This window comes from Elephas maximus, chromosome 1, assembly GCF_024166365.1.
Source record: "Elephas maximus indicus isolate mEleMax1 chromosome 1, mEleMax1 primary haplotype, whole genome shotgun sequence".
Taxonomy (NCBI): Eukaryota; Metazoa; Chordata; class Mammalia; order Proboscidea; family Elephantidae; genus Elephas; species Elephas maximus.
The window spans coordinates 207,562,432-207,706,610 of record NC_064819.1 but is presented as its reverse complement, the minus strand read 5'-3'; the positions used below and the strand labels follow the sequence as shown (position 1 = coordinate 207,706,610).

Sequence of the window (144,179 nt, the reverse complement as noted above, 5' to 3'; positions counted from 1 at the left end):
AAATTCAGCAACAATTTTGACTTTACTTACATTCCTGGGGCAGTGCTCTAGTCTGCTTTATAATTGTGATACCACCAATTGCTGTCCACTCTGACTCATGGTGAGCCCACGTGTGTCAGGGTAGGACTATGTTCCATAGGGTTTCTAATGGCTGGTTTTTCAGAAGTAGGTCACCAAGCCTTTCCTCCCAGGTGCATTTGTGTGGACTAGAACCTCCAACCTTTCAGTTAGCATCTAAGCAATAGCCATTTGCACCACCCAAACAGCATTTATTGAGCACCTACTGTATATCTGGTATTCAGGGCACCAGAGTGATTTCAGTGAACAAAACAGAAAAATAGGGTTTATATTCTAATGCTGCGTGTTGCATATGATTTTCAAACGATGTATGTTTCCCCAGAGCAATGGTTTTCAACTCTGCTCATTAGAATCCCTGGGGGACCTTTTAAAAAATTCCAAAGCCTGGCCCTACCCAGACCAAATTTAGAATCTACCTCTGGGTGTTTTATAATTTTTTTTTTAAGTTCCCCAGGTGATTTTCATCTGCAAGGAAGGCTGAAAGCCACTGCCCGAGAAATTCTAATGGACTTCCCTTGGAAGGCGTGCCATCCCTCCTCCACCTCCCACTGGCCTTCTGAGTCACTGCTATCATTCACAGATGAGGAAGCCCCAACTCAAAGGCTCACAGCAATATGTCCAAGGCAAGTGGGCACACCTAGAGAGTCACAGGGCCAGGTCTTGAACCTGGTTCTTCTGATTTGTTTTTTTATGGAATGGTTTTTTGTTTGTTTGTTTTTTAAATCGTGGTAATACATATGTAATAAAACATTTACCATTTCAACCATTTTCATGGGTACAACTCAGTGACATTAAGTTCATCATGTTGTGTAACCATCACTATTAGTTTCCAGGAACTAACTGATTAACAGGAACTCTGTGTCCTTTAAGTGGTAACTCCCCTTTCCCCCTCTCAACTGCCCCTGTTGTTGCGGTGTGCTGCCAAGTCGATTCCAACTCATAGCAACCCTATGTAAAACAGAATGAAACATCACATAGTCCTGCACTGTCTTCACAATTGTTCCTATGTTGGAGCCCATTGTTGCATTCACTGTGACAACCCATCTCTTTGAGGGTCTTCCTCTTTTCTGGCTCATGGTGACCCTACAGGGCAAAGTAGAACTGCCCCGTAGGATTTCCTAGGCTGTTTTTTTTAATCTTTATAGGGGAAACCATGGTGGTGTAGTGGTTAAGAGCTATACCTGCTAACCAAAAGGTTGGCAGTTCGAAAACACCAGGCGCTCCTTGGAAATTATGGGGAAGTTCTACTCTGTCCCATAGGGTTGCTATGAGTTGGAATAGACTCAGCGGCAGTGGGTTAATCTTTGTGGGAGCAGATCACCAGGTCTTTTCTCCTGCAGAGCTACTGGTGGGTTCAAACTGCCACCTTCTTGGTTAGCAGCTGAGCGCTTGCCCCTGTCAACCACTAATAAACTTTGATCTCTATGTATTCCCCATTCTAGATATTTCACGTAAGTGGGATCATACAATCTTTGTCGTTTTATGTATGGGTCTTCTGATTTTAAGTCTAGTGCGTTTTGCTGTATATGGAGCTGCCTCTAATGCCCATGTGTTAAAAGAGTTGAGAAAGCAGTTAATGTTGTCACTGCTTACAGCAGAGAAGGTGCAGCTCCCCAGGGAAGTAAGGAGACTGTCTGCAAGCCACCTGGTCACTCCCAGTCACACCCTTAAGACTTCAGCACCTGATCTGGTCTTCATCATTCTAAGAAATGTAAACATCCAGAACCCAGTCAACTTATGGACTCCATCCTATGATCTCTTCATCGGCAACACCTTTCTCCTGCAGCCCATCCATCCACTCCCATTACCACCCCAAGGACGCCACCTCTATTGTCCAAAACCCCTGAGACTTATTTTAAGGATTTGACTCATGCGATTGTGGGAGCTGGTAAACCTGGCAAATCTAAAGTCTGTAGATTCAGGCTACAGGCTGGCAACTCTTGCAGTTTTGGGTCTTAAAATCTATAAGTGAGGCTACTGGCTACAGTTCCTGTGGGCTTGTGTCCCAGAATCTATGGTCAGGTGTCAGGAAGAATGAAGAGTGAGGGAGCTCTGGCAAAATGAATGTCTGTTTATAGTCTGGAGGCAGAATACACCCTAGGGAAAACTCCCTTTATTCTCTTAAGGCTTTCAACTGATTGGAGGCACACCCATATTATGGAGGGTAATCTGGGGTCATCATGAGTAGAAATCAACTGGATAGCACCTAACAACAATTTAATTATATGCAACTACTTCATAACAGAGTCTAGACTAATGTTTAACTAAACAGTGGGACACCATAGCCTACCAAGTTGACACAAGAAATTAACCTTCACAACTCCCTTCTCCAAGCAGAAAATCTTATCCCTTCAACCCATGGACTTCAGATCCATCACTGAAACATACTCCAGAGTCATCAGCCTCAAGCCAACCACCCATTCACTGACTCCATTCTTTTCTCTCTCAGCACCTTCCTCTTTCTTTTCCCTTCATGTCTAGCTTAGATCCATCGTTATCATTGTGAAGCAAATATTCGTAACTGCCACACCTACTTCTCCAAACACTTTTTCTTTTGAACACCAGCTCTCGCCCTGTTGTTATCAATGCCATCCTTTAGGTTTTCGTTTAATTACTTACTTTAAGAGGTCCTCCCCAGTCCTCAGTCTAAAGGAGGCACCCTCTCATTACACCATTCCTTCCCAATCTTTATCATAAGTTGTATATTTCTACATATACTGGTGCGATCCATTACTTTAATGTCTGTTTCCCAGGCATAAGCATGGGGTTCTCAGTTTTGATTATTGTTGTATCCTCAGCTATTGGCACACCTTCTGGCACATAACAGGTACTTTGTAAGTACGTGAATGAATGATTGATTGACTAATTTCACAAAGTCATCACAGGATTATTAGGTGATAAAACCACAACTCTCCCATTCTGGTTATGGTTTGACCTCTGAGATGATTGTGCACCACAATTAAAATTTACACTTGAACACTGTAAGGTGCTCATCTGCATGTGCCCTGTTGCACAGACCCCCATTGGAGGCAGAAGTTCCCCAGCAGTGAATCCTAAAGTCCTGCCATTAAGGATCAATCTTCTGTAAGACAGTACCAAGAAGTTGTCCATGCGGATAGGTTATAGGCCTCAGAAGCCATAATGCATCACAAGGCAGGGATGAAAGGAACATTTTAAGCTATTCCTTGGCTCCACTGTCAGCCTCAGAGATGACAGTCCTCAGCACCTTCAATTTTTCTTTGTTGTCGTTAGGTGCTGCCAAGTTGGTTCCAATTCATAGGTACCCTATGTACAACAGAACGAAACACTGCCTGGTTGTTTGCCATCCTCACAATTGTTGCTACGTTTCAGCCCATTGTTGCAGCCACTATGTCAATCCATGTTGTCGAGAGTCTTTCTCTGTTTCTCTGACTTCCTACCTTACGAAGCATGATATCCTTTTCCAGGGACTGGTCCCTCCTTATAACATGTCCAAAATACACGAGACAAAGTCTCGCCATCCTTGCTTCCAAGGAGCACTCTGGCTATACCTCCAAGACAGACTTGTTTGTTCTGGCAGTTCACAGTATATTCAATGTTCTTTGCCATCACCATAATTCAAAAGCATCAATTCTTCCCTACCTTCTTTACTCATTGTCCAGCTTTCATATGCATATGAGGAGATGTAAATATTATGGTTTGGGTCAAAGGCATCTTTGCTTTTCAACACTTTAAAGAGGTCTTTTGCAGCAGATTTGCCCAAATGCAATATGTCATTTGATTTCTTGACTGCTGCTTCCATGGTCCCTGATTGTGGATCCAAGTAAAATGAAATCCTTGACAACTTCAATATTTTCTCTATTTATCATGATGCTGCTTATTGGTCCAGTTGTGAAGATTTTTATTTTCTTCATGTTAAGGTGTAATCCATCCTGAAGGCTGTAGTCTTTGATCTTCCGCAGTGCTTCAAAGTCTATTCAATGGATTAAATGGATCTTCTTAAACTAAATTTGAAATTTTCTTCACATACAATGATTGTTACTTAAAACTTTTTTACTTCTGAAAATATTCAACTTCTCTCTAAAAAGGCACTCTTCTGGCAGAGCTTGCCAGTGTTCATGTTGTTGTTGTTGTCGTTGTTGGGGGCCTTCATGTGAGTTATTATGAAAACCATTTTTCCCATAGGAGATTGTTTCGGATCCCTCAGAAATCTCAAACTTCTGTTGCTTCTTTGAGTATTACTTAATCTCTGACTGAGAAGAATGAGCTAGAGACCTAAGGAATGGGATAAGACGTCCATTGCCTTAATTGGTTCATTTATTAAGACAAAGGGGAGGGTGACTATAATAGTTTTATAGAGAGTAAGGTACATGATTTGGAAAGTTTGAGGCAATGGTCATCCAAAGTGACTTGGGAAGAAAGGCTTCCTTTATTCTCTGCTTGGTATTCTCATCGGGAACAGGGCATGACATCTTCTTCTGTTATTCACCAGGCATCCAGATGGAGCACACTATTGGGTGACCTTCCATAACCACTGTTTTCACACAGCCTATGTAATTTTGGCTTCCAAACTCAAACTAATATTGATGCTGGAGCCTTATTGCGAGAGATTTGATTAAGAAAAACTGGAGTGGAAGTTGAACATCTGTAGTATTAAAAAGCCCCACAGGTGATCCTGATGCTGGGCAGAGTTGGCCACTTTCTGCCGTCATGGAAATCTCTGAGGAGAAATTCTGCAGTGATTTAGATGACCAATGATATGTATTTATTCAGTGTAAGAATTATCTAGGCCCTGAACTTTAGAAAGCCCAACACAAACAAAACCAAATACATACAAAAAATAAATTTATAGAGGAACACATGGATGCCTCTGTTGCTTGGGATTTACTGCTCTGTGCTGGCCTAGTACTTAACCTTCCAGTTGCCGTTGAGTTGATTCCAACTCATGGCAACCCCACGTATGTCAGAGTAGAACTGTGTTCTACAGGGTTTTTGTTGTTCTTAGGTGCTGTCGTGTTAGTTCTGACTCAAAGCAACCCTATGTACAACAGAATGAATCACTGCCCATTCCTGCACCATCCTCATGATCGTTATTTTGCCTAAGCCCGTTGTTGCAGCTACTGTGTCAATCCATCTCATTGACAGCTTTCTTCTTTTTCACTGACTCTATTCCTTACCAAGCATGATGTCCTTCTCCAGGGACTGGTTCCTCCTTGTAACATGTCCAAAGTATGTGAGACAAAGTCTCGCCATCCTTGCTTCTAAGGAGAATTCTGGCTGTCCTTCTTCCAAGACAGATTTGTTTGTTCTTTTGGCAGTCCATGTATAGCCAATGTTCTTTGCCAACACCATAATTCAAAGACATCAATTCTTCTATGGACAGGGTTTTTAGTAGTTGATTATGTGGAAATAGATAACCAGATTTTTCTTCCCAGATGCTTCTGGATAGACTCAAACCTCCAAGGCCTTAACCTCTTAACCATTTTCATTCCCAGGAGACAAATCAATTAACATGTCAAATCCTTCCTCTCAGGTAACGTAAGTTCAATTGATTCTTCCATAATGAATCATTTTATTATGTAATTTTGAAAATTTTAGAAGAAAAAATAACTTGTTTTGAAACAATATGTAAAGAACAACGCTAATTGTGATGGTTAATGTTATGTGTCAACTTGGCTATGCTCTGATTCTCAGAGGTTTGGCAGACATTTGACGAATTGCTCTTTCATAATGTAATATAACGTAATCACTTCCATGATGAGATCCAATATAATATAATCCCCTCCATGATGTGATCTGCTATGAGCAGCCAATCAGTTGAAAAGCGAGTTTTCTTGGGACTGTGGCCTGCCTCCAGTATATAAATGGATGTTCCAGCAAGGCTGACTCTTGCTCATTCTGGATCCTGCATCTGACTTGTCATCATCTGACCTCTGATTCTTGAGCGGTGAGCAGCAGTTTGCTGCCTGACCTGCAGATTATGGGATTCTTCAGCCCCTGCAACCACTTGAGTCAGGAGAAGCCTCCAGCCTGTTGCCTGACCTACGAATTTTGCAACTTGCCAGACTCTACAACTGCATGAGCCATTTCCTTGAATTAAATCTCTCTATGTTTACATATGTATATGTTTCCTGGTTTTATTCCTCTAGAGAACCTGACCTAAGACACTAATTTAAAATTTATTTACATTTACTTTAACTTACAGTCCTAGTGACTAAGTGTTCAAATTTTCTACAATTTGAATACAATTACATTTGCTTTAGTTCTTTAGATAATTACAACAATAGGCATAAATTCTCAATTGTTAGCAACATAGTTATTGATTTTGCTGAAATGAAAGCCAAAAAGTAAATTTTATGGTATAAATATATAATTACTTATGATTTATGTGTGTTTTTATCTTAGTACTCATCCAAAATTTGAACTGAGCACTGAGAACACTCAGACATACAAAATTAAAGTTAAATTTGTTGTCTTTGTCATTTTGCTGTCTTTATACCATAACTTTGTACACATTTTTCAGTTTTGTCATTTTGAAAGTATATTTGTCAATGGAGGTGGACAGAATCTCCTTAGCTATTTCTTTGTTAGCTTGACTTATGGTTTTGAAAGTTAGACAGACAGTATGTGGGATTTCATTGATACTCTGGCCCAGGCCCTGCAGTGTTAGGGGTCAGTTTGCAGGGCAGCAGAGCAGCCCAGAGTCTTGGATTGACCCCACTGAGCCCCATCTCACACATGCTTCTCTTCACCCTCCACCCATCATCTCCCTCTCCCTCCCCAAAGAAGCTAGAGTATCTTTTGGCTATGCTAAGTAATTTTGGTGAAAAACGAATGATTCATTTGAAGTTCATTATTAGAAGACCAGTTTTTCCTTTGATAAGAAACAGTGAGAAATGGACTGGGGAAGCACTAACCTGTTCAGGCTGTTAGTCTTTATCGAAACATGAATTCCCCTGGATTGAGGCCTACTGCCGAAATCCCTCATTTTTTACATAAACAAACAAATAAATAAAAAATTTTGGCTGCTACCTAATAAAAACATGCAGGCAAATCAAGTTTACCATGTACCCTGGAAACTCCCAGATTTCAAACTTCAATAAGACAGTCATATGGTATCCGACCCAATTAAGGTGCACAGGCAAATTCCCCTTTTAGCCTAACAAATAACAAATAACAGGGTCTTCTGTTGTTTTTTTTTTTTCCAGACCCTTTGATTGTGGTTTAGTGGCTAAGACTGAGATTAGTGAAGAAAAACATCACTAATCTAAAGATGTTTTTCCCTTGGAGGAAAATGCCATGATGTATCAAAATGTGCTAAGCAATTATTTAAACAAAATACAGCAAAAACTAGACTGAAAATGATCTTTTGGCAATAGGCTTTGCCACTCTTGGCTTCTGTGCTTATTTCCAAAGAAATGAAGGGAAAAGGGGTAGACGTCATACCCCTGCTCTGGCCACCTGATTTGAGTCTTATTTGGATAATGACAGAAACTTCCAAAAGCAGAGATTGATCAGCTTCCCAGCTTTCAAATAATGCCAAACCAGGATACATCTCCAGCCTGTTTTGGCCCCAAGGCCAAAATCACAAAAACAATCATGAAAAATCCCCAGCAGATATAACTTATTTCTCGTGGCATAAATTTTACATTTGGAGTTTGGAAACTGGTTTAATGTGACAAAGGTAGAGATTAAGATCTCTGAGACCCTTTCACTTTTCTTCAACAGCACTTAATCGCTGATTCTCAAGCAGGGGAGATTTTGTCCCAGGAGGCATTTGGCAATGTCTGGGGATGTTTTTGGTTGTTACAGACCTGGAGGGTGGAGGGAAAAAATGCTCCTAGCTTCTAGTAAGAGAGGCCAGAGGTGCTGCTAAACACCCCACAATGCTTAGGACAGACCCCACAACCAAGTATTATCTGGCCCAAAATGCCAATAGTGCCAAACTTAACAAAGGCTGATATAATAGGTACCTTTAGTGAAGTACAAAAGTTATTGTGTCATGTACATACTCACCCCAGAGACCTTGAATGATAACAGCTGTTATTTATTGGGGGTTCCTTGTGCACCAGATACTTCATACACATTATTTTTAATTCTCCTAATTGCTTTGCAAGATCGGCACTTTCTCCATTCCAAACTTGAGGAAACGGAGGCCCAGGAGGGTTAAATATCATGCCCAATTTAATTACTTACTAAGTGATAGAGCTGAGATTTGAATTGGGGTGTGTCTTGAGTCTGACTTCAAAAACCATAATCTTTCCATAGTGCTGCTTTTTTTTTTTCAAATTAAAAAGCATTTGCTTTCTGGGAAGGTTTTGCAAAGTCTACCTCCTGTTCTAAAAATCCAAGTCCATTTTAGGGTAGAGTTTATTTTTAAATGAAATATTTTGCTATCTTAAGGGAGAATGGAATATTGAGACCCACAACTGTGTAACAGAAATATAAGGCTTGACCTTTGGCCTTTTCAGTTGCCTCATAAGCATGCAAAAGTTGGATAGTAAAAAAGGAAGACAGAAGAATTACCCTTGAACTTGTGGTTTTGGCAAAGAATATTGGCTATACTGTGGACTGCCAAAAGAATGAAGAAATCAGTATTAGAAGAAATACAACCAGAATATTCCTTAGATCCCCGGTGGCACAGTGGTTACAAGCTTGGCTGCCAGCCAAAAGATTGGCAGTTCGAATCCACCCGCAGCTCCTTGGAAACCCTATGGGGAGGTTCTACTCTGTTCTATAGGGTGGCTATGAGTCAGAATCAGCTTGACAACAATGAGAATGGGTTCCTTAGACACGAGGAAGGCAAGACTTTGACTTGCCTACTTTGAACATGTCATTATGAAAGTCCAATCGCTAGAAAAGAACTTCATGTTTGGTAAAGCAGAGGGCCAGTGAAAACAAGGGCAACCCTCAATGATATGGATTGACACAATGGCTGCAATAATGAAGTAAAACATACCAATAATCGTGAAGAATTCCCTTTCTGCCCTCTCATCTCACCTCCAGACAGGAGTCGCCCATCTAGTCTCATGTATCCACTTGAGCCAAGAAGCACACTCCTCACAAGTATCATTTTATGTCTTATAGTCCAGTCTAATATTTGTCTGAAGAGTTGATTTCAGCAACGGTCCCAGCTTCAGGCTAACAGAGAGTCCGGGAACCATGTCTTCTGGGTCCCTTCAGTCTCAGTCAGACCATCAAGTCTGGTCTTTTTACTAGAATCTGAGTTCTATACCCCACTCCTCTCCCACTCCATCAGGGACACTCCTTTGAGTTCCCTTTCAGGGCCTCATTGGTGGTACCTGGGCACCATCCAGCTCTCCTCGTCCCAGGCTGATGGCGTCTTTGGTTTATGTGGCTGTTCCTGTCTCTTCAGCTCATATTTTCCTTGTGTCTTTGGTGTTCTTCATTCTCCCCTCCTCCAGGTGGGTTAAGACTAATTGATGCATCTTATATGGCTGCTTGCTAGCGTTTAAGACCCCAGACACCACTCACCAAAGCAGATGCAGAACATTTTCTTAATAACCTTTGTTATGCCAATTGACACAGATGTCCCCCAAAACCATGGTCCCTAGACCAATGCCCCTGTTACTCGGTCCCTCAAAGTGTTTGCTTATATTTAGGAAACTTCTCAGCTTTTGGTTTAGTCCAGAGGTGCTGACTTCCCCTGTATTGGTGTTGACTTTCCCTTCACCTAAGATAATTCTTGTCTGCCATCTACCTAGTGAATACGTATCCCTCTCCCTCCCTCCCCACCCTCGAAACCATCAAAAAATGTTTTCTTCTGTGTTTAAACCTTTTCTTGAGTTCTTATAATAGTGGTCTCATACAATATTTGCCCTTTTATGACTGACTAATTTCACTCAGCATAATGCCTTCCAGATTCATCCGTGTTCTCAGATGTTTTGCAGATTCATCGTTGTTCTTTATCGTTGCGTTGTATTCTGTTGTGTGAATATACCGTAATTTTTTTATCCATTCATCCATTGATGGGCACCTAGGTTGTTTCTATCTTTTTGCTATTGTGAACAGTGTTTCAATGAACATGGGTATGCATATGTCTATTTGTGTGAGGGCTCTTATTTCTCCAGGATATATTCCAAGGAGTGGAATTGCTGGATCGCAAGGCACTTCTATTTCTAGCTTTTTAAGGAAGTGCCAAATGGATTTCCAAAGTGGTTGTACCATTTTACATTCCACCAGCAGTGTATAAATGTTCCAGTCTCTCCACAACCTCTCCAACATTTATTATTTTGTGTTTTTTGGATTAATGCCAGCTTTTTGTTGTTGTTGTTGGGGTGAGATGGTATGTCATTGTAGTTTTGATTTGCATTTCTCTAATGTCTAATGATCATGAGCATTTCCTCATGTATCTGTAAGCCACCTGAATGTCTTCTTTGGTGGAGTGCCTGTTCATAGCCTTTGCCCATTTTTTTTAATTGAGGTATTTGTCTTTTTTTGTTGTTGTTATTGTTGAGGTTTTGCCGTATCTTGTAGATTTAGAGATTAGATGCCGATTGGATTTGTACTATTGAAAATTTTTTGCCCAGTCTATAGGTTGTCTTTTTACTCTTTCGCTGAAGTCTTTTGATGAGCATAAGTGTTTGATTTTTAGGAGCTCCCAGTTATCTAGTTTCTCTTCTGGTGTTTATCCATTGTTAGTAATGTTTTATATTCTGTTTATGCCATGTATTAGGGCTCCTAGCATTGTCCTTATTTTTTCTTCCATGATCATTATCATTTTAGATTTTATATTTAGGTCTTTGATCCATTTTGAGTTAGTTTTTGTGCACGATGTGAGGTATGGGTCTTGTTTCATTTTTTTGTAAATGGATATTCAGTTGTGCCAACACCATTTATTAAAGAGACTGTCTTTTCCCCAGTTTACAGACTTTGGGCCTTTGTCAAATATCTGCTGCTCATAGGTGGATGAATTTACTTCTGGATTCTCAATTCTGTTCCATTGGTCTATGTATCTGTTGCTGTACCAGTACCAAGCTGTTTTGACTACAGTGGTGGTATAATAGGCTCTAAAATCAAGCAGTGTAAGGCCTCCCACTTTGTTTTTCTTCTTCAGTAATGCTTTACTTATCTGGGGCCTCTTCCCTTTCCATATGAATTTGGTGATTTGTTTCTCCATCTCATTAAAAAATGCCATTGGAATTTCGATCGGGATTGCATTGTATCTGTAGATCGCTTTGTGCAGAATAGACATTTTCACAATGTTGAGTCTTCCTATCCATGAGCAAGTTATGTTTTTTCACTTACATAGGTCTCTTTTGGTTTCTTGCTTAGTGTCTTGTAGTTGTCTTTGTATAGGTCTTTTACGCCTCTGGTTAGGTTTATTCCTAAGTATTTCATCTTCTTGGGGACAATTGTAAATGGTGATTTGGTGATTTCCTCTTCAACATTCTCTTTGTTGGTGTAGAGGAATCCAACTGATATTTGCATGTTTATCTTTTACCCTGATACTTTGATGAAATCTTCTATTAGTTTCAGTAGTTTTCTTGTGGATTCTTTGGTGTTTTCTGTGTATAAGATCATATCATCTGCAAATAGAGATACTTTTACTTCTTCCTTATCAATTTGGGTGACCTTTATTTCTTTTTTCTGGCCTTATTGCTCTGGCTAGGACCTCCAGCACAATGTTGAATGAGAGTGGTGATAAAAGGCATCCTTGTCTGGTTCCCATTCTCAAGGGAGATGCTTTCAGACTCTCTCCATTCAGAATGATGTTGGCTGTTGGGTTTGTATAAATGCCCTTTATTATGTTGAGGAATTTCCCTTCTATTCCTATTTTGCTGAGAGTTTTTATCATGAATCAGTGTTGGAGTTTGTCCAATGCCTTTTCTGCATCAATTGATAAGATCATGTGGTTCCTGTCTTTTGTTTTATATATGTGATGGATTACATTGATTGTTTTTCTAATGTTGAACTATTGCTGCATACCTGGTGTGAATCTCACTTGGTTGCGGTGAATTATCTTTTTGATATGTTGTTGAATTCTATTGGCTAGAATTTTGTTGAGGATTTTTACGTTTAAGTTCATGAGGGATGATAAACCAAAAAAGAAAAAAAAAAAAACCCGTTTCCGTCAAGTCTATTCCAACTCACAGTGACCCTATAGGACAGAGTAGAACTGCCCCATAGAGTTTCCAAGGAGCGCCTGGTGGATTTGAACTGCCAACCTTTTGGTTAGCAGCTGTAGTTCTTAACCACTATGCAACCAGGGTTCCCTCATGAGGGATATAGGTTGGCATGAGGGATATAGGTCTGCAATTTTCTATTTTTGCGGTGTTTTTACTTGGTTTTGGTATCGGGGATATGCTGGCTTCATAGAATGAGTTTGGGAGTATTCCATCCTTTTCTTTGCTCTGAAATACCTTTAGTAGTAGTGGTAACTCCTCTCTGAAAGTTTGGTAGAGTTCTCTAGTGACACTGTTGAGGTCAGGGTTTTTTTGGGGGGGGGGTAGTTTTTAATTACCCTTTCAATCTCTTCTTTTGTTATGGGTTTATTTAGTTATTCTACTTCTGTTTGTGTTAGTTTAGGTAGGTAGTGTGTTTCTAGAAATTTGTCCATTTCCTCTAGGTTTTCAAATTTGTTAGAGTACAATTTTTCATAGTGTTCTGTTATGATTCTTTTAATTTCAGTTGGATCTGTTGTGATATTGCCCGTCTCGTTTCTTATTTGGGTTATTTTCTTCGTCTCCTGTTTTTCTTTTGTCAGTTTGGCCAGTGGTTTATCAATTTTGTTGATCTTTTCAAAGAACAAGATTTGGTCTTGTTAACTCTTTCAATTGTTTTTCTATTCTCTATTTCATTTCATTCTGCTCTAATTTTTATTATTTGCTTTCTTCTGGTGCCCAAGGGCTTCTTTTGCTGCTCTGTTTCTTTTTGTTCAAGTTGTAGCGTTAATGTTTTGATTTTGGCCCTTTCTTCTTTTTGGATGTGTGCATTTATTGCTATAAACTGACATCTGAGCACTGCTTTTGCTCTGTCCCAAAGTTTCTTGTAGGATGTGTTTTCATTCTCATTTGATTCTGTGAATTTCTTTATCCTGTCTTTAATTTCTTCTATAGTCCAGTAGTTTTTGAGCAACGTGGTGTTCAGTTTCCATGTGTTTGATTTTTTTTTTTTCTTCCTTTTTCTGTTATTGGTTTCTACTGTTATAGCTTTATGGTCAGAAAAGATGCTTTGTAATATTTTGATGCTTTGGATTCTGTTAAGGCTTGCTTATGGCCTAATATGTGCCTCTTCTGGAGAATGTTCCATGTGCGATAGAAAAGAAAGTATGCTTGGCTGCTGTTGGGTGGAGTGTTCTGTATGTATCTATGAGGTCAAGTTGGTTGATTGTGACTTTTAGATCTTCCATGTCTTTACTGAGTTTCTTTTTGGATGTTCTGTCCTTCACTGAAAACAGTGTGTTAAAGCCTCCTACTATTATTGTGGAGCTGTCTATCTCTCTTTTCAATGCTGTTAGAGTTTGTTTTATGTATTATGGAGCCCTGTCATTGAGTGCGTAAGTATTTATTATGGTTATGTCCTCCTGGTATATTGACCTTTTAATCATTATATAGTGTCCTTCCTTATCCTTTGTGGTGGATTTTACATTAAATTCTTTTTTTATCAGAAATTAGTATTGCCGCTCCTGCTCTTTTTTGATTGTTGTTTGCTTGATATATTTTTTTCCATCCGTTGAGTTTTAGTTTGTTTGTGTCATTAAGTCTAAGGTGTGTCTCTTGTAGGCAGCATATAGGCAAATCATGTTTTTTTTTTAATCCATTCTACCACTTTGTTTATTGGTGTATTTAGTCCATTAACATTCAGCGTAATTATTGATAGGTATGAGTTTACTGCTGTCATTTTGATGTCATTTGTGTGTGTGTGTGTGTTGCTGACAGTTTCTTTGTTCTACTTAATTTTCTGTGCAGAGTTGTTTTTATGTATTTTATTTTCATCTTTTTCATTGTTGTTGATTTTGTATTTGCTGAGTCTTTATGTTTTTCTTGTTTTTTATTTTGATGTGTAGGATTGTTAGTTTCCTTTGTGGTTACCTTAGTATGTACTGTATGTACTGCTATTTTTCTAAGTTTAAACCAATTTTTGTGTCTTTTTATCACCTTGGCTTCCTCTCCATATGAAAATCTATGACTACATTTTTTAGCTCCTCTTTTTTGTTTTAGTGTTGTCATCTTTTACAGATTGACTTCTCTGTTTCCCTATTTTCAGTGTTTAGCTTTGATTTATGTTTGTGACTTCCTTGTCTGTGTTGATATCTGGTTGCTCTGCCCTGTGTTCTAGTCTTGGGTTGTTATATGTTGTTACTAATTTTCTAACTGGAGCCCTCCCTTTACTGTTTCTTGTCATTTTGGTTTGGTTTTTGCAAGTTCCCTAAACTTCTGTTTATCTGGAAATCCCCTAATTTTACCATCGTATTTGAGAGACAGCTTTGCTGGATATGTAATTCTTGGCTGGCAATTTTTTTCATTCAAGGCTTTGTATATGTCATCCCATTGCCTTCTTGCAAGCATGGTTTATGTGGAGCAGTCCAAGCTTAGTCTTATTGACTCTCCCTTGTAGGTGACTTTTCATTTAACCCTAGCTGCTCTTAAAATTCTCTCTTCATCTTTGATTTTGGCAAGTCTTGGTGACTTTCTTTTGGAATCTATCTTGTGTGGGGTTTGATGAACATCTTAGATAGATATCTTCTCATCTTTCATGATGTCAGGAAAGTTTTCTGCCAACAAATCTTCAGCAATTCTCCCTGTATTTTCTATTATCACCCCCGTTCTGGTACTACAGTCACTCATAGATTATTCCTCTTGATAGAGTCTCACATAATTCTTAGGATTTCTTCATTTTTTTCTTAATTCTTTTATCTCGTTTTTCCTGAAATATGTTGGTGTCAAGTGCTTTATCTTCAGTCACACTAATTCTGACTTCCATTGCCTCAATTTTGGTCTTATGACTTTCTATTGAGTTATCTAATTCTGAAATTTTATTGTTAGTCTTCTGGATTTCTGTTTGCTGTTTATCTATAAATTCTTGCAGCCTGTTAAATTTGTCATTATGATCTTCTCTAATCTTCTTAATTTCCTCTTTTTCTTTGTTTGTGTGCTGTTTGGTTTGTTCTGCATTTTGCCTGATCTCTTGAAGACTTCTGTATATTAATGTTTTGTATTCTACCTCTGATAATGCTAGGAAGTTCTCTTCATCTGAAAGTTTTCTTGATTCTTTGTTTTGGGAGCTTACTGAAGCAATGAAGTTCTGCTTCTTTATGTGATTTGATATCGACTGTTGTCTCTGAGCCAACAATAAGTTATTATATTTATTTATGTTTGCTTACTGTTTTTTTTTTTTTTACTGTGTCCTGGCTTCTTGTTTTGTTTTTATACACCCAAATAGGCTGCTCATGTGAGCTAGTTTGATTTTGGTGCCTTTGCATCTCTAAAGTCCTGTCGCCAAGTGGCTAGATCTGTTACTAGGTATGTGAACCCTGGAGTCCATTTACTTTTCTTGTATAGATTCAGCTCAGGTGTCCAGGTAGTCAGTCACCAAGTGTGTGGTGCATGCTGGCCCCTACAGTCTTAGATGGGCAGGGGTGATTGGTGTAGGCACAGATGTCTGACTGTAGTAGGAGGTCACATGCTGAACACAGCAGGGTGCTGATAGCTGCCCCAGAGTGTCTGGGAGGAAAGCATGTCCCTGTTCCCTAGAGCGCATAGGTGAGTGGGTTTTGCAGCTGGACTATGGGCACCAAATGCTGTTGGCTGTAAGGATTGGGAGGCACCACTTATTCTTGGACCTGTGTCTTCAGTGGCTAGCTGCTGTGGGTGGAGCCACCAGTCCTCAGGCCCCTGATGTGCTTAATAGGCAGAGCAGTGTCAAATGTCATGAACCTGCCACTCCACCACATAGATGATACAGTTGGAGTTAGGCTTCAGGTATATACCTGTCATACTGTGCTAATAAGGGTCTGCGCTGTTGAAATGGGCCCACACAGGTCTATGTAGGGGTGAAAGGCATTCAAAGTCTGTCGACCCATTATGCCTGTGCCTAGGCAATGGAGCTGTGCTTGCCCTGAGTTCCCGACTTAGGGGAGCCAGCAGATTATTTTTTCCCTGTTTGTTAATTTGTTCTCTCTCCAAGACCAGAAGAGCAGCTCAGAGTGTGTGACAGGTCCTACTTCTGGCCCAGAGGATGCAGCAATCTCTGAAGTTGGCCCAGGACTCAGAGCAGAGCAGAGAAGGTGCCAGTAAATGGGAGGGAGGTTTTTCCCAAAGGGGTGTTTTTGATCCATATGGTAGTTTAGATGCCTGTACTTATCTTTTGCCAGTTGAGCACTGCTTTTCACTGGTTCTGGAGGCTTGAGTAGACTCTCTGCCATTTGGTCTCTTCAGATGTGGAAAACGCATCCCAAGTGCCACTGCTTGCCTCCTTGCTTGCACCAGCCAATCTGGCCTACAGGGTGCTGGTTCCCTCCAGGTCAGGTCTGGCAACTCCTAGCTGTTTCTGAACCATCTCTCCCTGCCCCTGCCACTCAGTCCCATTCCTCAACTTTGCCTTTGATGTTCAGGGCTCTTAGATTGTCATATATAATTGATTCACTTGTTTTTTTTGGGTCTTTGTTGTAAGAGGAATCACAGGAAAGGTCTGACTACTCCACCATCTTGGCCTCCCCCCCCAGCCATTTGTCTTTTGAGTATGTTCTGACCTGAGGGGCTCATCTTCTGGCACTATATCAGAAAATGTTCCCTTGCTATTCATAAGGTTTTCACTGGCTAATTCTTTTCAGAAGTAGACCATTGGGTCCTTCTTCCTAGTTTGTCTTGGTCTGGAAGCTCAGCTGAAACCTGTCTGCCATGGGTGACCCTGTTGGTATTTGAATACCAGTGGTGCAGCTTCCAGCATCACAGTGACACACAAGCCCCCACAATACAACAGACAGACACGTGGGGCAACAGATGAGGTCACCATGAGTTGGAATCAATTCAACGGCAACTGGTTACAATATCATTAATAACACATGCAAGTAAAATTTTGCTGAAGATCATCCGAAAGCAACTGAAGCAGTATATTGACAGGGAACTATGGGAAATTCGAGCCAGATTTAGAGGAGGATGTGGAACCAGGGATATTATGCTGATGTTAGATGGATCATGGCTGAAAACAGAGTATACCAGAAAGATGTTTACCTGTGTTTTATTGAATATGCAAAAGCATTTGATTGTGTGGATCATAACAAATTATGGATAACATTGCAATGAATGGGAATTCTACAACACTTAATTGTGCTTGTAAGGAACCTGTACGTAGATCAAGAGGCAATCATTCAAAGTGAACAAGGGGATACTTTGTGGTTTAAAGTCAGGAAAGGTGTATGTCAGAGTTGTATCCTTTTACCATACTTATTCAATCTATATATTGAGCAAATAATCCAAGTATCTAGACTATATGAAGAAGAATGGGCATGAGGATTGAAGGAACACTCACGAACAACCTGCGTTATGCAGAAGACACAACCTTGCTTGCTGAAAGTGAAGAGGGCTTGAAGCACTTACTGATGAAGATCAAAGACTACAGCTTTCAGTGTGGATTATACCTCAACATAAAGAAAAGAAAAAGCCTCACAACTGGACTGATGAACAACATCATGCTAAACAGAGAAAAGATTGAAGTTGTCAAGGATTTCATTTTACTTGGATCCACAATCAACATCCCTGGAAGCAGGAATCAAGAAATCAAAAGATGCATTGCATTGGGCAAATCTGCTGCAAAAGACCTCTTTAAAGTGTTAAAAAGCAAAAATGGCACCTTAAAGACTAAGTTGCGCCTGACTCAAGCCATGTTGTTTTCAGTTGCCTCATATTCATGCAAAAACTGAACGATGAATAAGGAAGACAGAAGAAGAATTGACACCTTTAAATTGTGGTTTTGGTGAAGAATATTGACTGTACCTCGGACTGCCAAAAGAATGAACAAATCTGTCTTGGAAGAAGTACAACCAGAATGTTCCTTAGAAGCAAGGATAGTGAGATTATGTTTCACATACTTTGAACATGTTATCAGGAGGGATATGTCCCTGGAGAAGGACATCATACTTGGTAAAGTAGAGGGTCAGTGAAAAAGAGGGAGACCATCAATGAGATGGATTGACACAGTGGCTGTAAAAATGGGCTCAAAGATAACAAAAATTGTGAAGATGGCACAGGACCAGGCAATGTTTCATCCTGTTGTACATAGAGTCGCTATAGGTGGGAACCAACTCGACAGCATCTAACAACAATACATGTTTTATTTAGGGGACCACTGAAATTGTCCACAGGATCCAAGTAAAGAAGCTAGAATGGCGGAATGGCTTGTTGGTGGGTGCCATTGAGTCAGTTCCAACTCATAGTGACCCTATAGGATAGAGTAGAACTTCCTTATAGGTTTTCCTAGGCTGTAACCTTTAGGGGAGCAGATTGCCAGGTCTTCTATCCTGTAGAGCTGCTGATGGGTTAGAACCACCAACCTTTCAGTTAGCAGCTGAGAGTTTAACCACCAGAGCTCCATATGGAATGGCTTGTAGCAGGTACTAATACTTTGGAGAAAGAAGCTCTGCCCATTGGCTTTCTCGAATCCTGGTGTATTAGTATTCACTTAGTCCAAGGAATTCATAAGCACTAAAAGAGAAAAATATACTAAGGGAAAAGGGACTTAGTAGTTCCATTAAATCTCCAATAGATAGCTTTCAATTCTTCTGTTGCTATTCTCAACACTCCATAGAGAATGCCTTAGAAAAGTGTATTTCGCAATGTCCAGCCAGATGTATACTAACAGGCAGTTAGTAGTACTCAGTATTTACTACACGTGGATCACTATACAAATTAGTTCAACACTAAGAACAACAAGTAACCTGTTGCTGTGGAGTTGATTCCAACTCATGGACACCTCATCTCTGTCAGAGTAGAACGGCACTCTATATGGTTTTCATTGGCCAATTTTTTGGAAGTAGATCACCAGACCTTTCTTCTGTTGTGCCTCTGGATGGGCTTGTACCATCAACGTTTCAGTTAGCTTTCAAGTGCATTAACCATTTGACTACCCAGGGACTTCACATTAAGAATAAAAAGAAAAAAAAAAAAACAGTTACCATAGAGTTGATTCCCACTCCTGGTGGTCCCATGTGTTTCAGAGTAGAACCATTTCATAGGACTTTCAAGGCTGTGACCTTTCAGAAGTAGATCATCAGGTCTTTCTTCCAAGGTACCTCTGGGTGAAACTGCCAACTTTTTGGTTAGTAGTAGACTGCTTAACCATTTGCCCCACCCAGGAACTCCACACTAAGAATACAAGTGACTTTATACGGAGCCACAAGTGTCTTTACAGGTCAGGGTTGATTTACAATAGTCCAAGGTTAAATCCATTGCAAGACCATCATGTGCATACACCAATAGAATGATGATTGCATTAGTGAGGGAATAATACTATCAATTAGAAGGGTTACAAATTACAGAACACAACACAGTCCTTGTCTCAAGAAGCCTACTTTCTAACTGGAGACGTCGCTCACACACGCTAGATAGCAAGTCAGAGAACACTGGGATGTAAAATGCTAAGGAGGCACCATTGAGAGGCGATCATAAAGTTGAGTGGAATTAACCAAATAGGTCTTACTGCAAGAGGTAAAATTTTTAATTATACTGATAAACACATGACTGCTTTTTTGGATATAGTTCAGTTTGGTTTCAAAGAATTTGATTAAGAGACAGTTAAAAATGATGAAGGATATCGTAGGCTGACAAAAAAGGAAGCAATTGTGCTTGCTGGACAAATTCGTTAGTACACCCTCAGGGCCTACCCAGGAAGAATCTCTAAATAGGAAATGAATTAATACGAAAAGAAATGGCCACCAGAGAAGAAGAGCTTAAGGGGCAGGATAGAGACAATCTGGCTCCAGAATTCTGTTCTTTCCCTGACATACCCACTGCCCGTCCTCCTGCCAATGGACTTGTTTTGTAGCAGAAAGGTGTTTCCCCAGCAGAAATGAGCAGCAAAGATGCCAAAAAAGGAGTGCAGCTTTAACCATCAATCCTCACTTGCATTCATCTCATAAACCTGCTTATTTTTCTGGTTGACTTGATGGGAAAAGCATTGTTTCTGAAGAACAGCCTGCTGAGAGACCGTGGCCGACTGAACCCACAGAGGGGCTTGCTCTAGGGATCAGCACCTGGCCTGTGTGTTTCAGCTCCAACCAGCTGCAAGTCATACAGCTAGACTGAGCATTTCCGGTCCTTGCACTTCATTTCCATTCAATCAGCATTTGTCCAGTGCCCACGTGGAGGTCCCACTTTGATCTGGTGGCTGTGCTGGGCACAAGGGATGATGAGGTGAATACAATATGTTTGCTCTGTGCGGTTCACAGCAGAGTCTATGAGTGCTGGAATGATGGCATTATGGGAGTACAGTGCAGGGCACGCAGCTCAGCTTGGGGGGTTAGGGAAGGTTTTTAGTGGGCTATGAGCTCCGGGTACCCATAAAGGGTACTTTTTAAAAATAAAAACAACTGAGCTTTTGTTTATTTAAAGGAAAATGGGAATAGGAAATGCCTTGTAACCATAAAGAATGAAATTATTGGGGTGGGAAGATTTTGGAAGAAGTAACAAAATCTGTGAATACATAGTGTTATGGATTGGATTGTATGCACCCCAAAAGATATGTTGAAGTCTTCACCTCTGGTACTTGTGAATGTAACCTTGTTTTGGAAATGGGGTCTTTGAAGATGCTATTAGTTAACACGGGGTCATATTAGAGTAGGGTCACTTTAATCCAATATAACTAGTATCCTTATAAAAAGGGGAGAAGAGACAAGAGACAAAGGCATACAGAGGGAAGGTCATGTGAAGAGAGAGACAAAGATTGGAGTTATGCGTCTATAAGACAAGGAACACCAAGGATTGCCAGGAACACCAAAGCTAGGGAAGAGGCAAGGAAGAGTCTTTCCTTAGAGCCTTGAGAGAAATCATGGCCCTACTGACATCTTGATTTTGAACGACTAGCTTCCAGAACTGTAAGGCAATGAATTTCTGTTGTTTTAAGCGACCAAGTTTGTGGTGTTTTCTTATGGTAGCCCTAGGAAATTAGTACACATAGTTCAGCTGTGAAAGGAATAAAACCAAAAAAAAAAAAGAAACCAAACCCAGTGCCGTTGAGTTGATTCCGACTCATAGCGACCCTATAGGACAGAGTAGAACTGCCCCATAGAGTTTCCAAGGAGAGCCTGGAGGATTCAAACTGCCGACCCTTTGGTTAGCAGCCATAGCACTTAGTCACTATGCCATCAGGGTTTCCGTGAAAAAAATAAATAATCCACAAATGATTTATTCATACCTGCAGTAAAAATAGCTATAGCTACATTATACTTGGAGTTAGAAGTTTTGAGGGTAACAGATGCCAAGTTACTTCAAGGATGAGGCAAAGGACCTAGAAAACCTACTAGCTAAGTAATACCTCCAGGAAAACATAGTATGGGTATTACGAAAAAAAAAAAAAAAAAAAAAAAACATGTATATGGAAGTACTAGGCTTCATTTTAATTGATGGACATTTCATAGGCTAGAGTGTATTTTTATAAAAAGAATATGCTTTGGAAATCAGGCTTGAAGGCATAAAGGGGAAGAGGAGCACAGAAGGGGACCTCAGCCACTAGAGGGGTTCAGAAGTAAAAGCCGGTGTGGTTTAGCTTCTCAAAGCTGTCCTCAATCCCCTTCTTCCTTTACTTTTTCCTATTCTGGAAGCTGAACAGGCACAGGACCTGCTTCCCATACTCCTTTGCAGCTGTGAGTGGCTGTTTAATCCATTTTTAGTGAATAAGGTATTAAGTAGATTTGCACGGAGACTTTTGGGAAAGATATTTTGCATTCTGACTAAAAGGACAGGAACTTTCCTTTTCCTTTGATTCCTGCTTGGGGTGCTGAATTGAGGACAAAATCTTGCAACCATGAAGCAATAACCACAAGGACAAAAACCACACCTTGAAGTTGGCTGAGCAGAAAAATGATATGCCTTGGCAGCCTACTAGTTATTGAGCCATCTAATAAATCCTGAAAATGCTTACCTCCAGACTTCAAATTGTAAACAATACAACTGAAAACATGTTTTTCTGTTTATGCCGTCGAAATCAATCTTAATTCACATAGAGGGATTAAGGAAGATGCCAGCTGGTAGAAACAAGATTTTCTTATCTCTACTCATGGGTGAAAGAGTGGCAGTCTGTAAAAATCACAGCTTTGGAAACCCTATGGGGCAGTTCTCCTTTGCCCTACATGGTTACTATGAGTTGGAGTTGATTTGATGGCAATGGTTTTTAATGGGTACCCCCTCTTCACACACACATCCCACCTTTTACCACTTGAATTAAGGTAGATGGAAGTTATATGAAAAATTATCACATGAAGGATACATAAATATAAGATAATACTGTACAAAAGGAGATAAACAACTAATATTTATTTCCAATTTATGAATTCATAGACATTATTGAAGAAAAGAAGAACTGAGGGGAGAACCAAATGGTAAGATAATTAAACAGATCACCAGAGAAAGTTATAGGATTCGTCTACATTTTCTTATGATACACACACACATACTACTATGTATTCTCCATCTATGATATTTTAAGTAATTCAGCCTTGTTTAAGTGCTAGGAGTTGGATTGCCTCATCTTTTGAGATCTACTTGCAGTGACAGAGTAGGGGCATATGAGCAAGTGGGAATTTGGTTTCCTCTGCCCTATTTTGCCTTATCTTTTTGTCTGAGGTGAGCCCCAGGCATTGGTGGTCTAATGTGTCTCTTCTTCCTTCCTTGTCTGTTCTCCTATGCTATGGCTTTTCTTTCCCATCTACCTTTTACTCAAGAAGTATCTAATGAGCATCCCTGCCTGCATGCCCCTCAGAGGTTTTCTCCTCTCTGCCATCTATCTGCTTTTCCTCTGTGTGTCCTTTCCTACACCCTGCCTGGCGTTCTACGCTTTCTCTCCTTTTCCCTTCTTATTTTGTTATGTCCTTCCTCTCACTTTTTCACCCTTCTACTCTTCCCTCCTTCTCACCTTTCCTTGTAGGAAAATGATAGTTAACTATAAAACTATACCTTTTGAAGATACTCATTTATTAAGCAGATTACTGAGCAGAAATTAATCTACCATACGAGGTGACAAAATGATGAAATTTTACATCATCTAATTTCCATAAACCAACACTATTTAACCTTCTACTTTGAAATCTTCTTTTACCACAAAAAGGGAGAGACTTTCACTCCTGCTTCATGAGCACCTTCTCTCCCTCTCAGTTTCTTTCCCTTTTCTAGTCTCATTCTCTGGAGAAGCCATTTTGACTTAGAATAGTGATGATAGAATCCACATTAGAATACCAATGACTGGAGCAGCACCTCAGATAAATTAAGTCTGAATCTCAGGGGTAAGCTCAGGCATTGGTATGTTTAAACACACCCTAAGAGATTTTAATGTGTAGCCAAAAAAGATAAGAACCAATATTCCAGAGCATGCATTCTCAACATAGTACTGTCTATTAAAATAGTATACATAAATTTGGGGTGGGGATATAAGGAAACCCCCATTGAGCTGAGAATGGTAAAATTAAGGAGAAAAAAAAAATCTCCTCATGAGGGTATCATCAGGACTTCCCAAAAGGGTAAGAGGGGGCTGAGATGACAATGTGTGGGCGCTGCCCACGTTCAGGGGTGTGCCCAAAGTTAAAATTGTTTCCAAAAACCCCTGCGTTACCACAGATGCACTGAGCTTGGTCACAGTTATATTTAGAAACAAAGCAACATACACATGGAGGTATTCCATAAGACATAATAATGTTAAAAAAGAAAAACTTCCTACCACCCTAGAAAGAAAATAAAGTTTTACACACTAGTCATCTTGTTGAAAAGTATCCAAAAAAAAATATGCTTTTTAACTTAGTGGGATCAAGCATGACAATTTCTAGGGTGGGTAATTTCACAAAAAATTTTCCCAGGTAGTTTTAGTGAACGTTTTAGGAAGCTGTTTGGTTCCATTAATGATTCAGGTTTAGAGTCTTGTGTGTGTGTGTGTGTGTGTGTGTGAGAGAGAGAAAGGCTGAGAGAGAAAGAGAAAGAGATTGATACAAGAAGGGATCAGCACAGTTGGTGGAAGTCATATTAGAACAAAATCTGTGAAAGATGATTTGGCAATACTATTTTTTTAAAAAACTTATAATTTTACATTTCTCTTCCAGGGATTTATGCTAAGGAAAAAATTATAAAATGATGGCAAATATAAACTATTTATAATAACAAAATATTAGATATAGTCAGTATGCAATAAAATAAAATAATTAATTACGATATACACCTACAATGGAATATATTATATATTTATCAACAATAATGTTGCAGAAAAAATTTTAGTGATGTAAAAAAGTTAACTATGCATTGCTCGTGAAACAAAAAGTCAGGTTGCATAACGCATGTACCATATGGCCTCATTTGTGTTAAAAATATGTATTTATTATTAGAAAATGAGACTGAATGACTATGACATCAAAATTTTTACAGTAGTTATTTATTAGAATGCAAAATCCTTGAAAAGAGGGAACAAATAGCTGTACTTGGATCATATATTGATTCAAATATATTTTGTTGAGTTTTATTAAGTTATATCATAGTATTCTGAGTGATTTTGATTTTCTTGTCATCTTTATTGTCTAAATTTCTTGCAACTAATAGACATTACTTGAAAATGGGAAAATATCAAATTTTATACTGTAAAAATATATGCATATGGACAAAAACTGAAATAAATATTTCTCTGAAAGAAATATAGAAATGTGAAATTAATTTTTATTTAAGTGGTAGGATAATATTATAATGGATACTTTTTAACTTCAGACTTTGTGACTCCCCTGAATTCATTAAAAAAATAAAATAAAATGAAATTCCTCACTATTCTCTACCATATCCCAAAATCAATTTCAAAGATATTAGAGACTTAAATATAAAAAAAACTTAAAATATTTTTAGATGAAAACATAGGATAATATCTTTATGACATCTGGGAAAGAAAATATTTCTCAGATAAGATTTTTGCTCTGAAGGGACCCATTTATTGAAATTCGACAACGTTAAAATTTAGACTTTCTGAAAATCCAGTCTAGAATTTGGAGATGATATTTGTGACATACATGTCTAACAAAAAACTAGTAATAAGAATCTATATAGACAGCCTACCAATTAACAAGAAAACAACAAACAGAATAATAGAAAAACAATGGGAAAAATGAGCAAAAAACATGCAGGCATGAATCAGCCTAAATAATTAATAAGCATATGAATACATTTCAAACTCCTTAGGAATCAGGGAAATTTATACCAAATTCAGGATGAGATACTATTTGATATCTAACAGATTGGCAAAAGTAAAAAAAGTCTTACATCAAGTGTTGGTGAGAACATGGAACAATGGGACATCTTAGATACTACAGACAGACGTGTAAAACGTTTCAATCATTTTGAAAAATGTGACATCTTCATTTTTATAACCTTCAACCTGCCAATTTTACTCTTGGATATATACCCAAGGGAAATTTTGACACCTGCGTGCCAGGAGATTTGGACAAGATTGCTCAATTACATCAAGAACTGGATTCAACACAGATGCCGATAAACAGGAGTACAGATAAATAAACGAGACCTATTCACGCCGTTAAATAGTATGCACCAGTGAAAATGAAGAATATTACACTCATCAACAGAGATTATGTTGGGTAAAAAGGGCAACTCACAAAAGAATAATTACATGAAGTTCAAAACCAAGTAACACATTGTTTAGTGATAAACGCATATGTGGTAACACAAGGAAGAAAACCAAGGGAATGATAAATTAAGAGGGAAGGGTATATGAGACTTCAAAGGTGTTACTAATGTCTGATTTCTTAAGCTCAGTGGTAGGTATACAGACATCTGTTTTATTATTATTCTTTGGTCTTTATATGTGTGTTATAGATATGCTTTTGCTTCTATTAAATATTTAGTTACAGTTTTTTAAAGAATAAAAACATTGAAAATGACAGAGAACTTTATTAGAGTCAGCATGAATAGTCTATACATTCCTCTTAGAGATAATCTACCATGAGTTTTTAAGACAGATTGCAGTTTTAAACTTGACTGTGTGTGACATTTCTGAGCCTCAGTTTCCTCATTTATCAAATAGAGATAATACCTAATTCATAAAGTATTAAGATTAAATTGGACATGCCTGGCTACCATTACTGAACATTTTGATTAAAGATTCTTTAGAAGAATTCCAATCAAAAGGGGACCTGGGGGGAAAGTAGAACAGAATTTCAAACCCTCATGGAATCCAGATTTTATGGACCAGTGGAAGGCTGGACGAACCCCAGAAACTATAGTCTTTAAACCTTAAACCAAAAATATTCCCTGAAATCTTCTTAAAACCAAACAAGAGTTTAGCTGAACTAGTAAAAAATGCCTGCCTTGAGCATTGTGCTCTTTTAAGGACAATCTATATGGGATCAATGAGTGGAAATCGACCTGAAGGCAAAGGGTTATATGGAATCAAGTTGACAACAACCGTAGGGAACAGTGAGTTTATATTAATGGGTGAGGTACGACTCAGAAAAGGAGGGTAAAAATGGTTACACGACTTGAAGAATGTAATCAATGTTGCTAAATTGTACATACAGAAACTGTTGAATTGGTGAGTGTTTTGCTGTGTATATTCTCAACAACAAGTAAAATTATTAAAAAAAGAGATTAAATTAGATAATTTTTTTTTTAAATCTAGTTTATATAGGCAAATATATAGAAATCAGTGTTTATTAGTAGTTATCGGGGCAGGAGAGAGGGAAGAAGAAAAGGGGAACCGTTGTTCAGGAGGAATTGAGTATATGTTGGGGTGATGGAAAATTTGGCAACAGAGATGGGTGACGGTTGCACAACATGACGAATGTAATCAGTGTCACTGAGACGTACATGTTAAAAAAATTGTTTTGAATTGGCAAATGCTGTGTTATATACATTTTTACAGTAATTAAAAATAAAGTGAAAAAAATCTAGTTTATGGACTGCCATAAAATAAGCATTCAACATATGTGGCTATTATTATTAAAACATCGTATGAGGGAACAGTTCTTTAAAAACAGAAATAAGAATTATATTCGGTCTTCTGAAATGAACTACATGATTACAAAGATACTGAAATAAAAAATAAAAAAATATTTTATTTATTTTTTTTATTAAATTAGTGCTGCATTCTTTATCATGTTGCTCCCAGTTTAAAAAGTAAGTTTTATCCAAATAACCCGAAATAATTGCTACACATCATCTAAACTTTCTTACATTCCTGTGTCAGCCTATTTTGAATGTGACAGTTACATATGACTTGTACTTTGTCCTTAATGTTAGGCTTGACTATTAGAATTATTACGAGTCCTCGGAAACAGATAATGGTGATGACTGAACAACATAATAAACATATCATGAATGTCACTGAATTAGACATTTAAAAAGTGTTAAAATTACAGAGGTTTTGTTACATATATATTTACCACAATTGAAAGAATAGATAGTGACTATGGGTTTTCAGACAACAGGCATTGAAAATCATTCACGCTGATGTTCACTTCTCAACCAAAGGTTAAAGGAGAAGAAATGTGAAGTAACATTTAAAAAGGAGATTCAAGGCGACAGGGTGAACACGTGTGGGAGAGATGCCTTAAGTGACACAAGGACTCAGAGAGACAGAGACCCGGCTCCTCCAGAGGTCAGGGTTTTTACATGGGCACTCCATCTGGATGACATCATCTGATAAAGTTATATCAAAGCTAATTGGTTTTACAACCCTGGAGAGGTGGGTTTAAGGTGGCTTTCACCGACAAAAGTCAAACTACTTAAAAGAAAAAAAAAAAAAAGTTACTTGGCTCAGACTTCTGAACCAGAAAGAGAAGACAGAATTTCCTCCAATCGAAAGGAACCAAGAGAAATATCACATTTCCTGGCTGCCCACTCCATTTACCACACCCCTCCCCCAGCTCCCCTTGAGCAACAGAAAAAGCAATCACTAGTGAATTCATGGTCCTGTGAGCCAGACTTTCCTTGCCCCAGTGTGATTCAGCCGTGCAACCCAGGGAGGAGGAGGAGGAGGCAGTCAACGAGCTCGGCAACTTCTGAATGCTCTGGCCTGGCTTTCAGTATTAGACATTCGGAGTTTTTGAAAATTAACACTGGAACAAAAGTGACTAGCATACTCCGTGTCCCCTTCACCCGCCCTCAGTCAAAATTTTATGTTAGGTTTCTTTGGGGCCACTTAAAAAAAAAAAAAGAACTCGAAACACTATCTAGACATTGAGAAATCAAATCAATACTAAAGCATGTTGTACCAATTACCACCACCTATGAGGGATTTTACTACACGCTGGAGGAAAAACGTGTTTTACCATAAATGACACTACCGAAGCTGTCATCAGCGCTCTTTCCTCTCTCTTTCCAGCCTATCTAGTTAATCACGCATGACTGCAGCAAAGTGATGTCATAATTTCAGTCTCACAGCCTTATCTACGCCTGGAATGAGAAAACCTGTGTGACTGAGGGGCTGTAGATGTTGATGGCACGGCCCCTTGGGCATACGAATCGCAGCAGGAGTTTTTCCACTGTGGTCTTGCAAGAATATCTGTGACACCCGAACCCGCTGAGAAGTGCCCTCCAATAATCCACAGACCAGATGGGAACTCCAGTGCACCTTGCTGACTTTCCTGCCCTACACAGTTCTGAGATAAACTTCTAATAATAAACGCAATTTCCTGTCCCCTGGTCTGCCTTCAGGGTTTTCAAAACCCAAAAGACAACCTAAAACAACATCCACGTCCAGAAGAAACACTGTTCACCTCTTGTGGGGTTGATCACTCTGAGATGCCCCCATTAGCTCTTGTTTTGCAATTCTTCTCTGACAGGCTCTGGGTGATGGCCATAGCAGATATGCTTCCAGTGTGTGAGCTTCACAAAAACGGGGAGTGTGCACTCTCCCAGACCACCTGAGTGAAATCAACACTTCACGCCTAAACCTCACAGGGCTCCCTAACCTGAGGAGGGTGAATTGTTGTCCCCAGCTGTAGCCACAACAGTGTGGGGTGGTTTTCTAACCTAGCAGAGGAAGCAGGACTCTCTGTGGCCACTCAAAATCCACTCTAACTCTCTAACACATGATAGAACATTGTGGAAAATGTCCAAAGGATGAAAGAATAAGGATCCCCACATATGGATTGGGGCTGACAGGTATTTGGACAATTGCCCTTCTGATGAGGAGAGTCTGAACCTTGATGACCAAAGCTTTTGGAAAACCTCTGAATTGGATTTAAAAAAAAAATTTTTTTCTTAATATTTCTGAATTGGATTTTAACAATACCTATCCTATTCGTTGAATGTGTTTCATAGAAGCTCAGGGTAAAATACTTGAATATAGACTCTTTTCCAATTACAAAGTCCCTGGATGATTTAAACAGCTAACATATGCACTGCAAACCGAAAGGTTAGTGGTTTGTGTCCACCCCGAGGTCCCTTGAAAGAAAGGCCTAACGATCTCCTTCTAAAAATCAGCCACTGAAAACCCTATGGAGATCAGTTTAGTTCTGACACACATGGGGTCGGCATGTGTCAGAATCAACTTGATAGCCACTTTTTTTTTCCTAGTTACAAGTGTGGCTTTAAAGAAATGTTCCCAATGTTAAGAAATAAAATTAGCCCCAACTTTTTCTTAACAAAGTTAACATTTGCTTAAAAAAAAAAAAAGCGGGATTTAACAACCTTTGTACATCTGATTCTCCCACACAGGCTTCCCAGGAACTGGGACAAACGAACAAGTAATGTGTACGATTTAATACTTTATCTAAAAAATATAGACGGCAACCAAGCTTTTTTTTATTGTTATTTATAACTTCAACTGCCTTTTACGGAGGACGTATGCTGGTACTATGAGTCGGAATCGACTCGACGGCAGTGGGTTTGTTTTGGTTTTTTTGGTATGCTGGTAACAGAGTGTACTTTTATTTTGTTGAACAACTTGGTGGAGTCTGGGTTTGGGAATGTGGAGGTAGGAGCTGGAGTGGAGCGGAATTACTCTTCCTCAGAGAGGAAAGAAAACTTAAAGGTTCTGGGGATAGTCAGAGGGGTGAGGAGAGTGAATAACCGGGAGGAAGAAGAGCCAGGAAAGTTTGTAATGTCTTAATTGTTTCGCCTTTCCCGTCAACTTTCAATACAGGACCAAAAGTGTAGAGCTAGAAGGGGTAATTTAATCTCGTTTACTTAACAGATAATGAAACAGAGGTCCAGAGAGGCTGGTGGTGGATTAAGGTTATACAGATAATTACTCAGAGGTAAAATGGGAACTAGAAACGAGGGATGCTAATTTGTAGTCCATTGCTTTTCCCAGTATAAAGGAATTGTGTCTCCCATGGAGGGTCTTACAAACCATTCAAAGAGCCCTCGATAGATGGCTTAACATTAAACGACACGGCTTCCAGGTGTTTCTCATTCAGTCCTGAATTAGAACATTTTCATCCCTGAAAGAATGTAAAGCATGTACGATAACTCTTAGTTTGGTTTCCTCTGTGAAATTAATCTGAATTCTGCTTCCTTGGAGATGGTATGGATGTGCTTCGGGAATGTCAGCGGAAGCCACAGTAATGCTCAGGCTCCAAAGCCATCTTGAGTTAAATTTTGCTTATATCACCATGTTGAGCATCAGATGGATCCAGGTCTGCTGATAAAAATTTTTATAGACAAATAATGAAGAAACAATGTAGGACTTAGTATACAGGCTATTTTTTCCTCTAATTTATTTGCTAATTAATTAAATAATGTAATATCCCATGAACCCAGCACCCAAAGCAAGAGTTAAAATATTACCGTCCATATATACATCCATATTTACATGTATATATATATATAACCCATTGTTGAGTTGGTTCTGACTCATAGTGACCCTGTAGGACAGAGTGGAACTGCCCCATAGGGTTTCCAAGGAGTGGCTGGTGGATTTGAACTCCCGACCTTTTGGATAGCAGCCAATCTTTTAACCACTGCACCTACCAGGGCTCCAGATATATACACGTATAGATATATACACACACTCATATATGTAATATTCTTCACATATACTTATCAAGAATATCTAATCCCATATGAATATGTGTATGCTAGCTGTTATTATTTCCTTGCTTGTGTGTGTGTGTGTATAAATATGTGTGTATGTGTGTGTGTGGGTACGTTCTCAATATATATTGAGACATATAAACACACATATGTATTTATACACACACACAAGGAAGGGAATAATAATAGCTAACACACACGCACATATATAGTTGTATACTCACATATCTATACATATTTTACTTTCGTATCCACTGTCTTATCTAGTGCTGCTATAAAAGAAATACCACAAATGGATGGCTATAACAAACCAAAATTTATTTTCTCACAATTTAGGAGACTAGAAGTCTGAATTCAGGATGCTTGCTCTAGGCAAAGGCTTTCTGTCTCTGTCGGCTTTGGAGGAAGGTCCCTGTCTCTTTGAACTTCTGCTCCCGGGCAATCTTCATGTGGTGTGTCATGTCTGCCTCTCTAGCTTGCTTGTTTGATCTCTTTTACATCTCAAATGTGATTGATTTAAGACATACCCTACACTAATCCTGTCTCACTAACATAACAATGATAACCCATTTCCAAGTAGGATTATAACCACAGGTATAGAGATTAGGATTTAAAGCACATATTTTGGGGGGACACAATTCAATCCACAACATTCTACCCTTTGGCCCACCAAATTTCATGTCCTTGCCACATGCAAAACACATTCACCGAATCACATTATCCCAAAAGTCTTAAATTAACTCCAAGTCCAAAATCTCATCTTTTGAATCATCTAAATCAAATATGGATGAGACTTCCTGGGGAAAAATTCCTCTTGATCTGTGAACCTGTGAAATCTAGACTACAAGTTATCTGTTCCCAAAGAACAATGGTGGACAGGCACAAGATAGCATTTCTATTAAAAATTGGAGAAATTGGAGGGAAAGAGGGATAATGGGCACCACATAAATCCAAAACCTAGCAGAAAAATTTACGAATTAGCTCTTAAGGCTTGAAAATAATCTTCTGTCCATTGGGACCATATGGGCAAGGGCCCTGACCTCCTGACTGGATGTTGGCCATACCTTCTGGATTCTGAGTAGAGGCCCTTTCACTCTGGGCTTCAGTTCCACCCCCCAGAACCACTGGGATGGCAACTCTACTCCCTGGGATTTGGGCGGCCCCATTCTCCCAGTCCATCTGAGTGGTGACCCCAACACAGCCCCAGCAAGCCCTGTTCTTGTGCCCTTTGAGCATGGCAGCCCTGTCTCCTCAAGTTTGGGCAGTGGCCCCATGCCCATGGCATACCTTAATGGCAGCTCCATACTCTGGAACAGAGTTGGCGAAGATCTGACTCTTTTGAAACCTAAGAGGCTATGGGCCACCCTTTAAGATCCAGGAGACTGTGGCCCCACCCTTCGAAACAGAGAAGGCCCTGCTTTCCTTGCTCCTTTCAACAGCTCTGCTGATTTTTGAGCTGCTCCAGGCATGTCCTTTTCTTTTCTTGAAGGACAACAGATGAAGCTCCTTTGGTCTTTTTCCTGCCTGTAGAATTCCAAGAGGCAGGCAGTGTTCTTTCCTTTTGTTCTTTCTCTGTCACCTTCAGTCTAAGCTGATGGGTTTTCTGCTGTGGTAGTTGATTAGACCCAGCAGTCACAGGCCTAATCTCTTCACCAAAAGATTGTGTAGCCATGTCCATGATGAACATTCTAGTACATGTGTCAGTTTGTACAACAGAATTTTCCAAATCTTTAAGTTCTGTTTTCATTTTGCACAGCTCATTTTTAGGTCCATCTCTTTCCTCTCGAAATTTACTGTACGCAGCAAGAAGAAACCTCTTGGCCCTTTTATGATCTTGCTTAGAAATCTCCTCAGCCAGATATCCAAGTTTATCACTTAGAAGTTCTACCTTCCACCAAACATTTGAACATAATTCAGACGAGTTCTTTGCCACTGCATAAAAACATCATCCTTTCTCCATTGTCCAATCATGTGTTCATCAGTTTATTTTAAAGCCTGACCAGAAGTACATTTAACATCCACATTTCTAGCAACATCCTGTAGCTGGCGACTTATGTATTCTCTGAGACAACAGAGACTTTCTCTATGGCTCTCCTCATTTCCATCTGAACCCTCACCAGAATTGCCTTTGACGTCCATAACTCTACCATGGGTCTTTTCAAGGCAATTTCGGCTTTCCCTATTAAAAAAAAAAGATAGGCACTTTAAAACTCTTCCAGCCTCTACCCATTACCCAATTCCAAAACCACTTCCACTTTGTAGGTATTTGTTAAAACAACACCCCACTCTTCTGGTATCAAATTCTTAGTTATCTAGTGCTGCTATAACAGAAATACCACAAATCTGTGACTTCGACAAACAGAAACTTATTTCCTCCCAGTTCAGGAGGTTAGATGTCTGAATTCAGGATGCCAGCTCTAGGTGAAGGCTTTCTCTCTCTTTCAGCTCTGGAGGAAGGTCCTTGTTCCTTTGAGATTTTACCCTGGGTGATCTTCATGTGGTGTGTCATCAATCTTTCCCCATCTCTACCTCTCTAGCTTGCTTGTTTAATCTCTTTTATATCTCAAAAGAGATAACTGAAGACACACCCTACACTAATCCTGTCTTATTAACATAACAAAAAACTCATTCCCAAATGTGATTATAACTAAAAACATAAACCAAACCAAACCCACTGCTATCGAGTCCATTCTGACTAATACCAACCCTATAGGACAGAGTAGAACTGCCCCATAGAGTTTCCAAGGAACGACTGGTGGATTTGAACTGCCAACCTTTTAGGTAGCAGCCATAGCTCTTAACCACTACGTTATCAGGGTTTCCATCCACTAGCATAGAGGTTAGGATTTTCAACACAAATTTTGAGGGACACAATTCAATCCATAACATTCACCTATCTATATCTACTTATCTATTTATATACAGATAAATGACTGAAGATCTCTTTAAAATATTAAAAAGCAAAGATGTCACTTTGAGGACTAAGGTGTGTCTGATTCAAGCCACGGTATTTTCAATTGCCTCATGTGCATGCAAAAGCTGGACAATAAATAAAGAAGACCAAAGAAAAATTGATGTCTTTGAATTACAGTGTTGGCAAAGAATATTGGATATAGCATGGACCGTCAGAAGAACAAACAAATCTGTCTTGGAAGAAGTACAGCCAGAATTCTCCTTAGAAGTGAGGATGGCAAGACTTCGTCTTACGTACTTTGAACATGTTATCAGAAGGGAACAGTCCCTGGAGAAGAACAAAGTGGAGGGTAAAGAAAAGCAGAGGGTCAGCGAAAAAGAGTAAGACCCTCAACCACATGGATTGACACAGTGGCTGCAACAATGGGCTCAAACATAGCAATGATTGTGAGGATGGTGTGGGATTGGGCAGTGTTTCATTGTGTTGTTCATAGGGTTGCTATGAGTCTGAACCTACTCAACGGCACCTAACAACGTTATGCTTTTAAATATTTGTTCTGTTCCTTTGTTTGATTTTCTTATTCAGAGATATAATTAATTTTATTACTAAATTTTTTACATTTTTTGTTCACTCTTCTCCCTGTCCCTTATTGAGTTTTTTATTTTTATTTTTTTGCAGCACCTAACAACAACAACATAGGACTAAGCAATATGTACTCAGTTTCCTTGCTTTTTAAATTAAAAAATGAGAATCGAACTGTAAAATGTCAGGCAAATGCTTTATTCACCTGATATTTTTAAAAAAATTTTTATTGTGCTTTATGTGAAAGTTTACAAACCAAGTCAGTCTCTCATACATGAATTCATATACACCTTGCTATATACTCCTGGTTGCTCTCCCTATAATGAGACAGCACACTCCTTCCCTTCACTCTCTATTTTTGTGTCCACTCGGCCAGCTTCTGACCCCCTCTGCCCTCTCATCTCTTCCCCAGACAGAAGCTGCCCACATAGTCTCATGTGTCTACTTGATCCAAGATGCCCACTCTTCACCAGTATCATTTTCTAGCCCATAGTCCAGTCCAATCCCTGTCTGAAGAGTTGGCTTTGGGAATGGTTCCTGTCTTGGGTTAAAGGAAGGCCTGGAAACCATGACTCCTGGGGTCCTTCTAGCCTCAGTCAGACCGTCAATTCTGGTCTTTTTAGAAGAATTTGAGGTCTGCATCCCACTGCTCTCCTCCCTTAGGGGTTTTCTGCTGTGTTCCCTGTCAGGGCAATCATTGGTTGTAGCTGGGCACCATCCAGTGCTTCTGGTCTCAGGCTGATGTAGTCTTTGGTTTATGTGGCCCTTTCTGTCTCTTGGGCTCATAGTTACCTTGTGTCTTTGGTGTTCTTCATTCGCCTTTGCTCCAGGTGGGTTGAAACCCATTGATGTATCTTAGATGGCTGCTTGCTAGCATTTAAGAGCCCAGATGCTGCTCTCCAAAGTGGGATGCAGAATGTTTTCTTAATAAATTTTATTATGCCAGTTGACTTAGATGTCCTCTGAAACCATGGTCCTGTTAAACGTCAGGCATCTGTCACCTTCATCCTTAGCTCCATCCTGGTCCTGACCCACATGGCCTGACCAAGCCTGGAAGTGCATCAAGAGTCCCAATCCTGCCCGCAGATGCAATCTTAAATTTGCATTCAAGCTAACACCGTTGTACCTGGAGTGGATTCCAACATCTTCAAGCTCACTTAGCCTCATTCTTTCTCTTCTCCACACTGAGGTTTCTCAGTTCATGTCACTTGTCCTGATTAACCCTGTAATTACCCACAAAGGCCTGGAGCATGTCTTGAACTGCATTCAGCTTTTCTGGGGACTCTATAATATGCTTTGCTCTTGCCAGATATTTATTTAATTAATTGGTTAAGTTAATAAAAATATATTGATTGCCTACTCTGAGCCAAGCTACTATGTGAAGGGTGTACTGCCTGTACTTTGATCTGCAGCTGAGATACCATTCAAGGACATGTAGACCCCAGTCACAACCCAGCCAAGTGCCTTGTTCTGAAAATGACCAATATCTGGAAGAGTCCTGCTGTGTAAGATGTCATGTCCTTCCCCAGATGGGACCCCTTGGATATTGATACCGTATGTAGTTTACTACATCCCTTTGGATAATATACTTGAAAATCTGGCCACCCATCTTGGGACCCAGCTCCAGAGCCAGATTTGTCCCCACATCACCTCCGGCATCCTCTCTCATCCTCAATCTCCCTCTTGTCAATATCCTGGCAGAGTTTTCATGTATTCCTTCTTGGCTTCTGATCTTTACAACATTCATAGTTTACAAAATATTTTTATATGTGTTTTCCCACACTGGTTTTGAACCTTAAAATAACTCTGCGAGGTAAAACCCCAAATGAAACCCATTGCCGTCGAGTCAATTCCGACATATAACAACCCTGTAGGGAAGAGTAGAACTGCCCCATAAGGTTTCCAAGGCTGTAAATCTTTACTGAAGCAGCCTGCCACATCATTCTCCTGTATAATAGCTGGTGACTTCGAACGGCCGACCTTTCAGTTACCAGCCAAGTGCTTAACCACTGTGCCGTCAGGGCTCCTTTCGGTGAGGTAAGAGGGCAGAATTTTAAGATTTCTGCTTTACTGAAGAGGAAACTGGCTTTCAGAGGTGAAATGACTGATTCATATTTACATAGTTAATAAATGGCGGTTTCAGGACTTGGAACCAGGCTTTTTTGTTTCATGTTTCACTGTTTTGTCCAGTTGATGAGGATTGGGGGGTGGAGGGTGACTAACCTCCACTTTGAATGTGACTTACGGTTCATTTGAGGAGGCAGCCAATTTTCCAGTAAGGGATTAATGTATTAGGCCCCCCAGTACAACACTTTGATCCCAAATAATTACACAAAAGGTATAAATCTCAGATACTGTACAGTAGTTGTTATTAGGGACCATCAAGTCAGTTCCAGCTCATAATGACTCCACGGACAACAGAATAAAACACTGCCCCATCCTTTGCCATCCTCACAATCGCTGTTATGCTTGAGCCTATTACCGTGGATTGAATTATGTCCCCCCAAAAATGTGTATATCAACTTGGTTAGGCCATGATTCCCAGTATTCTGTGTTTTTCCTCCATTTTGTGATTGTAATTTTATGTTAAAAGAATTAGGGTGGGATTGTAACACCACCCTTACCCAGGTTATAACCCTGATCCAATGTAAAGGGAGTTTCCCTGGGGTGTGGCCTGCACCACCTTTTACCTCTCAAGAGATAAAAAGGAAAGGGAAGCAAGCAGAGAGTTGGGGACCTCATACCACCAAGAAAGCAGCACCAGGAGCAGAGTGCATCCTTTGGACCTGGGGTCCCTGCGCCTGAGAAGCTCCTTGACCACAAGAAGATAGGGGACAAGGATGTTCTTCCAGAGCCGGCAGAGAGAGAAAGCCTTCCCCTGGCATTTGAATTTGGACTTTTAGCCTACTTTACCGAGGGAAAATAAACATGCCTTTGTTAAAGCCATCCACTTGTGGTATTTCTGTTATGGCAGCACTAGGTGACTAAGATACGCATTTTGCAGCCACTGTGTCATGCCACACCATTAAGCGTCTTCCTCTTTTTTCCTGCCCTGTAACCAAGCATGACGTCCTTCTCCAGGGACTGGTCCCTCCTGAAAATATGTCCAAAGTATGTGAGATGAAGTCTCACCATCCTTGCTTCTAAGGGGCATTCTAGCTCTACTTCTTCCAAGACAGATTTTTTGTTCTTCTGGCAGCCCATGGCATATTCAATATTCTTCACTAGCCGCATAATTCAAATGCATTGATTCTTCTTTGTTCTTCCTTATTCATTGACCAAATTTGGCATGCATATGAGGTGACTGAAAATACCATGGCTTGGGTCAGGTGCAGCAGATTTGCCCAATTCAGTATGTCCTTTGATTTCTTGACTGCTGCTTCTGTGGGCATTGATTGTGGATCCAAATAAAATGAAATCCTTGACAATTTATCTTTTTTTTTCATTTATCATGATGTTGCTTTTGGTCCAGTTGTGAGGACTTTTATTTTCTTTATGTTGAGGTGTAATCCATAACGAAGGCTGAAGTCTTCGATCTTCATCAGTACATGCTTCAGGTTCTCTTCAGTTTCAGTAAGCAAAGTTGTGTCATCTGCATATTGCAGGTTGTTAATGAATCTTCCTCCAATCCTGATGCCCCATTCTTCTTCATATAGTCCAGCTTCTTGGATTATTTGTTCAACATACAGATTAAGTATAGTGAAAGGATCCAACCCTGACCTACACATCTCCTGACTTTAAACCGCGCAGTATCTCCTTGTTCAGTTCAATTGACTGCCTCCTGATCTATGTACAGGTTCCTCATGAGCACAATTAAGTATTCTGAAATTCCCATTCTTTGCAATGTTATTCATAATTTGTTATGGTCCACACAGTTGAATGCCTTCGCATAGCCAATAAAACACAGGTAAACATCTTTCTGGTATTATCTGCTTTCAGCCAGGATCCATCTGACATCAGCAATTATATCCCTGGTTCCATGTTCTCTTCTGAATCCAGCTTGAACTCCTGGCAGTTAGTTCCCTGTCGATGTACTGCTGCAACACCTTTTGAATGATCTTCAGCAAAATTTTACTTGCATGTGATATTAATGATATAGTTCAATAATTTCTGCATTCTGTTGGTTCACCTTTTGTTGGAACGGGTATAAATATGGATCTCTTCCAGCTGGCTGGCCAGGAAGCTGACTTCCAAATTTCTTGACATAGGTGAGTGAGTACCTCCAGCACTGCATCCGTTTGTTGAAACATCTCAATTGGTTTTCCGTCAACTTCTGGGGCCTTTTTTTTTTTTTTTTTTTGCCAATGACTTCAGTGCAGCTTGGACTTCTTCCTTCAGTACCATTGATTCTTGATCATATGCTACCTCCTGAAATGATTGAATGTCAACCAATTCTTTTTGGTACAGTGACACTATGTATTCTTTCCATCTTCTTTTGATGCTTCCTGCATTGTTCAATATTGCAACACGAGGCTTGAACCTTTCTTCAGTTCTTTCAGTTTCAGAAATGCTGAGCGTGTTCTTCCCTTTTGGTTTTCTAACTCCAGGTCTTTAAAAAAAAAAAAAAAAAAAGGTCTTTACACATGTCATTATAATACTTTACTTTGTCGTCTCAAGCCACCCTTTGAAATCTTCTGTTCAGCTCTTTTACTTCATTATTTCTTCTGTTCACTTTAGCTACTGGATGTTCAAGAGCAAGTTCACTAACTGTGCAGTTAATAAGGCAAAAGCCAGTGTATATGAAGAATCTTTGAGCAACATTCATTACGTTTCTCCTGGTCTCTTGTATATATACCTAATCCCCTTGTGAGAAATTTCTTCTTAGCTAAGCACAGATCTATCTGGGGGAATGCTCTTTGTAGCATTTCTACAGACCCAAGTTGACATGATTCTTTTGAAGTAGAGAAGTTACTTCAGTATATATGTAGAATATGGGTTGTGAGTGGAGCCCTGGTGGTGAAAATGTTAAGTACTCAGCTGCTCACTGAAAAGTTGGTGGTTAGAACCCACAAACAGCTCCGAGGGGGAAAGAGATAGCAGTCTGCTTCCTTAAAAGATTACAGCCTTGGAAGCCCTGTAAGGCAGGTCTACTCCGTCCTATAGTGTCTCTATGGGTCAGAATCGACTCCACGGCAATGGCTGTATGGACTGTGTTCACTGCTACCACCTTTTCAGACCTTCCAAGCTCTCCTGTCTATGTAGGGACTGGATGCCTGGAAACTACATTTCCCAGGCTATCTTGCTAGCAGGGTTCTTGTTCAGAATTCCCCTATGAAAGGAACTTACCAGAGATTTGAAAGGCAAAAGAGGAAAAGCAATTATCCTCTGGCAGCAGCCGTTGTTGTTGTTGTTAGATGCTGTCGAGTCAGTTCTGACTCATAGTGCCTTCGTGGACAACAGAATGAAACACTGCCCAGTAATGCACCATCCTCACAGTTGTTGTTATGCTTGAACCCATTGTTGCAGCCACTGTGTCAATCCATCTTGTTGAGGATCTTCCTCTTTTTTGCTGACCCTCCATTCTACCAAGCATGATGTGATTTTCCAGGGACTGGTCCCTCTTGATAACGTTTCTAAAGTATGTGAGATGAAGTCTCTACATCTTTGCTTCTAAAGAGCATTCTGGCTGTACTTCTTCCCAAACAGATTTGCTCATTCTTCTGGCAGTCCATAGTATATTCAATATTCTTCTCTGACACCGTAATTCAAAGGCATCAATTCTTCTTCAGTCTTCCTTATTTATTGTCCAGGTCTTAAATGCGTATGAAGCAATTGAAAACACCATGGCTTGGGCCAGGTGAACATTAGTCCTTAAAGCAGCAGCTGTAGGCTGTGGGTATAGGCAGGAAGAAAATATCATTCCTGTATCTCAAACTGTTTGAAAATCAATAGCAGTTTTTCCTGAACTTCTCTTCTCCAGAAGCTCCAACAGTTTTGTTAGCATCACATTTCCTATATTAAATTTCTTCTTGCTTAAAATATCTATGGTGGTGCTTTTTTTTTTTTTTTTTTTTTCTTTCCTGACCTAACTTGGTTACAGCACTTTCCCTATGATGTTGTAATTTTGGTATTCACATTTATTTCTTTTTCTGAATGAGAGCATTTGAAGACATGGATTGGGTCTTATTCATCTTGGTTGCCCCAATGCTTGCAACCTAAAAGATACTGAATAAATATTAAAAGAGTACATAAAGATTAAATTTGGTGGAGGTGGGGAAAGTGTGATATTTTGGAGCAAGCCAAGAAGCAGATATCCTGCATGAGGGAGGAAAAAAGGAAATCTTCCAAGTGTCACTCTTGACTCTGTTCTTGATCTGTGTGGATCAACTGGTTTACCTTACCTTGAGAAGTTCTATGCAAAAAAAGCTTTTTCTTATACCAAAGTTAGGACTCTTAACAAATCACAAAACTATTTGTACGTAATGCATATTAGCACTGGTATGCTTCATTAGGGTTCAATTCAATAGTGGCATACTTTCTAATTGAGGTGCATTAATAGTAATCATCACAGGAAAAACTACACATACATGTTTCGTTCTTCAGCTTACAGTTGTAGGCAGAAAAGGCTGACCCTGGGCAAAATATGAACTTCTGAGTTCATTTCCCCAGCCTCTTCTTTCTGAGCTCCTATTCTGTAGTTTCTTTAAAATGTACCTCTCTCTGGAGTAGTCAGAAAGGATTTTACACTAGACTCTAGGCTTCATTAGACCATAAACTCTAAAAGAGTTGAGTTCATTTTGCTTTTATTTAATCTTATGTTCCAAAAAATTAGCAACGAACCTAGCATATATTGGCCTTTAACAAATATTTGTGGGAAGAATAAAATAATAAACGACCTGATATGAATCACTTACAGGGGCAGCTTAACCAGTAAGCAAGCATACACGGGCTTATATTAATTTAAGCAAGGTACACACTGGCTTACTTGTGCTTACTAATCTGCACTGTACAATTTTACCTGTTTTTCGCCACATCAAAGATGTAGTAAAACCCATGTGAAATTGTAAGCTACAGATTAGTAAAAAAAAAAAAAAAAAAACCGTAAGTGAACACAAATAAACCTGTGGATAAACTGCTTTTTGGGTAATCCATCCCCGGTCACTTATATTGATTGATTGGTTGGCTACATTTGAGTGAAATGTTCATTTCTTCAGTAGAAATTTAAACACACAGATTTGGGCATGAGGTAGTGGACTCCAGTGGCTTGTTCCAAACCAGAGCTTTATTACAGCTATGAACTCAGCTAATAAGAACTCCAGTGCACAAGTGCATGTATAAATGGCAAAAGTCAGAAGGCACCACCAGTCTTTGAGTAGGAGCAGAATGAACAGCAGGCCTAAAAGGGAGGAGAGCCAGGATTTAGGCCCATGGTAACAACATATTGTTTGTGTGATCTTGGGTGTTAAGGATTGAATTGTGTTCCCCAAAAAGACATGTTGAAGTCTTAACCCTTAGTACTTGTGAATGTGACCTTGTTTGAGATAAGATCTTTGAAGATATTATCAGTTAACATGAGGTCATACTGAAGTAGTGTGGGTCCTAATCCCATACGAGTGATGTCCTCATAAAACATGACAAGAGACACAGAAAGACAGACAGAAGAAGGACAGGCATGTGAAGATGCATCTTCAAGCCAAGGAATGCCTGGGGATGCCAGAAGCTAGGAGAGAGAAGAAAAGATCTCCCCGTATGTTTCAGGGGGAATATGGCCTAGTCAACACATTGATTGGAATCCTAGTCTCCAGGACTGTGAGACACTAAATTTCTGTTCTTATAAGCCACCCAGTTTATGCATTTTGTTGCAACAGTCCTAGGAAATGAATGCACTAGGATTTTATTTGACTTCTCTGAACCTCAAGTTTTTCTTGTGTAAAATAAGGATATTGAATGAGTTGATTCTTTCAATTATTAAATTCTATAAATCTAGGATTCCACCCCAGGAGCATTAAGCATATACTTCAGAAATTACTTGAAATCACCCTAGAATCCTTATAAGTCGAATTCTGACATCAAATCAGATTTAGGTCATTTGGGGTGTTTTGTAAGGGAGAAGAGAAGGAATAGATCTATTTTTCCTCTTAAGCTGAGCCCACTCTTCAGAAATGGGCTCTTCCAAATGCTGGCAGCACAGTTGCCCCTGCCCCTCATCATTACCTTTTCCAGATCCAGGAGCCTGTCCTATCAGGCATAATCTCTAGCCAGGCCTATTGGACCAGCCTCCTTCCTCCTGCCCACGTCTTTCCCAATTAAGATAATCTAGTCAATGATGCATCTGATATTTGTTAAACATCTACTGTGGTAGATACCAAGATGCGCTACCAAGAACCCCCTCCCAGGAAGGACTTGCTGGAGTGCAGGAGACAGCCTCCACCTGTCATCTCCCTCAGGGTTCGCCTTAGCTTTAGGGACCCATTCACCTGAGGGCATGCCCTTCCTGGGGCAGCCTACATCTGGCAACTCAGTGAGGTAGGGTTGAAATGTCCAGCTATTTCAGCCCAAAGTTAGACCAAGCTCCTTGCTGGATTTGGCCAATGCTTTGTTGGGTCTGCATTGCAGTTCTACTTTTCCTACTGTCCAATCCTGTTGCTACCACCTTCCTTTCACAGGTGTGATCCACAATAAACATCTGCCACCCCATACTTGTCTCAATCTCTGCTTACAGAATAACTAATCTGTCATAGTTGATACTGTAAGTAATGCTGTCCAAGAATGCACATGATAAGACAGGGTTAAGACCTGAATTACTCACTGCTCAGCAGGCAATGAGAACACTACCAGTGGTGGTAGGTGAAGCACAGACAGCCCCTGGTAGAAGCTGGCAATTCTAGTCTTAAATCCTTCACTAGTGGTGAATCGGGGGAGTGAGCTGGTGGAAAAGAAGGCACTAGCAAGTGAAATGTACGACTGATGGAAGAAATAGTAGCTATAAGAATAACAGGATTGGATGGCTATTGCTAAGTGTCATTGACAAACAGAAAGATAATGAACAACTGAGGGTGAGTCACAACCTTTTGAAGGCCAATATGAAAGCCAGAGGGCCTTTTTGGTTGTACATAAAGAAGCAGAGGAGAAAAAAAAAAAAAAAAATCATATACAAGGCCGGGATCTAATAGTCCTATTGCAGAGTTTCAAAGACAGTTAAATATCTAACCAAGGTGTTATGGATCAAATTGAGTCCCCCAACCCTCCCCCCAAAAAAAAATGTGTATTGAAATCCTGGCCATAGGCCATTATGATTTAATCACGCAGTAGGCTTTGAGTAGAGATTATCACCGTCCATAATATAACTCAATGCGATGCAATTTGATGCAATGTAATCAGGTTCTGTCATGTGATCTTATGGATCACAACAGAATACTGACTGATGTAGTGCTGGAAAATGAGCCCAAACATACCAACAACTGTGAAGATGGTGGCACAGGACTAGGCAATGTTTTGTTGCACTATACTTAAGGTTGCCATGAGCCTGAGCTGACTTGATGGCAATTAAAGACAACAACATGTTATTGTTATGACTACATCTGTTAGCAAATTTTCTGATAATCAGGTCTGATCTTCTATACATTTTTGGATTGGAATAGACATTAGTATTTACTCAGGCATGGAGCAAGAAGTTTTCCTTTCCTTAAAAATACAAAATCCTACATATGAAAGAAAGGAAACGTGACGTCAGTCTAAGTTATATGTTTCTAAACTCTGTGGTTAAATGATTGTGGTACATTTTCCACAGACCCACCAAGTACTGCCTCTAACAGCCATGTGCAGTTTGTCCTGGCCAATGGGACAGCCAGAAACTTCTGTGTCAACAATTTCCTTTCCACTCTTTGAAACTACTCCTACTTTTATTTTTTTTTTTCACTGTGAAAAAGACAGCTCCCTTTTAATATGTCTTTACTAAATTTTTTTTTTTTTTTTTAATCAGCGGTCATTCTGCATGTTTTACCTTCCAGCCTGTTTATGTCTTTTGGAAAACTGGAGGTCTCTGACTCAGATAAAAAATATCAATCGCCTGTTTTGAAAACATTCTTCGTTTTAAATGTGGTGTTTTAAGTAAAATGCAGCTACAGAAGTGTCAGAAAATGAATAATACTTTGAAAACTGAGGAACAGGTGGCTAGTAAAGTGACAATTTTTTAAAATTTTGAAATGCTTACTTTAAAAACCACTAACCCAATGAACCCCCACACGTCTGTCAGTTTGTTAAACTGTGGGGGCTTGCATGTTGCTGTGATGCTGGAAGCTATGCCACCAGTATTCAGATACCAGCAGGGTTTCCCATGGAGGACAGGTTTCAGCTGAGCTTCCAGACTAAGACAGACTAGGAAGAAGGACCCGGCAGTCTACTTCTGAAAAGCATTAGCCAGTGAAAACCTTATGGATAGCAGCAGAACATTGTCTGATATAGTGCTGGAAGATGAGCCCCCAGGTTGGAAGGCACTCAAAAAATGATTGGGGAAGAGCTGCCTCCTCAAAGTAGAGTTGACCTTAATGACGTGGATGGAGTAAAGCTTTTGGGACCTTCATTTGCTGATGTGGCACAACTCAAAATGAGAAGAAACAGCTGCAAACATCCATTAATGATCAGAACCTGGAATGTACGAAGTATGAACCTAGGAAAATTGGAAATCGTCGAAAATGAAATGGTACGCATAAACATAGATAACGTAGGCATTAGTGAGCTGAAATGGACTGGTATTGGCCATTCTGATTCAGACAATCATATAGTCTACTACTCTGGGAATGAGAACTTGAAGAGGAATGATGTCGCATTCATTGTCAAAAAGAACATTTCAAGATCTATCCTGAAGTACAACGCTATCAATGATAGGATAATATCCATACGCCTACGAGGAAGACCAGCTAATACAACTATTATTCAAATTTACACACCAACCACTAGGGCCAAAGATGAAGAAATAGAAGATTTTTATCAGTTGCTGCACTCTGAAATTGATCAAACATGCAGTCAAGATGCATTGATGATTACTGGCAATTGGAATGCAAAAGTTGGAAACAAAGAAGGATCAATCGTTGGAAAATATGGCCTTGGTGATAGAAACAATGCCGGAGATCAAATGACAGAATTTTGCAAGACCAATGACTTCTTCATTGCAAATGCCTTCTTTCACCAACATAAACGGCGACTACACACATGGGCCTCGCCAGATGGAACACACAGAAATCAAATTGACTACATCTGTGGAAAAAGACAATGGAAAAGCTTGATATCATCAGTCAGAACAAGGCCAGGGGCCAACTGTGGAACAGATCATCAATTACTCATACGCAAGTTCAAGTTGAAACTGAAGAAAATCAGAGCAAGTCCACGAGAGCCAAAATATGACCTTGAGTATATCCCACCTGAATTTAGAGACCATCTGAAGGATAGATTTGACACATTGAACACTAGTGACTGAAGACCAGACGAGTTGTGGAATGACATCAAGGGCATCATACATGAAGAAAGCAAGAGGTCACTGAAAAGACAGGAAAGAAAGAAAAGACCAAGATGGATGTCAGAGGAGACTCTAAAACTTGCTAAAGCAAAAGGAAGAAGTGATGAAGTAAAAGAACTGAACAGAAGATTTCAAAGGGCAGCTCGAGAAGACAAAGTAAAGTATTATGATGACATGTGCAAAGAGCTGGAGATGGAAAACCAAAAGGGAAGAACAGGCTTGGAGTTTCTCAAGCTGAAAGAACTGAAGAAAAAATTCAAGCCTCGAGTTACGATACTGAAGTATTCTATAGGGAAAATATTAAACGACTCTGGAAGCATCAAAAGCAGATGGAAGAAATACACAGAGTCATTATACCAAAAAGAATTAGTCGATGTTCAACCATTTCAAGAGGTAGCATATGATCAGGAACTGATGGTACTGAAGGAAGAAGTCCAAGCTACTCTGAAGGCATTGGTGAAAAACAAGGCTCCAGGAATTGATGGAATATCAATGGAGATGTTTCAACAAACAGATGCAGTGCTGGAGGTGCTCACTCGTCTGTGCCAAGAAATATGGAAGACAGCTTCCTGGCCAACTGACTGGAAGAGATCCATATTTGTGCCTATTCCCAAGAAAGGTGATCCAACTGAATGTGGAAATTATAGAACAATATCAGTAATATCACATGCAAGCAAAATTCTGCTGAAGATCATTCAAAAACGGCTACAGCAGTATATTGACAGGGAACTGCCAGAAATTCAGGCCAGATTATGAAGACGATGTGGAACCAGGGATATCGTTGCTGATGTCAGATGGATCCTGGGTGAAAGCAGAGAATACCAGAAGGATGTTTACCTGTGTTTCATTGACTATGCAAAGGCATTCGACTGTGTGGATCATAACAAATTATGGATAACATTGAGAAGAATGGGAATTCCAGAACACTTAATGGTGCTCTTGAAGAACCTTTACATAGATCAAGAGGCAGTTGTTCGGACAGAACAAGGGGATACTGACTGGTTTAAAGTCAGGAAACGTGTGCGTCAAGGTTGTATTCTTTCACCATACCTATTCAATCTGTATGCTGAGCAAATAATATGAGAAGCTGGACTATATGAAGAAGAACGGGGTATCAGGATTGGAGGAAGACTCATTAACAACCTGCGTTATGCAGATGACACAACCTTGCTTGCTGAAAGTGAAGAGGACTTGAAACACTTACTAATGAAGATCAAAGACCACAGTCTTCAGTGTGGATTGCACCTCAAGATAAAGAAAAAAACAAAAATCCTCACAACTGGACCAATAAGCAACATCATGATAAACGGAGAAAAGATTGAAGTTGTCAAGGATTTCATTTTACTTGGATCCACAATCAACAGCCATGGAAGCAGCAGTCAAGAAATCAAAAGACGCATTGCATTGGGTAAATCTGCTGCAAAGGACCTCTTTAAAGTGTTGAGCAAAGATGTCACCTTGAAGACTAAGGTGTACCTGACCTAAGCCATGGTATTTTCAATCACATCATATGCATGTGAAAGCTGGACAATGAATAAGGAAGACCGAAGAAGAATTGACGCCTTTGAATTGTGGTGTTTCCAAAGAATATTGAATATACCATGGACTGCCAAAAGAACGAACAAATCTGTCTTAGAAGAAGTACAACCAGAATGCTCCTTAGAAGCAAGGATGGTGAGACTGTGTCTTACATACTTTGGACATGTTGTCAGGAGGGATCAGTCCCTGGAGAAGGACATCATGCTTGGCAGAGTACAGGGTCAACGAGGTGGATTGACACAGTGGCTGCAACAATGAGCTCAAGCATAACAGTGATTGTATGGATGGCTCAGGACCAGGCAGTGTTTCATTCTGTTGTGCATAGGGCCACTGTGAGTTGAAACTGACCCGATGGCACCTAACAACAACAACAACCCGATGAAGGCTTTAAATTCTCAAGAAGGGATAAAAATAACCACTGAGCTTCTATCTAGTCATTTCAAGTTAAAATTTTCTAATGATGACCATGAAAATCATTAAGTCAGCTATTTCTATTTTCTGACTCATTATTCTACTGGAAAATCTAAAGCTGGAATTCACAGAGAAATATTAAATACTTGTGAGACCAGGTCAGCATTCAACCAACGTGTTTACTGATTTCATCTTCATTAAACTGTTGGTGAGGAACCCTGGTGGTACAGTGGTTAAGCACTTGGCTGCTAACTGAAAGGCTGATGGTTCAAACCCACCACTGAACCCACCAGCCACTCCACAGGAGAAAGTTGTGGCAATCTGGTTCTGTGAAGATTACAGTCTTGGAAATCCTATGGGGGCAGTTCTACTCTGTCCTCTAGGGTTGCTATAAGTCAGAATTGACTCGATGGCAATGGGTTTGGTTTGGTTTAAACCATTGGTGAGAGGGAATGTGAAATGTTCTGGACCTGGAGGGTTTCAGGGACAAGGGCTGAAACCCTGAGCAGAATTTCACCGGATTATAGAGCTGGAAGATGTTAGAATATTCAAATACTTAGATGAGTACTATTTTGAAGGCAATGAGGGGAAGGGAGTACAAAGAGATTTATTTCCCTCCTTCCCTTAGCAGTCGTTTCTGGATTAAAATTAGGAAATCTATGCTTGTGTTTGTAGTGAGTGCTTCTTCATGCTGTAAATAATGTCTCTTCTTGCTTTGATTTCCATGTGGATCAACAGTAGCTGGATGTCACTTTTAATATAATAAAGTACACATAGTCCACGACTTAGGATGGGGTTCTATTCCAATGACTCCCTCGTAAATACATTCTGATGTAAGTCAAATACAGCATGATTTTGTCTTTAAATGTCTTGAAACCAGGCATCGACTTCATCTCTTTGTGAATATCTGTCTTGTCATGGATTGAATTATGTTACCCCCAAAATGTGTGTATCAATGTGGCCAGATCATCATTCCCAGTATTGTGTGGTTGTCCTCCATTTTGTGATCACAATTTTATGGTTAAAGAGAATTAGGATGGGATTTTAGCACCCTTACTAAGGTCACATCCCTGATCCAATGTAAAGAGAGTTTCCCGGGGGTGTGGCCTATACCACCTTTTGTCTTACAAGAAATAAAAGAAAAGGGAAACAGAGAGTTGGGGATCTCATACCACCAAGAAAGCAGTGCAGGGATCAGAGAGCATCCTTTGGACCCTGGGGTCCCTGCACAGAGAAACTCCTAGTCAGGGCGATGAGAAGGTTGACAGTGAGAGAAAGCCTTTCCCTGGAGCTAATGTCCTGAATTTGGACTTTTATCCTACTTTACTGTGAGGAAATAAACTTCTCTTTGTTAGCGTCATCCACTTGTGGTATTTCTGTTATAGCAGCACTAAATGACTAAGACAGGTCTGTTCTGGTATTCTTTTCCAAAACAAGCCTATTCATTCATGTTGAAAATCCTGCTATTAATATGTACTACATACAACGTTGCAGCATGTAATTTGCTGATGTTAAAATATAAATAAATAAAACAACAGATGGTTGTAAGTGTAGTTCGTCATAACTGATACATGGTAAGTCGGAGACTAATTGTACTATAACAATATTTGAAAATGTTCAAGTCTCATTCCAACACACTTTAAGGACTTATCAATTATTACCTCCTAACTCAAGATTTTTAGGCAATAACTGGAGAGGGTCCACCAGTAACAGGTTGAGTTGATTCCTATTCATGGTGACCCCATGTGTTTCAGAGTAGAACTTTTCTCCTAATCTTTTGGTTGGTTGATTACCAGGTGTGATGGTTAAGGTTGTGTGTCAGCTCGGCTGGGCCACGATTCTCAGTGGTTTGACAGCTGTATGATGTTGTTATCACCTCCATGATAGGATCTGCTGTGAGTAGCCTTTCGTTTGAAAGGGAGTTTCCTTGGGCTTGTGGCCTGCATCAAATGTAAGAAGACATTCTGGCAAGTCTCGTGGGCTTTTTGCTTGCAATGGATTCTGCAGCTGGCTCCTGTTCGTCTGACTTCCAGTTCTTGGGACTTGAGCTAGCAGCTTACCTGAGGTCTTGCCTGTTGATCTTGGGATTCAGTGATCTTCGCAGCCTGTGAGCAAGAGCCTTGATCTATGACCTGCTGATTTTGGGTTTGCCAGACCCTGCAGATAGGTGAATCAGAAGCCTATACCCTGACCCACAGATTTGGGACATTCCAGCCTCTACAATCATGTGAGTCATTTCCTTGATATAAATCTCTCTCTCTCTCTCTGTATATATTTATATGCTTTACTGGTCTCGTTTCTCTAGAGAACCCAGCCTAAGACACCAGGCATTTCTTTCAAGGCACCTCTGGGTAGATCAGAACCTTCAGCCTTTCAGTTAGTAGCTCAGTGCTTAACCATTTGTGCCAGACGGTAACTTGGAAATAAGATGTTCCTATGAGAGTTAGAAAGCAAACCAGGTCAGAAAGGTGCAGAGTCACCAGAAGAGAGTGACTGTGGCCTAATTGAAGGTGTTGACACAATTAAAGGAAAGCGGGCCAATCAGGAGCTGAAAGCAGAGCAGCAAAGAACAGAGTCAAAAAGGCAGATGCTGGCAGTGCCCTCCAAGCACTGTATGTGGAGGCAGTACCCAGAGAGACTCTTGCTGGGTAAGGAAAGAAGACAAACATACCCCAGTAAGCAGAGGGCTGCACGGATCACACGTATTCTGTCACTACCTTTCCTTGGTCTAATAATCTCAGGCTCACAGCCTCCTGATTACAAGGATTCCCAAGGAGTGTGCCTAAGAGGAGGGGGTGCACCGAGCAGAGTGTGCAAGAGTGTACACTTCTTTGGTAATTATTGGCTCTCACATAAAAGATCAATGCAGTAACATCTCTCCCATCTTAGTTAATATGACTTTTTTATTGTACTTTAGATGAAGGTTTATAGGACAAACTAGCTTCTCACTAAACAGTACACATACTGTTTTTTGACATTGGTTAACAATCCCAGGACATATCAACACTCTCCCTTCTTGACCTTGGGTTCCCTATCACCAGCTTTCCTGTCCCCTCCTGCCTTCAGTCCTTGCCGCTGGGCTGGTGTGCCCCTTGAGTCTCTTTTTGTTTTATGGGCCTGTCTGATCTTTGGCTAAAGGGTGAATCTTGGGAGTGACTTCATTACTGAGCTAAAAGGGTTTACAGGGGCATACTCTCGGGGTTTCTCAGTCTCTGTCAGGACAGTTAGCTGATATGATTTTGTTTCTGGGAGGTGGAGTTGCTTTTATCCTAAGCTGGATTCATGATGGTAATAAATGCTGACAAGTGGGGGGGGGTGGGGTGCACCAGATGATGACAATCTAGTCTTCTCAGGGCTGTCTTCAAAGGCCAGTGTAATTGTCTTCCCTTTCCCTTAATTGCCCCTGTGAAAATAGCACTTATACTTATCAACCAAAACCAAACCCACTGCCGTCAAGTCAATTCCTACTCATAGCGACCCCGTAGGGTTTCCAAGGCTGTAAATCTCTACAGAAGCAGACTGCCACATCTTTCTCTTGCAGAGCAGCTGGTGGTTTTGAACTGCCAACCTTTCAGTTAGCAATCACTTTAAGCACTGCACCATCAGTGCTCCTTCTTATGCCTACCAGTGATTACAAACCCTGGCTGCACATTAGATTCACCTGAGCTTTAAAAAAAATCCAATACCTGGGCCTGATCCCAGGCTGACTAAAGATGTGAATCCCTGGGGACCAGCCTTTTAAAATCCCTCCAGATGATTCTAATATGTAGCCAGGGTTGAGAACCATTAGATTAATTATTGATAGAAAAAAGCTTTTTCTGGTAGGGTGAGGGGAAGAAGTTCCCTAATTTAAAAAAAAAAAAAAAATTAATGAGCATTACATATGTGCAATCTGAGGTTCACAGATGAGCCTAGATAACTAGCAGATAATGAGTCCAGCCTTGGGTCAGGCGTACCTCTGTCCTCAGAGTGACATCTTTGCTTTTAAACACTTTAAAGAGGCCTTTTACAGAAGATTTGCCCAATGCAACATATCTTTTGATTTCTTGACTGCTGCTTCCATGGGCGTCGATTGTCTATCTACATAAAATGAAATTCTTTACAACTTCAATTTTTTCTTTGTTTATCATGATGTTGCTTATTGGTCCAGTTGAGAGGATTTTTGTTGTCTTTGTGTTGAGGCGTAATCCACACTGAAGGCTGCTTAGCCTTTGATCTTCATTAGTAAGTGCTCCAAGTCCTCCTTACTTTCAGCAAGCAAGGTTGTGTCATCTGCATATTGCAGGCTGTTAATAAGTCTTCCTCCAATTATACCATGTTCTCCATGTAGTCTAGTTTCTCAAATTATTTGCTCAGCGTGCAGATGGAATAGGTATGGTGAAAGGATACAACTCTGATACACACCTTTCCTGTTTCTAAACCACGTGACATCCCCCTGCTCTGTTCGAACTACTGCCTCTTTGTCCATGTACATTTTCTGCATAAGTACAATTAAATGTTCTGGAATTCCCATTCTCTGAAGTGTTATCCATAATTTGTTATGGCACACACAGTTGAATGCCTTTACATAGTCAATAAAACAAAGGTAAACATCTTTCTGGTATTCTCTGCTTCCAACACTTTAAGGTGTTGAAAAGCAAAGATGTCAGTTTGAGGACTAAGGTGTGTCTGACCCAAACCATGATATTTTCAATTGCCTCATGTGCATGCAAAAGCTGGACAATGAATAAGGAAGACCAAAGAAGAATGACATCTTTGAATTATGGTGTTGGTGAAGAATATTGAATATACTATGGACTGCCAGAAGAATGAACAAGTCTATCTCGGAAGAAGTATAGCCAGAGTGCTCCTTGGAAGCAAGGATGGTGAGACTTCCTCTCACATCTTTGAACCTGTTATCAGGAGGGACCAGTCCCTTGGAAGTACATCATGCTTGGTAAGGTTGAAGATCAGTGAGAAAGAGGAAGACCTTCAATGAAAGGTATTGACACAGTAACTGCAACAGTGGGCTCAGACATAGCACCTATAGTGAGGATGATGCAGAACTGGGCAGTGTTTCGTTCTGTTGTACATAGGGTCACTATGAGTCAGAACCAACTCAAAGTCACCTAAAAACAGCAACAATGGGTCCAGGATGTGAACCTAAGTATCTCTAAGAAAATTTCAAGTTCTTTCCATGACATCTAAGAAAATATGGAATAGAAGGCAGGAAGTCTGGCAGATTCTAGCAAAAGGGGAGAGAGGGGAAGTAGAAGATGGAAAGGACATCCAGAAAGCCTTCCTAAGAAGAGGCAAAGAGGCAGGAAAATGTGCAGATGTTCTCCAGCCGTTGATTCAAAAGTGGGGTATGTGCAGAGGAATCATTGGGGCATGGCAGAAAAATTGTAGAACTTTTTAATTTTAGTTCTTATCTCTCTGTCTCTCTCTTTTTTTCTTTTGTATGGTTTATAAGCATAGGATGCATTAATATGGTAATGACCCCCCTCCAAAAAGAAAAACAAACAAACAAACCCATTGCCATTGAGTAGACTCCTACTTGTAATCTCTCTATAGGACAGAGTAGAACTGCCCCGTAGTGTTTCCAAGGAGTGGCCGGTGGATTTGAACAGCCAACATTTTGGTTAGCAGCCGTAGCTTGCCATAGCTTTTAACTACTACACCACCAGGGCTCTGATATAGTAATATCTGTATAAAATTTGAGGACATTGGTGGTTCAGTGGTAGAATTCTCTCCTTCCATGGGGGAGACCTGGGTTTGATTTCCAGCCAGTATACCTTATAAGCAGCCACAACCCTTATGTCAGTGGAGGCTTGTGTGTTGCTAGGCTGCTAAACAGGTTTCATGGGAGCTTCCAGACTAAGGCAGACTATGAAGAAAGGCTTGGTCATTTATTTCTAAAGATCAGCCAATGAAAACCCTATGGATCACTGTGATTCTATCTGCAGCCAATCACGGGGATGTCGCATGACCGGACAGCATTTTGTTCTGTTGTGTAAGGTGTTGCCATGAGTTGAGGACCTACTCAATGGCAACTAAGAACAAGCATATAGTCTATAAAGAAATAAATATACATGTAATTAGAGTACATGCTCAAAAAATTCTTACTGATGGGGATGCACAGTTGAACAAGTATAAACCAAAAAAAAAACCAAACCCAGTGCCGTCAAGTCAATTCTGACTCAGCGACCCTGTAGGACAGAGTAGAACTGCCCCACAGCGTTTCCAAGGAGTGCCTGGTGGATTTGAACTGCCGACCCTTTGGTGAGCAGCCGTAGCACTTAACCACTATGCCACCAGGGTTTCCTGAACAAGCATAGAGACCATTATTTAGAGAAGCTTTTCTCAATCAGGAAAGGAAGGGCTTAGTGCGGGCAAAGTTGCCCAGGCCCTTTCCCTGACCATGTACACCAAATCCCTGGCCTGAGGTGGGGCACAGACATGGGTATTTTCAAAACATTCTGCAGGTATTTCTGATGTGAAGGTGGGAAACCTTGGTTAAGAATCATTGTTCTAGAGCAGAAGTTCTCAAAGTGTCAGTGGAGGCCCATGCAGCTCCCTAAGACACCTTCAGGGCCTCCTTGAGGTAAAAAAATATTTTCATGACAATACTAAAGTGTTATTTGCTTTTTCACTCTCAGTCTCTCACAAGCGTAGGGTAGAGTTTTCCAGAGGCTCCATGACATGTGATGACATTATCGTTCTGGTAGCTAATGGAATGTTTACTTGTATATTCTGTGCTTTAAAGACTTCTTAGTTTTAATTTCTAGGATTTTGTTTTACTTGGATCCACAATCAATGTCCATGGAAACAGCAGTCAAGAAATCAAACCACACGTTGCACTGGGCAATCTGCTGCAAAAGACCTCTTTAAAGTGTTCAAAAGCAATGATGTCACTTTGAGGACTAAGGTGCACTTCACACAAGCCATGGGTGTTTTCAGTGGCTTCATATGCATGCAAAAGTAGGACAATGAATAAGGAAGACTGAAGAAGTCATGCCTTTGAATTATGGTGTTGGCAAAGAACATTGAAGACACCGTGGACTGCCGGAAGAACAAACAAATCCATCCTGGACTTCACATAGTTTGGACATGTTATCAGGAGGGGCCAATGCCTTGAAAAGGACATCATACTTGTTAAGTATAGGGTTAGTGAAAAAGAGGAAACCCTCAACAAGATGTATTGACACAGTGGCTACAACAATGGGCTCAAGCATAACAACAATTGTGAGGATGGTGCAGGACTGGGCAGTGTTTCATTCTTTTGTACATAGGGTCATAATGAGTAGGAAATGACTCAACAGCACCTAACAACAGCAACAACGAATGTAAATATAGACTACATAAACAAAAGCTCTCTGGGGTCTTCAATATTTTTAAGAGTGTAAAGGGTTCTGGAGACCAAAAAGGCTTCCTGTTTTCATAGTTTAAGAGGCCATAATACAAGTAGTGGCAGAAGACAAAAATGAATCTGTAAGTTCAATTTGTAAAGAGCATAATACGTGAAAAATGAGACTCCAAATGCTTTTATTCTCATAAAAAAAAAATTCTCATACCATCTGTAAAAACATTTTTGAGCATGCATTCACAGTATGTGTATATTTTTTAATTAATTATAATGTATTATATTACTATATTATATAAAACATTAAAATTACAAAAATTTTAAAACAACAAGATAAAGATGAAATAAGCAGTATTTTTAAATAATTATTTTTTATTAACAATAAAACCCCTTTCTGCTTGCAAAAAGGAATAATAATAAAATTAATAAATGTGCGTATTTTTTAAAAAAAACTTTGCCTATCATTTTGTGATAAAGCCATTCCAAAATGTGATCCTAAGCTCACTATACTGCAATAGTTGATTTTAATGAATGTCAGAGTGAAAAAAGACACCTCAAAAAGATAGAAAAAATAGAAGATGGAGCAAGTATCAGAGTCTATTCTGACATCCGCTTTGGTCTTTTCTTTCTTTCCTAAGTTTTTAATGATATCTGCCGACCTCTTTGTTAGCAGCCAAGCGCTTAACCACTGTGCCACCAGGGCCCAAAACCCAGTGCTGTCGAGTTGATTCCGACTCATAGAGACCCTATAGGACAGAGTAGAACTGCCCCAAACAGCTTCCAAGAAGCGTCTGGCAGATTCGAACTGCCAACCCTTTGGTTAGCAGCCATAGCACTTAACCACTAAACCACCAGGGTTTCTGCCACCAGGGCAGGGCTCCATATTTTAGCTTCTCGTAACCAGCAATGTTGGAGTTCCTGGACTTGTAAGTTCATCTACCTCTTTATTTATCAGATAGTGTCTGTCTTCTCCCTGTGTGGGCCTGCTTCTCTTTGTCTATGCTTCTCTTTATGTAACTCAGAAGTGATTAGATTTAGGGTATACCCTACACTGAGATTGACCTCATTAACATAACCAAAAAACCCTATTTCCAAAAGGGATTACATCCCTAGGTATGTTGTTATGTTGTTAGTTAGTCTGACACATGGGGATCCCATGTAGAGAGTAGAGCTGCTCCACAGGGTTTTCAAGGCTATGATTTTTTAGAAGCAGACCACCAGGCTTACCTTTCAAGGTGCTTCTGAGTGAGTTTGACCCACCAGCTTTTTGGCTGGTACTCTAGTGCTTAACCATGTGTGCCACTCAGGGACTTCCTTCCACAGGTATAGGGGTTAGAATTTAGTTTTACCTGGATCTACAGTCAACGCCTATGGAAGCAGCATTCAAGAAATCAAATGACTTATTGTATTGGGCAAATCTGTTGCAAAAGACCTTTTTAAAGTGCTAAAAACAAAGAAGTCACCTTGAGGACTAGGGTGCACCTGACCCAAGTGATGGTATTTTCAATCACCTCATATGCATGGAAAAGCTGGACAAATGAATAAGGAAAACCAAACGAGAATTGATGTCTTTGAATTATGGTGTTGGTGACGAATATTAAATATACCATGGACTGCCAGAAGAAGGAACAAGTTTGTCTTGGAAGAAATACAGCCAGAGTGGTCCCTGGAAGTGAGGATGATGAAACTCTGTCTCACGTTTTTTGGACACATTATCAGGAGGGACCAGTCCCTGGAGAAGGACATCATGCTTGGTAAAGTAGAGGTCAGGCGAAAAAGAGGAAGACCCTCAACAAGATAGATGGATATAGTGGGTACAACAATTGGCTCAAACATAGCAACTATTGTGAGGATGGTGCAGGGCTGGGCAGGGTTTTGCTCTGCTGTACATAGGGTCACTATGAATTGGAACAGACTTGATGACACCTAATAACAACAAATAATTCAATCCATAACAACCCCCTTTGGAAAAATGAATATACACACCCATGAGCTTGTGTGTATACCCATGAGACCCTCCCATGACTTCAAATTTGCTCCCTTGCTTGCTTCCAGACCTGCTCTATTGCCCCATCAATCTGCCATTATTCTGAGTCAGAGATAATTTGCTAATTACCTCACTTCCTATTTTAGAAACCCTGTTGACTTAACCTCAAATGCTTATGCTCATCATGCTGATTAAGAATTGAATTTTTTTGCGCTGGGAGAGAGACGCGAGGAAGAATGGAGAAAAAGGGAAGAGGCCAATTTGGAGAGTTTGTGATTCTCCTGGGCAAGCATTCCTGTGGCTCTGACAGGATGGGATGTGATATGATGCATACAGTACCTCCTGTGTATGATTCTCACCTAAACAAAGTGAACCAGAATCTTGTAAGAAATTCACAAGAACAAGTTAAATGACACAAGGTAGCAATCAGCCAAATCTAGAATGTGGGCTATTCTACAAACAGAATGACCTAATTGCTCTAAGAAATCAATAACATAAAAAATTAAAAGGGACTGTTAAGAGAATAAAAAAGCCTTAAGAGACTTTAACAACTGAAAGCGCTAAGGGACCTTGTTTGGAAAAAGGACAACCTGTGATATTAGAATATTCACTGAGGATGGTGTGATACTAAAGAGTAAAATAATTTAGCTAGCTGTAATAATGGTGCTTATGTAAAAAGAACGTGATCTTATCAATTAAAAATGCCTTAAAAAGTGCTTATGGGTGTGAGGACACAATATCTGGGATTTGCTTTAAAATATTCCAGAAAAAAGGTGGGAATGTAAAATGGTACAACCACTTTGGAAATCGATTTGGCGCTTACTTAAAAAGCTAGAAATAGAACTACCATACTATCCAGCAATCCCACTCCTTGGAATATATCCTAGAGAAATAAGAGCCTTTACAAGAACAGATATATGCGCACCCATGTTTATGGCAGCACTGTTTACAATAGCAAAAAGATGGAAGCAACCAAGGTGCCCATCAACGGATGAATGGATAAATAAATTATGGTATATTCACACAATGGAATACTACGCATTGATAGAGAACAGTGAGGAATCTGTGAAACATTTCATAACATGGAGGAACCTGGAAGGCATTATGCTGAGTGAAATTAGTCAGTTGCAAAAGGACAAATGTTGTATAAGACCACTATTATAAGAACTTGAGAAATAGTTTAAACTGAGAAGAAAACATTCTTTTGTGGTTACGAGGGGGGGAGGGAGGGAGGGTAGGAGAGGGGCATTCACTAATTAGATAGTAGATAAGAACTACTTTAGCTGAAGGGAAAGACAGCACGCAATACAGAGGGAGGTCAGCACAATTGGACTAAACCAAAAGCAAAGAAGCTTCCTGAATAAACTGAATGCTTCGAAGGCCAGCGTAGCAGGGGCAGGGGTCTAGGGACCATGGTTTCAGGGGACATCTAACTCAATTGGCATAATAAAATCTATCAAGAAAACATTCTGCAACCCACTTTGAAGAGTGGTGTCTGGGGTCTTAAATGCTAGCAAGCAGCCATCTAAGGTGCATCAGTTGGTCTCAACCCACCTGGATCAAAGGAGAATGAAGAACACCAAGGACACAAGGTGATTATGAACCCAAGAGACAGAAAGGGCCACATAAACCAGAGACTACATCATCCTGAGACCAGAAGAGCTAGATGGTGCCTGGCTACAACCGATGACTGCCTTGACAGGGAACACAACAGAACCCCTGAGGGAGCAGGAGAGCAGTAGGATGCAGACCCAAATTCTCATAAGACCAGACTTAATGGACAGACTGAGACTAGAAGGATCCCAGTGGTCATGGCCCCCAGACCTTCTGTTGGCCCAGGACAGGAACCATTCCTGAAGCCAACTCTTCAGACATGGATTGGACTGGACAATGGGTTGGAGAGGGATGCTGGTGAGGACTGAGCTTCTTGCATCAGGTGGACACTTGAGACTATGTTGGCATCTCCTGCCTGGAGGGGAGATGAGAGGGTGGAGGGGGTTAGAGGCTGGTGAAATGGACACGAAAAGAGAGAGTGGAGGGAGAGAGCGGGCTGTCTCATTAGGGGGAGAGTAATTGGGAGTGTGTAGCAAGGTGTATATGGGTTTTTGTGTGAGAGACTGACTTGATTTGTAAACTTTCACTTAAAGCACAATAAAAATTATTAAAAAATAAAATAAAATAAAAAGGGGGTGATAGGTAAAACAAATTTGGGAAAATGTTGGTAATTGTTGAAACTGGATGATGGCTATGTAGGAGTTTATAAACTATTCTCTATTTTTCTGTAGGTTCAAAATTTTCCACAATGAAGTTAAAAATGTTATAAATGATTTAAAAAATAAATGTGGCTCTAAAATCTGACATCTTCAGAATCATCTGGGAGCTTAAATAAAGATTCTGGGTCACTGTCCTCCAGAATCAATCCTGTAAGTACATTTGCGAGAGTTTGCTAGTGGAAGAATGTTATTTCATAATTTCCCAGGGCACTGATGTGGCCAGTCCTGGTAGCCATCACAGCCATATGCCACCCCTTCTGATGTGTCCAGCCCAGGAACTCTTCAAAACACCAGTATTTATTCCTCCCTTTCTAGTCTTTCCTTTTCTTTTCTGTCTCTCACCTCTGGATTCTCATTCTCTCTTTCCCTACTTTATGAAGGCTGAGAGTAGGAACCTGCAGAGGAGCACAAAGTAAACCCAGTTGCCATCAACTCCAACTCATGGTGACCCCATGTATGTCAGAGTTAAACTGTGCTCCATCTGGTTTTTAATGGCTGTTTTGGAAGTAGATCATCAATTCACTAGATGGATCTGGACCTCCAACCTTTTGGTTGGCACTAAGTGTGTTAATTGTTTTTGTCACCTAGGGAATCTGCAGAGGTGCCTACAGCCCTAGCATCCCATCAGGTACAGGTACCAAGAGGCCTTTCACACTCCCAAGTGGACCTGTCTTCACTGTTAAACCAGAGCCTTGTACTTGAGTAGATGGCCCTACCCTCAAGCAGTTATTATTTTTAAAAACTTATCTTACTTCTCATGGGTGACAGATGTATCCATTGCACAGGTATACATCAAAACAAAGTGCTTTGGAGGAGGAAGATATGGAATATGTAGCTAATTGCCTCCAAGAACAACTGCCTCTTTTGCCATGAAACCAGAAGAACTGGATAATGCCTATCATTACCAAACATTTTGATTCAAGATTCCATGTAAGAATTCTGATCAAAAGGGGGAAATGTAGAACAGAATTCCAGACTCTCACAGACTGTAGACTTTCTGGAGCCATGGAGGGTGGATGAACCCCTGAAACTATTGCTCTGAGACAATCTTTGAACCTTGAATCAAAAATATCCCCTGAAGTCTTCTTAAAACCAAACAATAGCTTAACTAGTTAAAAAAGATTCTGCCCTGAGCATTGTGCTCCTTTAAGAACTATCCATATGGGATTAAGTTGACAACAACAACTCTAAAGATTAGATAGGAATCTTAGGAGGTGATGAGTTTATGTTGAGGAAGGATCAATTCAGAAAAGGAGGGGGAGAAGGTTGCACAATTCTAAGAGTGTAATCAATGTCCCACAAGTAGAAACTGTTGAATTCTTGTATGTTTTGCTGTGTGCATTCTCGACAACAAAATAAAATTTAAAGGAAAAAAAAGTGCTTTGGGAAGCACAGTCTTAACATTTGGGTCTTTTTCTTCTATCATTTACAAACATAAAACATCAAAATTTGCTCTTAAATAATTTATTTTTTAATATTGACTCTTGTGAAAAGTTACATTTACTTAGGTAAACTTCAAGAAATCTGATAAAGAGTAAAAGGTATTTTATTAGGAACAACTAAATGTGCAAATTTCAAATATTTTCTATAATAAGTATAAATAATTCCACTTTTTCACATTAAGAATGAAAATATTGACACACACAAAATATTAAAATATTTTTGATAAGGCAGCATTTCAACATAATAAAAAAAAATCCCCTCATACATAAGGGCATATTATATATTTGTACACAAGTCTACACACACCTCAGGTCAAGCTAACCTCTTTAGAATGAAGGCAGCAATAACCAAAAGAGGTACACATCGGCCAGTCAAAATATTCTGATCTTTAGAAGGTGTGTATTGTAAGAGCAGCTTGTTGTTTGCTTCAGTGTGAACTTATTCAGTCTCAGCAGCCTCAGAATCACAGTCCGTGGACAGTCTGCTTTTGCCATGTCCAGAGGAAAGGAACCAGGCAGACAGGGGAAAATCATTAACCACTGACATTCTCTGAGTACTTCCATTTTCCCTGAGCTTCCTTGAGCTTCTCATGGAGGGCCTTGGTGCCCTGAGGACTCGGCTCTCTTTCCTGACCTGTGTGTCTTCTCCCTTTCTCGAGATGACACTGCAGTACTGGTGGGCAGGATGCAGGGCGACGGCCAGTCCTGGCACATGTTCCAAGTCCATAAAGGCTCCCGGCCTTCCGGTTGGTAGAAGAGGAGCAGCAGTCCTGGGCTGACTCTTGACACCCTCCTAACTTTACGGCAAGATGGGGATTTTGCCAGGTTACCAAACCCAATCATCATGACCGCAAAGCTTAACTTTCCTGTCCCTGTTCAAAGGCATCCTCGAGCCCACTATGGCTGGGACTGACCCTCCAGTGGCATCAGAGTGTTTAGAGTATAGCACCTTGTTGGTGAACGGCTCTCGGCCCTTCTTGGCTGGGGCTGGCCCACCTATGTCTGCTTAGCCGTACATCTGCTTGAACTGAAAGCACTCATTGCAATAGCCACTGCACTTGGCATTGCCGAAGTGCTCACAGGCAGGGGCCCGGCAGCGCTGCTTGGGGGACTCGTCAGGAGCGGGCTCCCCACGGTGGGGTGCTGGGACCGTTCGCTGGCTGCGACGCTGGCACTCCATGCAGAGTTCCTCACTGCGGCAGGCCAGAATGTTCTTGCAGGAGGCCCGGGCGCACTTGGGCCTAGATGAGCTCTGGGTGGTACGTAGCACGTCTCGGCGCTGGCTCGACCTCTGTGTGGGGCAAACACAGACAACTGTCACTCACATTTCTCAGGGACAGCAGATAAGATTTCACTGGGCAGTGTGGACTCTACAAATAGCTTTTTGAGAGAAATGGCATCTGCCTGACCCAGGAAATAAGAGGACATATGCAGCCTCTGAACAGGACTGTCCTCCCTACCCCAAGGAAAGCCAGGAGCCCTAGGGAGGCTGAATGGGGCCATCTATTGAAAACTTGGCCCAGCTTGTTTGTTTTTTTAATAAAAATAAGCCACTCTCTTTTTAGACAGCTTTCTTATTCTGCAAGCAATGTGAGAAACATCTACCAGTCAGAATTTGCTTTTCTTATATAACACTGAGTGCAGGCACCTTGGTGCTCTGGCTTCTTCTATCTCCTAATGAAAACCAACAAACCAAACCAAACCAGCTGCAGTCTAGTTGATTCTGACTCACGGCCACCCCATGTGTGTCAGAGTAGAACTGTGTTCCATAGGGTTTTCGGTGGCTGTGACCTTTCTGAAGAGGTTCACCAGGCTTGCTTCCATGGCGCCTCTGGGTGAAGAAGAACCACCAACCTTTCAGCTGGTAGCCACATGCTTAACCATTTGTGCCATCCTGGGGCTCCCCTCCTGACACAGGAGTGGGTATTTACAGAAATTCACTGGCCACTTAGATGTCTATGCTTATCTACTAGGAGTCAAAGATGTCTGTCACCTGGCATTTTGGAGGCTTAAAGAGGTTTTATTCTATGGCTGATTTTACCGACTTTTTGAAATGAATCATACAGTAAACTCTGACCATGGCAATCTACAGTAGTGGCACTTCTACCCCCAGGAGCCACAGGGATGCGGACTTTGTGGCCGGGAGCTCAGCGGGGAGTAAGTCTGCTTACAACGGCAGAAAAGCACCACCCCAGCAAGGAGGACCTGGCATGCACAAGAGGGGAGGACCTCCAAATGTCTCACCAGTTGCTCTTCAGTCCTTTTTGCTTCATGAAATCTCTGATTCTGAGCTTCAATGAAACACTTCTGGCAGTATCCTTCGAACATGGTGCTTCCGAGGGTGCCACATTCTCTCCTCAGGCAGGGAACTGCATTCTGGAACCTGGGGGCTGTGGAATTGGCTTTCCCCAAGGCGGCAACAAAGTCTAGAACAGAATTGATGTTCATAAGTATCACAGAGGGGTCACCATGTAGACACAGAGAAGCTGACATTAGAGAAGTAAATGGGTTTCAAAGAGAGGTTTAAAAACCGGTTGTCATAAGGTGATTCTGACTCATGGCAACCCCATGTGTGTCAGAGCAGAACTGTGCCCCATAGGGTTTGCAAGGCTATGACCCTTCAAAAGCAATCACCAGGCCTTTCTTCTGAGGTGCCTCTGGGTATGTTCGAACCACCAACCTTTTGGTTAGCAGTTGCGTGCTTAGCTGTTCGTGCCCCCCAGGGACTCCAACTACAGATGAGGCCAGTCTTAATATATAGACGAGACCAGCCTTCAACAAAATAAAAACATAATGCTATTTTTCAAACACCTTTGGCTTCATGAATCCCTCACTTTTGGACATATGTTGCTGATCAATTAGTAACAAAACAAACAGCAGACATTAACTACCCATCCCTCTTTTGAAACCACAGCTGTGTTCTTCCAACATGAGCGAAGACTCCCCTCACCCCAGCTACTGCCCTTCGGATTTGGAGATTTCTCTATCATGCCAGCTTTCAGAAGTCTAATTTAGACTCTCTGTCATAAATACCCAACACCGAGTGACCTTTACCCAGGTACGTTTAACTCTCTACAGGCTGCATTTGGTTTATTTGATGGTGGTGTTCTAAGAGCTGGTGCAATCACATAGAGCCTCTGCAGCCACACGTGGCTGTCACAGCTATTGTGACGACTGTGCGTGTCACAGCTGGTGGAGAAACATAGGCAGATCTAACCACCCTACCACTGCCCAGACAGGCTCCTTCTCTCCATGTTTAGGAACAAAACCTTTCTGGTCAGTGGCTACTGTGTTAGGATATATCAGGCATCTCACTCACATTTGTTTTCTTTGTACTCGATGAAACACAGTGTGCAGAAGCCTTTGTTTTCGGGAGTCCCAAAATACATGCAGCCGGCTTTTCTGCACTTGCTTGTGCCTGTTCTGTCCTCAGGAGTCCGTGCAGCCTGGGAGAGGCAACCTGCCTGGGCCTCGCTTCCAGCTCTGTGGCAAGAATGTGGGGAGAGACTCTGGATGAGCTGGGAAGGATCTGACTTGGACCGCTGGTGACAGGAAGAAGGGACAGTAGGGCCGAGGCTAGAGGAGGTCTCTGTCGTAGTCCTTTTGAAGCAAGTACTGCAGATTCCATTAAACGTCCTCGTGGCATCCTGGAGGCAAGCTCTGCACTTACCAGGATCTAAATGCCTCGTGGAGTCCACATTACGGCTGGTGTTAAGTTGCCGGGCATTGTGGCAACGCTCACAAAATCCATTGTGCTGCACATTCAGTGTGAACGGGCAGCCGGGGGTCCTGCACTTCATAGCAGTGGTCTCGCTGAATAGGAAAAGGCTGGGCGCAGTTGGTGGGGCTGAGTGAGGCCCCCCAGCTGGCTCCTCAGGGATCCAAACCAAGGGTTCACAGGCCTCACCCCTGGGGGCCCCGAGAGCCATACCAGGGAGCACCTCAGGGCCAGGCTTAGAGTTCAGCTTTGGGGGTTTATTTTTATTTTTTTGCCACCTCTCGGAGCATTCGTGGCATAAAGGCTGGGTATTCACGGACATGAAGAAAGGACAGTTAGGCGTTTCACATTTTACGTCCATGAGAGAAAGCTGGGGCACGGAAGGTTCTAGAGGATTTGGAGCGTGCGCCTCTCTCCGTCCCTGCTGGTTGTTCTCCTGCCACTTCTTGTACTCATGCTGAACGAGTTCAAAGTAATCATCTACCAGATTTATTTCTTTTGGTAAATTAGCTTCATCCAACCTAAAGATCAAAAGGGAAAATATGAGAACACATACAAACACCCATGCAATTTTACATCAACACAGAGCAAACTTTTAGGTGATGACCATCCTAACTACCCATTGAAATGTAGGCCTACGATAAGGAGTTTGCCCCCTCTAAAGTAACATGACCCAATACATCTGCTAACATGTCCTAGAGTCAAATAGGAACTGAGCTAGTCTGCTGAGAAGATGTCATTATTTTTTAAAATCACAGTCTCCTTTAATCAATCTTGGCCCACCCAGAAGTATGAATAATTCTGAAGAAAGCACTACTCTGGGTAGACACCTTATTACTCTGTTGCTCCTTTGAAAAGCCACTTTTATTTCCTAAATTCTTAGAGATCAAATTTCTAGTAAAACATTACTCAGGTTATTCATTTTGGTCTAGTTCACTTAATAGTACAAACTACTTCAGAACTTTGTGTTCTGCATTTTGCGTTAACTGCTCTGAGCAGTAACTAGGAGGCAGACACAGCCATAGGCACTATCTGTTTACTTTTGACTCCCTAATCTCCACTTTAAGAAAATGCATGGGGCAATTCTCTTATTCTTTCACTGCCATCTTTTGTGCTACATTGCCAGTTCTAACAAATAGGTATCTCCTTGATATAAATAGTGTTTAAAACTTGGATACCTGTGCAATGCACACTCTGGGCCTCTCTCCCCATTTCCATGTGGCAAAAATGATGCCTGGCCACATTACACATTTTACAAGAGTCTGACATGGCTAGTCTTACCAAGAAACCAAGGGAAAAGGCTTTTGTTTCCAGGAGTTTTCACTTGCTAGTCTACCTATGGGAGTCCCTGGGTGGCACAGTTAAGCATTTAACTACCAACCAAAAGCCTAGTGGTTTGAAACACCCAGAGGTGCCTCGGAAGAAAGACCTGGTGATCTGCTCCAGAAAGGTCAAAGCCTTGAAAACTCAAAGAAATTCTGTTCTACTCTGCAACACATGGGTTCGTCCTGAGTCAGACGTGACTTGACGGCAACTGGTGGCCTTTCTGTGATGTACTAGAGCAATCAAAAAAAACTAAGCTACCCTTGCTGGAAGCACACATTTCAAACCCACAATTCTCTCAGCATCCTGAGATCCAGAAAAATCCATGAATGAATTACTTGTTCCCAAATGAAATGGAAGGCAGTAAAGCCTAAAGTCATCCTCTCTGATGCGTGCACATGAACTCCGAATTTGTTTCAAACTGGAGGAAGCCAGCCAGCTTTAAATAATGTTACTGTTGAGCTCAGGGGTGGCAGCAGAGCATGTGGGTGAAGTTTAAAAATACTGAAAGGTTAAGAAGAATCTAGCCAACAATAAAGTGCTTACTTTGCAGCATTAATCAAATGCGTGGTGCCAACATCCCAGCCTTGGACGGGGATTTCTATCACCATCAAGTACTCTTTTAATAGCTTTTCCTTCATCTCATTTTCAGGATCTGTCAAGAAGTGGACTTTTAAGTCTTCGAATCGTCCTCGGTCTCTGTTAACAAGTGGAACGGCTCTGATTTCTGAGGGAAAAAGAACATGTAAGCAAAATATTATTGTACTAAATAAGGTTACACGTAAGGTCGTACATATAATGATTACACTTCAAAAAGGTACAAAGGATACAACTAAAGAATGGGAAAGTATTTTTTAGCCATCGTTAAATCTAAATAGAAAAATATAATGTGCTAAACTCTAACATAAAATGCACCGTTTCCAGGAATCTCATAGGATATTAAGCAGACTCCATGCAGTGGATCTTACTAGTTAAATTCCCATGCTTCAGAATCAGACTGACCTGTGGTGGAATCTTAGCTTTGTCACTATCAAGCTATGTGACATCAGGCAAGTTACTTAACCTCTCTGAGCTTCAACTGCCTCATCTAGAAAACAAGCCTAACACTGCCTATGCCCCATAGGCACGCTGTGCGGATGAAATGAAATAAAATCACCTACACAAAGCACTTAGCAAGAGTGCCCACTTCAGATTAAGCTAACTACTACAATAATAGCTAACACTGACAGACATTTACCTGCTGTATTAAGGCACTGACTTAAGGGCTCTCTATCCCTTAATTTATTATGTATTAATAGTAACAGTAGTTGTTGTTAGCTGCCATCAAGTTGATTCTGTCTCATGGCAACCCCATGTGTGTCAAGAGTGGAACTGTGCTCCACAGGATTTTCAATGGCTGATTTTTCAGAAGTAGATCGCCAGGCACCTCTGGGAGGACTCAAACCTCCAACCTTCTGGTTAGCAGCTGAGCATGTTAACTGTTTGTACCACCCAGGGACTCCATAATAGTAATAATGATAAAAAAAAAAGATTGACGTCAAGTCGATTCCGACTTATAGTGACCCCATAGGACAGAGTAGAACTGCCCCACAGGGTTTCCAAGGAGTGCCTGGTGGATTTGAACTGCCAACCTTTTGGTTAGCAGCCATAGCTTTTAACCACTATGCCACCAAGGTTTAACAGTAATATATATCTCCCATCTTGCTACAAATATGTCAATTGAAAGTACCTCCCAAACAATAATATAAGGCACAAAAAGATAAGGAAATATTATGATTACTACAACTGCATTACTGTTATTAACCAAGCAAATGAGAGAATGATATATGTAAATAAAAGTAACATATTTAAATAAACTTATTTCCATAAGCAAAGGCACAAATCCTGATGTCTAGTGAGAACAGGATATAGCAGTATCTAACAGAAGTTACAAATGTGAATGGATGCCGTTCTCTCACCAGGCCCGCTGTCCTTGAGGGTCACCAGGGGTACAAAGTGTTGGCTGTCGTAGCCAAGAACGATGGGGTATCTGTAGCATTCCTTAGCAGGCCAATGGAGAGGCAAGTAAATTCCGCCCACCTTCACAGGAGCAAAATTTGAACCGGATTCCAAACTCCTCAGCATTTTGTCTGTTTAAGGAAAGAGAAAGAAAAATCAGGCCCTTGGGTGACTTTCATCAAATTCCATTCAGCTACTGTTACCCTGGTGGCGCAGAGGTTAATTAAGCACTTGGCTGCTAACCAAAGGTCAGTAGTTTGAATCCATCAGCCCGCTTGCTCGGGCAGTCTGCTTCCATCAAGATTACAGCCTTGGAAATCCTAAGGGCAGTTCTACCCTGTCCCACAGGGTCACTATGAGTCAGATGACTCAATGGCAGTGGGTTTTTTTGTCTTTGTTTACTGTTACCTGTAGCTTTGGTGGTATGGCTCTTTCCTAAGAGCCAAAGCACTAACACTGAAAAGCACTTAAATATGAATAAGCCATCTGCAGGCATCTCACCTGAAATGACAATGACTGGCCTCCTGAGAATGTTACACAGGACAAATATGTGTATTTCTTCCAGTGAGTGATACTGAAATCCAACTCGGGCCCCTGGAGTGTCTGTGGATGCCATTTTGATAAGGTTGTCCCATTCATCATTCCAGTTCTGAGGGGATGAAGGAAAAAAAACTGAATGTACTTTGCATTAAAATATCACTGTGACTTCACAGTAGAATTATTCATTGATATAACTCAGCTTATTTTTTCCCTTTCTTGAAATAATCATTGAAATGATCGCTCTTTTTCCCCACTTGGGTTTTCTTCCCTTGCTTTTTTCCACTACAAGGCAAACTCAAAAGTGGGGGAGGATGGGGACAGCACCTTCTTTAAAAAAAAAAAACCTGAGGAGGCATAAAACAAGCCCCTCATCCAAATGTACACAAAAATTCCAAACTTGTGACTGAGAATAGTGAACATGTGGCTGAATGTGATTTGTTGGCTCAGTAAAGCATGTTAAGGGCAATTAACACAAAAACCAATAGAAACTCCATAGGAAAAGACCATGATCATAAGCCTGTCTGATCAAGTGAAGAAATCCACTGCCCTCAAGCCTCTGAGCAACAACAAATACCCTAGGTTAATCCCACAGGAGATTTCCCGGTGTTTTCCACTGAGTAGTACACCTTGCTTAACCAGATTCATGTGACCAAGTAAACTGTAAGCTCCTCGAGGGCAGGGACTGGGCCTCAGTTTCCTTTACCCTCCATGGAGCTCAGCCAGTAGAGGTTTAAAGGGGGAACAAAACATACCCGAGTGTCATAGCAGAGCCCCGTTTCCACAAATTCCTGAGATTTAAGAGACTCCAGTTGCCAGCGGAATTTGAAGTTGCGCGTGTCAGTTTCCTTGAGAGCGCTGAAGAGTGCCTTCCTCAGGACCAAGTCTGTGTCCTGAACACCCCACATGTACTGAGAAACAGCATGCATCAGGCAGTTCCCATCCCCTGAGGGCAGAGGGAAGAAAAGAGCAATCAGAGACATTGTATATAAGGCATAGTAAACGTTTGAAGAGTAAACAAGCCCTACTGCTATCATCCACCACCCTTCTGTTAGTTTGTCCTACTATGGTGGCTTCTGGGTTGCTGTGATACTGGAAGCTATGCTACTGGTATTTCAAATACCAGCAGGGTCACCCATGGTGGACAGGTTTCAGTGGAGCTTCCAGATTAAGAAACCTAGGAAGAAAGGCCTGGCAATCTACTTCCAAAAATGAACCAATGATAACCCTATGGAGCACAACAGAATACTGTCCGATATGGTGCTAGAAGATGAGACCCCTAGGTTGGAAGACACTCAAAATATACAGTGGTCCAACAATGAACTCCAGCATGCCAATGATTGTGAAGATGGTGCAGGACAGGGCGATGTTTTGTTCTGTTGTATATGGAGTTTTCATGAGTTGAAGAGGACTAGACGGCAACTAACAACCACACTGCTATCACAAGGGAATAAGAGGGCATGCTATGCAACGCAAATGGCTTAATTTCTTAGTCAGAGAGCCAACTGATACCATTTCACAAGTAGGTAAGAGTTTTAAGGAAGAAAAAAATTCTTTCCCTCTTTATCTGTAATGAATGGGAAGGACAGAACAAAGGAGGCAGGGACCGGTAATCAGGGGACCTTGATTCCGGCTTGGCGTTGCCACTATCTAGTTTAGGTGACCTTGGGGGAAATCCCTTAACCTTTGAGTATTTTTCCTCTTTGTGAATTGAGGCCATTGGATTATGATCCCTAAAGTCCTGTCCCTGTCCTTGAACTTCTGGCTAAGACCCAGACACTATTGCTCTCTAGGAGGGGGTACACAGGGCAGCATGTGCAAACCAGGAAGCAGGCACGGCCCAGGTTACTAGATGCTGGCTATGACTCAGTGGTAAATGACCTGACCATCCCACCTGAGCCTGCGGGGCCTGGGAGTTTCCTCTCCTGGCTTATAAAGTGAAGTTGACACCACCAAATTGCTGACTGCCCACCTCTGCCTCCCCAGAAACGCAATACTTTCTGTGAACCTGCTTCCTAACAACTGTAAAGTCATTTTTAAAAGTTACACAGTGCCTGGCTGTTTAAATTTGAAAATAATTCAGCATTGATGGCTGAAATTTTGAGCATTCTGAGAAATGAACAGAACTAACTTTATTCCATTAATTTGTAATTTTTCCAGGTTAAAACTTGCAATTTACTAAAGCCATTTTTTTCAACCCCCTAACGATAAACATTTGAGGGAGCACTAGATACAGAAAAATTAACTCCTTATAGGAAAGTTAAACTCCTTTGGCAAGTACAAAATTCTTTTCATAAAGAAAAAGTTATCCTGTTTTCTCACAGTACTCTATATAACTATGGCAATAAAGCTATTCGAACTTTTATGAAATTTTATTTATCATTAAGCTGTAACAAAACCCCCCAAAACCTCAAATACGTCCACAGCCAGTATCCCTTCAATGTACACACTTAGAATGCCTAACTAAACAAGTACTCAAACAAACAGACAAAAAAGATCCCTTAAGCCTTGTGTCTTGGCAGAAGTGTGGTAATCATTGCATTCTGTTGAAATTTCCCCTTTGCAAAATCTAGAGCAAAGATAAGGCTTTTTTTCTTCTTCTTGCGCTTACTTTCAGTTCTTTATTGAGATGCACCAGTATAAAATTCCCTAAGTAACATCTGGAATTCCCCAGTGCTAAGTTATTTGACTAGCAATTGAGCAACAGCTATTGTACTTTTTGTTCTGGTGTGTAGACATTTAAACTGCGAGGTGCACCCTGGACTTTCCAAGTGGGTGTGGTCAGGGTGAGCTGGAATAGGGCTACTCATTATACAAGTGAAATGCTGCAGCCAATAGACGCTGGAATTTTTCACATGAAGTTTCAATTTTATGCCACCTACTCCCTTCCTCATTGACCGCAGTCTCATATCCTCAAACGCAAACTTGTGAATCACCCCCTCCCCAAACACCCCATTGACTTTGTAGAACCCCCCTACAGGGGGATGGTTAAAAACAAAAGGGGGTGCTAATACAAACTGGGAAGAAAAATCATGTGTTTTCCCCTCTCCTCTAAATATCTTTTCTTTTTCAGGATTTTAAGGAATTTGGTTGGAAGTAGAGAAATAAAAGAATTCTGAACATAAAAATCCCCATTTCCCAGAAAATGTTATAAAAATGCCCTTGCTTTTGTAGTTTTATTTGTGCTGTGAATCCTTGTTGATTTAAGTGATAGATCTTTGAAAAAATGCGTGTTTACTATTTTTATTCCACTTTGTTTCTTAAGGAAAAAGAGCATATTAAACCTAATAATGTCAGTTAACACTGTTAATGATCAAGTTTTCCCCCTTTTGACCCCATTTCTAACTCTGCAGAATACCGTTTTTCCCAATTTGATATTCCAAGTGAACTCCGACTCTTTTTTGCAACAAAATGGGAGAGTTAGACCACAAACTGTCAGGCACATAAAACCCCTCGATGATGGCTTCACATTATTACCGACTTCTACGCATCACTCAGTCTAATGCCACGAGCAATATACATACTTTCTATCCCCGGCTTTTTCTCTACTGAAGTTCCTAAGAGTTTATGCTTTGTGCACACAGGCAAGGTGTTGCAACGATACCCCAGGACCAAAGCAAAAAAAAAAAGCGCGTTTACCAATCACTCCAAGTTACCCAAGTCCAAAACGACCGAAGTTATTGCACCAATTCCGTTAATTAAGTTAATGTTCTTATCATAATTATTGTCAACAAGGGTTTTCTCCTCTTGGATGTCATATTTTCAATGAGATAGTTTAGGAATGTCATTGATATAAAAACCTGAGATTTCTGGTCTTACCTAGATGATAAGCATTTAATTGATCTTGTAGAGTCTACTTGCTACTTGTAATAATTATCTACGTCTATAAAGTAGAACTTTCTCTCAGCACTAAACAATATGCTTCGTTGTTTCTCTTGATGTACACACTCTGGCTCAAAAGAAATAATTAAAAAACCAAACAGTAAAGCGTAGGACAGAAAACAGCTATTAGTGGTAAGGCACACTGGATGAGTAGACGCAGACAAAAAGAAATAGCCAGGAATCACTAAAACTCATGAAGTAGGGGTCTAAAATCTATGCTAAAAATCTTACATTTTTCTTTTCACTTTCATAGTATGGGGCTATAGGCAATAGAACCTAGGTAAGCAAGGAGGAGATCAAAGGAGCCCTCTTGTGCCCAGCAGCCATTCACTGGGTGACACATAAAATGCCACCAATTCAAGAGGTGTAAGACCATCACAAGCATTTTCCAATTATAATGGGAAACAGTAGTTACATCCAGTTTTCACACCATGCTTTCCTTTTGAACTTAAAGCCTTTTAATATTTCCATTACTGGGTAGGAAAGAGTATTTTACAGATGATTAAGCAGTCACAAGAAGGAGATACACAAATGATCTAACTGGGGCACGGTGCTTAGAAATGCATTCTCCAGGCTCTAGTGTGCTCTGCTTTCTAACATACACTATACAAAAATATTCTTAACAAAAATATTTGCAAAAGAAGGTTGCTTTCATTATGCATGCCCCTTACCAAGATTCCGTACCAAGGTGTCTATGGCCTCAAAGGAATTTGAAAGCTTGGGCTAGTGCTATCAAAATTTAATTAACGGAGACCAGGCACCTTGGGACCTATTCCCCAGAGAAAAGAAGTGGGACGGAGCCCGTCTTACCATTGGTTTTTAGAGCCACAAGCTTCCGGACTTCTCGACACCAGTTGAGCTTCCTCTGGCTTTCCAGGGAGGCCTGGGTGTTTCTGTCGATGAGAGCTTTGTGGATGATCTCTCGAAACTGTGGACAAAACTGGCAAGTTCTGAACATTTCCAGGGTATATCGGTGCATGGTTTTAAAATGATGAATTATCCCATTGGTAGGTTTAAAAATATCTTCTGGCGTTCTCTCTCTTATCTTCACAGCTTTCCGCATATTGCTCAAATACAAAGCCAGGGGAAGGAGTTGTTCAGCCATTGTGCTCCACAACACCTGAAGAAGAGGGGAAAAAAACCCATTCCGTTAGCCTGGCTTTGATATGACTCCTATATACCTGCCTGCAGGAAACCCCAGTGTTTGATCTTGTCATTACCCTAATCTTGTAGGCAAAGATCTTAGTCACCTCCACTCCAAGATACTAGCTGGCCCCAAAGATTAACTCACACTGGACTGTTTTAAGTTACATCACTTTTAAAGATTAGTCTAAACAAGAGAAGGAAGGCGGGGAGTGGGTACTGAGGAGGAGGGGAATAACCCATGTTTGTCAGGGAGCCAAGCCTGTCTGTCAGTGATGGGTACTGTGCCTCCTAATCGACTTAAGCTCCCATTTCATTCAGATGCCACTCCTAGGCAGCCCCTGGATTTTAGGAGTCCCGAATGCCAGTTACTGGCACACCGTAGCCCTGACAAGTTTGTAGCTTCTCCCCTAAGACCACCACCAAGCAATCTTTGCTCTTGGACAAAGTCTTGATTTCTCTCTTGTAAACATGCCCTCCCTCTACTGGAAGGACAGTAAACAGTTCGTAAAAAATCCTGCATTGTATGCTGTCACTTAGGCTGCTGCTAATATTTCCTTTTTAGCCCCAAAGAAAAACATCTATGAAGAATTAAAACGGAGTGTTTTATAATCAATGAAAAAGCCTATTCTCAGCAAGCTGCACGGCCATTTTTAAGAATGGTCGGAGGTCTTTCAGAGCCTTTCCACTAATTTTTATGACCCCGGACTAATAAAGAGACCCAGCGCAATAATCGAATAAATACATTCTGCACTCCCAAAAGCAGACAGGAGCTCAATTATTTTGATTTGATGGCCAACCAAATTTCATCCTCGTCCTTCAGGAACCAACACTCAAGATACACTTACCACCGTCTCCTTTACCCTAAAATCTTCAAACTAGTGGGAAGAGATGAAAAGTTTAGAGGCAGACAAGGAAATAACTTTCAGCCAGGGGGCCTCACAAGACAAGTGAAAGGGGAACAGGGGCAAAGACCAGCATCTACGACCCGTGGCAAAAGAGTGGAATGACATGAATCCATGAAACTTGGATCTTGCCAGTGGAGCGCTTGGGGGGAGGGCCAGGGTGCCTTCCTACACATGCTAATTTCCAAAAAGATGAAGAAATTGACTTCAAAGCACGAAGATATTTCCTAGGAAGTTTCCTGGCAGCAATTCATCCCATTCTCAACCCCAAACTATTTGCAAGGACAAGCCTCCAGTTGAGAAAGACATTAAACCCATACAAGAGGGAAAAGAAGATTTTAGGTAGGTTTTCAGGAGGCCACTCCTGAAAGGGTCCAAGCTCCTCATAGCTATTGACAAGGTATTCTAAATCCTTATGGCTCGCTCAAAGAAGAGAGGTTGGACTAGGCAGGGGCTGCTTCTGAGGAGTTTTCTGATGGTATTTTTGGATCAGGATTTTTCATCTGATTGTCAAGTGGAGCCTGGGACGAGTCAATCTCTTGGTCAGATGGTGACCTCTCCTTTCATGTAAGCAATCCCCTGCACGTGAGCTGGGCAGAATAATTGCAGGGTGCAATCAAGGGACAAAAATACCACACACACATTCTCCTTGCAGCATGTCAAAAGTTTCTTTCACAATGTCATTCATTCATCCATACATTTAACAAATCCTACGTGAGTACCTACTGAAGGCAGCACTGCGCTTGATGCAAGGGCCAAAAATCAAATACGACCTTATTCCCCTCTTTGAAATCATACAACTACCTTAGTCTGCAGCTAAGGTACAGAAGCAGAGGGACCCGCTGCTCAAGGTCCTACAGCTACCCAGTGCAGAGCCTTGCCTAGCGTCTAAGTCTTCCAATATTTGCCTCTTGCTTGTCCGATGCCACCACACCTGTGGCTACAGTGCCTGCTACTCTCCATGGAAACAGGCAAGCAGTAAGTAGTAAGATTTTAAACAAGCTAGGTATTGCCTCTTTGTGCTTTTCTGACTCTTCGATTTTGCTTTTCTGAACCTAAAGATCCTTCAGCCAACATCTAAAATAGCGAGAGCTGTCAACTGTCGCAAGACACATAAATATAAGTATCTGTCATATGATTGTAATATCCTTATAGGTCAAAGGAATACAACATTACCCTTTTTTTTTTTTTAACATTTGTGTGACCTCACTTGGACTTATTTGAAGATAATTTCCCAATTTTTGTCACTACAGGCAATGAGATTCTACAGAACTTATTATTGCTCAAAGTCTTCTCCCCCTGGTTTTATTTTTCCACTCTAGGCAGACATTTTTGTCTGCAGTGTGGAAATTTATGAATTATTTATCAGCAAACATCTCATCAGATTTTTGGAAAGTACCTGTCAAAAAATTCAAACATTGCAGAAAGAACTGCAAAACCTAAAGAAGCACCTTAGACAGTAAGAATGGTGCACTAACTGTGCTGCTCAATAATCAGGGGCATTTAGAGTTGCAGTCCAGCAGGCTCTTTAATCAATTAATAACAATTCTCCCAAATGCTGCCCAGAGACACTTGACCAGACCAGCTTTCCAAGGAAGATCAGAGGCAGGGAGAACTGAAAACAAAGTGGTCTCAAAATGAGCTGAGCTCCTTCCTTACTTAATACCACTGCTTTCCTGAGAGCCCAGGTGGCAGGATGTGGGGCGACCTGGGCTGAGTGACAGTCTGACTGTGGGGTAGTGACTGGTGCGGGGGGCCTGCAGATGGCTTCTAAACTGGGGCCCCCAAAAGACAGACGGGCAACCCACTTCTTCCAGCGTACTTCTTACACTGCTGCAACTTTCAGAGAAGAACCCATCCTCCCCACCTCTCCTGCACAGAACACTGTCTGGAAGCTGTCCCTGGAAAGGTTAGCTCACCGAAGCCCCCCACACAGGCTGAGTTTTGTTGCCCCTGCGACCTGCCACCTCCGTTGGGCTGGTTCTGCATAATCTCGGCAGACGTCACAGTGGTTCTGCAAGGTCTACGTGGCCAAGAGCATGCAACGCTTAATTCCAAAAAAGACAGAAAAAGGAGCAAAGCACCAATGACCCATCTAACAAAGCTGACTTCAGCAGTCAGCTGCAGCTCAAGTTCTCTGCATTACTGCAAAGGATCAGCTGGATGGGGGATCCAGGGCTGTCACCCCAACATCTGGCTCGGCGACCTCAAGTCCTAGCATTTCAACACCTAGAATGGGCACAAACGGCCAACAAACTTCCCTCCAGAACCACTGCAAAACCAATGCCAAGCAGATGCAGCAAGCTCGACAGTCGCTGCCAAAGACGCACCCATAGCCCTTGCCCCAGATGAGCTCGTGCCGCGACGGTTACCTCTCCCTGGAGTGCGATCCTCTTCCAAGTCCCAAGTCCCAGTTAGGGCAAGCGCGTTGAGGCCAGGGCGAAGCAGCACCCCATGGACGGCTGACTGAGACTCGCTCGCTCGCTGGCCGGCAGGCTGGGGGTGTGGATCTTGCCAGCTGCCGCAGATCTCCCGGCGGCGGCTCCCGACGCTCCGCCCCCGCGAGCTCGGATGCACTTGGCCCACAGCGCAGGCTGCAGACTGCGCAGTTCTCTTTTCCCTTTCTGTTTTAGGCTTGCGGATAGTCGGGGGATTTCCACCCGGGGACTTTCCAGTCACGTGACGCCAGGCCCGGCGCCGGGAACTCGCGGCCGAAGAGTCGCCCGCCGCCAGAGGGCGCAGGAGGCGAGCGCGCGGCCGCAGCCCGGCCCGCCGACCGCCCTCCCGGCCGCCCCGCCCCGCCCCGCCCCGCCCCGCCCCGCCCCGCCGGCCGGCCGCGCGGAGAAACTCCTGCGCCCCGCCCCGGGGTGTCCCCGCGTGAGTCACCTGGGCATTTCGGAAGCTCGGCCCAACGTCACATCCATGTGGAAATCGCGGTGATGGGAACTGGAAATGAAGTAGGTTCTTTTTCTCAGATTTTCTGCAGAAAATCATCAGTTGTGGAGAAGAAGAAGGGAAATCATAGAGGAAGAAAACCCTGAAAACCACCCTGGCGCCCGGGACCGCAAGCTGCGCAGCCGGGGGGTAGAGAGGCTTGGGCTGCGCACGTGGGGAGCACTAGGGGAGAGCCCAAGACCTGGCCGCAGCGGAGCTTGGAGACAAGAAGTACCCGCCCTGGGTCCCTCCACAGCCTTCCTGTCTACCTCGACCCCAGGCTGGGTGGAATGCGGGCCTGAGGCGACATTCCCTGCCGCGGATTAACCAGGAAGCAAGGTGCGCAGGGGTTTACTTGTGTTTACGTCGTGAGCCCTGGTGCACAATTTCACATGGGTTTCACCACGTCTTTAATATGGTGAAAAGCAGCTGAAATTGTGCACCAAGGATTGGTAAATAAGCACAAGTAAGCCCTTGCGTACTTTGTTTTTGGGTAATCTGTCCCTGCCTGCGGCCCTGTGGCCTTGAGTATCCCATGACAAGGCCAGTCTTGGATAAAATTAGGACTCAGAACAATCCGGCCCCTACCCCGGCACTTGCGCGGTTTCCCCTTCTCCATTTCTGCACGTCAAGCGCCTGGGTGGCATCACATTCCGTCGAGAAATCGATTCTAGTCCATTACTGACCTTGCCATGCCCTCCTAAGGCCTCATTAGGTGTGTCTTCTTTAGAAGTCGTGATAATTAGATCGCCCCAAGATACCTTGTTATTCCCCCCATGTGCTATTTGCGTGGTAACTGCATTTTTTCACGTAAAGATGTCAGCCACCTGAGCGATGGAGGTGCGTAAATTGTGCAGGGAGGGACGTTAGGGCGCTTATACCTTGATGCCCTGTAAGAACCGAAAGTTAGCGGTTTGAGTTCACCAGCCAGTCGCTTTCCGGGAGGAAGATTACAGCCTTGGTTACCCTATGGGGCAGCTCTACTTTGTCTTATAGGGTCGCTATGGGTCAGAATCTATTCCATGGCAGTGGGATTTGGGGCCCTCAAAGCACAGGTGCCCGATAGGCCTCCTTCCTAAAATAGCCAAGTTAGGGTCAGATTGAAATATTCTTTACCATTAGCCTTTTGACTGTACTTAAATATGCTTGTCAAGCCACGTATCTCAAGTTTTGAATTAGAAAAGTATTTCCTCTCCCCGGTATAGATTTGCAGAGGCCAGAACAAGAGTTGGCTGGTAGGTGGCACTTTTTGGGCAAAAGGAGACTTAAAGCAGAGAGTCAGTAATGGTCACAGTCCCAAGGCTGGCTCTGGTCATTTTAAACTAACGTTGGCATTTTTTTCCAGCTCCAAACCTAGTATTTGTTACCTTCTTTTTCGCGAAGTTTTCAGCTGCCAGTACTCAAAACAATGAACAGTCAAGCTAGTAATGTAATAACATAATAACAACAACAGATTTTACTGAGTACTTACTACACGCTAGGCTCAAGACCAAATATTTGAAATGTGTTCTGCCATTTAAACCTCACAACTCCACTTTGGAGGTGAGAATTCGAAGCTTAAGAAGCTTAAGCAATTTGCCCAAAGTCTACACAACAATTAAGTGGCAGAGCTGAGATTGGAACTGGGCTTGTCTTACTCCAAAGCCCACACTATTAAGTCTTAAGTATTAGACTATGCCTTTCAGGAAATATCCCACAAGATATAAAGTCTTGGAGCCCAGGCCTGTGAATATCCTGCCCCCTGCCTCCCACACACACTGTAGGCACTTGAGCAAACAAGGACCCTGGGCAGAACGTGGGCTTGGGAGCCAGGTAGGCCTTGGTTCCACGCTCAGGAAAGTTCTTGGGCTTGTTGAGATGATAAAAGAAGATGATGTGTGTAAAAGAACATCCTATTAGGATGTTAATCCTCAGACCACTCTCACCTTGCCTGTTCTCTTTATCTGGCTCTGACCTGCTCTGTGTCCTGATATACCAGTTGCCATTGAGTTGACTCTGACTCGTGGTGACCCCATGTGTGTTAGAGTAGAACTGTGCTCGTAGGGTTTTAAATGGCTGATTTTATGAAAGTACATCACCAGGCCTTTCTTCTGAGGTGCCTCTGTGTGGACTCGAACCTCCAGCCTTTCTGGTAGCAATAGAGTGTGTTAACCGTTTGCATCACCCAGGGACTCTGTTCCTCCTAACTTCCATTGATCCTTCTCTGCCTCTTATCTTGTTCCTTGGTTTGATGAGCTAGGAATGCAATAACGAAGAGTAACCTAAAAGGACAGAACAAGCCTAAAAGGCTAGATTCACGGCTACCACTTCCCACTGGCCCAAGGTAGCCACTTTGCCATTGTGTCTGCCAATATTTGTGATGAGGTAATAGCAGCCAGAAGTGGTCTGCAACCCTCAGTTTTGTTCCCTACCTCTATTTTCCATAATTCTACTACTGAGCTCATTCATTCCTGCCCCACCCCTAACCCCTAAGCTAGAGCCATGAGCTCGGTGAAGATGTGTACTTAGGTTCCATTTGGTTGACAACATAGCTTTCCCTTTTCCAGTATTTAGCATGTTGGCAAGACCAGTGAAGATTTTCTTGGTGGAGTATTGGAAAGAAAGGGTAGAAGAGGGGAGAGTGAGAAAGAGAAACTATGGGAAAGAGGAGATAAAATTTAAGGAGATTTGTGGGATGAAACGAAACCAAGGAGATATAGAGTGCTCAAAAGCCTTGCAGAGGACTCTGATTTCTGCTAGGACTCTGATTTCTGCTACAGACCTTATCAAGATGAACAGAGCTCTGCAAAGGGGAAGGAATGCTTATTAATATCTGGTAGACACGTAGGAGAAAAATGTGTTCTTATTAGAGAGAGGAAAGGGGAATTCTCATTATGTGCAGTGCTCTGGAGAGTTCATGACGTACGTGCTGTTTTGACTGTGTTGCCAGCATTCATATGTCATGAACTTCGTGTAGTGGGCACACATAACCTCTTGACATTAGATACTATCTGTGGGACGGTGCCTGCAGCCTGTATGCTTATGCCAGACCAGTTGCCATCAAGTCGATTCCAACGCATGGCAACTCCATGTGCGTCAGAGTAGAACTCTGTAGGTTTTCAGTGGCTGATTTTTTCAAAGTAGATCACCAAGCCTTTCTTCCCAAGTGCCTCTGAGTGGACTCCAAATTCCAGCCTTTCCTTTAGCAGCTGAGCACATTAACCGTTTGCACCACGCTGGGAACTCCAATGCTTATACCAAATAATGAAAAAGAGGTGCAGCCCAGGATAGCGGGGAGCGGGAGAAACCTGGCTAAAGAGAGGCAGATGTGACACAGAGAAAACCAAACCAAATCTGGCGCCATCAAATTGATTCCAACTCATGTGTTACAGAGCAGAACTGCTCCATAGGGTTTTCTTGGCAGTAATCTTTATAGAAGCAGATTGACCAGCCCTTCTTCCTTAGTGCCCCCGGATAGGTTCGAACTGCCAATCTTTTGACTAACAGTCGAGCACAAGTTGTTTCTGCCACCCAGGGACCTGACATGCGGGAAGGGGACCCAATCTAGGTCAGGTCAAACAGCAGCTCGTGAGCCTTCCCTTAATCAAGAGTCAGCAATAGTGTCGTTCAGAGAGTGTACAAAATTCCAAGAGATGACAACCATGGGTCAAACTAGAATCAGATGTTTTGTGTCAGTTGTACAATTGTCTCCCTTTCCCAGAATTGCATTATATTGAAAAGCAAGATCCATATTAAACATATTTTGAAACAGCCTTATGTAAGTTTGGCAGTTTAGTTATTGCAGGGTAGCTCTGAATCCTGCTTCAAATTGCAATAAATCTTGGTTGAGTTTTGTGATTTCTGAAAGAGTAATGTTTGCCTGTACTCTCACAGCAGCTATCAGTGCTACAAATGCTACTTCTGAGAATACAATAGAAGCCTTTATGGCTATAACTACGCTGAGAGCTGCAATTACGAGGCCATAGGTTTCGTATCATATGAAGACCAAATTCCACGGAAATGTCACTTCTTATCTAGAGACCTCAGATCCTTTATAGGGATTACCTGGGATGAATGGAGAAACTGAAAACCCCATGGTGAAGGGATTTATTTAGGGTAACCCAATGAGTCACTGAGTCACTAGTGATAGGAACAAAGTCCTGCCACTGGCTGGGAGGCAGTTGGTTTAATGCCAAGCACAGCTCTTCTTATTTCACTTTGCCTGAAAGCATGATATGCTGAAATCCAACACATGTCAGAAAATTCATTCCCTCTGTGAATTCTGGCTTAATTTCCTGTCAACACTTGGCTGGAACACTTGGCACAGTAATCTTACTAACATCATGCATATAAAGATTCAACTTAGTTTCATTTCTGTTTCTGTGGAGGCTGTTATTAATGACCAGATCGAACACGATGACAGAAAACCCTGAAGTGGGTGTCATTAGGAACCAGTGGTGTACAGTGGTGGATGTAGCAGTAAGGTGGATGTTAACTGAGATAAATTAGTTCCGGTTATTTGAACAGCGAGTTGGAATCTACTTGTTGGCAACTGATTTATTTTTTCTCTTCTGTTGTCCTTCAATCCTGCCTCTTTATGTCCCCTTTCCCTCTCAGTCCCCATGAAAAAAAAGATCTATTTTGGCTTTCATTCTCTCAGGCTTGTTTTCTGCAAAGGGCTAATATAATTAGGTAATTTGTGTTCATTTTTTCAAGCAAATCTCGATATTTTACTTTGTTTAATTTCTTCAGAAAATATTCCCATTGAATCCAAAGCTTCCTAAAGCTTTTTGATGAAAATTCCAAGCACCTTAGCAGGCCGGAGAAGGAGCTGCACTTTTTCTGTGATTCTGAGAGTCCGTGTCTCTAAGATACAATGTGGATTTAATGACAACGTGGGGGTGAGGTGAACAACCTCATTATATTAAATGTACACACGTTCCTTCTTTTACTCACTGACAATAGCCTATTTTATCAATGTGATAACGACCCTTTTTTTTCTTCACTATTACCACCTGTGTGTAGTTTTAAGGTGCTAACCAAAAGGTTGAGTGGCAGCGGTGGTTCAGTGGTAGAATTCTCACCTTCTATTCCAGAGACCCAGGTTAGGTTTCCAGTTAGTGCACCTCAAGCCCAGCCACCAACCGTCTGTCGGTGGAGGTTTGTTGGTTACTGTGATATTGAACAGGTTTCAATGTACTTGCAGACTAAGACAACCTAGGAGAAAGGCCAGGTCATCTAATTCTGAAAAATCAGGCAATGAAAACCCTGTGAAGGGGCTGCTGTGAGTTGGAATCGACTCAAAGGCCACTGGATGTTTCTAATTTTTTTACTTTAAGAAGTAATTTTTTTACTTGGAGTCTTATGACTCATCTGAACTGATTTTGGCCCTTGACACTTGTGAATTGCAGTGCTGTGATGGGTAGTTTTCAGTAACCTGATCTTCTGATCTCTTTAGAGTTGACCATAAAATATATATTCCTTCAAGCTTCTCTTGAAATTCAGCCGGGAACTAAGAGAAAGTCCTTTAAGGTACAAGGTTCAGTGACACGTACCTATTCTAGCTTTGGAAGGGAATTTGGCATTGTCTTCTAAGCCTTAGGTACGTAGACTTGCACGTAGACCAAGAGGCAGTCATTCAGACAGAACAAGGGGATTCTGTGTGGTTTAAAATCAGAAAAGGTGTATGTCAGGGTTGTATCCTTTCACCATACTTACTCAATCTGTATGCTGAGCAAATAATCCTCGAAGCTGGACTATATGAAGAAGAATGTAGCATCAGGATTGGAGAAACAACCCGAGATATGCAGGTAACACAACTTTGCTTCCTGAAAGTGAAGAGGACTTGAAGCACTTACTGATGAAAATCAAAGACTACTGCCTTCAGTATGGATTACACCTCAACATAAAGAAAACAAAAATCTTCACAACTGGAACAATAAGCAACATCATGACAAATGGAGAGAATATTGAAATTGTCAAGGATTTCATTTTACTTTGATTCACAGTCAACACCCATGAAAAAAGCAGTCAGGAAATCAAACGAGGTATTGCATTGGGCAAATCTACTTCAAAAGACCTCTTTAAAGTGTTAAAAAGCAAAGATGTCACTTTGAGAACCAAGGTGCCTGACCCAAGTCATGGTATTTTCAGTTGCTTCATGTGCATGCGAAAGCTGGACAATGAATAAGGAAGACCAAAGAAGAATTGATGCCTTTGAATCGTGGTTTTGGAGAAGAATATTGAATATACCATGGACTTCCAGAAGAAAAAACAAATGTGTCTCGGAAGAAGTACAGCCAGAGTGCTCCTTGGAAACGAGAATGGTGAGACCTCGTCTCAAGGACTGTGAATGTGTTATCAGGAGAAAACGGGACTGGATCAAGGCATGTAAGGGCCCTAAGCACCCATAATCTGTGGTGTCCCCTCCTCTGCTTACTCATGCTTCCAAGTGGGATTCGTGAGTTTTATATATATATATATATATGTGTGTGTATATATATATTTATTTATTTATGTTGCTGGCCCTCCTGTCTGGACTTGCTGGATCAGCAGACGTGGTCGTACAGGACAGTTCTCTCATAATGGATCAGAGGGCTGATACCTATTAATATAATCTATCTTTTCCCGGTAACTGCTTGCATTGGATCCAGTTGCATATTGGATGACTGTAGCCAAGAGTTAGACTTGACAGCCCATCTCTTGTTTATTAGAAAGAGACCCGCCAAAATAAGGAGTTTCAGTCACACGAGAAGGGACCATAGGAGACAGATGTCAGTGAAGGTGTTGAAGTGGTAGGGGCCTCATAGCTTATACAACCTTGTGTGTGGGCACCTTTGTGACCCCGTGTGAACTTTATTTCCAGCTGGCGCATTCTTACACACTGGAACTGGTATTGATTTCATTTAGTGCCCAGCCAGTTCCTTTCCACTCTAGCACTCGCGTTTCCTTGTGTCTTGTCTGCTTGGCATCTATAGGTCTTTGCTTTGGACACTGGTGCCCTGTTTTGTTGATGCCCTAAGCACATGCTTACCTTGCTTACTGGGTAATCCATCCCTGGAAGGTAACAGTCCCTAGAGAAGTACATCATGCCTGGTAAAGTAGAGGGTCAGCGAAAAAGACCCTCAATGAGAAGGATTGACACAGCAGCTGCAACAATGGGCTCAAACATAACAATGATTGTGAGGATGGCACAGGACCAGGCAGTGTTTCGTTCTGTTGTATGTAGGGATGCTATGGGTTGGAACCAACTCAACAACACCTAAAAAGAACAACAACAAGTCTTTGACAGAAGGAACCCTGGTGACGCGATGGTTAAGCATTTGGCTGCTGACTGAAAGGTCGGCCATTTGAACCCTTCAGCCACTCCGTGGGAGAAAGGTGTGGCACTCTGCTTCCGTAAAGATTATAGCCTTGGAAACCCTATGGGGCAGCTCTACTCTGTTCTATAGGGTCGCTATGAGTTGGAATCAACTCAATGCAATGGGTTAGGCCTTCGATTGTGAGGCCTGGCCAGTATCTCCATAACACATTTTAAATAACTTTATCCTACATGAAGATCTTTCCTTTACAACCTGAAAAGGCCTTTGATTTCCCAGAATTGACTTGACATCAATGGTTTGGTTTTTTTTTTGGTGTTATCCTCTTGATTACAGTGAAGTCGGCTGCTTTCCCCAAAGAATGTTAAAAACAAAACTAAACAAAATCCATTGCCGTCAAGTCAATTCCGACTCATAGCAACCCTATAGGATACAGTAGAACTGCCCCATAGGGTTTCCAGGGAGCAGCTGGTGGATTCAAACTGCCAACCTTTTGGTTAACAGCCTGAGCTCTTAACCACCACGCCACCAGGGTTCCATAAGAATGTTTACCCGTAAACCCAAACCTGTTGCCATAGAGTCGATTCTGACTCATAGCAATTCTATAGGACAGAGTAGAACTGCCCCCAAAGGGTTTCCAAAGAGCACTTGGTGGATTCAAACTGCTGACCTTTTGGTTAGCAGCCAGACACTATGCCACCAATTAAGAATGTTTAGAAGTTGCAAATGTTTGTTCATACGCTTTAGTTTTTTCTTTTTCATTTAAATGACCTTATCGTATGCAGAGATATTATCTTTTGTTCATTTGTTACCAAAAAGGAAGGCTCTTATTTTCTTAGCTGTTTCTCCTCATAATGTTCTAAAAATTTAATTGTGTTGATTTCTAGTTTTCAGTAGAGAGCATTTAGAAAACTTAAGAGGAAAATTTCGCAGTTGCTATATTTTTTGCTTTGGCTCATCATACTTGAAATAAATCAGCTTGAATCTCCTTTGTCCAGCTCTCAAGAGAAAGCAATGAAATAAGCATTATGCTTCTTCTCTAAAATGAAATGTACTTTTCTCACTAAAATAAGGGACTTTCGTGGTATTTTATACCAAAAACTCAAACTAAACCTGTTGCCTTCAGGTCAGTTCCGACTCACAACAACCCTGTAGGACAGAGGAGAACTTCGCCATGGGGTTTCTAAGGCTGTACATCTTTATGGAAGCAGACTGCCACATCTTTCTCCTGTGGAATGGCTGGCAAGTTCGAACCCCCAGCATTTTCAGTTAGTGGCTGAGCACTTAACCACTACACCACTAGGGCTTTTTTATGGTATCTTAAAGATACAAAAAAATAAAATTCAACTTGCTGTATTTCAGCTTTGAAAGAAATCCCTAGGAAGAAAAACCTTGATTGTTTAGGCTTTCATGGTTGGCTCTTGAGTTCTTTGGTTGAACTAAACAGTCATTCTTTGGTTGGTTCCCAAAGATATCAAACATCCAAACTTCAGCAAGCGTGGGAATTAAGATTAAAAAATAAATAAATAAAATTTTATGAAAGAAATTAATTTGGTATACATTTGAAATTCAGGAATATTATTGTACTTCTTGGGTGGCTGAAAATTTTTGGCCTTGGGCATTTTAACGAGAATCATTCAGATATGCACAGCCTTACTCTCTAACTATAGTAGTTTTCTTTACGATAACTGAACTATTAATGCAGAACTGTGAAGGTTAGTGTGTTTTTAAAATGCTTCTGTTAGCTACATTGGGTGATCTGAGTGGAAAACTCACTACAACAAAATGTAAATAACTTTCTAAGCTAATGATCATTTACTCTAAGCCTTAAAACTTATCTATCTACATTTTGGGAGTTTGCTATTTGTTTTTAAGGAGCTCTGGTGGCGAAGTGGTTAAGAGTTTGGCTGCTAACCAAAAGGTGGGCAGCTGGAATCCACCAGCTGCCCCTTGGAAGCCCTATGGTGCAGTTCTACTCTGCCCTCTAGGGTCGATATGGGTCGGAATCGACTTGACGGCACACAATAACTTGTTTGTAAACTTTACAAAAAAAAAAAAAATTAAGTCCTGTAAGTTGCAAATTCTTATAAAAGTCACTTTGAGAAACTTTGTGAAAAACAGTGAACTTTCATCTGAGCCAGGAGGTTATTTTTCCCTTCTTAAATCAGCCTCGTTGTGCTCATTTATAAAGTGAAAGACTTGGATGTACTGGCCTCTCAACGTTCACTCCAGTTCCAACGTTTTATCCTTCTGTGGTTCTGTCAGGAAAGTTGGATGTAAAGCAATGTTCTGGGGATAACATTTCCTAAAGAAAACTGAGTAGGATCAAGGATCTGGGTCAGACTGCTAGGTTCAAAGTTCAGCTCTGCTGCTTACCAGGTAAATGACCTTGGGCAAGTTATTTAGCTTTTCTGCCTTTAGTTCAGCATTCAAAAAATGGAGGATTAATGAAGATTAAATAAATAAATGCATGTGATGTGCTTAGAACAGTGATTGGCACATAGTAAGCACTCAATAAGTTCTAGTTGTTATTATTTGCTCACTTTATTAACAGGACAAATCTTTTAATTCCAAGGTTGCTTGGCAAAAATCTAACTATAATCTATAAAAAGGCATTTCATGGTTGTCTTCCATACTTGGAGTGTCTGTGGATGGTGCAAAGTGCTTAGCTGCCAACTGAAAGGTTGGTGGTTCAAGTCCACCCAGAGACACCTCAGAAGAAAGCCTGGTGATGTACTTCCGAAAAGTCAGTCATTGAAAACCCTATGAACACATTTCTACTCGTACACACACGAGGTCACCATTGTTGCAGTTGTTAAGTGTCATCAAGTTGGCTCTGACACAGCAACCCCGTGTACAACCGAATGAGACACTGCCTCGTCCTGTGCCATCCTCGTAATTCCTGTTGTGCTTGAGCCCATTGTTGCAGCCACTGTGCCAGTCCATCTCATTGAGGATCTTCCTTTTTTTCACTGACCCTCTGCTTTACCAGGCATGATGTCCTTCTCCAGGGAATGGTCCTCCTGATGACGTGTCCAAAGTACATGAGACAGAGTCTCACCATCCTCGCTTCTAAGGAATATTCTGGCTGTACTTCTTCCAAGACACATTTGTTTGTTCTTCTGGCAGTCCATGGTATATTCAATATTCTTCACCAACACAATAATTTAAAGGCGTCAATTCTTCCTTGGTCTTCCTTATTCATTGTCCAGCTTTCACATGCATGGGAGGTGATTGAAAATACCATGGCTTGGGTCAGGCACACCTTAGTCCTCAAAGTGACATCTTTGCTATTTAACACTTTGAAGAGGTTTTTTGCAGCACACTTGCCCGATGCAATACATCTTGACTGCTGCTTCCATGGATGTTGATTGTGGATTGCAAAAATGATGTAGGGGATCTGTCTGACCTCCTCTAACCCCACAAGGGGGAAGAAGAACCAAGATCAACAGCCCAAGGCTGATTCCTATGCAGTGGCAGTCAGACACTCCTCCTCTCCCCACCATCTCTACCAATTCTGGTACCAACTCTGCCTCCCACAGGGTTCCATAATTCATTGCAATGGCCACACAGAACTCACAGACCATACTCACAATTATGGGGTTTATTAGGGAAGTAACAGTTACAATTCAGGCTCAAGAATACTCAAGATACAGTTCTTCCATCAGGATACCCTCTCCCCAGCAGTGCTCACAGGAATGCCTCTCCCTGGACCTCAGCCTCTGCCTGAAGGCACTCAGCTTTTTCTCTCTGGCTCAGGAAGTCCACTGCGCATCTCCTACTGCCAGGTCTCTGCTCCTGGGTCTCTTCTGCTGGTCTCTCCTTCCTTGGTGGTGGTGGGCCCCTCCTGTCTGCTTTGGAATTGGCTCCCTTTTAAGGCAGAACTGAGCAGTCCCCTTCGTAGGCCACAATTACCCTACCACAATCACCTGGGTGGGAGTTATAAGACCATGGCTAGAAAGGCCACACACAAAAGTAGTTAATTCCCCCCACATGAGTCCAAGTAAAATGAAATCCTTGACAACTTCAGCCTTTACTCTGTTTATCACGATGTTGCTTATTGTTCCAGTTGTGAGGATTTTTGTTTTATTTATGTTGAGGTGTAATCCATAATGAAGGCTGTAGTCTTTGGTCTTCATCAGTAAATGCTTCAAGTCCTCTTCACTTTCAGCAAGCAAGATAATGTCATCTGCATATCGAAGGTTGTTAGTCTCCAATGCTGATGCCACGTTTTCTTCATATAGTCTCGCTTCTCTGATTGTTTGCTCAGCATACGGATTGATTAAGCGTGGTGAAAGGATACAACCTTTACCCACACCTTGCCTAACTTTAAACCACACAGCATCCCCTTGTTCTGTTCAAATAACTGCCTCTTGTTCTCTGAACAGGTTCCGCATGAGCACAATTAAGTGTTCCAGAATTCCCATTCTTTGCAATGTTATACTTAATTTGCTATGCTCCACACAGTTGAATGCCTTTGCACAGTCAATAAAACACAGGTAAATACCTTTCTGGTATTCGCTGCTTTCATCTGAGATCCATCTGACATCAGCAATGATATCCCTGGTTCCACATCCTCTTCTGAATCCGTCTTGAATTTCTGGTAGTTCTCTGTCAATGCTCTGCTCCAGCTGCTTTTGAGTGATCTTCAGCGATATTTTACTTGCATGTGATATTAATGACATTGTTCGATAATTTCTGCATTCTGTTAGATCACGTTTCTTCGAATGGGCACAGATATGGATCTCTTCCAGTTTGTTAACCAGGTAGCTGTCTTCCAGTTAGTCAGAATCAACTCAACATTAACTGGCTTCCATATTGAGGGTTGGGGGTTACCTTTATTTTGCAAGGAACTTCAAGAATTCATTTATACGTTTACCTGTTTTTTTACAAATGTCCCATTACTCATTGCCGTCAAGTCAATTCCGACTCACAGTGACCCTATAGGACAGAGTAGAACTGCCCCGTAGCGTTCCTAAGGAGCGGCTGGTGTATTCGAAATGCTGACCTCTTTGTTAGCAGCTATAGCTCTTAACCACTGCACCACTAGGGCTCCCCCTAAAGATTACAGCCTAGGAAACCCTATGAGACAGTTCTGCTCTGTCCTATAGGGTCACTATGAGTCAGATTCAGCTCTATGGCACCCAACAATGACATTTTATATATTGCAGTTCTTGATAAGAATTTATCTGATTTAACACAAATTTCCTCATTTACAGATAAAGAAACTGAGCCCTAGCCAGGTAAATTGATATGCCCAGGGACCCAAAGCTAGTTAACAAAAGTCCGGAAATAGAACCCAGGTTTTGAGACTACCCCATAGACCACACTCAACACCATGTTAACATGGAAAACTTCAAGCAGATTAAAGTAAAAATAAACAACAGCCAAAAAACCCAGGGTAACTCTAGGAAATACCAAGCCTATTTTGTCAAGCAGTGTTTCTTCTACTTGCTAAAAGCAGTGAAAACTAAACCATAGAAACTAGACGTAAGAGGGTGAATAAGATTCCAGAGATTGGGCCTTTAAATTGTTTTGTGGTGTAGTGGTTAAGAGCTACGGCTGCTAAACAAAAGGTTGGCAACTCAAATCCACCAGGCACTCCTTGGAAACCATATGGGGCAGTGCTACTCTGTATTATAGGGTCATTATGAGTCGAAATCAACTCAATGGCAACGGGTAATCTCACTTAGCTTCCTCATCTATCAAGACACCAATGATTGCTTTTTTTAACAAAGGTTTCAAGGGCCAAATAATTTGTGTGTGTCGAGTACCATGGAATTCAGGGATAAAAAAATTCCCTATAGTTCTAAAGCAAGTATTATAATTTGAGTTTTCCTGGCTGTTTTTACAAGAAAGAAACACTAACTTCTTTTTTGGGCCAAATGCCAAGTTAAGTAATTACCCTTTACCTACTTTCTTTCCCCAAGCTGTTTTAATTAGATAAGAAGTCTCCCTTCATTTTCTTTTGTGAACTGAATTATGACGTTACCACATGCCTTTCAACAACTGTTAATATTCTAGTTTGCTGAATGCTTTTCCTTTCAGAATGAAAAAGGTTTTTCCATAATAAGTACTTGGCTTTCTTTAAAGTATAAAATACTAGAGGATGATGCGGGGGAGATGGGGCAAATTTTCTGTTTCCCAATGTTAGGTCTTTTAGCTTCAAGTGGACTCCCAAACCCCAGGAAGAAATATTAAACCATAGCTCCCCTGCTTGTCCTGGAAGTCTGTAAAAGATGTGCAGGGGAAAGATTTAATAAATTGGTCACTAAACAATAGTTAAATAGAGAAGTCGTGCAGTCAGTTCCCCACCTATACTGCGTCCCCTACTCCTCGAAAAAACCATCCAAAGAAACAATGGATTCACAGAATCATAGAAGATATGGCCACCTACCAAGAAGCAGTCTATCTTATTAACAATTTGAGTTTTTCAGAGCAGAAAAACTATAGTTCCCATTAAGAACAGGACTTGTACCAGACAGAGCTGAATTCTAATACTAACTCTCCAACTTAATAAAACCAAAACGAAACCCACTGTGGTCGAGTCAGTTCCAGCTCACAGCAACCCCATAGGGTTTCCAAGGCTGTAAATCTCTGCAGAAGCAGACTGCCACATCTTTCTCCTGGGGACCCACTGGTGGTTTTAAATCACTGACCTTTTGGTCAGCAGTCTAGCGCTTTAACCACTACGCCTTAATAGTAATGTTATTTTAGGCAACTTATTCAACTTCTCGAAGGCTCTTTACTCAGCCTTACATGTCTTTTCACTTAAAAGACCTTGATGATATCTCCTATCAGCACATGTGATCTACTTTATGTATTTTCTTTATGGCTACACAGCATTCCAACGTTCCATTATATGGCTGTACAACTATTTAACTACTGATGGACGTTTAGCCTACTTCCAGCCTTTTGCTGTCAGAGGCAATGCTGCAATGTCTGTGGGTCATTTCACATGTAAATATGTCTCTGTAAGATATACGCTTCTAAGTGGAATTGCTGGGTAAAAAGATCTTTGTGTTTGAAAGTTGGATAGTGTAAGGGCAAATACAAATTAAAAATAAGAGGCTTAATTCTCCCTGTTGAAAACAGTCAGAGACTTCCTCCGTCTCTCAACAATAACCAGTTGCTGTCCAGTTGATTTTGACTCACAATTTTATTCAAGAATATGATACGTCTCTCCACTCAACCATTTTGTGTGTTTGTCCCTCAGTAGTATCTTGAAGTTTCTACATATAAATGTCATAATGTGAAGATAATATTTAGTAATAGTTACACTAAGGATTAAATGAAGATAACACATGATGCCTGGCCCTTAACACATTCTCAGTAAATATAATGTATGACAAATGCAGATTGATTTGCCATATCCTGGTGTATGTGTGACTAATTCAATAAGATAAACCCATCTCTCAATCCCAAATTTCCATGGGTGTGACTCACACTTGGCTCCACCCTTGAAACAGAAACGGTATTTTCTTAGCTATGCCACTCATGCCTATGCTCCACTCACCTCCGGCTAATTTTGTCCAAGTGACCAGAAGTCCCACTGGGGGTATCTGTGGGCACCCATGTTGGACAGAAGAGTTAAACAGGTTTTGGCTGCCCTGCCTGTCTGAGGGAGGTGTCAGCACCCAGGAAGAGGTGGCTGGGTAGGACTCGCAGATTAAGGACAAGCATTTATATGTATAGGACATTTATCTTTCCAAGACTTCACATCTCTCTTGACAACAGTGGACCAAACCAAAAAAAACCAAACTCAGTGCCATCGAGTTAATTCCGACTCATAGCGACCCTATAGGACAGAGTAGAACTGCCCCATAGAGTTTCCAAGGAGCGCCTGGCGGATTCAAACTACGGACCCTTTGGTTAGCAGCTGTAGCACTTAACCACTACGCCACCAGGGTTTCCCAACAGTGGACAGGATGAGAAAATATTGCCAGATAGAGTACAATTTTCAAAGCTACTTATTTCTGTTTTGATGCCAGAGAATCTCCCTCCATATGATAGCAGGGTATTTGATTAAAACTGCTCAACTGTCAATGACATGGAGGGTGTAAATATCATCTCTTAACACTTAGTGCCTCATATTCACATATTTTATACACCTTTATGTTCACTGGTGGGCTAATTGTTTTACTTGTTTTCTTATGTTTAGTCCTCTGAAGGAGGTATCATCCCATTTTACAGATAAAACAACTGAGGCTCAAAGAAGTTAAACAACTTGCTCAAGGTCATAGAGCTGGAAACAGGTATAACTACCGCTGGAGATTTGCTTGTTTCCAAAGCCTTGCTAGTTACCACTATGCTTAATTTGGCAGATTTGGAACACGTTAAACAAAATCAACTGTATGATAAATTGAAGAACTATTTGACTACATGTCAAAGCATGCACCTTCATCCAGAACAGAATCATTGTCAGGCTGGGTATTATTAGTGTATTGTTTTTATTAATAAAATCACACTTTGACTGACAGCCACAGTTCCTGTTTCTTCCTGAAATCAGCCTGAAAAAGCCATGGGGAATTTAACTATCCCATCAGCTCCTTTTGCTTTTAGGCAATATGATTTACATTTTCACATGATCTGAAAATGCCATGGCAACAAGACACAAAGAGTACCGTATTCCAGTTATTTGCCTTAATCTTTTTAATGCCTTCATTTGATAGAAAACTTACTTGTGTCACATCTCCATGTGCCCTTTCCTGGGTAACCTATCCAAACTCCTGAAATATTACACAGCTCCTTTCAGCAAATGTGAAAGATGGTCCCGTGAATTACTTATTCCTCGAGGGAAAAAGTATGTGGCCCATGAATCAGGGGAAACTGATTGCCCGGGAAAGAGCACAGTCAAGGCGTTTCAGCATGATTCACCAAACATCAGGACAATCACATGATCAAAAAACGTTAATAAAGCCAGAATTCCTTTGAGAGTTTCCATTGATGAAATTAGTGTGGGTTTGTTCCCACACAGGCTAGTGAGGCCTGTGGTAGTAAGAACTGAGGGATGGTCATGAAAGCACTTAAAGGCATGCTCTGTCAGAAAGGGGGCTTCAGCAGGTGTGGATGGGCTAGGGCCTGGGGACCAATGTTGGGGGAGTTGGCCAGCGTCCAGGAAATCCAACAGGGGAATTGGACTGGAGTCTGGGATCAGCAGTATTGGAGATCCAGGGTGGTTATAGGGTGGGCAGGAGATGCTGACCATCTAGATGTCAGAGGACCCCACTTTTAGAAGAACTGAGAAGAGCAAGTCTGCCCCAAGGTTGGAGGAAGTAGAGTGTTTGGTATTTTAGTAAAGCAGATACTTAGGCAAAAGAACCGACTCGTTGGGATGCAAGAGGAGGGCTTGTCCCCAGAAACTGTATGTCTGCCTTTATCATGGCTATCTGGCCTTCAGGAAGCCTTCGCTTGGCACAGAGAAGATGCTCAATTTAGTATGTGTTGAGTGAATAAATGAGGCAAAAGGCAGGCACCCAGTTTCTGAGAGTAGGACACCTGGGGAAAGCAGGTCTCTAGGTGGATTAATTTGCTGCTGAATCACCTAAACAATGACTAAGGACTTGGTTATCCCAGAGCCTGGGGTGGGGCTGAACTGGCAGGCGGTGGTCAAGGACTCAGGTGGGGAAATTAGGAGGAGCAGGCAGGTAGTTCTCACTCATTCTTTGACAGCTTTATGTTATTATTGGATAACATGGTCTTCACTTTTGATCAAACACACTGAAAAGGTTTTGCCAGTTTCCTCAGTTTCCAGCCAGCCAGGATGGTAGATTCTTATTTGGAAAGTCACATGTCCCAGATGTCCACAGTTCACAATCTTGAGAGCTACCATTCAGTTTCAATTTATTAAATGCCTGCTAGGAGCCCTGAGTTGGAATCAACTTGATGGCAATGTTTTTTGTTTGTTTTGTTTTTGGAAGGGGGAGGGTTAGAAGCCCTGATGGAACAGTTTAGCACATGACTGTTAACCAGAAGGTTGGCAGTGTGAACCTACCCAGCCATTCTGCAGGAGAAAGATCTGGCAATCTGCTCCTGTGAAGATTACAACCAAGAAAACCCTGTGGGGCAGTTCTGCTCTGTCACATGGGGTCGCTATGAGTCAAAATTGACTCAATGGCACCTAATAACAACATGTGACTGGCACTGCGATAAGTAAATTATAGACAGTATCTTTCTCCAAGTAATCCTGAAGGGTCAATGCTACTGGATCCACTTTTTATAGATAAGAAACTTGAGGATGAAGTTCAGTGACATGTCTGAAGCTACATAACCAAGAAATGTTGTAACAGGAGTGTCAGGCCCAGAATCCACCATCCAAATCTCCCATGACGCTGTCCTCTCCCTACAACAGCACTTCTAGAACTTTAATGTACATGAGCCATCTGAGAATTTCTTTAAAATGCAAATCCTGGTTCAGTAGGTCTGATACAGGGCAGGTGACTCTACATTTCTAAAAAGCTCCCAGGCAATGCCAATGCTGTTCTCTGAACCACACATTGAGTAGCAAGAGTCTAAAGCAGGGGTTGGCCCCTGAAGCCCAAACCCACTGCCGTGGAGTCAATTTCTACACATAGCAACCCTATAGGACAGAGTTTCCAAGGAGTGGCTGGTGGATTTCAACTGCTGACTTTTGGTTAACAGCTGTAGCTCTTAACTACTGTGCTACCAGGGCTCCTCATGATACCAGGTAGAAATGAAGCACAGTGTTAGAATAGCGTCAGCGACTGAAACAGGATGTGAGGAGGCGAGCACACCAGCACCCTACTGGGCCTCAGCTAGCCAGGTCGAAGACACCTGAGTGTGAATGTTTGCTGCTGATCCCAGTGCGGATGTAAACCATCATGCCATTGTGAGGAAAATGCTTTGAGGAAGCGAGAACTAAGTACAGTTATATTAAAGTGTGGGCCAGGTTAATGCAGAGTCCTCAGGGAGGTGTCTATTTAGGGCAGGCAACAAAAACCCTGGGGAGAACTCTTGGCAAGGCACAATAACATGGTGGGTATTAATTTAATAATAACAATTAATAGCTAACACTCATATAGCACTTACCGTGTACTTCCAAATGTTCTAATGTTTAAAAAAAAAATGTTTATAGATGTAACTAATACATTTATAAGCATTATTCTATTAATCATCACAGTAACTTTACAAAGTAGGTACTATTTTATTCCCATTTAACAGATGTGGAAGCTGAAGCAAAGAGAGGGTAATCAACATGCCCAAGGCTACTGCTTCTTTAAGTGGCAGCCCAGTCCGGCTCCAGGGTCCTTGTTCTTATTCACCACACTGGAAGTTTCTACGCCAGGCTCCCTAGGTTCTCTGATAAAATTAACTTGGCCAGGCGTGGGGGCAGTGGAGTAGGGAATCTTCTCCCAGTGAGCAAATGGGGCTCTTGGGATTTGCAGTTCTTTTATGCCACTAGATTATGACAGATAGCAAATGTGATTCATATGGAAATGGGAACAGCTCTTTTGGTCTTTGTATTTCACATTTACTAACCACTCAAGCCAGAGCCCTCCACTAATCACACAGCGTACAAGTTCAGACATACGGTATATTTCATCGTAGATTCATTTTCAGAAGCAGGTGGGGGTGGCATACATATTTTTGCCTCTTTTCTGCGTGGGCGATGACCACGGCCTCATATGTGGACTGTGTACAGGCAATACGAAACAGAAAGATGCCCGATGTGGATCAGAAGAAAATGCTGCTTGAACCAGGTCTCCTGAGATTAGTGCCTCTGATTACTTGGATACTATGAGTCTATAGAAAACTTTGGGTGTTTCCCCACATCGTGACTATTGTTTTTTTCCCATCAGTTATCTTTTAACAATTAAACAGATTTTTTTTTTTTAATTTGGAAAAGGAATTCTTAACCAGGGCATTCCCCACTCCAGCTACTTCAGAGGATTTGGGATGGAAAGTTGATCTCACTGTGTGTGCCCATATTTGGGAGCTTTCTCATCAGTGGAATCAGATTTCCTGGATATTCCAGAATTGCCTTCATCGCGTCTTTTTGTTTTCTGTTTTTAACTTGCATGAGGAACGTTGAACCTAGAAATGTTATGTTACCTTCTCTCAAGGGATAAAGAATGATACGTGAGTTGTGTATCTTTATGGTATATAAAAAACTGTGCTTGTAAGCTTTGACCACAGTCTAGTGTCAGGTTTCCTAGTTAAATAAAACAATCTCAAATTCTCTAAATTCTCCGAGGAATCGTTCCTACTGATGAGTGACTGTGTGCTTCTGTGTTATTTCCAAAAGAGTAATAGGTATGTCTTGAATGCTAATCCTGCCTATAATTAATAATTTTATTACTATAATAAGAATAACAAACACTTAACCACACGGACACAAAATTACCTGGCACATGGAGTGCAGATCTCCTATCACTTTTTTTTTTTTTTATTGATTTAATACTTAGAGATTTTTTTAACGGAAACTCTTTGAGCTTTATTAAAAAAAAATTCCTTCAGCTCTTTCAAAAAGCAGGGCTTGCCTAACGTGTGTGGTATTTGCAGCCAAAACATCATTGGAAATAGCTGTTTAATTAACTGAGAGTCATAGCAAAAGTGCTGAATTGCTTTTAACATGCTTTTAAGCAATTTCTTAAAATGTTATGAGAGTCAGTACAATCAATTTGAACAAATACATGGGATACCAGGAATTCTTATCCCCAGTCCAGCGTCACTCACAAATACCATGTCATCTTTAGTAACTGCCTTGGGACAGACTCTTTTGGCAGTAAAACTTTAATTTTGTTTCCTAGAAAGGGCTCGTTCATAATCTTAAAATACCCCTCGCAACTAACATTTGATCAGACAAGATTAGAATAAATAGGAAAAGGGTTGCTAAAAATATATTTTCTCAAAATCTTAAATTTGAAAGGAAATTCTTGAGTTAAAATGATTTCTAAAGGTGTTGGGACGTCACTAAAGAGAGAACTCAACCATCAATGGAGTCTAGATGTATACAATGGTAATTTATTTTAAGCTTTGGTTCCTCTTGATTAGGTGAGAAATTTCCTATCTATTATGAGATATGTGTAACTCCAAAGATCTGTACTGAGTGATCCAGGACAGCATTTAAAGAAGTTCTTTCTTTGTTTCAGATTATCAGATGTGATAGGACTTCAAAGGAGAATATATTAACAGGCATGAAGTGGCCTGAGCTTAAAGCCTCATGGAGAAGCTGAGAGTTGAGCTAGGTCTTGAATGACAGGAGCAACACCAGACAAATTCTAGAGAAGGGTGAGGGTCTTCCAGGAGAGGGGGGATTATGAGCCAAATCACTGGGATGCAAGATGAGCACAAGCTAGTGGGAGAGCCAAGAAACTGGCCTGACTTGAGCCCAAAAAAAGACAGCTTGGTCACGTTGCGGAGGTAACCGAAAGTCAGTCAGAGTACTTTAGCTTTGTTAGAAAAGGGAAAAGGGAGCCTCTGACAACTTTAAGCAGGAAAGTAGGATGATGAAAATGGTGTTTAAAGATTGATTTGGCAGTGAGGTACTCCCACAGTAGGAGTATATATACAGTATATACTTTTATATACTATATATATTTTTATATGCTGTAGTTGCTTAATTTGGGGGATGGACTGTTTTGCCATCCAGTGAACCATTTACTTTCATATTCAGTTGAACATTTTCTCTAATATTTTAAATTTGTTTAATATAATATTGTCTTAGTAATTTATATAAAAATACTCCATGCAATTGCATTTTTTACTTCTAATCCTTTTGGACCAAGAGCTAATAAAAATGAATAAAAGGGGACTTTATTAAGGACTGAAGTTGTGTTAATAGACAAGGCAGATATGTTCTCTGTCTTCAGAAAGCTTATCCGTGGAGAGATTGGCTGTAAACAAATCATTACCAAAATATTTAGTTACAGTTGTGGTCAGTGCTAAGAAGAACAACTAGGTAATTTGGGGAAGTCTAACAGAGAATTCTAACCCAGACTTAGGGCCTAGGATTTGGGGAAGGCCTCCTGGGGAAATGGCGCTCAAAATGAGATGTGACTGTAGTGGAAGAAGGAGGAGTGGAAGCTAAAGGGTGTTAGAACATTCTAAGAAGAGGAAATTGCCCTTGTGATGGCCCTGAGGTGAAACAGAGTCCAGAGCATTCAAGGAACTGAAAGAAGGCCAGCTGGGCTGAGGAGCAACGCAGGAGGGCTGATGAGGAGCCAGATGGTACCAAGCCTTGCAGACCACAGTAAGGGCTGCCATGATCCTTACCCATCTTCCTCAACATGTGCCCTCCCACTTCCTCTGCCATGAGTCACAGTGCCATCAACATCCATATTTAATCCCTTCTAACACCAAATCCTCATACTACCTCTATCACCTCAGTGTGAAAAACCCACCTCTGTGAGTATGGCCACACCTTAGAACTCAAGGTCAGTTGAAAGAGCCCCACCTTCATTATTCGAAATACTGAAATTCTCTGCTCTGACTACACTTACCCCCTACCTGCCACTGAAGCTGCTCTTTGACCTCAAAGCATCTTCTTTGCTTTTCCCTGTTTCCAATCTCTAGCCTTTTTCTGGCTCCTCATCGACACCAGCATGGAGCTCGAGCTCTGTGGAACATTTTTATCTGTGCCCTTATTAATGTCTGATAGTTTCCGTTTGGTCTACTACTATCCTTACATTACCATGTCTTACTCCAGGGTAAAGCCAAGCCTGTTTTCTTTGCTTCGCTTTTGAACTCTGCTGGGAAACTCAGGTCGTTGCCACGACTTTTCTACTGATCCATGCTTCTAGGCTCAGCTCGACCCTCATGCTACCTGATAACCATTTCATTCATTTATGATTGGTTGCTTACTTCATTCCTCCTAACCAATTTCAAGTTTTCTCATCCTAACCCCCAGATGGCTCCCTCACCACATTTGCTTCCTAGCTTACGGGTGGGTACCCTATCCTTGAGTTACCCATCCAGGGGTCCTCTCACTCCCATATTCAGACAGTGGCCAAGTCCCATTAATTGTACCAACTTAACCTCTCTGTTTCATCCTCTATCCCCATAGTTGTTTCCTAAACTCAGACTGTCATCTCATTTCTTGCCTTGATTGTTTTCCTTGCCTCTCATCTGGAATTCTTTCAATCCCTTCTCCACATGGTCTCAGGCATGAAATCTAACCTTAACACTACTTTGTTTTAAACCCTTCAGTGACTCCCATTACCTGTAGGAGAAAGTCCAACCTCCTTTTATAGAAAACAGGGCCTTCTGTGCCCTGGCCTTTGGCTAACTCTGTGACCTTTCTGTTCAGGCATGCCACTCCTATCTCCTCCCCCATTCCAACCCTGAACCTTATATTTTAGTTGTTCAAACTTCCTGGTCTTCCTCTAGCCCACCTAGTTATTGCATACCCCTGGACATGGTGCTCCCTCTGTCAGGTGGTGTCTTTCCCCACCCAGGCTATTTTGCTGATAACTTGATGTATTTCGAGACTCAGCTCACAAGTTACAGGAAGACTTTTCTGACCCTTCTTCTCTCCCTCCTTGATGGGTAATCCTTATCTTTCCTTTCTGCATGCTCTCACTCCATCCAGTGTATATTTCTATCGGAGCACTTATTATACATAGTTATAATAATTTATTTTCAAGTCTCTCTTCTTCAAAATGATTAACCCGCTGCCGTTGAGTCAATTCCAACTCACAGCGAGGCTGTAGGGTTTCCAAGGCTGTAAACCTCTATTGAGGCTGACTGCCACATCTTTTCGCTGGCAGAGCCGCTGGTGGTTTCGAACCTCTGACCTTTCGGCTAGCAGTCAGGTGCTTTAACTCATGATCAGCAGCTCCTTAAAGACAGAGACTGTGTATTACTTGGCCGCCCCCACTCTCTCCTGCTTCCATTCTCTCAGTTACTTTATTAAGTCCACTTATCAGCATGCTATTATTTTATTTTTGTGTTAACTCATTTTTTTTTTTACCCCATTAGAATGTTAGCTCCATGAGGGCGGAGACTGTTTCCCCAATGTCTAGCATTGTGCCTTGTGCAGAGAGAGGCAAGGCACTCAATAATTATCAGTTGAGTGAATTAGTGCATGACTAAATGAGTGATGAATGAACTTGCTATCTCTCTCATTGTCACACCCACTTGGATTCTGCACTTCCCACGCTCTCTCCAACCCATTCGGATTTCTACCCCACTGCTCTACTGAAATTTCTCTTTCAAAGTTTGCCAATGACCGCTTTATTACCAAAGCCAATGACCTTGACATTTCTGTGGTATTCAATAAAACTTTCTTGACAATCTCTGTATTACTTTCTGGGAGAACATACTAATCTGTTTTTTTGCCTATACCTCTGGTCATTCCTTCTCCATCTCTTTCACTGGCTTCTCTTCCTCCACTCAACTTCTAAGTTGTTTTTTGTGAAGTCTTTTCTAATGCTACACAACACATTACATCTCACCCATCCCAGAGGATTCAACTGTGATGTTCAAGTGAATGAGCTCAGAACCTTCCAGAGCTCCAGGCTGGCCTACTATATATTTCCAAATGAAGGCCCTACTGGCAATCTCAAATTCACCATGACTCAAAAATAAATCTGGAACTTCCCTTTTCCTGAATTCCATATTTCAGCCAATGAGAGTATAGTTCTCCTAATCACATAGACTTCAATCCTTGGAATCAGCTCTGGCCACCCTCTGTGGCACCTCCCACTAATCAGCCACCAAGTCGTGTCAATTTTCCTATTGCAAAATTGCTGCCTTTAACCTCCATCCTTGTGTTTCCTTTGTAATCCAGTCTTTATGTTACCTTTAAAGCAATTTTTCTACAGTTCTGATCTTAGCAAGCCTCTGCTCAAAAACTTGTGATTGTATAGAAAACTTTCAGAAGGATTAATTTAAAAAGTACACTCTTTGAATTTTGTACCACAACTTATAACTTTATAAAAATTTAGTTTAAAATACCTTTTGTTGCCTATCAAATTAATTTACAAACTCTTCCACTAGAGGCTTCAGGCCCATCTACAATATAATCCCAATTGAAATTTTCCACCTTTATTCTTCATTTACTCTAGGTACTAGTGAAGTGGATTGTTCATTGTAATTACCTTAAAGCTTTCATTGTCATAATGTATTGGCACAGATACAGCTCAGAAAAATTAACGTGAAGTACATATCTGTGGATGTTCTCTGTATTACAAACATCAAATTTACAACTATTCCGTAGCGTAACTTAAGTTCTTAACTCCCTGAGATGGGAAGGCTAGCAGTGCCCCAGGGCCACCATGGATACGATTCTTCAGGTGCCTGGGAGCAACCACAGCAATGATGCCTGCACTCTGGTCTAGCCAATCTGCTGTTGGGATCCTGTTCAAAAGTCAGTAAACTTCTGGGCACAGGGTCTAGAGTATGGGGGACAGTTTGCAGTTATTCCTAGGCACCAAGTCTTAGACAAGCAGAGCAAATGGCTTCATCTGGAAGGCGGGCCTGTTTCCTTGCTTTCCTTTCTCTTTTCCCACTCTGCTACATAAACCAAAAACCAAACTTTCTGCCATGGAGTCAAATCTTCACAGAAGCAGTTCGTCAGGCCTTCCTTCTGTGGTGCTGCTGAGTGGGTTCGAACCGCCAACCCTTAGGTTAGTAGTAGAGTGCAAGCTATTTCTGCCACCCAGGATGCCCATTTTTCTCAGGATCCTAGTTTTCCCAGCTGGCCAGAAGAAACCCAGATCCATATATGCTCATATTTGTCTCCATCACAGAGAAAGCATCGGTCTCCACATTAGAAAAATGAGCTGTTTGCTGCAGTCTTCCACTAGTTCTGGGCTTTAGCGGCCCACACTCCCTAACTAGACTATTATCAAAGGGAACCAGAGCTGTCCACCCCACAATATCCGGTTGATGTCCCTCAGAGATGAGCATTTGTAATATATTTAAAAAATATTTTTAACCACTCTATTGTTTTATTTATTAGAGGAATTTATTAGAAAGCAATATATTTTCCAATTACTGAATAATTATCCTATTGCTGTATAGCTACAATAGTATAATAATAGGGTATTATTATTACATAGACCATTCTGGGAACTCTAACAACCTTTAATAATTTTAATTTTATAAGACAACATATTTCAAGTTTCAAACGCCAACTGTAAGCAGACTTTTGGAATTAAAAACCCATTGCCGTCAAGTCAATTCCAACTCATAATAGATGTTATGATTTCAATTTTCTAATATATATCTTAATTTTTTTTTTATATTTATGTTATAATATATATAAATATATGTATATTTGCCTATGACAAAGACTTGGAAAAAGAAAAATAGTTAATGTGAAAAGTGATGGAAACTGTTCTCTTTAATGATGTTATATTATTTATAGAATTTAAAAAATAGTCAACAATAGATAAAACCTGTTGCCACTGAGTTGATTCCAACTCATAGCGACCCTATAGGACAGAGTAGGGCTGCCTTATAGGGTTTCCAAGGTTGTAATCTTTTATGGAAGCAGACTGCCACATCTTTCTGTCATGGATCAGCTGGTAGTTTTGAACCACTGACCTTTCAGTTAGCACCCGAGTACTTAACCACTGTACCACCAGGGCTCCTTTAGCAATAGATAACTGCAAAAAAAATTGTCATCTCCTCTGTAAAGCTGGCTCTTCCTCACGCTCATGATATAATATTCTGTGTTCTCATACCCGTGCCCGTTGAGTTGCTTCCTGCTCATAGCGACCCTATAGGACAGAGTAGAATTGTCCCACAGGGTTTCCAAAGAGCTGCTGGTGGATTTGAACTGTCGCCAACTTTTTTGGTTAGCAGCTGCTAACCATTGCGCCACCAGGTCTATGTTCTCATAGCATCTTTTGTGTATACATACAAATATATGTATGTATATGTCTTAATATAATATTCATATTATAGTATAATGTCGACGGCACTGGGTTCTGGGTTATAATTATTTGCTTATTTGTCTGTTTTCCAATTAACTATGAGTTCCTGAGGGTGAGGATCAACTGTTGTTAGTCTGTATACTGGCTCAAAGAATATCATGTGGCTCAGAATAGGCATTTAGTAAACTATTCCTGAATGAATAAAAACTTAATGAATAGGTAAATTTCTTCAGGTGGTTCCCACATTAGTGCGAGTAACATATTCACATACCTAGCCAGTTATGATCAAAATACATGAATATCACATCTATAAACTCTGATCTGAAAACTTTGATCAAAACAGAACATAACTGCCTTTGAAGTAGGAATGTGCAAATAATTTATAAGTGAGTCTGGAGGAAGTGTGGACAAAAGATTTGGGAGTTTGTTTCTTTGGTGTATCCCCTGACTTCAGGCCTCAGACATTTTCAGTTCCCCAAGTTTTTGTTTTTTCTGCTTTTTTCCCAAAGCCCATTATAATGATAAAATCATTTCCTCTCTCAGGCTTTAAAAGTCCCTGAACACGCTTTAGTCACTAGGATTCTAATGGAAGGATTATCAGTGATGATGACTCCAGGTGGGAATGGACTGGAGTTTACAGTGAGGAATACAGACTGGGATACAGTGGCACTGTCTTCACTTAAAGGAGTCGATGAGACTCCAAGAGGAAAATGTAGGGTTGCTAGGGATGGGAACTGAAGACAGGACCATTGGGTAAAAAATAAATAAAATTTTTTTTTTTTTTAGAAAGACCTTAATCGAACAAATGCAATACTGCAAACAGCAAAGTGAATTACTTTAGTATTTCCTAAACCTGCTTAATAACAACAATCACCAGCAGCTACTTGTTAAAAATAGAGATTTCTAGGCGCCTCTCAAATCAGATCTATAGGACAGAGGCCTGGAAATCTATACTTCTAACATGTGGTCTTGGTGATTCTTTTAAGCAGGTAAGTTTAGAAAACATTGAACTGGTTCATTGTAATTTCCTGAATTGTCTTCAGAAAGTCTGGATCTACATACCCTTACGCTGCACCCCACACTTATGGAGGCACCAATTCATTCTTTCATTCAAAAGGCATTTAGTGCATGTCTGTGATAAGGGTAAGATTCTGCAAGTCATTAGGGATGGGGGGTGGGGAGTAGTTAAAGGAAATAGAAAGCTCCTCCTGACTCCTCATATGACTGGTACAGGATGAGCTGAGTATGTTACCTAACTACACAATCATGCAGTTTTGTGTGTGTCTTTTGTTTTGTTTGTTTGTTTTTTAAACACAGAACAAAGTTGAATAGTCAAGCTGAGTCATTTAATCTCTTAAAATTCCCATAATCTCCCTTCCACTGAGGAATTTAGAATTTAAAAAGTTCAAGTATTTTATCTGTACTATGTTCTTTCTAAAAAAAAAAAAATCTGCACAAACCTCTACACTATTTTCACTCTGTAAATCCAATGTACTGACAGTACCAAAAGCCAACAAAACCAAACCCAGTGCCTTCGAGTCGATTCCGACTCATAGCGACCCTGTAGGGCAGGGGAAACCTGCCCCGTAGAGTTTCCAAGGAGCACCTGACGAATTCGAACTGCCGACACTTTGGTTAGCAGCCGTAGCACGTAACCACTATGCCACCAGGGCTTCCGTACTGACAGTAACACCCCCCCAAAAAGCCCAAACCCGTTGCCCTCCAGTCAATTCCAACTCTTTGGCTTAATTTTGCTCTAACTTTAGCCTCTGCTGATTTTCTGGCCAACACCCTTTTAATTTTTAGAGAGATTTCTTTTTGATCTCAGTTAGTCTCTTTTTGAGAGTTAGGTTTCTGGGTTGAAAATGACTATGTTGTATTTTCCAGGATGTACTGGTAGTATTATTAACAAATGAATATATGTCTCTACTTGAATGGTGAGAAAATAAATTAAAAACCACAAATGGAAGCCTATAATCAGGAAGTACATTAAACTTGGAGCCTGTACACATGTCTCTTGGTCCTCTCATTTGTTGATTCTGAGGACAGAGCACAGCACTTAGCAGGTAGTCAGTAAATAATAAGTCTGTATATAAGTATTAAAAGGGTTATCGACACTGTGTAGCGTGAACTCCTTCATTCCATGGTGAGCTTCTTGAAGACAAAGACCTAGCCTTACTAATTATTGTGTTTTCCAATGCCTGTTAACACATGGTGGCACATAGAAAGTGTAGTGTGTATAAATGTTTATCAACCTTGAATTTAATTAAAGAATACCTAGGAATGATTGATTTCTCTGCGTATAATTAAAAAAAACACAGCAAGGTAAGCATAAGCAGTCCTTTTGTAGATGATCATCTATCCTTTCTTTTTTCCATTCTAAAAAAAAAAAAAAAACCCATTACCATTGAGTTGATTCCAACTCATAGCAACCCAACAGAGTACAACTGCCCTGTAGGGTTTCCAAGGAGCAGCTGGTAGATTCGAACTGCCGACCTTTTGATTAGTAGTTAAGCTCTTAATCGCTGCTCCACATTCCAGTGTATTTTATTGGTGAAAAGCAGTAATAACAAAAATCATTTGGGTAGTAAGCTTTGTATAAAGTTAATCCAGTTTATGTTTTCTGAAGCCATTTTCTTTCTTTCATATATATTTTCCTAATATGGTAAGTAATGCATTTCAGAGAGAGTTTTCTTGACCTGGTTTTACTCTTAGTTAAGACTTCTAAAATGTCCCATTTTCACTATCAGAAGTGGGTAAGTTCTTGTTGGGAGCTGGGGTTTATTGAGGAAGGGGGAGTTCCTTTCAGACTAGAAATACTTTGGAATCCCCGGGGACGGTCAATGACAAAAGAGATTAGAACTCTGAAGTGACACCCTTCAAACCACAGCTAGTCAGTCTATCATCTGAGTCATAGTCATCAACCAGGTCAGTCTGAACATAAAAAAGGGAAAAGGAAAGAAATTCTCACAAAAGTACAGTGTACCCAGTAGAAAATTATTCAGTCATGTTTTCAAATTGTGAGATCTAACCTAGCAAAGTATTTTTATACTTAAAATTCCAAACAGGCTGCCCTATCAAGTATCTGCCATAAACTTTCCCATACTGTATTAAATATGTTTATGTGTGTGTGTGTGTATGTAGGTGAACGCCTATTATTTAAATTGGTTCATAATATCTTCCTTAGAGTTTGTTTTTTTTTTTTTTCCGAAAGGGACTTTTGCTAACATTCCAACATTTAAATGAAGGTACTTTTTAAAGTTGTCTCTACATGTCTAGTGTAATACAAAGAATTGAATTTATCTGAAAAACATAAGCCATCAAATCCTTTGTTAGAGACTGTCTATGTATGTGACTTATCTGAATGGATATAGAGATCACTGCCATGTACATTCATCAGTGGACTGTTTCTAGAAGGAAAATCTGGTGGCGTAGTGGTTAAAAGCTACGGCTGCTAACCAAAAGGTCAGCAGTTAGAATCCACCAGGCGCTCCTTGGAAACTCTATGGGGCAGCTCTACTCTGTCCTATAGGGTTGCCGTGAGTCGGAATCGACTTGATGGCAGTGGGTTTGGTTTGGGTTTTTTTGTTTGTTTCTCAAAGGGGATCTCATGTTATAGTGGAGAGCAGTAAAGGATATTCACATTAAATCGTTTTCCTTTCATAAATAGGTTAGTAATTCCGGAACCAAAACCCAAATCCATTGCTGGTGAGTTGATTCTGACTCATAGTGACCCTATAGGACAGAGTAGAACTGCCCCATAGGGTTTCCAAGGAGTGCCTGGTGGATTCAAACTGCCAACCTTTTGGTTAGCAGCCAAACACTTAACTACCATGCCACGAGGGCTCCAGATTAGTAATCAGTGTTTATTAAAATAGCTGAAGTCCCTGGGTGGCATAAATGGTTAAGTGATCAGCTACTAACCCAAAGGTTGATGGTTTGAATCCACCCAGAGGCACTTTGGAAGAAAGGCTTGGCGATCTACTTCTGAAAGATCACAGTCATTAAAAAGAAAAAAGAAAAAAAGGGATCTAGTGAAAATAGCTGAGTAATTCTGGCCTCTAACCCAGGAGGACCTACTTCTTTCCATTCTGCACTGTGGCCCAGTCTTGGCTGCCAGACAGTTGCCTAACCATGGTTGTTAGGCCCATTTTTAGCCGTTATCACTGCCACCTGTTCTAAACTCAGCTTTCATTTTTTTGTATCATCTTTTGCTCTCAGAAGCAAAAGTCCTTAGCACGTAAGGAATACAGTGTAATAAATAGAATTCAGGTTTTCAAAGCCATGGGTTTACATGCCAACTCTGCAGCTTCCTAGCAGTGGGGTTTGGGGCAAGTTACTTAACAGATGGAGTCCTTGGGTGGTATAAACAGTTAACGTTGTTGGCTGCCGACCAAAAGCTTGGAGGTTCAAGTCCACATGGAGATGCTTCAGAAGGAAGACCTGGTGATGTACGTCTGAGAAGTCAGCCATTGAAAGCTCTGTGGAGCGCAGTTGTACTGTGACACAAATGGGGTCGTCATGAGTCAAAGCTGACTTCGCTGCAGCAGGTTTTATTTAACAGACTCCCTCCGTCCCCTTCCCCTCCTCACAAAGTCATCCTCGTTTTCTTGTCTCCCAGAGTTGTTGTAATGGGTAGATGAGAAAACATACATTAAGTTCCTAGCATAAAGCATAAACTGAAAGGTCAGCAGTCCGAACCCACCGACCGCTCTGTGGGAGAAAGATGTAGCAGTTTGCTTCAGTAAAGACTACAGAAACCACATGGAGCAGCTTTACTTTGTCTTAGAGTGTTGCTATGAGTCAGAATTCAACTGGATGGCATTTTTTTTTTTCTTTCCAGCAAAAAAATATGGTGTAGGAGGATAAGCAGGGGAAGGGGCCCACAAGACCAGAGTTCAAGTCCTGACTCTGACATTTACTAGATGCACAATCTTGGGAATTCTCCTAAACAATCTCAGCCTCAATTTTCTCATTTGTAAAATGGGCAGAATACTCCTTTACCTAATTCAATAGGTTAAGTAGTTTAAAGGAAAAAATTTTTGTGAAACTGCTTTATAAAAACAATAAGATGTTAAAATGTTTCTAAAGATGTGTGACGAAATGAGTTCCTTTATGTAGTTTTTGCCTTGGTTCTTTGGAAAAACAACTTGAGAGATTTTTTTTCCTCTAAACCCTACCTTTGCCCTAGTTTTCCATCCTAGAGGGACTGTTACATTTGTCCTTGTTGCTTGACATTTCCTGGGTAAGTTGTCAACAACTTGGTTTGATACTTTTTGTCTGGTCCTGGGCTGCAGTCTGCTCTATGACTGGTATGTATCTAGTAGGGATTGGTCAATAGACTATGCAAATGAGGTACGTTTTAGCCTACTATGCAAATGAATGCCCCCCACGTCTGTCCGTTTGGTGTACTGTGGGGGCTTGTGTGTTGCTATGATGCTAGAAGCTATGCCAACAGCATTCAAATACCAGCAGGGTCACCCATGGCGGACAGGTTTCAACTGCGTTTCCAGGCTAAGACAGACTAGGAAGAAGGACCTGGCAGAGTACTTTTGAAAGGAATTAGCCAGTGAAAACCTTATGAATAGCAGTGGGACATTGTCCGATATAGTGCCGGAAGATGAGCCTCTCAGGTTGGAAGGCACTCAAAATACACTGGAGAAGTATCAAACCAAGTATGTGCTCATGAGGAATCTGTACATGGATCAAGAGGCAGTTGTTCAAACGGAACAAGGGGATACCGCATGGGTTAAAGTCAGGAAAGGTGTGTGTCAGGGTTGTATCCTTTCACCATACTTATTCAGTCTGTATGCTGAGCGAATAATCTGAGAAGCTGTACTATATGAAGAATGGGGCATCAAGATTGGAGGGAGACTCATTAACCTGCGTTATGCAGATGATACAACCTTGCTTGCTGAAAGTGAAGAGGACTTGAAGCACTTAGTGATGAAGATCAAAGGACACAGCCTTCAGTACGGACTACACCTCAACAAAAAGAAAACAAAAATCCTCACAACTGGACCAATAAGCAACATGAAGATAAATGGAGAAAAGATTGAGGTTGTCAAGGATTTCATTTTACTTGGATCTACAATCAACACCCCGGGAAGCAGTAGTCAAGCAATCAAAAGACACATTGCATTGGGCAAATCTGCTGTAAAAGACCTCTTTAAAGTGTTGAAAAGCAAAAATGTCACCTTGAGGACTAAGGTGCACCTGACCCAAGCCATGACATTTTCAATCGCCTCATATGCATGTGAAAGCTGGACGATGAATAAGGAAGACCGAAGAAGAATTGATGCCTTTGAATTGAGGTGTTGGCAAAGAATATTGAATATACCCTGGACTGCCAAAAGAACAAACAAATCTGTCTTGGAAGAAGTACAACCGGAATGCTCCTTAGAAGCAAGGATGGTGAGACTACGTCTCACATACTTTGGACGTGTTGTCAGGAGGGATCAGTCCCTGGAGAAGGACATCGTGCTTGGTATAGTAGAGGGTCAGTGATAAAGAGGAAGACCCTCAATGAGATGGATTGACACAGTGGCTTCAACAATGGGCTCAAGCATAGCAACAGTTTTAATTCTGGCGCAGGACTGGTCAGTGTTTTGTTCTGTCATGCATAGTGTCACTATGAGCCGGAACCAACTCAATGGCACCTAACAAGAACAACAACATGCAAATGAAGTGTTTGTGGCCTACTGAGAGGGGACTGGTCATTTTGTAGCCCCCTGCTGGGAGGAACCATGTAGGAAGCCCCTGGGTTATGAATGTTTGACTTATGGACAACTCATACTTAAGAATGGACTGCCTATTATATTAAAAGCCTATTTTATTTAAAATTTGAGTTAAATACATACAATGGTTTGTAATAACAAATGCAGACACTACTTTTCATGACGCTCATGAAAACATTATGCTGTTTGAAAGTGTTTCTTAAGTGCATAGTAAGGTAAAATATACACTAAGACAAAAATTTGACTGACTGACACTAAATAAGAACCGTATGTACCTGTTCTGACTTAAGTACAAATTCTACTTAAACACAGGTTTAGGAAGGGATCTTGTTCGTAACCTGGGAACCGCCTGTATATAGGTAGCCAGCCCCACAGAGGTTTTTGAGACAGAAAGAAGCAGGAAGAGAAGCAGCAGGAAGAAAGCAGAAGGAAGAAAGAAGTAAGCAGATAGTAGAGGAGGCAAAGAATCTTCTAAAAAAAAAAGCTAAGACTGGTCAAGATCGGTAACACTGAAGACAGCCAGAGGCCTGGAAGGGGCCCAGCAGCAGAGCAAGCAGCTGGGCAAAGAGGAGCCTGGCCCGAAAGGGCCAATAGGAGCCTGTCCTCAGGGGGCAAAGGGGAGGCCTGTCCTGCCTAGAGGAACTGAGAGAGTTGTAGCCTGTTGATTCTGATCCCAAGTTGTACCCTATTCCTTAATAAACCACTTAACTGTAAATATGGTCTGTCAGTTCTGTGTGGCCATTGCAATGGATTATTGAACGGAGCAGAGAGTATACTGTGGGAGGGACTGCTGGTGTCAGAATTGGTAAAAGGTTGGCAAGTGAAGGTATGTCCGACCTCCACCTCATAGGCATCAGGTCTGGGCTGATCCTGGCCATCATTCCCCCTTGCAGTTAGATTCTGACGCTACTACTATTACTGCTACTACTGCCATCTTACAATATCATCACTAAAATTCCAGGAATTAACTTTTTTCCTGGTGGGAATAGTGTTTTTCTTTTTCAATTGAATTTCAGTGGTTCCCTTCACAGAAGGCCATAGCACTTTTTTTTCTTAATGACTCATTTGGCACTTGTTATGAGCTACTCTGTAAGGTTTCTTATTTATTTTTTTCTGTCATCTCAACTCTTGTTCTAATCTCTTGAAGAGCAAGGGCCCAATTTTTAAATCTTGTGGTGCTGCAGTGCTCAGAGCTCACAGCAGAGGCTGCAGGGGAATTCCCCATGGGGCACCACATGTAGGGTGGGAAGGGCTTAAGCCTTAGGTTGAAGCGGGGATAGTCTCTTATTAGAGAATAAAGAAAAATAACCTTGAAAATGTAGAGATTCTGTGATGAAGAGAACATTGACGGTCTTCTCATGGACTTGCTCTGATCTTAGTAAGGAAAGATAAGGCAATAAACTGAGAGGAGTTTTAGGATTTTAAGAGATAATGTATCAAAGTGTTGTGTCAACTAAAGCAGTCCACACTTCTTTCTCTTTGTGTGATTGTCTTAGCTGTCTAGTGCTGCTATAACAGAAATACCACAAGTGGATGACTTTAACAAACAGAAATTTATTTTCTCACATTTAGGAGGTTAGCATCTTGAATCCAGGGTGCTGGCTCTAGGGGAAAGCTTTCTGTCTCTGTTGGCTCTGGAGGAAGGTCCTTGTCTTTTTGAGTTTCTGCTCCTAGGTGATTTTCATGTGACTTGGTTTTCTCTTCCCCCATCTCTGCTTGCTAGCTTTCATTTAACCTCTTTTGTAAGCCCTGGTGGTACAGTGGTAAAGAGCTTAGCTGCTAACCAAAAGGTTGGCTGTTCAAATCCACCAGCCGCTCCTTGGAAATCCTACAATTCTACCCTGTCTTATAGGATTACTACGAGTTGGAATGGACTGGATGGCAATGGCTTTGGGTTTTTTTTTATTTCTCAAAAGAGATTAACTCAAGATAAACCCTACACTAAGCCTGTCCGTTAACATAACATAAACAACCAATTCCCAAATGGGATTATAACCACAGGCATAGAGGTTAGGATTTGCAACACATATTTTTGACGAATACAATTCAATCCACAGCAATAACGAATGAAGAAAACCAAACCAAACCAAATCAATTCCAACACATGGTAACCCCATGTGTGTCAGAGTAAAACTGTGCTCCATAGGGTTTTCAAAGGCTGTGATCTGTTGGAAGTCGATCACCAGGCTTTTCTTCTGAGACACCTCTGGGTGGACTCCAACAACCAACCTTTCGGTTAGCAGGCAACCACTTTAACCATCTGTATCACCCAGGGACACTATGATGAACAAAGACCATGTCTCATCAAAAAAAAAAATGACACCCCAATGCCTCTCACAAACTGGCATATAATTGACACTAAAAAAAAAAAAATTTCTTGACTCTGAGATGAATAGAAAATAATTGTATTACTATTTCTTATTATTTGTGTTATATAACATCATATGTAATAGCATAATATAATGATAATAACAGCATTTATTAGATACTTAATAACGCTTAGAACATTATGTCTATTGTTTCATTTAGTATTCAGAACATCCTTACTAAGTAGGTGCTATGATTGTCCCCATATTAGAGATAAGAAAAATGAAGCTTTGGAAGGAGGTTCAGAATGTCGTTATGGGACATAGTGAGTTAATGAAGAAAAAATACAATAATTATAGGAGAGGATTCAGGGTCCAATTGAGGATGGACCACATGTGTTTTGAGATGAAACTCTCAGCACAATTATTATGTTTATATCAGCAATATCTGCAACGAGGGAACAGTTGGTTGAGTTTCCCTAGACTTAAAATCAAATAGTTATACAAACATTATGCCCTTTATGCTCCACTGGACTTCATAATTATGAGTCATGTAATAAAGAAACCATTTGCCATGGTATCAGAGACAAGCTTTTGAATAGCGATTGTTGTTGTTGTTAGGTGCTGTCGAGTCGGTTCCAGCTCATAGTGACCCTATGTACAACAGAACAAAACACTGCTGGGTCCTGCACCATCCTCACAATTGCTACTATGCTTGAGCCCATTGTTGCAGCCATTGTGTGAATTCATCTCATTGAGAGTCTTCCCTTCTTTTGCTAACCCTCTACCAAGCATGATGTCCTTTTCCAGTGACTGAATGAAAGGAGATAGGTTCTTCAGCCTGGTGGAAACAAGTAATTGCCATTGACTCTTGAGTATCTGAGATACTTCAAAGCACAGTCAGGTTGTGCTGCATACCACCCTCTTTAGCTAAACATCTTGACTCCTGGCCTACAGAATCCTAACTTCATTCAGGAAAGACTGGTTAGGATGATTTAGGAGGGGCTCTTTAGAAGCTGGTGAACTTAACAACTTATGCATCCTGCATTTTGCACAGCCCAGTTATTTGCTGACTGGTGGGTATAAGGGGTAGAGGAAGAGAGAGGATCCCTCACCAAATAAACAACTGGACCATTTGGGTGGAGTTGCTTGGAGTGTTCATCAAAAACGATCACACTGTCTACTTCTCATATAACCAAAAAAAAAAAAAAAAAATCCCTTGCCATCGAGTCGATTCCGACTCACAGCAACCCTATAGGACAGAGTAGAACTGCCCCATAGGGTTTCCAAGGAGCTGCTGGTGGATTCGCACTGTCAGCTTTCTGGTTCTCAGCTGAGCTCTTAATCACACCACCAGGGCTCCCTTATATAACCAGGTCAGGGCAAATACCCTAGCTATGAAAGCAAAGGCTGCTCCCTCTTACCAAAAAAAATTCAAGTCCGCTTAGAAAAAAGTAGGAGAGTTTGAACAATCTTTCCCATACTGGGGAAGGGAACAGGTGGGTAGGAGTTAAATGATTGAGTTATGAAGCAATAAACCAAAACAACCAAACCTGTTGCTGTCATGTCAATTCTGACTCATGGTAATCCCGTATGTTACAGAGTTTTCTTGGCTGCAATCTTTATGGAAGCAGATTGTCAGGGCTTTCCTCCTAAGTGCCACTGAGTAGGTCAGTAGTCAAGTGCAAACAGTTTGCACCATCCAGGGACATTTATGAAGCAATAAAAACTCTGACTGATATGAAAACATTCTGCATCCCACTTTGAAGTGTGGCGTCTGGGATCTTAAATGCTAACAAGAGGCCATCTAAGATGCATCAATTGGCCTCAACCCACCGGGATCAAAGGAGAATGAAGATCACCAATGTCACACGATAACTATGAGCCCAAGAGACAGAAAGGGCCACATGAGCCAGAGACTTACATCATCCTGAGACCAGAAGAACTAGATGGTGCCTGGCCACAACCGATGACTGCCCTGACAGGGAGCACAACAGAGAACCCCTAAGGGAGCAGGAGAACAGTGGGATGCAGACCCCAAATTCTCATAAAAAGACCAGACTTAATGGTCTGACTGAGACTAGAGGAATCCCGGCGGTCATGGTCCCCAAACCTTCTGTTGGCCCAGGACAGGAACCATTCCCGAAGACTACTCATCAGACATAGAAGGGACTGGACAATGGGTTGGAGAGAGATGCTGATGAAGAGTGAGCTACTTGTATCAGGTGGACACTTGAGACTTTGTTGGCATCTCCTGTCTGGCGGGGAGATGGGAGGGTAGAGAGGGTTAGAAACTGGCAAATTGGTCACGAAAGGAGAGACCAGAAGGAGGGAGCCGGCTGACTCACTAGGGGGAGAGTAAGTGGGATTATGGAGTAAGGTGTATATAAGCTTATATGTGACAGACTGACTTGATTTGTAAACTTTCACTTAAAGCACAATAAAAATTATTAAAAAAAAAAAAAAAACTCTGACTGATAGTGACCCTATAGGACAGAGTAGAACTGCCCCATAGGGTTTCCAAGGCTGTAATCTTTACAGAAGCTGACTGTCACATCTTTCTCCTGAAGAGCAAGAGTAGTGGTGGGTTCAAACCACTGACATTTCGATTAGCATCTGAAAGCTTAACCACTGTGCCACCAGATGCCTTTCATTTTAATTACCTTGGGGAAGGAAGAATGTGTTATTAACCCAGCACTTACAGTTATTGCATTCAGTCTAAAGAAGCAGTCTGTGAAAATTGGGCTATTATAACTTTCTTTAGGATCAGACAATGGAGCAGTCACAGAAGAAAGCAAACAGGATGGAGAGAAGGTTCAAATCAATATCACTTGAGGAGCAAGTAAAAGAGGTCACCTTCTTTGCCTGGAGAAGGGGCTCACCACCTGTGCTAGTTCTCAGCCTGGCCTGCATTTTGCAGTCACCTGAAGAGCTTTCAAAAGTCCTGATACCTGCAGAGATGCTGATTTAATTGATTTGGAATGCAAATTGGACATGGTGGGGGGGTGTTGGAAAAGTTCCTCAAGTGATCCTAATGCAGAGTCAAGTTGAGAACCATGGGTGGGGGTTGGGGTGCTGAATTATAAAATGAAAAGATCCTTCTTGGTAGGAAAGAGTCTAGATCCATCCTTTTTAAGTACCAAGAAAAGAACTAGTACTAGTGGTAGGAAGTAAGTGAGAGGCAGATTTGGGCTCAAAATGAAGAATGATTTAAATATTTGAGCTGTACTGAAAATGGAAGTGATTTAGTGGGTAAAGAAGTTTGGAACCCCAGAGGTGATCGAGAAGAAGCTGGACAACCATTGACTGGGAATGTTGAACTAAACTGGTAATCGCCAAATCTTGCTGGGAGGACCAGAAGCATCCTTAAGCCCCCTCACCCTTCACTCAGAGCAGTGTTGCCTTTTTCTTTCTTTCTTTCTATATTGGGTTTCCCATAAGATTTCCTTTGAAGAAAGAGTTCCGTTAAAAAAAAAAAAAGTTTTAGAATCACTTAACTAGTTGACCTTTATGGCTGTCACCAACTTTGAAATTCTACAGTATTAAATCCTGTTTGATGTTTTCTAAGAAACAGGCTGCTAACTGATCCATTCTTCTGAAGTCTTCAGGTAAAGGAAGGAGAGTGTGAGAAGCATGGAAAATGTGAGTCAAAAAGGGAGGACTTTTCTTGGCTGAGGGCCAGGTGCAGGGACCCTCAACCCTGTGTAGGCTTGAAATTACCTGGGAGTTTGTTAATAACCGCCCTCCCAAACCAATTAAGTCAGAGTCTCTGGGGATGGTGCCAGGGTATCAGTTTTTGTAAAATATAGGTTGAGAACCATTGGCTTAATGGGTAGGCAGTGAGAAATATACTTTTGTATATATTGAGACATAGCGATTCTTAAAATTTAGGTGCACCAGAGTCACCTGATAGTCTTGCTTACACAGATTGCTAGACTCCACCCTCAGAGTTTATGATTCAGTAAGTCTGTGACAGGGCCAAGAATCTGCATTTCTGGCAAGTTCCCGGGTGATGCTGACGCTGCTGATTCGGGACCACAGTTGAGAACCACTGCTCTAACAAAAGGTATTTACTTTAGACATTAAGAAGAACCTTCTAACAGTGTAAGCAATGTTGATAATACGTGCCGTGATATGGTGTGACGAGAATGGTACTTTAACTGGACTGTTCCAGGTCTACTTTGCATGGCCATAGAGACAATGAAATGGGTGAAAGTGACAGAAGAAGCTTTGTTTGGTTGGCCAAGCAAGGAAGCACACCAGGACTTGCATCACCAAGATGGCTCCCTGAACAATGGTCAAAACAGAATTTATTAGGGAGAGGGTCCTGGGAAAGGAGCAAGGTTGTTGATTGTTCTGGCCCAAAAAAGACATTCCCAGGATGGTTCTGTCATCTGTACTTGTTCAGTCCAAAAGGGCAGTGGGGGAGTCCTCTCAAATTGGATCTTAGGCTCAGGCCCCTCACTTCTGAAAATCTTCCTCCAATCGTGGGCTGCTAAAATTTGGTTCCATCCAGTGGGAGAAAAGTTCCAGGGTCACCCAGAGAACGAGGTTGATGGTTCTGTGCACGTCAGGTGGGCCAGATTTGGTCTTAACTGGTTCTGTGGTCTGCAGAGCCCAGCCTCTTGTTTTCCTTATCTTGGGCAGGAAGTTGGCCTATTGCCTGAAAAACATCTGGGGAAACCAGTTAGAAGGGGAGATGGCTCATGCTACCCTACTTACAAGTTGGGGGTTGGTATTGGTGCCTGGAGCCTGGGGTCTCATTACCTCTGTGGTCTTTCTCTCAAAAACATCACTTCAGTCTAGTCATGAGAAAAGCCTCAGACAAATCCCACTTGAGGAACATTTTACTACATACGTGGCCAGTAATCCTCAAAACTGTCAAGGCCCTCAAAACCACAGAAGGTCTCAGAAACTGTCACAACCAAGAGGAACCTAAGGAGAAATGACTAGAAAATATTTGTTGATATCATGGATGGGATCCTGGAACAGAAAAAAGATACCAGGGAAAAACAGAGGAAATCTGAATAAATATGGACCTTAGTTAATAATAATGTATCAATATTGGTTCATTAATTGTGACGAATGTACCTCCCTAAGGTAAGAAATGAATAGTAGGAGAGTATACAGGAACTCTTTGTATTACCTTCATAGTAAAAAAAGAAACTTCTGGCTTTATAATGCAGATCATTTGGAAGTTGTCAAAAATGAAATAGAACACTTGAAGATAGGTATCCTAGACATTAGTGAGCCAAAATAGACTGGTATTGGCTATTTTGAATCAAACAATCATATGGTCTATTATGCTGAGAATCACAAATTGAAGAGGAGTTGTGCCACATTCATCATCAAAAAGAATATTTCAAGATCTATTCTGAAGTACAGTGCTATCAGTGATAGGATGATATCCATATACCTGCAAGGAAGACCAGTTAATATGACCACCAACCACTAATGCCAAAGTAGAAGAAACTGAAGGTTTTTACCAACTTCTGCAGTCTGAAGTTGATCAAATATGCAATCAAGATGCATTGGCAATTACTGGTAATTGGAATGTGAAAGTTGGAAACAAAGAAGAAGGATCAGTAGTTGAAGAATATGGCATTGGTAATAGAAACGATGTCAGCGATCGCTTGATAGAATTTTGCAAGACCAACGACCCACTCATTGGAAATATCTTTTTTTCGACAACATAAACGGTGGCTATCTATGTGGACCTCGCCAGGTCAAATACACAGGAATCAAATCGACTACATCTGTGGAAAGAGACAATGGAGAAGTTCAATTCATCAGTCAAAACAAGGCCAGGGGCCAACTGCAGGAGAAACCATGAATTACTCATATGCAAGTTCAAGTTGAAGCTGAAGAAAATTAAAACAAGTCCACAAGAGCCTAAATATGACCTTGAGTGTATCTCACTTGAATTTAGAGACCATTTCAAGAATAAATTTAACACATCAAACACTAATGACCGAAGACCAGATGAGTTGTAGAATGACATCGTAAATGAAGAAAGCAAAAGGTCATTAAAAAGACAGGAAAGAAAGAAAAGACCAAAATGGATGTCAGAACAGACTCTGAATCTTGCTCTTGAACATAAAGTAGTTAAAGCAAATGGAAGAAATGAGGAAGTAAAAGAGCTGAACAGAAGATTTCAAAGACCTGCAGTTAGAAAACCAAAAGGGAAGAACACGCTCAGCATTTCTCAAGCTGAAAGATCTGAAGAAAAAAACTCAAGCTTTGAGTTGCAATATTGAAGGATTCTATGGGCAAAATATTAAACGATACAGGAAGCATCCAAAGAAGATGGAAAGAATACAGAGTCACCGTACTGAAAAGAATTGGTCGACATTCAACCATTTCAAGAAGTAGCATATGATCAAGATCCAGTGGCATTGAAGGGAGAAGTCCAAGCTACGCTGAAGAGAATGGTGAAAAACAAAGCTCCAGGAATTGAGGGAATACCAGTTGAGATGTTTTAGCAAACAGATGAAATGCTGGAATCACTAACTTGTCTATGCCAGAAAATTTGGAAGGCAGCTACCTTGCCAACTGGCTGGAAGAGATCCATATTTGTGCCCATCCCAAAGAAAAGGTGATCCAATAGAATGTAGAAGCTATCGAACAATATCATTAATATCACACACAAATAAATTTTGCTGAAGATAATTCAAAAGTGGTTGCAACAGTACATCAACAGGGAACTGCTAGAAATTCAAGCCGGATTCAGAAAAGTAGAACAAGGAACATTATTGCTGATGTCAGATGGATCCTGGCTGAAAGCAGAGAATACCAGAAAGATGTTTGCCTGTGTTTTATTGACTATGCAGTGGCATGTGGCTGTGTGAATCATTACAAATTATGGATAACATTGCAAAGAATGGGAGTTCCAGAACATTTAACTGTACTCATGCGGAACTTGTACATAGACCAAGAGGCAGTCATTTGAACAGAACGGGGGGATACTGTGTGGTTCAAAGTCAGGAAAGGTGTGTGTCAAGATTGTATCCTTTGACCATGCTTATTCAATCTGTATGCTGAGTTAATAATTCAAGAAGCTGGACTGCGTGAAAAAGAACATAGCATCAGGATTGGAGGAAGACTCATTAACAACTTGCAATATGCAGATGACAAAACTTTGCTTGCTGAAATCTAAGAGGACTTAAAGCACTTACTGATGAAGATCAAAGACACCTCAACATAAAGAAAACAAAAATCCTCATATCTGGACCAATAAGCAACAGCAGGATAAAAGCAGAAAAGATTGAAGTTGTCAAGGATTTCATTTTACCTGGATCCATAATCAACACCCTTGGAAGCAGCAGTCAAGAAATCAAAAGACACATTGCATTAGGCAAATCTGCTGCAAAAGACCTATTTAAAGTGTTGAAGAGCAAAGATGTCACCTTGAAGACTAAGGTGTGCCTGACCCAAGCCATGACGTTTTCAATCACCTCATATACGTGCAAAAGCTGGACGATGAATAAGGAAGACTGAAGAAGAATTGGTGTGTTTGAATTACGGTTTTGGTGAAGAATATTGAATATACCATGGAATGCCAGACGAATGAACAAATCTGTTTTGGAAGAAGTACAGCCAGAATGCTCCTAGAAGCAAGGGTGGTGAGACTTTGTGTTAAGTACTTTGGACATGTGATCAGAAGAAACCAGTCCCTGGAGAAGGACATCAAGCTTGGTGAAGTAGAGCGTCAGTGAAAAAGAGGAAAACCCTCAAAAAGATGGATTGACACAGAAGCTGCAACAATGGGCTGGAACATAACGGTGATTTTGAAGATGGCGCAGGACCAGGCAGTACCTAAGGGTCACTATGAGCAGGAACAGTAAAAAGAATCTTCTGGTTGTTAAAATGCAAATTATTCCTAATGGAAATTATGGAGTTCTTATCTTTGAAGAACTTTAAGGAAAAACAATCAGTAACTATTCTTCTAGTTTAAAAAAAGCCCTGTCTTGATAAAAGAGGATGAATTATATGACCTATCTTTCTCTTTTTTGTGTGATTGTGTGACTTTAAAACGATTTTTTAAGGCTCTCTCTGTGTGTATGAATGTAACTCTAGTTAAGAAAAGCATGCATTGTAATGAATTAAAACTCTTAGTAAATGATTTTCAAGCTTTTGTCTAGACCTTTCTTGAAACTCTCATAATGGCGGTCATTCTCTTTCTCTCTCTTCTTTGTTGCGGTTCCAAGAGAATCTGCTTAAGTGGTCTGGATGAAGGGAAGTCAGTCATTTGCTGCTAGTTTGTTCCATTGGCTTCAAGAGTGAACTTTATCAAATTCCCCAAATACTCATCTAAGTTTTTAATGCATCATTTGAGCAAAGTGTGTTCACAGTGGGAGAAAAGAATGACTCAACAGCTCTCTGGATGTGTGTGTGTGTATTAATCAGCTAAGGTTCGTGTTTGTTTTCTCAACTTGGCTTTGGGTCTCCTCAGCCTTTTGAGTGTTGGTTGCTTATACAGCCATGTTACCTGGCAAGATTCATGATAATGAACAGCAATCCTGTGTATTGAGGGAAAGAATAATAATTCAAGGACAAAATAAATGCCCCATGTACAGATACAGTGGGTTGGTTTGGACCATTTATCTTTTCTTTTGAAGTTGCTTAACTGTATGTTTGTAGGAGATAAGGAAGGAAATTAGCAGCACTTCTGGAGACTGGCAGTGCCTAAAGGCCAGTTTTACGAAAAAAATCTGTATTATCTTCCACCCAGTCAGGGAATCCCAGGGAATAAGACTTCAAGATTCAATGTGAAACTCAAAGGATTGGCTTTGAAGCAAAAACTTTTGCAACACCTGGATTTTTCTCTTCCCAAATTGTGCAGCAACAGTACTGGAGAAAGCAACAACTCAACTTGAAAGAACTCCTTGGGATTACTAGGCTCTGTTTTAATTAACTCATTTCATCCTCAAAATAAGCCTACATAGTACTATTATTATCTCCTTTTTATAGATATGGAAACTGAGGCTCAGAGAGGGTAAGTGAGTAGCCCAAGCACACAGAGCTCACAATGGAGCTAGGATTCTAATCTGGGCCATCTGGCTCTGGAGCCCATGCTCTAAACCATTAGGTTCTCCAGCCTCTCTCGGAGAAAACACCAGGAGGAAATTCCAAAGCCTTGACTAGACTGGCTAGTGGGTCTCTCCCAGGATCTTGGCTGGAATTTCCCAGAGAACTCTACAACTGTCTAAGGCCCAGAAGTGGGATGTCCTATGACTTAACTGTATACTTTATCCATCCTACTTTCTTCCAACTACCGCCATTATTGCCACCATATCAGTTGCTGTCGAAATTGAGTCCAACTAATGGCAACCCCATGTGTGTCTGAGTAGAGCTGTGCTCCATATGGTTTTCAATGGCTGGGTTTTTGGAAGTAGTTCACCAAGGCTTTTTTCCAAGGAAGCTCTGGATAGACTCAAACCTCCAATCTTTTGGTTAGAAGCTGAGTGTGTTAACCATTTATATAACCCAGGTACTCCAACCATGGTCACCAGCAACTGGTAAATATTGCTTGAGCTTCTGCTGTATGCCAGACAATGAGGATACAAAGATGAAAAAGAGACTGTAATTCTGTCCTCAGGGAACTATGGGGGAGACAGATATCCAAACAAATAAGCCAAAAAAATCCCAAATGAGCTCTAGTAAAAACCAAAAGAAAGGGTTGTGGGAACCCAGGCAGTGAGGGACTCACCTTGCCTCAGGAAGGAGTCACAGTGAAGACGACTCCCTTGCCCTCTTATTTAGTCTTCCTCCTGTTATGTCCCTGATTTCTCCTCCTTAGAACTGACAAATCTAAATAGAAATTTCAAGTTCTCTCTGCAGGGTGTGGAGATATTCAGAAGATATATTCATCCAATAAATAAGTTATGGATGAATAGATGTTACAACTCAGCATTGCTTAACCTGTCGCCTTCCTCCAGGAAGTGCAAAACATTGATATGTACTCCATTCCTTCTTCCAAGGTATGAATCTTCTGTTCCATAGGCAAGCTATTCTGGCAGGCTTGCCCTGTCTGTATTCCTGTCTACTGCAATAACAAAGAGCTGTTGCTTGGGCGTTATTGTTGACGTGTCATGTTTCAAAGCTCCCATTAGTCATGGGATAAGCCTCTTCCAGATGACGGACTGTCATCATCTGTCCTGACAAGGGGCCCTGTTGCCATGGAGACCCGATGGGATCAGGTGTGTTTTTTGCCTGCATCACTCCAGCTGTGAGTGCTTGTCTGGGGTGCGACAAAGGCCTTTTTGCACGTCATGCATGGCTGTTCTGTGGCAGGCCTCGGTCGGGCTCTTCCTGTGGGTAAAACCTAACCAACTGATCAGCAGTAGATAATATCAAGATACGTTCATAGTTACAGAACATGCTTCCACTATTAATAACACAGTGCTTTTTGACAATAAAGTTGTTTTGGGGGGAAGAGAAGACTGCAGTCACCAGACTTGGGATGAGAGGGTTTGTATTCACGTAAACACAGCCTCGCTTCACGGCTTATTATGGCAAACTGTTATGTTCTCAAACACCATCTTCGTACTCTGCCTCTGATCTTGATTTCCTACATAACAACTTTTCTTGGTTTACATGCCCTTTGGCAAGTGCAATGAGCATTATTTCCTGTTTCTAAACTTGTAGACATCCATACATCTCGCAGTTGTCAATTTTAACCAGATAAGAGTGGCATCTTGTTGCTACTTTTTTATATTTAGCTTAGGATAAGAGAATCCTGGGAGAAAAGGTGCTGATTTATTTGATAGAGTATTCTTAATTAATTTGGCTAAATTTCCACACGACAAGTAATCTAGAAAAGAAAGTAAATAGAAATACATGTCCCCATTCCCAGGGCTAAAAAAGGCAGTGGAGGCTATGCTAAAGAAATGAAGACTAAAGAAAGAAATGCCTTTTGTTTTGTTTTGGTTTTTTTGCTTTTGTGTTGGCGGAAGCTCATTCACCACATCAATGTAGCTTTGCCTGGCTGACTGATACAGAGGGCCCCCAAGATAAAAAATATAGGAAAGGGTAAATAAGGCAGACAGGGCATTGGTCAGAAGCAATGGGCTCATGGCCACTTTGCATGTTAAAAACGTTCTCATAGTTCTAACCATCTGTATACACTCTTGCAATGAAGCTGATTAACTTCATTAATTGATTGAATGTTATTTATGTAGAGCTACTCTATGCTAGGAATCTCTGGGTGACACAAATGGGTAAGCGCTCAACTAGTAACCAAAGTTTTGCCGTTCGAACCCACCCAGAGATGCCTCAGAAGAAGAGGCCTGACGATCTACTTCCAAAAGATAACAGCCTTGAAAATCCTAACGAGCAGTTCTACTCTGACACACATGTGGTCACCATGAGTCGGAATGGACTTGATGGCAACTGGTTTGGTTTGAGTTTGGGTTCACTATATGCTAGAGACTGGACTAAGCTTATTGTTCTCTTAAGATCTTAAAACTCTAAAAATATTAGAATGCATAATACGCATATTTAAAAGTATAATATGTTTATCTAACAATTTGGAACATGCGCTAAAGTATAAACCCCAAACCAAAAAGTATAAAGAAGGAGGAAAAAAATTCTCTATAATGTCACTCAGAGATAGCCACCATTAGCAATGTGGAATACGTTCTTACTCTTTGTTGACTGTGTATGTGTGTATGTATGTTTTAAGCAAAGCTGAGAACATACTATTTGTGCAATTTTCCATTTGCTTTTTTCTTCTCCTTAGTTTTATATCATAGCCACTTTCCCATGTCATTACAAACTCCTCTTCATAAATATACTTGTTAATAATTGCATAAGATTTCATCTTATTTGTAACAAATATTATCTTTTTCCCATGAATATGCTATATGAATAAGGAGCCCTGATGGCACAGCTGTTAAAGTGATACACTGCTAAATGAAATGTTGGCAGTTCAAAACCACCAACGGCTCTGTGGGAGAAACATGTGGCAGTCTACTTCCGTAGAGATTTACGGTCTTGGAAACCCTTTGGGGTTGCTATGAGTTGGAATTGACTCAAAAGCAGTGCGTAGTGGTACTGCATGAATCATAGATTTCTTTATTTTTTTTAAACAAAAAATTTATCTTGTCCCCACTAACCAAAGTTCTTTGGAAAATAGTTGACCCTCACTCATGTTTTGGGGTGGCTCTACCATTCTCTTGGAGATATATAAATACTCTCACACACGCACACACGGCCTGTCACCAACTGGAAGTATGGGCTACTGGTCTGCAGTCCAACACAACTGCCATTCCTTGTGCTCCTTGTGTTTTCACATCTTTGCTGATGAATTCCAGACATAGCCCCTAGCACAGTAAAACATGTGAAAGCCAGAACCTGTGTAAGGTGGAAACCTGTCAGAAAAGGAAAACTCAAATATTTTCTACTATATCAAACAATAAAAAAAGTGGTAAGACTGCGCTCAGTCAAAGGTGGAAAACTTGCGAGACCAGGCAAAACCAGGCAGTCCCACTGAGTTCTGTCTCTCACAGGTTTCACTGTATTTGGATTCTCTCCGCACCACACACAGTGTTCTCTTATTCAAGAAACCCCTTCTTTCCGATGGTGGGTCATTCCCTAACCTCCCTCCCCATTTCCAGGAGAGCCACTCTAATATGATTCCTATTGTTGCCATCTGCCATCCAGTCAGCCCCTGAATCAGGGAGACCTCATGTACAATGGAACAAAACTCTGCCTAGTCCTGTGCCATCCCCGTGACTGGTTGAAGATCAACCCATCGTGATCCATAGGGTTTTCACGGGCTGATTTCTGGAAGGAGATAGTCAGGACTTTCTTCTTAGTTCATCTTATTCTGGAAGCTCTGCTGAAACCTGTTCAGCATTATAGCAACATGCAAGCCTTCACTGATAGATGGTTGGTGGCTGCCCTTAAGGTGCACTGGCTGAGAATTGAACCTGTCTCCCGCATAGGTGAGAATTCTACCTCTGAACCACCACTGTCTCCAAATATTGTTTCTGCTGGGTCCCTATCTTTCAAATAAAGGCTTGAATTCTCTTAAATGCCACTTGGAAACACAAAGACGCTCTTAATGGGGGTGGGGAGGATGGGAGTTGTTTAAGGTGGGCTGGTAAACAAAGCCTGGATTTGGAGGTTTCAGTGTCCTTGAGGAGGTGGAGAAGGAAAAATGACCTTTTTATTTTATTTTATTGAGTCTCTTCGTATTTTAGAACAAAATAGAAACTATTCTTTTAATAGCCTATATTTTCACATAATGGATATGGCATAATTTACCAAACCATTGCCATCAGAATAGAATCTAAACTTCTAAACATGGTTTGCAGGGCTCATCACCATTTGCCTCCTGTCTATCTCTCTAATCTTACCCCTTGAACCTCCTGCTCCCGCTCTGCTGAACTTCCGGGTTCTCTAGCCATTGTTTTCCTCCAGGTCTTCGCATGTGCTGCTCCCTTTATCTGGAACGTTCTTCCCTTCTGCCACTCCCTTCTTCTGGTTAACTTCACACATTCTTCAGGTTGTAGTTGAAATATCACTTCCTCTGGTGAGGTTACTTCTGTTATGTGCTCTTGTAGCAAATGCCACGTTACACTTATTTGATTAACGGCTTATCTCCTCCTAGACTGTAAGTTCTACAAGGATAAGGATCACGTCTGTCCATGTGTGACTTCCCGTGCTAGCTCAGTGCCTGACACATAATAGGTGCTCAATAAAATATTGAAATGAGTGTGGACATTTAGGGTGCTTCCGTTTGTTATAAGTAATGCTGAAATGTGTATCTCTTATGCATGACTGTCCGTTCTTTGGAATTTTGAAATTAGTTTCTGACGATAAATTCTTGGAAGTAGAATTACTGGGTCAAAGGATATAAACATCTTTGAGGCCTCTTGAAAAACAACAGATTGCTTTCCCAAAAGTTTTTATCCTCCTACCAGCTGTGTATAAGATTGCCTGTTTCACTGTACTCAGATTAGCACTGCTAGGAAACAAAATTATTTTGCTAACTTGATAGTAAGGAAGGTTCTTTTTGCTGTTTGGCTTTTGCCTTAGTTAAGTAGTTAGATACAGTTTTCTATTTTTTATTCATTTATATTTGCTGTACTCTGAGTTATCTCGTTCCCTTTGCCCATTTTTAACCTGGAATTTTCATGTTTTTCTGATCAATTTTCGCAAGTTCTTTATACTTAAAAAAATATTAAATTACTATCATAAATATTATACATTTATGTTCATTTTTTGACGTTCTTAATGTTCAGAAGTTTAACGATTTTGTGTGATCCAATTTGTCCTCATTTCCTCTGGCGTTTCTTATATTATCTTAAACTGAGAGTGCCCTTCATCTTCAACACCTGTGAAAAAATAAATGTCACCATTTTTTCCTGGTATGTATACAATTTGATTTCCTTGCTGTGTATGGGTATGTATGTGTGTGCATGGACTTGTAAGTGTATTTGGGTCTCATCTGTGTGGAATTTAATTTGGTGTCTGGCACGAAGGGAGGAATTTCTTTTGCCGAAAGAGCTGACCAGTTGTCTCAATGGGATTTGTTGAATAATCATTCCTTTCTAAATGATTTAAGGTGTTTATTTTCACTAATTTAAAAAAGCAATGCTATTATAGCTTCATCAGGGCTCTGGTGGTGCAGTGGTTAAGAGCTACAGCTGCTAACCAAAAGGTTGACAGTTGGAATCCACCAGCCACTCCTTGGAAACCCTATGGGGCAGCTCTCTCTCCTATAGGGTTGCCACGAGTCGGAGTCGACTCAATGGCAATGGGTTTGGTTTTGGGTTTGGTTATTATAGCTTCATCTTGCAGTGGGCCAGATCCTTCTTCATCATTCTAGTCCTTAAAATACCAATTATCATGGAATCAACCCTGACTCCTGGCGACTCCATGTGTGTCAGAGTAGAACTGTGCTCCATAGGTTTTCAATGGCTGACTTTTTGGAAGTAATCTCCAGACATCTCTTCTAAGACACCTCTGGGTGGACGTGAACCTCCAACTTTTCTGGGTATACTCGAGCTTCCAAACTGGGTGTACTTGTTAGCCATTTGTGCCATTCAAGGACTTCATTCTATGCCTTTGGGAGAAAATTTTAGGGAGCAGAGCACCTTCTTCTGCTTTGGTCTTTCCACTCATTCTCCCCTGGCTCAGCCTTCTGGGTGCCTCTATTCAACAGCAGTTAAGCTTTGCCAAGGCCGACCTCTGAGGCATCCAGTGAAGGTTGGAGGCAAGATCTGAAACTGGTAAAGGCACAATGCATTTGCATGAAAACCGACCAGGCTAATTTAGCCATGCTTACAAGTATGTCTTTCTGGATTTATCAGAGCAGAGCTTTAGTTTGTCTGGCATTAGACCTAAAAACACACAGTTGCGAACAGATGACCACCAAGAAGTTAAGTGCTGAGAGACAGATGATCTGTGGTGATTCCTAGTGTTCAAGAGACCTGAGTCTCTATGGTAATGACTCTTCTTTTACACAACAAAGTACAGTTGTACAAAGGGGGGAATGCCAGTCTTAACTAACTAAGCCAATAGTCAACAAGATGTTTCCCTTACAGGAAGCCACTAGCCACGTCCTCAGAAAGGTGGGTGGAAACAGACATCTCTTTAAATTCTCTTTCTTTCTTTCTTTCTCTCATTAGTTTTTACAAGTTGGTCCATGGAAAAATTCGAGTAACAGAATTTAACGCCTCAAGTTACGAAGCTTTGTCAATATTAATTTGTAGCACCTTCCACAAATCAATATTGGAAACAGAAACAAGTGATTCTTTTTATATTTCAAGAAGCAGAAACAATGGAAGTAAAAGTGTCTTGCTGCTTCAGGAGAACATCATAATTATTTATATCAAAGTGCTGCAAGATTGAAATGAAAGTGTTTTAAGAGCGCCCTCCCTCCTTGCCTAAAAAGGTGGGTTTGTATTTTAAAATGAATTTATTCAATCTTTATCCAGAAATAAAATACAGATTTTTCCCTTCCTAAATGTTAGACCAAAAGGTCAGGAGTTCAAATCTACCAGGTGCTCCTTGGAAACTCTGTGGGGCAGTTCTACTCTGTTCTACAGGGTTGCTATGTGTTGGAATCGACTTGCGTCAATGGAGGCGAAGGTTAGACAAATCTAATTGACATTTCCTTTATGTATATTTAAATCTATTAAGATTTCTGGGTTCTGGGTATGTGTTTGGTGGTGGTGGGGAGCTAGAAGTAAAATCTCGTAAGGTTTCATAGGTTTATAGACAAGTAATAGACACCATTAGAAACTCAGCTCATATCAGCTTAAGTAATAAAGAGTAACAGAGTAATACTCTCTTATCTCCAACCTCCTCCCTCTTCTCTTCTTTGTCTTTTTTTCCACAGCATTTATCACCCTTGAGGAAAGCCCCCAGTGAGGTGCATTGGCACAATAGCCTCAACAATGGGCCCAGATATATGAAAGATCATGGAGATGGTGCAGCTCCAGGCAATGTTTTGTTCTGTTATACATAAGGTAGTGAGTCAGAGCCGAGTCTACCATAACTATCGACAATAACATGCTATTATTTTACTTGTTATGTTTATTGTCTATTGCTTGTCTCCTTTTCAGTGAGGGTAGTGATCCTTGTCTGTTCTATCACTAATGTATTCCAACTGCCTAAGACAGTGTCTGGCACATAAGTAGGCATTCAATAAATCTCTGGTGAACTAAATTTAGTCAACTCATGTCTCTTAAGAGTCCGGGGTAGGGCTGGTTTCTGGTAAGGTGGGGTCTGTTTTCTCAATGATAACATCTGGTATCTAGTTCATCTTATCTTTTCTTTGTTTTTCTTGGTATTGACTCTATCCTAAGTCAGACACCTCTTGTGGTGCCAAGATCACTCTTGCTCAAATATGGGGGGTGGGGGGGAGGCAGCAAGGCTTAATCTTGCATTCCTAGCTAAAGTTCTGATAGTCACTCTGAAGGAAGGAGCTTAGGTCATAATCAACATGGCCAGGGGGAGAAAATGTGCTGGTGATTAGCCCAGGTCACATGTCCATCCTTGCCATGAGGATGGAATTAGCCTTCCAGGAATCACATGGATTCCCAAATAGAAATAGAGGGGCTGCTGGAAAGGGAGAATGGATGCGCACTCTTCTCAACAAAAGCAAGACAAAACAGTCAATAAGAGTTTACCTTTCCAAGCAAACAGCATTTGGGACATCCCCTCTCCATTTTTCCTAGTTCGTGAGACTAGAGCAAGTTTTGATTATCTATGAGCCACACTGAGTTGATAAACTCAGCTTTTATTTTTATTTGTTGCAAATTTGAGATTTCCTAAGAGTTGAAGGAACTTTCAAAAAGGATTCAGGAGAGCAAGCAAACAAAAATCCAACCTGATGAATTAAATGCATTGTTGCCTCTTCCCTTTTTCAGTTGCCATGATTATAATTTATCTGAGTTACAAGAAAAGCAAAATCACTTCACCCCTTGGCACACTATCCATTGGTACCTCTTTATCTCTAGAGACTTACTATCCCAGTTGAGTAGCTCAGAGTTGGAGCCCATGGCCATCAACAAGGGTGGCTATAGGAGCTGCTCCTGTAAGAAAGAAACCGTCCCCATCTGGAGAGAGCCAACTCACTGTGATAACTGGCTCTTTCTCTCATCCTTCCTCACCTCTTGTCTTAGTGATCTAGTGCTGCTATACCAGAAATACCACAAGTCGGTGGCATCAACAAACAGAAATTTTTTTTCTTACAGTTTAGAAGACTGGAAGTCTAAATGCAGAGTACTGGCTCTAGGAAAAGGCTTTCTCTCTGTGTCAATTCATAAGAAGGCCCTTGTCTTTTTGAGCTTCTGCTCCTGGGCAGTTTTCATGTGGCTTGGCATCTCTCTTCCCCATTTCTCTTCTTTTGGTTGCTTGTTTAATCTCTTTTATATTTCAAGAGAGGTTGATTTAGGATATAGCCTAGACTAATCCTGTTTAATTAACATAACAAAGACAACCCATTCTCAAATGGGATTATAACCATAGTCATAGAAGTTAGGATTTACTGCACATATTTTTGGGGGGCACAATTCAATCCATAGCACCCTTATGTTTATACACTCAGTATTCAACTCCAAATAATGCATTGTTTTTTACTAATATAAAATAGGGGATGTGTTGCTACATGTAAGTACTGAGGAGATGGTACAATTTCTTAAGTTACATGTCAAGTCAGCATATGTGTCAGAAAGTATAATTCAGTCTCCAGGGCCTTAGTCTTCTGCCACATTCACAATATAAGTGAAAAAAAAAAAAAAAATTGAAGCAGTCACATTTTTCTAACACCTCAATTTTATAAATATAATATAAATTATAATTATTTTCATTGCTCCAGCTGGCTTCTAAGTACAATATTGTTCTTTTGGAGTAGTATTAATCAATGTTGAATTCCTCTGTCTGCCTCTCTCTCTTCCTCTCTGTCTTTCACTTACTATAACCAAATTTCCCTTGGAGACACAAAAGAACAAAGGCTAAAGTCAGAAGATCCTTTGATAGTTGCCCATGTAAGAAATGCTTTTCTTGTCTTAGGGAGGCCCTACCCAGTACCTCCAATCTGTTTTTTATATCCACTTACTACCACTTAGTTTCCAGGTCAGAGAATTAAGCTCCAGTGGGTTTCATGCACGTCAACATAAACCACGAATTTTCTATCTTTGCGAGTCCTGCCTTACCCTGGGCAGTGGGCTTAACTGCAATAAGATATATACTCTTTAAAAATCATCTGTGTGATGGTTAAAGCTGTGTGTCAGCTTGGTTGGACCGTGATTCTCAGTGTTTTGGCAGTTGTATAATGTTGTGATCACTTCCCTGTTTAGATTTGGTATGTGATCATCCCATGATGGGATCTGCTGTGAGTAGTCAGTTAAAAGAAAGTTTTCTTGGGTATGATGCCTGCATCCAAATATAAGAGGATGTTCTGGCAAGGCTCGGGGGGCGGGGGGCGGGGGAGGGGCGTTGCTCTTTCTGGATCTTGCAGTTGGATCATCTTCGTCCGACCTCTAGTTCTTGGGACTTGAACTACCAGCTTACTTGCAGTCTTGCCTGCTGATCTTGGGATTTGTCAGTCTTCACAGCCTGTGAGCAAGAGCCCTGCTCTCTGACATGCTGATTTTGGGTTCACCAGCCCCGGCAGCTACGCGAATTAGGAGAAGACTCTATCCTGATCCACAGATTTGGAATGTTCCAGGCTCTACAACCATGTGAGCAATTTCCTTGATACAAATCTCTCTCTATATATATTTATCCACTTTACTGGTTTTGCTTCTCTAAAAAACCTAGACTAAGACAATCTGAAATTATTCTATAACTTCCAGTGGGTGTCAAAGTTGCTTTGTGAGCTGCTTTGTGCATTACCCTTGTTTAGCTTTTTCCTTTTTGATGTATTAACGTCAGGCTAGTTGAGTGGGAGAAAGCTTTAATCTCGAAATCAGAAGAATTGTTTTTGAGGTCCAGTTCTTCCGTTTAACAACTCAATGATCTTGGCCCAGTTCCTTGATTTCTCTGTGTCTCAGTTTTTTGAGCACCTCAGTTTCCTAGTTTGTAAATAAGGACACTGATTCATCACGGTTATTGTGAATATTAAGCAAAATAATGGATGTATTGGGTTTTACAAAAGGTCAATTCAGCATCTAGCCCGATGACAACCCTGGGGCTTCTTCCACCAAAATATATCAGTAATCTGTGCATCTCCTTCTCCACTGCAATTGCTTCCTTCTGCTCTGAGAATGAAATGCAACCATTTACCCAAGAATGGATTGCTATGGGTTGGAATCAACTCCATGGCAATGAGGTTTTGGGTTTGGGGAGTAGTAGTGGTTCAGTGGTAGAATTCTCGCCTCCTATATGGAAAACCCAGGTTTGATTCCCGGCCAGTGCATCTCATGTGTAGCCACCACCCATCTCAGTGGAGGCCTACGTGTTGCTATGATGCTGAACAGATTTTCGACAGCATTTCCAGGCTAAGATGGACTAAGAAAGACCTAGTGATCTACTTCCAAAAATCAGCCAATGAAAACCCTATGAGTCACAATGGTCTGATATGCAACTGATCATGGAGATGGCACAGGACTGGGCAGTGTTTCATTCCATTGTGCATGGGGTCACCATGAGTCAGGGATCATCATGAGTTGGAGACACCTTAACAGCAGCTAACAACAACTGCAATTCTGTAAAACACAGGGCAGAAGCAGCATTGCTGGGGTAACTTCTCCCAGTGTGCCATTCACTGGGGCTGGGCAAGGAGGCTGGAGGGGGTAAGCATTCCTCCTACCTAAAAAAGAATGTCATACGACTTGGACATTGCCAGATTTCTAGGGCCCCAGCTGCAGAGGCAGCTGGAAGTGCCAAGCAAGAGACACAGGTAGCCAGAAAATGGCAGGGAGAAACCATGGACCAGCTTGGTAGAGTGATCTAATTCATCAGCACATGGGAGATACCTTCTAGGAACCTCCAGAAATATTTGAAAGATACTTTCCAGGGTATTGAAGGTTCACTGTCTCCACGCTAGGAAAGAACCAGGGAAACTTGAGCTGCTGTTGTTCCTGTTATCTATAGTCTGATAAGGCCTGGGGAAACTTGAATTACAGTAGGAACATGATCCTGGCCAAGACTCATCCCCATGTGCAGGGTTCATAGAGAGAAACACTCCAGCAGAGGTCTATAACCAGTGCAGTGGTGGACTATGACAATAAGGGAGGAAAGAGCACAGTTGTATCAATACTCTCGATAATCATAAGTGTGGCCTCAATGGTGGGCTATTACCTTACCAGGCTGCAGGGAGTATTGGTGGGAAAGATGGGCCATTTTCTATCATACTGAGCCCTTTAAAAAAAAAAAAAAATCACATTTCCAGCACTAGCTAACAATAAAGGATGTTGACATATTTATCTTGTATTATCTGGACAGGTAGGGAAAGGTCAAGCTGTAAATATGCTTAGTAAGCTGAGAAATCGTTCACACCAACATGCTGCAAAGGAGAGGACAGTAACCTGAGACCCAGGAAGTCACACCTGTGTCATTTTTTTCCCCTGAATAATTTTGTTTTAAAAATTTATAGCAAGTGTGTATAAAATAAAATGTGATCGACGCGTCCCCTGCCCCACTGCTGTGCCAATCTCATTCATTATAGACCTATGAGTATTCTTTCACTCTATGTATAGCTGCATTACACACCCCACATGATGGTTAATTTTATGTGTTAACCTGGCTAGGTTATGGTTCCCAGTGGTTTGGCCAAACAGTAGACTAGTTGCTGTTCCATAATGTAATCTAATCACTTCTATAACATAATTGAATGTAATGTAACCAATTGATCACTTCAAAGAGGAGTTTCTTTAGGGTGCATTCTGCCTTCAGACTATAAACAGATATTTTGGCAGAACTCGCTCGCTCTCTCTCTCTCTCTCTCTCCACTGTGCACTCTTCCCGTTGCCTGACCTGTGGGTCTTGGGATGCCAATCTGCAGAAGTCTCTAGCTTGCTGCCTGACCTACAAGTTTTAGACTTGCCAGCCCCCCACAATCCCATGAGTCAGCAGGAGTCTCCAGCCTGTCTCCTGACCTACAGATTTTCAACTTGCCAGCTCCCACAATTTTGTGAATGAATCCCTTAAAGTAAATTTCTCTCTACATATACATATGCATATATTTCTCTGGTTCTGTTGCTCTAGAGAACCGTGACTAAGACACCCCCTCCAACACACATATACACATAAGGATAATTTTAAAGGGGTCATATTGTGACGCCCCCCCCCCCCCACTTTGATACAGGGATTGCCTCACCTCCTTTTTAAGGCTATAGCGTACTCCATGTTTGGATACCACACTTTATATGACCCTCTTATGGATAGGCATTATAGGCTTTTTCCAAAACTACAATGAATGCCATTGTTTGTATATTTTTCTGCATGTTTCAGGGTTTATCTGTAGACTAAATTCCAGGTGTTTAATTGCTAGGTCAACAGTTAACGTATTTTTAAAATTTTAAGGGCCTGGTTCTGGCTGCACTACTGCTTGTGATTTTTGACATGGGCACCCTAATTCCTTTGAACTTAGTTTGGAGAGATTAGAGTTCTCTGTACCAAATGCAGGACACTGTACTAGGGCTGACACTTGCTCAACCCACAACTTTTGAGCCATAGTCCTCGTGGTTATGTGATCAGTAAGTTTCATAAGAGGACATGGTTAAACCTGCCCCATCCTTGGCTGGGGATCCTTCCAGGAAAACCCAGGGTGCCATAGGTGACTCAGGTATTGGAATTCTGCCTTTGAGTCAGGACGGAAATTTTAGTTTTTTATTTTTGGGGGGGCCTGGTTTGGGAGTTTAGTATCTGGAGCTAGTTTTCTAAGCTCATATTTAAGTACCTACGGGCAAACAAAAATGTCTATATAATATGTCGTTCTAGAAAGGTGATCTCATTTTAACTGAAACATTTCCAAGCTATTTCCTTAAGATTCCAGTTCAAGTTTGGTTAAAGATGTTGTTATTCATTTCCTTTCTGCCAAGGATCCATTCAGTCCCACAGGATGACCACCATGTTTCCATGTGTAATTCAGAAACTACTAAGATGCCCAAACTCTATGACAAATATCTTCGGGTCTTCTTAAATAAAACCCAGGGGATAATCTTAGAGTAATTCCTTCTAAATAATTGGTAAAGCTTCTCCTAAATGAATTTTTGAACTTTCCAATTTAATTCAATAGTGTAAGATCCCCATTTTATCTTACTGAGATTTTTGGACTTTTATTAAATTAACGTTTCAGGAGTGCCCGTACGTTACTAGACCTTGTGGGAAAGAACAGTGAAAACTGAAATCTTTTATTTAAGCAAAATGCATAGACATACAGATAAGTGCAGATCAGAATTTCTCCACAACCAAATGCCAGGAACAACCTCAATGAATGCTGTATGAATGAAACACTGACCTGCACGTCCCTCTTTCTACTTGGGGCTTAAAGGTGCTGATGTAAAATGTTAATGGCTACATTTATTTCTCCCAACATAAACCTATTGTATCACCAATCCAGGAAAGTTGGGATAAAGAGGCAACTGGTTAGATATACACATGGTATTATAGAGCTACTGGGTGTCTATGTCCTGTCCAGAATCCTCAAATAACCAATAAGTTAATATAGTGAGTATGAATTATTTTCCTGTTTTTGACCAAATTTTTATCCAGATTCTGATGACTTTATTAGCACATTAAGTGGAAGTGTGTTGAGCTAGTTTAACTGATATTTCATGCTCTTTGGTTCTGTGGCTGAGATAGCAAATTATCCTCCAATATTTGACTTTCCTCCTTCCTCAGTGATGGATTTTGGCTGGGCCTGTGGCTATACAGAAAATACATTGCATTCCCTAGCCTATCTTGCAGCAAGGTGTGCCCAAGTGATGACCTTCTGACTAATAGAATATAGTGCCATGTGATAGGTTCTGGGAACATTCCTCAACAGACCAACGGCATGGAAGCTTAGCCCCTTTTTCTTCCTCTGTTCTTTCTCTTATAACTTGTAATGTGTGTTTGATGGTAGGGGCTCCCTCTTAGACTGTGAACATTAGGACCATAGTTTGGGGACAGCAGAAGAGAAAACTGGAAGGAGTCTCAGGCCCTAACAATTTTGGGAAGTAGAACTGCCACACCAGCCCCAAGCTCATAACTTCAGACTTTTATATGAGAAAATTAAACTTCCATTTTCTAAAAACCACTGTTAATTTGGTCCTCTGTTACTTACAGCCTATTCCTTTGATGGACACTATCCCAATTTTCTTTGATGAAAAGCCTGATACATATTTTTTTCTGAAATCAATACCCAACCATATATGCTGAAGTGTGGTCCAGCTAGTGGAATGTAAGCTTGCCACCTTTGATAATACACATATGTCCATAGTCGGGGTAGAGGGTATTTTGTTTAGGTTGGCTATAGGTAATTAAATCATTAGTGATACTGAAATAAGTAGAATGCTGATGAAGCATTCTAATGTGAGAGACTAAATAGATCGTTCCTAAGCTTCACTCTGCCAGCATCAGTGACCCGTCCTTCTTGAAGTCTCAAAGAACGTAAGCTGACCAGTCTCCCACCTTACCCCCACCCCTTATACTTTTTATTGTTGTTTTAGCTGCCTTAGAGTAGGCCCTGACTCATGGTGACCCCATGCACAATGGGATCCGACCATTGTGATCCATAGGGCTTTCATTGGCTTTTTGGAAGTAGATTGCCAGGACTTTCTTCCTAGCCTTAGTCTGGATGTTCTGTTGAAACCTGTTCAGCATCAAAGCAACACGCAAGCCTCCACTGGCAGACAGTTGGTGGCTGCACATGAGGTGCACTGGCCAGGAATCCAATCTGGGTCTCCTGCATAGAAGGCAAGAATTCTATGATTGAAACAGCTCTGCCCCCATACTTCCTGTTAGGGTCTGTGAATGAGGCCATACTTCCTTATCTCCACCCCTCCCCTAATTTACCCAATTTTTTTTTTCTTTTCCAAATCCTTTTCATGCCAACAATTCATGGAAGAAAGAACAAAATGAGACATTATCCTGGTACTGCTCACAAGCCATATGTAATGCTAATAAGCCATATTTCTGGATAAATCAGAGGTGATGACAGTATATCTGAATTGCCCATGTCATTGACTTAGTTTGGAAAAACGCATTTAAAAAATTTTACTTATTTTTGCAGAGTGCAATCACAATAACATTTTTGTTGGCACTTCCCAAATACATTAGATGAAGGTAGGTTAGTGTTACAGTTCCCTTATCTTTGTTTGGTAAGAAGGGCTTGAAACCTCCGAGCAGTTAAATAATTGGCAAAATATTTGCAGAAGAAGGCAGAAGTGGTCTCTAGGCTCCTCTAACTTCCTATTGGTTGCTTGTTCTTAAGCCCCCAACTTCCCCATGTTTTTGCTCCAATGACTTCCCCAATCTAGGAAATTTCCTTATTTGTATTTCCAACTCACCCTGTCTACCCTTGTAGCTCCTTTCCTGTGATTTTGAAATTCTTTAGAAGCTGTACTTGCATCATTTTGAATCCCAGAACTTACATTTCTGTCATTACCATTTGCCTCACTGAAGACATCCCCGAATTGTGGCTCAAAGGAAGGACCCCCTCAGGAGAAGGGATTGCCCAGAGAAATGATTCATTCACTACAAAGATGGAGTTTTTCAAGTGTCATTTTCGTTCTGGAATTTGGGAAACTGGTTTTCCTGTCTTGGAAAGCATCATCAAAAAGGCCAAGGGTGGAGAGCAAAGTTTATAACTGCGGGGTTTTAAATAAACAAGAGGGAGGTCTGACAGCTCCCTTTCTCCTTCTTTGGCTTCTCTCTCCCTGCTTGCCTTAAAGGCAGAAGCTGCCTCCCTAACGAGCTTCTATGTGACTCACGGTCAGCTGACAGGGCAGGAAGTAACCTCAAGCTGCACTGACAGACGGGAAAGTCCGGAGTAAATTGAATGTACTTTTTAAGAAAAGGAAATAAAGCAGGCACTTTGTAGCTCCTTGGCTGTGTGTCACGAGGTTAGACAGCCCAATTATACTTGAGAATTCTGTGCAAGGCGTTAGCCTGGGAGTGCATTGCTCTGTATATAAAGCCATTACTATAATATTTTTAAGGAGCCCTAATCGCACAATGGGAACCCTGGTGGCATAGTGGTTAAGTGCTACAGCTGCTAACCAAAAGGTCGGCAGTACAAATCCACCAGGTGCTCCTTGGAAACTCTATGGGGCAGCTCTACTCTGTCCTGTAGGTTGTTATAAGTTGGAACTGACTCGACAGCAATGAGCTGCTCCACAGGAGAAAGACCTGATGATTTATTCCCATGAAGATTACAAACTAGGAAACCCTATGGGGCAGTTCTACTCTATCCTATACAGTTGCTATGAGTTGGAATCGACTTGACGGCACACGATAACTCAAGTATGTTTTGGTCATTAAATAAAAAGAACAGCATTCTTGGTTGGAAGAATGAAATTACACAATCTTCACTGGGCTGGACTGAATAGTAAATTAATTGCTAAGGCTTTGGCAAAGATGGTCATAAGGAGAATTATGTAGCAGGACACATCCCTCTCAGCATAGCTGCCTGCATTTTGGAGTTCTCCCCTTGCCGCAGTGTTCTAGGGATCTCATAGGGCCCATTTTCTTTTGTCAGAGAAGAAATGAACAATTTAAATCAGTCAACAAATGTGGAAATATATGAGAACCTGTGGTGTGCCAAGCAAATTGTTTGTACTTGGCTACTAAAGGAAAGGTTGGCTGTTCAAATCCACCTAGCAGCTCTGCGGAAGAAAGTCCTGCCGATTGATCTACTTCTAAAAGGTCACAGCCATTGAACACCCTATGGAGCATAGTTCTACTCTGACACACAGGGGGTCACCATGAGTCAGCATCAACTGGATGGCAATGGGTTTTTTGTCATTTATTTATTTGTTTGCTGTGCTAAATACTCTGGATAGTATGGGGAGGTGGGATAGGAAAAAATCTTTGAGACGCTCTGCCTAGTTGGGGGTAACAAGGCAGATCACATGGGAAGGTGAATAGCAATATAAGAATTGTTTCAAGGGTGAATGTGATGGATTACCAAATGACGTCAAAAAGGTAGGCTGTCCAGAGGAAGGCAAGGTCTGTGTAGGCAGAAAGGCAAGGTCTGTGTAGGCAGAAAGGCAAGGTCTGTGTAGGCAGGGCTGCTCAGGAAAAGCCTATGTAGAAAAGGTGGATCTGGAATGAGGTTTTAAAGCAGACGGAGACTGTGAATAAGTGACAAGAATTGAATCAGTTATCCCAGGAATGGCAGGAGTCAGTGGCGGGTAACTAGATGAGATGTGGTGTAGGTACGAGAGAATATCTGGGTTAGTCCTGGTTTGGATAGAGTGTTGAACAGAGAAGCCTCTATTTCCTCATCTGCAGAATGGGTATAATTAATGCCTGTCTTAGTTACCTAGTGCTGCTATAACACACATACTGAAAGGGGGCGGCATTAAAGAATGGAAATTTATTTTCTCACAGTTCTGGAGGCTAAAAGTCCAAATCAGGGTCTCAACTGTGTCAATTTCTTCCTTGTTGGTAGCCCTGGGCATCGGTAGCCTCGGGTGTTGTTTGGTGTTCTTGGTTTGTGGATGATCGTACTTTCTCCAGTGTGTTTGTGTGCGCCTGCCTCTATTCTGGTCTTTTTATAACTCAGGTGTGATTAGTTTAGGATCCACTGTACACTAATATGACCTTATTAACATAACAAAAAGAAAAACACTATTTCCAAATAGGATCACATCCACAGGTATGAAGGCCAGGAATTCAATATATATTTTTGGAGACACAATTCAATCCATAACAATGCCCTATCAACTATTCAGACTAGAGGAAATAGCATGACTCACAGTATAAACTATAACTTATATAATAAATCTAAGTTATCATTCATGGCAATATATCATGATTTTAGGAATAAAACCAAACCAAACCAAACCTGTTGCTGTCAAGTTGATTCCAACTAATAACAACCCTAAAAGACAGAGTAGAACAGCCCCGTAGAGTTTCCAAGGAGCGCCTGGTGAATTTGAACTGCTGACCTTTTGGTTAGCAGCCATAGCACTTAAACACTATGCCACTATAATGTCATATATGGAGATACTGCTTAACACTGAGGACTAAAGTGCTACGTTAGACATCCATGAATAGGTTTTGAGAAAGAGTTGGGGGTGGAGGAGCTAACTGTAAATATTAAATTGCAACTAATAGGCATATGCATAAGCTGGCCTGGGGTCTTATCAGAAGCAGACTGAGAACATCTGTTTTTGAACATCATAACTAATGCAGACAGTATCTTTTGAACTAGCACTGAGGTTAGTTTACTCTCAGTGTTCTAAGTGAACATTACAGTTTTAACCTGGCCTTAAACAGAGCTTGCCCACTGCCTGACACATAGTAGGAACCCAGCGTATATTGAATGAGGGAGTCTTCTAGATTTAAAATGCAGTCTGGTAATCATTGCTTCTAATTTGGGGAATGTGAAGCTTTTTTTTTTTCCCCTCTTAACCTTCATGGAAAAATATCTTACATATTTGAAGTGAGGTCGAAATTCACATCCTATGAATTAGATGTGCATAAATAAAGAAATATATCTTCCCTTATTTTCCTTCACTGATTTCATCTTGTCTGGAGCCCCTGTTCCCACTGATGGCAGTGTGGGAGCTGTTTTCTTGTCAATTTTTATTCTCTCCAAGCTAGGAAGGTTCTTTGGGTAAGTATCCCATCAATTCAAAGTTCAAACGCACTTTCAGGGCAGTTTCTTTTCTAACAAGGAGGCTTGGCGGCGTAGTGGTTAAGCACTTGGCTGCTAACCAAGAGGTCAGGGTTCGAACCCACCAGCTGCTCTGTTGGAGAGAGATGTGGTGGTCAGCTTCCGCAAGGATTACAGACTTGGAAACCCTATGGGGCAGTTCTACTCTGTCCTATAGGGTTGCTAGGAGTTAGAATTGCCAGCGACAGGTTTGGTTTGGTTTTCTCCTCTTAAGAGTTCCCCCTCCCTCTTCTCTTGTCCTGGACTAGAGGATAAGTGTGTGCTGGGTGGAGGGGGAGGGTCTTTGGCCCCCACACTGCCCTCTGCAGACTCCCTGCTTCTACTGAGAGCCTGGCAAATGGGCTCTGCCATCCACAGAGGGGTGATTGTTGCATGTGCCCTTGGATATTGTGCTGGTGGCCCCTGCAGCCCAGGGCCTGCTCACAGTCTCCATGTGTCTGTGGACTCTGCACCCCAACCCCAGGCCTCAGCCAGTCAGATGGGCCTCTTGGCACCTGGAGCCTCCCTTCTTCCTCCCCGCACCCTTACTCCTTCCTGCCATCTCAGTACTGTGCTACAGTGTGTGTGACCATGGAGGGCTGCCCCAGGATCATTCACTCAGCTCAAGGTTGCTGGAAATCTGTGGGAAGCTAGCTGTTTTCCTGACTATACTGTGTGATGCGCATCCAGTGTTTGAAGATTCCCCCACATTTTTTCTGACTACTGTTCTGAGATCTGGCCCCAGTCCTCCCTCCCTCTCTTTCAGCTCCTTCCTGCAGCTTAGAAAGGCTGTAGAGGAGTCTGTGGTAAAGTAGTCCCTTCTACAGACAAGGAACTGCCATCTCTGTGTTCTACCCCCTGCCTGGTCCTCCAATATCTAGCTCATCAGACCGCACACATTTGTTTTGAAACTTTTCTCTCAGCAAAGCTTGGCTTTTGCAAAACAGAAATGTTTATTTCCAGTCTTTTGTCTAACCATAATCTTTTAGGGGGTCATTGATGGTTCAGTGGTAGGGTTCTAACTGTCCATATAGGAAACCCAGATTCGATTCCAGGCCAGTGCAGCTCATGCACAGCCGTCACGCATCTGTTAGTGGAAGCTTGTATGTTGTTATGATGCTGAAGAGACCTCAATGGAGCTTCCAGACTAAGATGAACTAGTAAGAAAGGCCTGGCCATCTACTTGTGAAAATCAGCCATTAAAATACCCATCGATCACAATGCTTCGATCTGCAACCAATCTGGGAATGGTGTAGGACCAGGCAGCATTTTGTTTAATTGTTCAGGAAGTTGCCATGAGTCGGGAGCCGACTCAATGGTAGTTAACAACAACAATAATCTTTTAGGATCCATATTTAAACAAAGTACAACAATGGTTCTCATGCTTTCAGAATCATGTACATTGGCCCAATGAATAGTAACCTACAGGGTAGTTAGGGAAAAGGAATTACCAGGGACAAAAAATACTGACTTATGGAGTTCCTTGGTGGTGGAAATGGTTAAGCGCTAGACTACTAGCTGAAGGGGTGGCTGTTGAAACCCATCCACGGGTGCCTCCGAAGACAGACCTGGTGATTTGCTTCTAAAAGGTCACCACATTGAAAACCCTATAGAGCAGTTCTCTGCACACATGGAGTCGCCATGAGTAGGAACTGACTCAATGGCAACTAAAAAAAAAGATACTGGATTAATGTCACAAAAATTTTATCCCTGTTACAGATGTTCAAAGTATGTAGGTATTTGTGACACTACTGTGAAGTGGGTAGTGGTAACATCAATTCCCTTTTTGGGAGGGGCTTGATCATTCATTCTGTAACTTAAATGTTCCCGGGTTATGAGTCATTCACAAAATATTTGTTCAGCAGCTACTAATTCCAAACATGGGAGAAGTAGAACAATGTTTTCACAATGAGCTGTTAAGTACGCTTCAGGTAAACCACTGGTATAAAGCCAGGCATGATGAGAGAGGGATGATGGTAAAATTTTAGAGACCCCGAATGGTGGGAAACCTTTGAAAAGAGTGAAGTAAGGCCTTGTAAGAACTGTGCACTACCGTTTAAAGCCAAAGATGGACTCTCTGGGAACCAGAGAGAAAAGTGCTTTCCACCTGCAGGGACCAGAACCTAAGAGGCTCTGGGCAGCAGCAAAGCAGACAGTGTGGCAATACACAATTAAAAAATGGAGTTCCTGGGTGGCACAAGTAGTTAAGCACTCGGCTACTAAGCAATAGATTCAGGGTTTCAACCTACCCAGAGGAATCTTGGAAGACAGACCTGGTGATCTGCTTCTGAAAGGTCACAGTCTTGAAAATCTTATGAAGCAGCTCTACTCTGCAAATGTGGGGTCGCCAGGAGTTGGAATTGACTTGATGGCAACATTCCCTGGATGGAATGGCCAGAGGCAGGGCAAGGAGGGACAAAGGACTAAATTAGCCCTGAAGTAATGCCAAACCTTACCTACCATGAATTAGAAGACTTTATTAATAACCAGTCCAATCCCAAAATCTGTATTTTTCTGCTAACTTTAACTTTATTCGCTTGTTACTTCGCTGTTTTGTTTTGGTTTGGTTTGGTTTTTGCCTACTTTTGTTTTCTTGTAAGCTTGAAACCACTGTTGAATATTCAAGGTGAAATAGGAGTCTCCAAGCCTTCAGCTTAGTCCTGGTGACAGTTTTTATTAAGGATCCCAGGGAGATTTGGGTAGGGAGAGGTGAAAAACCTGGGCAAGTTAAAGTTAAGATTCAACAATTGCGGACAATGTTGCCCTTCCCGATGGAGTAACCCACTGTGAGCCATTCTAGCAAGAGTCATACTTGTGTGGCATGAAATCTCTGCATTTTCTTGCTTAGAAATAGCTGAGCTTCAACAGCCCATGAGGAAGTGTTCGTTGACGTTCTACCAGCACTTTACTTGTAGACATGACTAATAATTTCATTCAGGCAAAGTGAAACAGATGCTAAAATTCACTCTATCCACAATAGATTTATCTGGGGGAAGATTTTTTATTTAAAGTTTGGGGTTTTGAAAGTCTTTGGTACTTAATTGCGAGGTATGACTCTATAGACCTGCTCTGCCCAATAATGGTAGCCACTGGCCAC

At 41.2% G+C, this 144,179-nt stretch overlaps 1 protein-coding gene and 1 long non-coding RNA gene across 3 annotated transcripts; one reads left to right on the top strand and one right to left on the bottom strand.

The window, feature by feature from the left end:
* Positions 1-61,268: 61,268 nt before the first annotated feature.
* TNFAIP3 (TNF alpha induced protein 3) lies at positions 61,269-77,318 on the bottom strand. Its single transcript, XM_049901976.1, has 9 exons — positions 77,071-77,318; positions 73,461-73,770; positions 69,524-69,714; positions 68,733-68,880; positions 68,192-68,362; positions 66,780-66,960; positions 64,512-65,431; positions 63,437-63,618; positions 61,269-62,483 (listed from the first exon to the last, which is right to left on the bottom strand). Exons 2-9 carry the CDS (start codon positions 73,753-73,755, stop codon positions 62,199-62,201), a joined length of 2,373 nt encoding a protein of 790 aa, XP_049757933.1. The 5' UTR covers positions 73,756-73,770; positions 77,071-77,318; the 3' UTR covers positions 61,269-62,198.
* A 226-nt stretch (positions 77,319-77,544) lies between these two features.
* LOC126086009 (uncharacterized) lies at positions 77,545-132,094 on the top strand. 2 transcript variants are annotated; one of them, XR_007519386.1, is made up of 4 exons: positions 77,545-77,655; positions 128,454-128,719; positions 129,167-129,296; positions 131,880-132,094. It is a non-coding gene; the product is annotated as an uncharacterized LOC126086009 (long non-coding RNA). The 2 variants fall into 2 exon arrangements; XR_007519384.1 differs by lacking the exon at positions 131,880-132,094 and having other exon boundaries at positions 129,167-129,663.
* The last annotated feature ends 12,085 nt before the right edge of the window (positions 132,095-144,179 follow it).

Coding starts and splice junctions, on each gene's coding strand:
- TNFAIP3 (XM_049901976.1), bottom strand. CDS start 73,755: ATGGCTGAACAACTCCTTCCCCTGGCTTTGTATTTGAGCAATATGCGG. Junction 69,715..73,460: donor TGTGGCTCTAAAAACCAATG/GTAAGACGGGCT, acceptor CTCTGCCCTCAG/GGGATGGGAACTGCCTGATG. Junction 68,363..68,732: donor GCCAGTCATTGTCATTTCAG/GTGAGATGCCTG, acceptor TTCCTTAAACAG/ACAAAATGCTGAGGAGTTTG.